Genomic DNA, 144,179 nt, shown 5'->3' with positions numbered 1-144,179 from the left:
TTTTACAAACCGTAACTGAGACTAACAAACGGTTGTAAGGGACCGCTAAGAGTCAAAGAAAGAGTTGCATTTATTGGTAACAGTCTTGGACAATTTGTCTTACACTTTTGTAGCGAAATAGCCACCATAAATTCTTATTTATTGGTGAATATAAATGGTCTTTGTATTAGAAAGGGTAATTAGGAACGAAAAGTGAAATGCTGCTTGCATTATGATGCATTCGCAACGCATGTTACGTGGGAATTGAAGGGTGCATGGTCAATTACTTTCACTGAGACACTTTTGAATATATTGATAAAAGGTTTATTTGAAAGACCCAAAAACAAAAGACCACTTTCACTATAGAAGTTTCTACTTCTGTAACTTTCACATAATAAGAACGAGTATAATAAGGTCATAATTCACGTCCTGAATGAGGAATTTGCATTAGTCACAAATAGATAGACAATGGCTAATGTTCACAATACTACATATTATTGTAGGCATTCGTTAAGAGTCGCTTGCATGACTAAACATTCATGCAACGTAGTAATTTTGTTTTAATGTGCAAATGATATATATTACTACAATTCCACATTTCCACAGCTCACTTCCCGGAGGGGAAGACTATTTCTTTCCACACGCCCATAAAATCAATCCCTGCATTGTTTCAACCACATTCAACAACTTTTCATATAGGTTTTTACTACAATGTTGCCGTTTTGATCAATTGTAGTTACTACGTCTTATAAAACTTTTGTCAAAAATTTCCACTTAAACATTCGAAATTAGCCTTATATTCTTTTTTATAAAATAAATTGTTGTTGTTAACTAATAAAATAAATAAGCCATTTATTCTACTACCATTTGCTTTGTAGATACTTTCATTGCATTAAGTTCATAAGGTATTTCAATATTTTCGCTATATATTACTTTATTACATTACACTTTCTTTCATTAATGTTGTGTCAAATCTTGTTTAAATATAATAAAGAAGCTTAATTAGGTAATAGTCGCTTCTTTGCCGTGTAGGCCTCGTTGTAATATTTATTACTGTTTGAAACAAATTCTTAAAATTCATTAATTCTATTCATTTCTAGTAGTTTCAACTGTTACTGGACTAATTTTTACTGCTAATAAATATCTCCAGCAACAGTTACGTCATAATAAAAAGCGAAAAAGCGATTTTTCGCACCATGATAATGGCTATTTGAATCTAAATTCTACAATGAAGTTAAACAGCTGAACGTGGCCAATCAGTCTTTTTAAGACTGTTGCCTCTCTCTACCCCGCATGGGATATAGACGTGAATATATGTATGTATGTATGAAAATGGTGTCGCGCGTGCCATGCTACGGGTGCAGGATTCACTTTTAACCATGAGCCAGGGTTGGTTAAGACCCTGGGTAATACGAAGCGACTCTCGTAAAATAAACTACAAGAGTCCATATCCTACGTACTAATTTATATAAGCGAAAGTTTGTTCGGATGTGTGAATATGCATGTCATAAATCTAAATCAATAAAAAAAAATATTCAGAAAATACTTAGCAGGCACTATTTCACGTCATTTTTATAAATTGTTTATTTATTTAAACTTCATTGCACAAAATAAAATGAATAACACAATTGGCGGACTTAATGCTAGAAGCATTATTTACCAGTCAAACATTGTTATAGTATTTTTTTTAAATGTACTTACATAGTAGCTATTTTCAAAAATACTAAGTAAATACGAAGTACATAGTAAGTAGCTTCGTAAGTAGTTACTTAACCGCCTTGAGGCTATGCTACTCTTTCACGAAAAAACGAAAAAACTGAATAATTAACGATCGATCAATTTTCAAGTGTCGATCAAATGTCACTCGGTCACAGTGTAATGTTTTTATATCTTTATTTATATCGTCAATAATATTTTAAACATAGATATAAATCCAATCAAAAATAAACAAACCCGACACAAATTTATGTTCCCTTTAAAAAGTAAGAAATAATAAAAGAAAACTCAATCTAAAATTGAGATTCACGTGGTGACAGTTTGCTGGCCCTTCGTCTATATATCTCAAGTTTGCAATCCTTTTACCTTAATTGACTTTTACTTTCTAAAAGAAACCAGTGCAATGTATAATTTGCATGAATATTCCAAATTTCGTATCTTCAATACTCCGGAAAAAATTCCTTTAGCTTAACAAAACATTTGTCAATATTCATCAGTCCCAGACGAAGCGTGTGCCAATAAAAGCGAAACTGTTTATTGAACCTCAATATAACTAAATTTATTATATTTATTGTTTATAAACAATGAGCACACAGTCGAAAGTAAGAACAGTTACCGACTACTATGGAAGTCTGCTCCAATAAAGTGTATAAGTTTTGACATGTTTATTAGTTCCCGCGAAGGTTTTTTAAAAAAAAACACGTAACTGTCGACAGACGAGTCCTCAGGCGGGATTGTGTAACGGGCACAAAATCGTCGTGACAACTAACAAATGTTTGGTGTATTCTAAGAAATTGAAACCGAAATTTTGACAAACTGTGGTGATTGAAGCGTGGAGAGGGTGACAATATAGCATAATAATGGTATGTAAGCGTGCCTTCGTGCCTTGACCAACACAAAAAGTTTTAGAAAAGAATAGTCACCAGTGTAATTATTGGTCGAAGTTTCTTAACTGTAGCTTGGCGGGATATCGTGCTGCGATATTGTTCTATAAGGAGAAACAGTGTGAGCAAGTTGTAAGACATGTAGACAATTACAATGAGCCGTTAGAGAATACGTCTAATTCGCGATGGGTGTTTTTGTAAAACCAATATTTTTGTTACTCGGCTTAAAGCATTGCAATGTAATAAGTTGAAAATGAAACTAGTGTGGTTTCCAACAGTGCAGAATACGACTATTTATCACTTCTTGTAAATGTTGTTAAGGGCATCAAAAGGGGATTTGTATGAAATATACCTACTAAAGGATAAACCAGAAGTATATAAATAAACAGAACAGAAACAAAACAAGTATAAGTATTATTTTTCTAATATTTGAATTCCAATTCCATGTTCATCTGTTCCATACAGCTGAACGTGGCCTTTCATTCTTTGAGTGAGACTTGGCTTGGTTAGATCTTTCTCGTAAGAGATAAAGTCGTGATTTTATGCATACCTAATGGGTAGATTCCTACTCAATGCACACAAAATGTATATTTTTGTCCAAACCAAAAACTAACCGTATATTGTTCGGAATATTATTTTAATTCATGTAAGAACCATTTTCCAAAATATCATATAGGCCAGAAGTAAAAATCCGAAATAACTTCTCGTTGTATATAATTCAAAAGTCGTAAGCCTTTCTCTTGATGATTTTTACAATCTACGTTGAAAGAGAAGGTAGCAAGCACACTTTGTTTATTCTTTGCTCCCAGACCAGCGTCCAGAGATCCTCATATATCTTTTCAAATACACAGTTTCGTTTTCTATAACTGGTTGTGCTTTGGGACTCTGCTCCTGTGGGAATAACCACACCAAAAATCCATTGAAATGTGGTAGCCCATGTTACTTATGAATAATGTTGCTTTCTTGATAATAAAGGACCTCCGTGGTGCAGTGGTTAACATGTCAGTCGATCGCAACAGGGGTCTTAGGTTCAGTTTAGCAGCGCGAGCAAATAAGAAGTTCTTTGTTTTCACAGACCAGTCTGCGATTCATTTTGTAGTATCCATCGGACTTAAATGTCCCAAGAAAATGGAATACCTACATATAATAAGCTAGAAATAATTCTGTTTTTTTTTTGATGGAGCATTAATTTTAATACATTTATATTAATTCAAATATATTACAAATCCGCTAAAGATCACCAGTCACTTACAGTTACTTTGACATGTGTTAGCACTCCTGGCTCGTGTATCTCAGTAGCAAGTTGAATCTGTGTCGCGGATGAAAAAATAATTCACGCGAACACCCACAAATCATTCCAAAAAATTGCAACCACATGTGTCAGGTTGAAATTCGATACGTGCGACTTCTGTGGAGTGTTCGATTCAAATCTGTAGCTTTTGGGACGCTACTTTGCAGTTTGTTGACACACCGAAAATTTGCTAGACAGTTTGGATTCAGAAGTCGAACGATTCGTTTTGGAAATGGTTGTTTTTTTTACATTATTAATAAAGTACAGCTACATAAATATTTAAAAAAAATACTGTAGGATATGAGAGCATCGATAGTTGTTCTTAAAATAATATCATATTTTTAAACGGTTTTATTAAACGGTTTTATTTAGCTCACCCCGTTTGTTTTATTTATTCTTGGGTCAAATTTAGTAATTCAAATTTCACCCTCTTCCTGTCAACCGATTAATCTGAAATTTTGTATACACTTTGGATTTTGGTGACAATATAATTATGTTTATTCATTATCATTATAAATTCAAGATGGCCGCCGTTACAAAATGGCGGATAATTTAGGTTTCATTAATCCCATCAATATGGGTATCAAATGAAAGGGCTCAACAAGCAGAATACAATATACTATAAAAAATTGAAATCCAAGATGGCGGCCTCTACAAAATGGCGGATAACTTAGGTTTTATCAATCCCATCAACATGGGTATCAAATGAAAGGTCTCAACAAGTAGAATACAATTTACTATTCAAAATTAAAATCTAAGCAGTGGGATAAAATGTAGCCTATGTTACTCCTGAAGGTTAAGTCTATCCCTGTGCCAAATTTCATTCAAATCGGTCCAGTAGTTTTTGAGTTTATTCGTTACAACTAAAAACTAGAAAATAAAAAAAGGTAAAAAAACTTTTTAAGTTAAACGGTTTTATGTTAAACATACATTGCAATGTTTAATATAAATGTACTAAAAACCAAAAAATAATAAAATAGATACAGTCGTGGGAATTATAAATATATGCATAGACTAGACTAAAATAAAACCGTGGGGCACGTCAATTGTCTACAATCGTTGATTAAAATGTTTGTTTTGTAATGTTACACTATAATTAGGCAGTTGTTCAACCGACAACGATGGACGTGTGATAAGTAGGGCTAGAATGTGGAAACAAGTTAGCAAGCTCGATTAAGCGAGTTTTAGGGTTTCATAATGTTGAGCGAGTAGTACTTTTATCATAAGTTTTGTCGATTAAAGACAAACTACGAGCAGTGAAACGATTCCTCGCTAGCCAGCAAAATAGTAAGTAATTTGCGCACCGTCTGCGGGCCAACTGCCTAACGACGAATTAAACGATTCTTCTATCGCACATTAAGTCTATAATTTGTAGACAATTGACGTGCCCCACGGTTTTATTTTAGTCTAGTCTATGCATATATTTATAATTCCCACGACTGTATCTATTTTATTATTTTTTGGTTTTTAGTACATTTATATTAAACATTGCAATGTATGTTTAACATAAAACCGTTTAACTTAAAAAGTTTTTTTACCTTTTTTTTTAAAGATAGGAGGAACATAGGCCTACTGTTTAAATTTCATATACGAGTTATTATCTTACATTTACTATGCAAAGAGAACAGTTAATGTTTTTACCTCTGTATGGGTAAAATTTTAACAATCCTTTGTTTTGTTGACTGGTAGAAAAGTGCTTCTGATGGTCTTTAATATTTAGTGGATAACGAAAGATTTACTCGACTCGCCAGTCTATAACTTTATAAATAGCACCCTCAGTCTTTGCCACTAGATTCAGCGAAACGTCACTTTTGATGGGTTGAGCCTCCATGGGTGCAAATAGGTCGTGAAATTAGATGATGGCAAAAAATGTGGAATTTATTAGAATGTAGCGTTCTAATTGAGGATGAAAGCTTCTGATAAATGCGAAGATTTTTTTTTGTTTTTAGCCGACTACTCTTACTACATTTTAGTTCATACTTGCATACATTAGAAATTCGAACGTTAATCTATAGGTACTAATATTATAAAGCTGAAGAATTGAGAAGCACTGCAACTATAAAAAAAACGGGGATAATTATTCATCCTAGAGGGCTACAATGATGTCCAAAATAACTATTCCACGCGGACGATGTTGCGGGCACAGTTAGTATATATTAAATCTGCGTAGTAGGTTTCCTCCATAAGTGGGCTTTCACTGTTTTTATCTTGTCAGTATGTATAATAAAGTCATAAATATGTATTAACATTACAGTGATAATGCGCAAGGCTCACTTTGCAGCGAATTGTTGAAATAAATTAGAGACGGTACCGCTAAGGATACAACCTCAGACTGAAAACTAACAACCACTGGGTGATGATTAAAAATATCAGATATTGTTAAAGTGCCGTGTGGTTCCCGGCACCATTAAAAAAAAGAACAGGACCACTCCATCTCGTTCCCATGGATGATGATGGACGTAAAAGGCGACTAAGAGATAGGCCTGTAAACTTGGGATTCTTCTTTTAGGCGACGGGCTGACAACCTGTCACTATTTGAATCTTAATTCCATCATAAGGTCGAGCAGCTGAGCGTGGCCTGTCGGTCTTTTCAAGACTGTTGACTCTGTCTACCCCGCAAGGGAAGTGGACGTGATTATATTACATATATTTTGCAGATTGCACTAATTAAAAAAACAAACTAATTCATAGTCACGGACTATGAGTTGCGTCATAGCCGCATTGACATTCGAACCAAATGCCCCTCGTCATGAGTCCGATATCTAACAACTCCGCCACCGACGCTCCAATTAATACCACTAATCAGTATAAAATTCTCAGAATAACAAACCTATAACGTTATCTTTGTAACTCAATCGGTGGGCGTATGTTGGACCAGGCGCTGCATATGGCTCCCTATCAGTAGCCGACGCCCTTTATTTTAACGGATACCCGTTATTAACAATCATATGGGAATTGGATAAGGTTTATTATTCCACCCTATTTTAAAAATCAATATTTTTTAATATAAGTTAGGTTCCCCTGCAAAGATTGTGGAAGTAAAATGGAGCGTCTTGAAAAACCTGACTTACCCAATCTAGAATTATGGTCTAAAGATGCACCCTTAACTCTTGAAGTCGTAAAGATGTAACTGGTAATAACTACAGGAGGAAGAAGAAGAAGATCAAAAGTTAAAGAAATATTGGACGACGAAGGCAAAGACAAGCGTTGATGACATTGGGTACGTTCTGTTAAAAGGTCTATTCTAGAGCCTAAACTAAGGAGCTTAACATATGTACCTACATACATATAATGACTTCTATATTCCTTGCATGAAAAAATTGATGAATATGGATGAATATGCAATACCATCGCATGATATTATTTTTTTACTACCGGAAATAAATTGTACTTAATGATAAGAAATTCAGTGGCTCATAATGCAAATATTGATGTAGTTACTTCAACAAAACTAACATGCCTACCGGAATTTCGGCCTAGAACAACTATTTTTCGTTTGTTAATATTCCAACTATTATCTCATTTAGTGAGTAATTGTTAACATAAATACTTACCTTCATAAATGATCATGATTTCATTATTTGCAAGAAGTTTAAAAATATTGTGAGTATTTACATAGGAAATAATATTTGTCATTCATCACGCTTCCATTTTGAACTACTATGCTGGTCGTGTAGCAAAGAGTTTAATAGTTAGTCAAGAAAAACCTTACTTATATAAATTTAGAATAGGAAGTGGATTAGGAACTACCACTGCGTGTAAATTTATTGATTTATTTATTTAAAACTTAATTGCAAAAAAAAAAATGCACTAAACGTGGACTGAACGACTAAATCTCAATTATTAAACTATCTAGCTAAACGAGAGAAGCGAGACAAAGCAAATTACATCGAATAGTCTTCCAATTTCGCTACAAATTACCAAAAGCTGCATTGTACCAACGTAATCAGTAAAAGCGTTAAAAATGGCAGTAAAAAACAAACACCTTTTCTGTGAACATTTTCACTCCGTTATCTGTTCCACTACGAAAGTGCTGACTAAATGAAGTGCGTGTCAATGCAGCTAGTCAGCGGTGAGGTCGAATGCTTAAAGCGCTTATTCCCAACCGAGTTTAAAAAAGAGAAGGTTCTCAATACAACTGTGTATTTTTTATTAATTAATTTACAAATTTATGAACATACAATATACATGATATAAAAAAAGATAAATAACCACATAAAAATAATGTAGATTGGCTCTTGTTATTCTTTAATAAATTATTTCCGTAGATCCGAGAGACGAGACACGATGAAGACGTCGTATACTTGACAAAAATATTTAAATACACAGAGTACATAAATTATGTAATGAGTGAGAAGACATGATAAAAAAAATTATAAACATTTTTGATATTTTTTCTAATTTCCAAATTGGTCTATGTTCATTATTTTGTTTATAATCGTGTCTATAGTGAGCCATTTATAATTTCTTCAACCTCTTCTGCATCGATCTATTCAGCGCAAAATCTGCTTCAAACACAAGATAAAAGGCACCAAAAATGTAAGTTGCATTATCAGCACAAGTGAGGTCTCCGAGATAACTGGGTAAGATACATGTGTTACACGTTTCAGAATTTTAAGTAGTCATTATTGGGCCTGATGCCACTTTAGGGGTGATTTCAAGTGGCCAGAAATAACCTTGCTGATATGATTATGAATTTTGGTCTTCGTGTGGCATACAAGTACCAACATGGTTGTGTATCTTTTTGTGAACTGTTTATGTGTGGATGTTATAGAAATCTGGCGTGAGAGGCTGTATCATAGAAAATTAAATAAGTCTTTATGCTGAACGGATTGTAAAGAAAAAACGAAGTGTGCGCCAGCAGTTTCTCTTATTGTGCAGTTTGTAAAAAATATTCAAAAGAAAGGTTAATAAACTTGGGATTCTTCTTTTATGTGTTGGGCTACCGACTTGTCACCATTGTGTATTAATTTCAGTTCAGCTACTAAACCATCTTGTTGAACGAAGCCTTTCAGTCATTTTAAGACTGTTGACTCTATCCATGCGGAACGAGATGTAGATAATTTCTTAAATATTTTTAGATAATTTCTTAGTTTGATAAGATAGCTTTAAATTTTCATATTTTCCCAAAGTTTCAAAAGAGCCTAAATTCGAGGATATAAGAGTATAAATAAACAGATCTGAGAGATTTCCATTCAATTTTTCTCCTCAGAACTCTTTTTGGTAAACACGGTGGTTTCTATTTTCTATTTTCGATTCCAACTTTTATTGACACAAACATGTGACACATATTTATAATTGTCCCCTGATTTTAAATACATCTTGGCTTTTTTCTACGGTAACAACAAAGTAGATTGTAAAATAAAAGGATTTTACGACGGAAACAAGCGTTCCGCGAATTGGTACGCCTATAAATTTAGTTTGGAACCGAACATAAAATGTCAATCATATGGATACTCTCCATTACATTTACAAATTTAACTTTTCTGTTTATAAAATAACACGCACCTCTTATAACTTTGAGTTTAGGTTCAAAGTCAGTTGCTTTATTTTGTAATATTATTTTGTTTTACATAAAAAAAATCAAAGGGTAGCGTAATGACGAAACGTGTTTAAGTAAATCGAACTATAAACTTCTTTGGCTTCCTTGAGCAAAAACGCCGGTAATGTTCTATGGTTTATAACCCGACCGATTTTGAATCGATTTAATAAAATACAGGGTGGTATGGTTATAAAACCAGTAGGACGAATTTTCAAATTGTAAATTATTTTGAACGAATAAACAGCTGCTTCTCAAAATTTAATGTGACTTTTAAGTTTTTATACTTTATCTTGTTTATTGCCTTTAATCACATTAAATTTTGTAGTTTGCTTTCAGAAAAATGTACTCTTGTTACAAATACTTACATACTGAATAAATTTAAGAGTAGTTGACAGCAATGCGTTGCTTTTACTGTTAAATGATGATAAATTGCTTTTATTAATATTATATTAATTGTTAATGTTGTATTAATAACATCACAAACAAAGAACATTTCATTACACTCCTGTTAAAAAATACAAATAATACAGAATAAAAGAAAAGAAACGGCATTTACAATTTTTCTCATCTCAAAACAACATAGCGAATTCCGAGTAACATCAAAAAATACACCGGTCAATAATTTTTTACGGTTTTCTGTAGTAAACAAAACGAAACACTAGCGTAACTTTGTTGTCTTCTATTTACATTGTCATTTATTAATGTGTCTAAGTTGATTGTTAAGTTTTAATTTATTGACATTTAACGCGTGTTAAGTTTTTGTCAACGATGTGAGGAATTGGTTTTGGGTACTGTACTCTATCTACGGCTTAAAGCAAAACCTTTGCATAAATAATCAATAGTGTTTCTCCATAACTTAAAAAAAATCATTTATTATTTTTTGTACAAGATTTGAAAACAATTTGAATTAAATATCCGATTTTTTTTAAATGGGTCCGAATTAGAGTATAAAACTAAATAATTTTAAAAGGTAGTTAAATGTTGACAACAATTTGAGATGACAAAAAAATAATAATTTAAAAAGTAAATAATCACAATAACAAATAATAAAATTATATGCTTCTTTTTTTTTAACAGAAAAATGTACACAAAAAGTACGGAACCCAATTCGACGCAGCGACACTCGCATACGGGCGGTGTTTACTGTGTTCAGGTTCAGCTCCCGCTGTTGCTTGGACGTCGGCTGTACACATTTAAAAGTCCAAATAATTATGTCGATAACGCGTGAACAATTAAATGCATAATAGTACAACAGTATTGTTTTCTTCTCTGAATTTTTATAGGAACGGTATGTCTGACATGTTTTACATAGAAGTCGGAAACATGTCGTTTGGAAGAGGTGAATACTCGTAATTACGGTAGAAGCAATCTCAAAATCAGGTTGGAAAAAAAACTAATGCCGTTTACAATATTGATTAAAAAATATTTTAAATATAACGTTAAAGTTTAAAAATAGATGAGAGTTTGACACATATTACCTATATACAAGTATAATAATAAGTACCTACAGGTACAGATTACTCATTGTAAGAAGTTTTCATGCTGGTGTGTGCGCCGCTCTTCTTCCGCTCTTCCCTTCTTCCAATCATGTAAAAACCAATTAAGGGAAATGCTGATAAACTTGGGATTCATATTTTAAGTAATAAGCTAGAAATCAGTTAATATCTGAATCTCGATCCTAGCCAGTTGACCACGTGGCCATCCAGTTTTTTTTTAAGAATGATAGCTCTGCCTTACCCGTAAAAGATAAAGACGTGATATATGTAAGAAATCAAGTACCTATGTACAATAACTTGTTAAATTTATGTATTAAACTGAAAAATGTTCACACGATTATGGGGGTTATTAACTTTTTATACACTCTTCCATTGGTGTGAGTTAAGCACTTACTGTTACTTTTTAAAGTAAAACAAAAAACGGAGACGTCGACAAAGTTCTGAACAAAAAAGCGCACTTTTGTAAAGAATAACAATAACTGTTAGAATAATAGTTTCCATCAGTAGAACGGCCTTCCAAAAAATAACTAATTATATTGTCCGTAAAGAATTATTCTATTCTGTTTCCATTTTTTAAATATTTAATTGTTTTATGACATCGGCGCGTGGACGGAGCGAGCCGTTGTCATCTATTATAATATTTTGCTACCCTTATTTTTTTTTATTCAAATTTGTACCTTATAACATAACAGAAAGGTTTATTTCATTTTTCGTTACAAAATTTAGCAATAGTGAACAAAGCGCCGGTTACCTGTTAATATTTTACATTTTAATAAATAGTTTAAATAAAGCTACTACGTCATAACAATTATGAATACAGCTTAGACCAAGGTATTTTTTACAGGTTTTGTTATAGAGAATTAAAAAAAAATGTAAGTGTTTTTATAGCTAGGTAGGTTTGTGAGTTGTGATTCATAAAAGTTGGATTGGCGATGTGCAAGGAACCTTTTTAATATGAAATTTTATATGGTAACTTATGTAACTCTTATCAAGGGAATTTAGGCTAATAAATTTGAGATTCTTCTTCTAGGGCTAGCAACCTGTCACTATTTGAATATTCATCTGTTCAAAGGGATAGTCGTGATTAAATGTATGTATACTTATAATAATTTGTATTGCAAAATATAGGGGAAAATTAATTTAAACTTTATATTTAAACTCAACATACATACATACTATACTCATGTCTCATATCCCTTGGCGGGGTAGACAGATCCAACAGTCTTGAAAATACAGATACCTAGGCCACGTTCAGCCGTTTGGCTTAATAATAAAATTGAGATTCAAATTATGACAGGTTGCTAGCTATCGCCTGCAAGAAAAATCCCAAGCTTATTAGCCTATCCTAAAGTCGCCTTGTTCCAAATTCCTGAGTGGATTCCTGAAATGGATGGAGGGGTAAGTGCCGGGAACCACATGGCAGAAGTAATACTTAATCAGACATTAAAATATTTATCTTTTAGATGCAAAACGATTAAGACGCCAAACAGGTTTCACACGTATTACTTACAAATTCTCACATTATCAAATCAAATATTGGAAGTGTCAATAATATCTTACTTACCTACGTACTTACCTTTTGGGGATCCGTTTGATATCTTCGAAAACGTAGATTAGAAAGAACAAGATAGATATAAATGGTGCCGTGTAGTTCCCGATTCTATAGAACCACCACCACCAACACTCCATCACTTTCCCGTGGATCCCGTTAAAGGCGATTAAGGGATAGGCTAATAATCTTATACACTAGTAAACTTGTAGGCCTTGGGTTAGTAACATGTCGGTATTTGAATCACGTGGATTGAAGTACGTAGCCTTTCGTTCTTTTTAAGGCTGTTGGCTTTGTCTACCCCGCAAGGCATATAGATGTGATATGTACGTAAGTAAAATACAAAATTCAAAAGAAATCAAAATTTTAAAAATTTGTTCATAATTATGGCATACTTCAATAACACAGCAGTTAGCAGGCACTAACTGAAGTATACGTCATATAAAAAATATTAACACTACACAACACATACGGAACCTTTTTTCATTTTATTTAATAATTGAGCTTGCCCGTATTTTTAGCGTGAGAAATTTAGAAAACATTTGGATCGATTAAATTATTTTAGGTCATATACACTTTATTGGTAGTGGGAATATTATACAGTTGCTAAGATACGTCAGTAAATCACATAATATTATCTCAATGTCAATATATTTACGGTAAAATCTACATGATAAGTAATAAGTTATAAACATTTAGTTTAACAAGTGGAAGGTATACGTAGTTTATGGGAATGTTGTGATGTGAAAGAAGTTGAAATGACATGAAAAAGGGGAATCTTAAAGGTCTCAAATTTACTGAGAAATGAAATTAGCCGTGTGGTTCTCGGCCCGGCGATTTAGAATAAGACCACTCCATATCTTTCCCATGGATGTTGCAAAAGGCGACTAAGGGATAGGCTAGGGATTCTTATTGAAGGCAAGAGTTGCTAGGGATTCTTATTGTGAGATGGGTTAGCAATCTGTTCCTATTTAAATCTCGATTTCCACATTAAGCCATACCCACTGAAAGTGGCCTTTCAGTCTTTCCCACCCGTCTACTCCGCAAAGAATAAAGACGTGATTTTATGTTTATATGTATTTTACTATGGAAATGTTCTATAAGAAAATGCAATTTGTAAATGGAATCATTGGAAGAAGAGGGCCAAGAAGAACGTATTTATGTTCTCACCATGATCAAATCGGAAAAAGTTCTAAGAAAGAAGTAAATATGCAGGGATTGTGGCAAGTGTAAAGATATTCTGCCTTCTATTCTTTGCATACCCCTCCGGGGAAGTGATGTTAATTTAATTATATGTAATAGGAAAAATAACAAGATATGTATGTGTGTGTGGGTGTCAGTAAGCGGACCCTGAAGCTTAATGACGGAGGGTGCAACTGGGAACACGCCTAAATGAGAGAGAGAGATGTGTGTGTGTGTGTGTGTAACTGTTATCAGAATAACTGACCAAACCAAGGAAGCGTTAGTAACAATTTGTAATCTTGTGGACTTTCCGATGTCATGAGAAACCTGTCGCTACTAGAGAGATCGCAAAAATCTTCTATAAGAATTGGCGTAAGTCGAAAATTTGTTATTTGGCGTTGATTTTAGGTTATCTGCCTTTTCGGCGAAAATCGTTTGGCAGATCATCACTTGCCAATCAACGTTTCGCAGAATTTTATTTCGCGGAATAATCATTTGCCAACTATATCACTTAATTTTGTTTCATTTCCCAACTTAACTATTGCCAACTGTACGTTTGGTCTGGCTTTTATAATGACACTTTTCACAAGGCCAACTTTCAAGTAGCGAACGTTTCAGTTAGAGTAATATTCATTTAATTTTATGTATTTTTTACCAAATAATATATTATTGTTTTTTTTCCATAATTATTTTTCTACTGTAGCTAATATTCAAGTGCCCTGTGTAGTGAAACAAAAGCGATTCGGTTCTGGCACTTCGCCGGCCGCTGCCGCGGCACGCTCGCTTCGCTCGCTCGGCTCGTGCGTTGATGGTCGCAGTTCTAACCTAACCTAACCATTTCTTTCGATTTCACCTCAACTACGTTAATAAAGGAAACCGTTGCCAACGAGGGGGAAATAGAAAATATATTAACAGGTGCCCCATCAGAACCTAAGAAAAAAAAATACTTAGACAAAGACGAAAGAATCAACAGAATTCTTGAACACAAATCTTCATATTCACATGAAAATTATTAATGTGCATTGCTGCTAATTTAAAGTGTTATTTTTTTTTTGTAATTCTTTAATAAAAATTGCATGTCGAAATTAGTTTATTTTATATCATAATATAAATGTACGAAAAAGGTACTGTTATACAGACGAAACGTTATTCGTCTAAAAGTTGTCTGGCCTAGTGAAGGATTTGATAAATGATAAGTGCCCGAAACGTGTTCTGTCATTATAATAATGAGCTTAACAATAATTCTACCAAATGAAACGTTATCATACAAAAATTTGACAATCGTTAGTTGTCAAAGTGAAAATCAGGCGAACCGTTGGTTGGCAAGTGATAATCCGCTAAACAATTTTCGGCGAGAAGGCAGGATACCTTGATTTTATTATAGGTACTTTTTCTATGTAAAATTTTATAGCTGCTAGTCCTTGTTCAACTTTAGCTGATTAAGGACATTGGTCAAGTAATGGACAAAAGACTATCGATACACAAAAAACTGCTTGAGATATAACTACTGTGATTAACGCTAGATACTTAAGTATGACGTCACACCTAAGATTATTGTTCACGTCTTAAATCTTATATTTAGCGTTTATGAATATTATCCTAGACTACCAATAAAAAATAAAAATAATATTTACTCGCGTTCTAGATAACGGCTCTTACGATTTCGTTGAAATTTGAAATATAGGTGCATACAGGGGTAAAAATTGATCTGACCGGGGTCCAAAAACATTTTCCTTATAAAATGGCCGTTAGAGATTGATAATTTCGGTGGGCGAGAGCTGTTTATTGGTGGCTCAGCAGTCGAAGCGATCGGTATTTACTTCGGAGTATTCGAGTTAGATTTTTGGCGAGGGATTGTTTAATGTTTTCATTTTTACATAGTTTTGGTGATGTCCACTGGTTTTTGTTTTTTACCGCCTTCAAAAAAAGGTGGTTCACAGTTCGACGTGTATATGATATGATTATCCGCGATGGTCTCGCGATATGCTGAACCGATTCTGATTCGGTTTTCAGGAATATGTTTGTTACACTAAGGAGAAGGTTTAAAAAGTGTAAGTGAAGTAACTGATTTCTAAAAAGGAGAATATCGATTGAATGCGAACCGCCTAATAATCTAATTAAGCCAATGGTCACAATATAACTGTACCTATTTTGATTTCGTTAACAAAATGCCACTGTAATCAGTTTTTCAGTATATGCTTATCTTTAGGAAATGTTTCCTGCGCCGTGAATCATTTAGTAAATGTATCGTAATAATATACATCATACTACGATAAACTAGACATTCTGACTACTGCGCTATCAATTTGTACTTGCTTTTCCTTATCCTTTTTATTTTCCTTCTGTCAAAAATGATGTCAACATTCTATGTAATTTAATCATACGAGAGATCATTTGATTAAATTACATTAAATGTTGTCATCGTTACACATAAATAGATTTTTTATTCAACATAATCGGAAAATAAATATGCCGATGATAAGTGGTTATTTATAAGATATTTATAAGTAGATAGGTCTTTCTCTTTAATCTCATGATAAATTTACGTATCGCTGAGTTTTCAGTTTTGAACTTATTTTAAATCCGCTTTTGATATATTCATTTTTTTATTTTTGAACTTACACCACTTCACAGTCGCCTGAAAGTGGACTGTGGGAAAGTGATAGTATCAAATGTTTGTTTGCATCTGCGTCAATTCTGACATCAAGATACTGTTATCAGTTTATCAGCACCAACAACTTGTCTATCGGATGTCCATCGAGTGATCTCCCATGTTTACTTTCCATTGAACTCGATTTCGTGATCTAGATTATTATAAGATAGAACCCCTCAATAATTCTACTGAGCAAAGATTACTCAGTGGAACTATTTACCACATATTGGTGGTATTTTGGAAGGCCAAGATTTTTCAAAACCCTCAGTTGCATTATGATTCGGAGACTATAGGGCCTGCTTTTTAGGTTCTTCAACCACACATCAGAATGAAGAAATAAATTTAAGTGATGATAAGCAGCTGAACGTGGCCTTTCAGTCTTTTCAGGTCTATTCTCTCGGGGCTCTGTCTGCCCCGCGAGGGATATAGACGTGATTATATGTATGTAAGATATTGACGATTACGTCCTCCATCTTCCACACTAGATAAACTGATACCTACCTGAAGGAACAAGAACTTGTCACGCTTAAATTGTAAAAAAAATCGATTGAAATTTCCGACGCTCTATTAGTATGTAAGTACCAGGAGTACTACATTAATTTTCTTCAGGGATGACGGCCATTTATTATATTGTAATTAACATTTAATAATTTATTAACTTTTTATCTTTTCTAATTTGTGTGACTGTGACGGTCGGTTAGGGTGACTAGGTTTTGATATCGACAGATAACACTTGTCCATCTGTGTTTTGACGTCATCGATGTGACACACGTTTGTTCAAACATACAGACATACATACATATATTCACGTCTATATCCCTTTCGGGGTAGGCAGAGCCAACAGTCTTGAAAAGACTGAATGGCCACGTTGGCCAATGTGCTATTTGGCTTAATGATAGAATTGAGATTCAAATAGTGACAGGTTGCTAGCCTATCGCCTAAAAAAAGAATCCCAAGTTTGTAAGCCTATCCCTTAGTCCCCTTTTACGACATCCATGGGAAAGAGACGGAGTGGTCCTATTCTTTTTTGTATTGGTGCCGGGAACCACACGGCAACGGTTTGTTCAAACGAAGATATTTTTCTACATTATTTAGTAACAAAATAGGTATTTATATTACAGTAAGTTTCACGAAGATTTCTCCAAATCTTTGTAGGTATAATTTACATCAAATATGGCTGGCGGCTACCAAAACTCATTCACCGGTACAAAATTCGATTAAGTTACCCTTTTGTCAACTGCGATTCGAGATAACCAATCTGAGAAATTCTTGAATATGAAAATACTTATGAAACCTCTTATGTATTGAAAATTGACATCTTTCTTCACCGCATAAAATTTATATTTGAACGACACAATTTTTAAGTTGGTTTAGGCATTCAAAATGTGCTATGAATGAAATTCGACTTAAAGTCATGAGAAATAAAGACTATTTTCTACATTTTGAGGGGAAAATGGGGGAAAATTTGCAACAGACTTCATAGGAAGTTAGTTATCAACAGAGACCTTTGAAGTGGCGCTTCTGCATGCAAATTTCGAGATAGGTACAGCGTCAGTGAAATTGTCAATTTATTCTTTATAGAGTTCGGAAAAATGAAAAACTTGCTTTTGGTATAGGTACCTAGATTAAATTTTTTTTCGAAAATAGTTAAAAGAATATCGGTTTTCGATCGTAAACTTGGAAGTGTAACATTGTGGTCTTATTAAGACTACGGTTCCGATACAAATACCAGGAAGTTTGACGTTAAGAACTTCAAAATTAGAAATAAAAATGATTTATAAATTCAAAATACCTCAAGCATATAATAATAGCTTCATGAATTAAAAAACTTTTATGAAGCTTTAGGTTTGTAATCAGTAAATCATACAACGCCATCTACAATAATTCACACAAACTTTAAAACATGAACGACTACTATTTACTGAAGCACTTATATACCGAAGACTAAACTATTGATTATTTTGATTTAGTTCCAACAACTGAATGTAGATGGCGATAGAATAATAATGACAGCGCCATCTAGTTCGTGAGAGATAAAATTAAATGAAAGTGCTTTTTATAATGCTTTTACATTTAATAAATCTCGTTCTAGTTACTCGAATGAAATAATAATAACTAAATATATATTTTTCTTTCATGTTTAACGACCACAGAGTGTATTTTACATAAATAAACTTAAATAAGATTTATTCTGTTACGGCCATCTTTATCTTTAAATGAATTTCAAACCTTTATTACAAAATAAAGCAAAGAAAGATAAGGCTTTGCTTCAACAATGCCCAAGAGATAGCCTTGTATTGCCTTGATATCATAACACTCGCCTTTATTTTCCCCTGAGGAAAGTGGAGAAGAGATTTATTTCTAAATCTCTTTCTCCATAAAACAAACTTTCAGAGGTGTCGCTTTAACATGGTTACAGAGAGTTAAAGTACCTATTTCCCACCCTATTTAATTTAGTACTTATTTGATATAAGCTTGATTTGGGAATTTTAAGAAAAACCTACAAAAAAAAATTGATGAAAATAAACTACGTTTGACCTTAGACCAATTTTAATATAATTTTTCATACGTCTTCACGCCTAAACCACTGAACCGATTTTGATTGCTACAGAGTTGAACCTAAGGAAGAACATAGGCTTTGCGATAAAAGGGGGAGAACTCCACGCGGCAAGCGAAATCGCGAGCAGAAACTAGTATTAGATATATTGGAGTAAACCTACTTCATGTACTAATCTAAATCGAGAACTGTAGTCGGACAATTGCTTCGTGCCGTGTGGTTCCCGGCACCAATACAAAAAATAATAGGACCACTCCATCTCTCTCCCATGTATGTCGTAAAAGGCGACTAAGGGCTGGGCTTACAAACTTGGGATTCTTCTTTTAGGCGATGGGCTGGCAATCTGTCACTATTTGAATCTCAATTCTATCTTAAAGCCAAATAACTGAACGTGGCCTCTCAAACTTTACAAGACTGTTGGCTCTGTCTACCCCGCAAGGGATATAGACGTGATAATATGTATGTATGTATGTAGTCGGACAATTGCTTCGTATACAGACCGGCAACTATACACAACTGTATGAAGCCAAAAAGGGTAATTACATTGTCAGCCATTATAGTTCCAATTTGGTGCTCTCGTTTTATGGTGTTTACCCTGCCGCCTCCGCCAGCGACGCATGAGTTTCATTATCTGGACCGACGGCAGTTAATTTCACCCGGTTTCTATAAAATACGGAATGTTGACCATTATTAGTGTAGTTTTCTGTCTCTTACACATATTACTTTTGTCAATGTTTTGAGTTGAGAGTTCTTCAAGTATTTGAGTAAAGTGTTCAGACCTATTTTCTATCTTGCAAAGTCCAAGATGGAAGAAAATGTCTATCGTTTTGATAATTTTTGCGTTTGTTATTAAAAAATATTCATACATATAGTCACGTCTATATCCCTTGCGGGGTAGACAGAGCCAACAGTCTTGAATTAAATGATTCAATTAAATTAATATCGCTAACACAAACTGGATCAGGTTGCCCTGCGAAAAGATGCGGAGGTCAGACGATGCAGAAAACCTTTTCTTAAAAGAAAGCTTAACCACAGGTGTCATATTTTTTTCAGATATTAAGAAAGTTCTTCATTCATAGATACCTACATAATTTGTGTCGCTTTTCGCGTGACGTTATATTCCGAGTAGATACCGTAACAGCGTTTTCCTACGTCAATTGCAGCTTCCTAATTAATTTAAGAAATATGAAGGAAACCTAAATTAAATAACATCATAATTAATAGTTTGTCACGCTACGAATACTGAAAGGTTTTTTTTTGGAATGAAATCTCAGAAACATAAAATAAAGACAACCCTTTACAAACTCAACAAACTTTTGGAAAAAAAATGTAGAAAATACGTAGGTAGATCAAGAAAAATTAACTAAGCCAATTGAGCTAACGTAAATCACTACCAATAACGCTGGATCGATTTCGGACGCAATATAGCCTATGTGTGTAAACACATTGATCCCCCATGTTTGCCGACATGGCGCGTACTGTAATGAATCTGATTAAGTAGCCTCGTTCGGCAAAATTACCGACACTGTGCTAAATTGCCTACGTGTGTACCCGCCGATGAGGGCGGCTTAATCGAAACTATTTGGTTTGCGATTGGTAATTAACACTGACTGTGATTACGTAGGTATAATGCTAACATTGTCATATATAGGTTGTGCGAAACAAACTGATGTTTAACGAATAGCATATACTACGACTGTGCAGTTGGCAGTATGAATGAAAGTAAAGCTTGAGATTGTTCTTTTAGGCGATGGACTAACAACCTGTCACCGTTTAAATCTTAATATCCAACTATACATCCAACTTATCAACATACTTACTTTACCAATTTAAGGATAAGTTAAACAATTGAATTATGGCCTTAAGGCTTATAGGAGAAACTAGTGCGATTTCTCACAACTTATTCAGGGGAATTTGGGCCGAGCAAAACATTTTGAATAGTAAAAGTTGGAGGTGAGAATTGATGTGCCGTGTGGTTCCCGGCACCAACGTAAAAAAGAATTGAACTACTCCATTTCTTCCCCTTGGATGTGGTAAAAGGCGACTAATGGATAGGCTTATAACCTTGGGATTCTTTTTCTAGGCTTGGTTAGCAATCTGTCATTATTTGAATCTCAATTCTACCATTGCCAAATAGCTGAACGTGGCCAATCAGTCCTTTCAAGACTGTTGGCTCTGTTTACCCCACAAGGGATATAGACATGAATATATGTATGTATGAAAGTATATATGATACCAAAATCACAATATTACTAACGATGTCTCCAAAATACAATTTATACCTATAGCTATTACGTGCCCTACTGTTCACCCCTGACATCACCCCCTGGGGAGGGGCGTGGCGCACCCCGGGGGGCGGTCGCGCATGCTCTGTGATCTCCAAGATGGCAGATGATGGATGGTTATCAGTGACGCATTTTGTTATTTAATTTCCCTTTGCATTTTACTTCGTTAGAGATCAACCGTTTTATCGAATTACAGTAACCTCCCATTTTATAGTCAGTGTTTTAATTTCGATTTATTCACTTATAAAAGGTTAATTTCAATATAGTTTGTCGTTTAGAAGCAAAAAAAGTACTGACTCTCAGGCTCTCAGGCGTTTAAGAATGTTATATGAACTGAAAAGTAAGTAGGTACTTAGGTATTTATTAATTTCAGACACCGAATCGATCCATAGCCAAAATTCGCAACTGAGAAAAGATAGTAAAGAGTGATACTATCTAAAAGAATCACAAGAAAGGCCAAGAGTTTGACTTAATATTACTGAGTTACTACCTAAATCGAAGGATTCAAATGAAAAGCTTCGAAAGTGAGAGATGTGTGACAAAAGAGAGCAAAGAAGATCGTGAAAGACGTCTATATACGAAAGCGCACATCCAACTATTGCAGCTTTTATCATCATGATACAATACGGCCTAGAGCCTGACTTGCCCAGTAAAGGGTCAAGGTCGAAAGCCGAACCCCGGGCTCCTCTCCAAAGTTGTGATAAAGTAACCGGATCTTATTCCAGGAGGAAGAAGACACAAATAAATAAGTAAAGATGAGGTATCTTCTATCTTCGTGCCGTGTGGTTCCCGGCACCAATATAAAAAATAATAAGACAACTTCATCTCTTTCCCATGGATGTCGTAAAAGCCTACTGAGAGATATGCTTATAAACTTGGGATTTCTCTTTTAGGCGATGGGCTAGCAACCAGTCAGTATTTGAATCTCAATTCTGTCATTGAGCCTATCAGTTAAACGCGGACTATCAGTTTTTCAAGACTGCTGGCTCTGTCTGCAAGTGATATGGACGTGATTATATGAATGAATAAATGAATCTTCTATCTCCTATAACTAGATTGTCTGATAAAAACCTAACTGATGTGATGCCTTACCAGTTTATTTACAATACTGTCACACACCACATTATTATAAGATTTTTAACTATTTAAAATGCGTCCTCTATAAGGTCTTGATCAGTGTTTCTCAAGTTCTAAGAGATTACTTATTGTTTTTATTCTATGAAAATTATCATTAAATTTGACAGCTGTTACAATTTTTTACTATTTTGAAAAGGTTGACACGCGTGTAACGATATTAGCACTCAATACACCTGCTGTAACTTTAAGCTCTGTAAAGTTTCAAATAGGAATGTTTCTAATTGAAATGCAAAGCCGCCTATAAGGTTCCGTTCGATAATCTTCATTTGACGTCGCATGTCGTGACGTACGAATTAATCCTCCCCCCGTAGCATAGCATGTAGTAAAACTGTCGCTGTTTCGCTTATTATTGTGATGTGGAACGAGACAGCTGTAGTTTTTTTTACGCGATAAAAACGGCGTCGCGCGTGCCCTGCTACGAAAATACATTGACAATTACTTTTCAAAATTATATATTAAACTTATTTAGTTTACAAATGAACATACAAAGTAAATAGTTACATGTAGATAGTGTCAACAATTGCAAATTTATTGAACGTAACTCACGTTGAGAAACCTAACGCCTAAATCAATAAATACATATATGTATAAGGGTAAAATCGCACAGTCCTGAAGTAAATTTGAGAGAAGTATTATGGGATACTAACTCAACGGTTAGTCAACTATTTTATTATAATAAACAATTAAATATGCATTGCATATTTTTTTTATTAAAAAATTAAAAGACAATAGCCAATAAAAAAAAAAAGATTTTCCTCATGACCTGGACCAAGTCATGTCAGCCTAAAAAGTTTAAGCACCACTGGCCAGCACGCACAAAACTTCGACCGCCCGAGCCCGACTGTGACAAAAAAAATATAATAACTTTCCTCTGCCCCAGAGTGACTTACCGGCCGTTTGTTTTTTTAAGCTGCCCGACGCACGATAAAATATTTTTTGTGGCAGTAGCCCGTTGGGTAGGATTTTTATCGATAACTCGATATCGATAATATATAAATTAACATATAAAAAAGTAAATGCAGTAGGTATTTTCTTTTAAGAAATAATAGTTTCACAGGTTCTAATGTCACCTCGGTCATGTACCAATGACTATTTTCGAAGTAATGTACATTAATTTTAATAGTAACCGAAGATTATGGAGGGGAAAACATAATCAGGAGACCGGCACATTCTGGCAACTAGGTGATTCGTCCATGATCGATCCAATACGAGTAAGGTTCCCCTGCGAAGGTTGCGAAGGTCAAGTAGGAGTCGCTTCGTGTTAAACCCTGAATCACCCAATCCAGGATCCACGGTCAAATGACATACCCGGCTTCTCTCCAAAGTGGTGAGGATGTAACCGGAACTTAAAGCCAGAAAGAAGGAGAGAAAACATATTTAGGGATAACGCCGTGATATACGCATGTACATTATTTATAAATAGATTAATAGCTAACTTCCTAATAAAACGAAGAATCATTATACCTAATTATTATTTGTTTTATCGATAACATTAAATTTTGACGTCTGTTATAGTACGTCCCTATTTAAACTTGTTCTTTTTGTTATAGATAGTATGCATTGTTTGGTGACAAGGACAGATACAATCGCGATTTCAAAGTGTGTGAAAGAGATAGGAGGAGGCGTTTAAAATGAAGAAAGGAGTAAAATATATTTTCCAGAGGAAGACAATGCCACTTTTCTACGTGTATTTATTTTAATAAATTATTATCTACTCTATTTTTGAATACCTTATATATGTGTTGCATATAGAAAATAAACAACTTTTCATAGGAATAAAAATGTTTTATCTGAGTAAAACGCAAAGTACTGTTTCTTATAAGACTAAAATTTTAACTAATATGAATATATATGTAAAAGGAATAAGAGCACTCCATCTCTTTCCCATGGATGTCGTAAAATGTGACTAAGGGATAGGCTTATAAACTAGGGATTCTTCTCTTAGGAGATGGCCTAGCAGCCTGTCACTTATTTAATCTTAATTATATTATCTATACTAATATTATAAAGCTGAAGAGTTTGTTTTGTTTGTTTGTTTGTTTAAACGCGCTAATCTCAGAAACTACTAAACCGATTTGAATAATTTTTTCACTGTTAGATAGTCTATTTATCGAGGAAGGCTATAGGCTACATTTTATCCCGGATTTCCTACGGGAAACGTCAACAATGCAGGTGAAAGTTGAATGAGTCGGCCATCTGCGAGCTTTCCACGCGAACGCTGCGCAAACCAACAAAGATATAGTAAAACAATGTACTAAAGATGTGAAGTACTCATTTTTTGCCACAAAAAAGTCCGCGAGAGCATATATCTATCTCTTAAGGTTTACTTACAATAACCACTTTTATGTTCATTTTTTAAGATTATTTTTTCATTATAAACATAAGTTATTTTGAAACCAATTTTCTTTAATTCAGTATTAATCCTTATCCAAATAAATATGTTTATTACTTTCGGCTTTTCATGTAAACTAAAATTGCCATTTAAAGTATATAAATCAGACGAATAGGTTTTGAGATATAGTCGTTATAAGCAATTTGCAGCGAAACATTTAATACGGCGAACCAGCGTTCTTTCTAACCGCATTAAAATCGGACCAGTAGTTTTGGAGATATATGCTAACATTGGTTTGCACAAACAAACACACAAACGCACAACCTCTCACCCTAAACGCATATATATGTATATACGGTCTCCGTTCGGTCGCGGGTAATGATGTGGGCCAAGTCGTCGCCAAGTCGCATAACAATTAGCAGCTATAATTGATAAAGCCGAGGCGGATGTTTGCAAAAATAAATATGATGCCCAAAATAACTATTCCACGCGGACGAAGTCGCGGGCACAGCTAGTAAAACCAATATATATCACAAAAAATTTCAAAATTGCACCTTTCATGTCCTTTTCGCATCTATATTTTTTATGGGATTATTATAAATAAAGAAGACCACTTTTTTATAGTTATATGTTGCTACCCCATTGTCTGAAATACATTCAGTCAGAAAAGTATCGGGAATGGATTATTTATTTATGGTTCCAAATTCAAATTTTTGTTTTTTTTGTTGTTGTTAGATTGGCACAACTGTTTTCCATTTTGGCGCGGAGTTTGAGTTGCATCTGTTGTTTACATTAAATACAGTGCTATTTTTAGTTATATCATATCTAGTGTGTATTGCTAATTTCATAATGGATAAAATCATCGAACAAAGAGTTTGTCTTAAATTTTGCATTGCCAATGGAATATCGTGTTCGGAGTCACTGAAAATGTTACAGAAGGCTTACGGTGAATCGACTTTATCAAAAACTCGTGCTTATGAGTGGTACAAAGCGTTCAAAAGCGGTCGAGATGTGATGGAAGATTTGCCTCGCTCTGGTAGGCCATCAACGTCTGCAACTGAAGTTAACATCGCAAAAGTGAAGGAAATAGTGACTGAAAATCCTCATTCAACTTTGAGAGAGATAGCCACCGAACTTTCTGTATCTCACGAGTCGATCCGTACCATTTTAACTAATAATTTGGGTATGAAACATGTTGCCGCTCGGCTAGTCCCAAAAGACCTGAATTTTTTTCAAAAACTCAATCGCATCAGCGTCGCTGAGGACATGCTAGAACGAGTCAATTCCGACCCAACATTCATGAAACGCATTGTTACTGGTGACGAGACGTGGGTTTACGAGTTTGACATGCAAACTAGTCAACAAGCTTCGGAGTGGCGCCTTCCAACTGAACCGAAACCGAAAAAACCACGCCAAAGTCGTTCAAAAGTCAAAAGTCATGTTGACTGTTTTCTTTGACTATCGCGGTGTTGTGCACTCGGAATTCTTGCCGGAAGGTCAAACGGTAAATAAGGAATATTATTTGAGTGTTATGCGGCGTTTAAGAGAGCAAATCCGACGAAAAAGGCCAGATTTGTGGAAAGAAAATTCTTGGATTTTGCACCATGATAATGCACCTTCGCACAAGGCCATCATTGTGAACGAATTTTTAACCAAACACTCAACAAATACCATCGAGCAACCACCATATTCACCAGATATGGCTCCAGCCGACTTTTTTCTTTTTCCTAAACTCAAATTACCACTTCGTGGCACCCGTTTTCAATCGGTAGAAGACATAAAAGAGAATTCGCGGCGAGAACTGACCTCAATTCCGGAAACAGCGTTTAAAAAATGTTTTGATGATTGGATTATTCGTTGGCGTAAGTGTATCGTTTCTAAAGGAGCATATTTTGAAGGTGATAAAATAAATTTGGATGAATAACAAACAGTTTGTGTATTATTGATCTTTTCCTGCTACTTTCTTGACAGAGTAGTATACATCCATACATAATGGAAATTCAAATAGTGACAGCTAAATGAAATATCTTAGCTAATTTAAATCTAAAGTTTCTTAGCATTTCCCTTGATTGGCTTTAACATTGTGCTCAGAAAGATCTTGTAGAAGTCAATCAAAACACAAAGCTTGTAAAAGCATTTTTTTATTGCCCTAGTTTCTTCTCAGTCTAAAGTAAGTCTTCTAGTCTAAGATCTAGTTGAATTTTTACTTGATATATACATAAACTGGTTATTACGGTATATATTTATATATAAATATAAACATAAATGCATAACGTATATATACATAAATACATTTTTTCCTTGATATATTAAATAAATACATATACCACGCCTCTTTCCAGGAGGGTTGACAGAGAGTACTTCTTTCCACTTGCTACGATCCTTGCATACTTCTTTCACTGTATCCAGATTCATAACTCTCTTCATGCAAGCTCGTCGGTTTCGAGTACTTCTGACCTGACTTTTTGCTAGAACGTCTTCAATTTGATCAAGATCTTTTATGTAATAAATAATTAAATATTACACATACATGGGTACAAGTATTTTGTACGTTCATGCTTCCATGCTCTTCATCTAATAATATTCTAATAAAAATTTATGTTGTATTTAAAATTTTATAACAATAATTTGTATTTCTTTCTGCTTATGGTGAGTAATATGCAATTTTTCAGTTTAATTAAAGCCTCCATGATACGCTATTACCCTAGCTCTTGAAACGGCCAGTTTCAATTCGTTATTATCCTATACGTGTATAACTTCTTGTAGTGACACCATGAACAAATAAAAAGTATGGACAACTTTATATTCGTCATATTTTTTCACGATAATTACTGATTACATTCTCAGCCGTTCATCTAACTCCTTTAATTAATTTCCCGTGACGTACTCAACTTACCTCTCTGGATAGAGGCCTGGGGTCCACCAATGACTACACACAATTCCGGATTGGGTAATTCATCCGCGACGCATTTCAAGCGCGACGTCGTTTTTACGAGTATTTCAAAAACCGCGCAAAAAACTATCACTGTCCCGTTTCATGACATAATAAAAAGCGAAACAACGACAGATCTTTTTTCTCAGAATAAGAGCAACGATTAGCATTTAGCAATCAAGCATATTAAACCAATATACATAGATTCTCTCTCCTTCTTTTTTAACCTAAATTTTGTTACTGGAATAAAGTAAACCGCCTTCTTTTTTCCTATTTTATAAAGCTGGTAATTCTTTACTTTTAATTTTTCTGTAATAAACTTACTACAAACCGAAACACATCATTCCTTATACTTCCTCATTCTCCCTTCCTGAAAATAATATGGTGCAATAAACCCATGGTAACCCTACGCAAGCTGCAGCGCAGGCGGTCTGTACTATAAAGGGAACGAAACTGGTTTCCCGCCAGAATGCCGTCGCAACTTGATACTGCAGGCTCTTGTACTACACCCGCTTGAATTGGTGTAATTACTTGTTTTTTTTTTATTGAAGCAAGATATATATTTACTTGCCGTATAATGATTTTCCAAAAATCTTATCAATATGTTCCACGCAAACACACATAGTTATTAAAATACTTACTGTTCCAGTGTTTTTATGGTTTGTAACGTTTTAGGTAAACGTCGCAGGTAAGGGTGTTGAGCGAAAATTAAAAAATTCAGGGGATAACAACAATATTTATAACCATAGTTTTTTTTATTGTGACATAAAATCGTATACATAATACCTTTTCACGAGAGCGTGGGTGTAGCTTAAGACACGAATTTTAGCAAGGCGGCCTGAGGATCACTATCCTCAACTACTTAACTCGGTGAACGCTGAAGTAGACCAAAGGCGAAGGCCCTAAGCGCGTGCGCTTTTCAAGGATCTCTGGGCGGCGCACTGGGATGCAGGGAAGATCGCGGTGGCATGACGTCACAGGGTTGATACGAGTATTGAGATATGTTTACCTTGTAGCACTCGTGCAAACAAAACAATGATTTAACTTGATTTTTTAATATTATATAGGCACGGTCATGACAAGGTCAGGTTGCTAGCCTTCTTTAGCCCTAGCAGTGGCCCTGGGCGACCGCGATCTCTCGCTGCACTGCATCGTCAGTAAGATGCTGGGCAGCGAGAGATGCTGGGACGCGATGTCCTGCTTCTGCGAGACGGTAATGTCGCAGAAGGAGACCGCTGAGAGGGAGCGTGAAGCGAGAGCTGAAGCGCTCCCATGCCGGCGAGGACGAAGAGGCAGACGGCGGGCGCAATACGCCCGCCGTTTACCCTAATCGCGCCGTAAGGCGAAACCGGGGGGCGTCGTGGTAGAATGCTTGCGATCCCACGATGCCTCCAACAACGGCTGGTGCGGAAACGCCGTAGGAGGTTTTAGTGGGTAGTCTGGGCCGATTAGCGACCCGGGAGTCCCACACTCCAGGGGAGATCCCCTTCCCCTGGGTCGCCTGTAAATGGGTTTCCTCCTACGAGAACAAAAAAAAAAAAAAAGGTTGCCAGCCTTCTGGGAAAACTCCAGCAAGTTGATGCTATGCAGGGATTGAAAATTTAATTAGTTTATAATCATCTTCTTTTTTTGTAAGTAGTTTTAGAATCATTTAAGAATCTCATATATATTTATAATTGATGAAATATATTAAGCTTTCTCATTCAGTTATTATATTCTCCTTCTTTCGCTTCATCCACAATCTTAACTCTCTTTATGCAATGTGGTCGGTAAATAAGTCTTTCAATAATATTGATAACATCTCAAACTATTACCAATTCAGAATAATACCACTGTATAGATTATTGGTTGCGTTCTGTAGAAATCATAAAACTTATTTAAATTTCAAAAGTTGTATATGCGATTAATGAATTATTGTTAGAAAATACCAAAGTAGTATTATTTATCATTAGGACTAATTAATTCACTATTAAAGACACTTGTTATTGGTCATGCGTGGGCTTAGATAAGTTTTTTAAAATCTATTTACGTAAGTTCATTAAATTTCCTAATTGATTCTAGATAAGTAAAAAGCACAATTGATTCGAATCTTGTATAAAACTGACTAACCTTATCTTGGCTCACGGTCAAAGGCACAACTCAGACTCTTCTCCAGGAAGCTGACGATGAAACCGGAACTAACGCTAAGAATAAGATGACGAAAGCAAGGAAATACTATATAACTAGTTTAGCGCGCTAACTCATTCGTGAACGATGCGACCGTTCACGCACTCAGCATATCCAAGCCTATATTTAAACGTATTTTATAATTTAAATCCTCTTTTATCAGTGACATTTCCAAATCTGGAGTTCGCGTGTCACCCTGTACCCGTATCTTCGATTAAGGGTCCCTGCACCGTTTTAATTAGACTGGTAGAATGTGTTCGCCGGCCGGAATAGGGTTGTCATAGTCGTTTTGAATTTTTTTTGTCCGTCTGATAAGTTAATTCTTATTAATTATAAATTCCCATATAAATAAAAGTAAACAGGGAAATGTTTCAGGAAATATCTAAAATGAATGTTTGAAATTCAAGGTAAGACATTCTTTTATAGACTGATTGCTTACCAAAACCGTCACTATGAGGAAAAACATTGTGTTGGGATCCACTAACACGTCTTAAAAGATTGCGGAATTCATGCAGTATAGTTTTATTAAAACCCCGTCGTTGTTATAGGCGGATTATGCGCTCCTCGCGATAAAAAAATTAGCAACTTCGAAAATACATATAACGGCATAAATGTATGAATGTATGTAAAGCATTTTATTATTATAAATATCTTTTTATCCTTGTGGCAGCCCTACGCTACCGGCAATGAGGTTTATAACCGCCCGCCATAGTCTCCTTCCAATGCGGTTCAGCTAATACGTACTCGTGTACTATCTACTGGAGGCTGGACGCTACGGTGACTGCGAAGCTCGGGTAATGCGAGATTTGATCTTATAACTTTTTTAATACATTTTTAAGATTTAAATCTTAATAATCGCCTGTATGCGTAATTTTCATTTCCTAATTTTTCATTGAACTTCGATAAAATTTCCGAATTTCATTGGTTTGTAAGTTTAGAAAAAAGTAAAAAAAAAATGTTTTAATTGTCATGGCTAATCCAATTCTGATACAAAACCAAAAGTTTTGATGATAATTTACAAAACATATTGTGTTGCTTTTTCAAACATGATCAATTCTCATCACTTCCCATAAGATGTGAGCACAGAATCTCATAATATTCCCATTTTTTATGGATATTAGTCCCATCCCAAACGACGGATTAGCGCTCGGTCTCATCTCATCCAATGTCCTTTGTCACAATAGTCTCTCTAATGATAGCGAGCTGGACAATGCGACCGTTCAGTAGATCAGATAATACACCAATGCTGGGCGGGGTATTTGTATCAGTACTTACAGGCAGTATATCAAGTGAAGCTTTTACGGAATTATTTGTAACAAATATTGCTTACTTGATGTTGGTGATTTTTATAGCTACAAGCTACATTCAGTTGAGTGCTTAACAAGAAAAAGAGATAAGTTGCTAGCCCAACGTCTCATAATTTACAATATTCCTTTTCTTAAATGATTTCAAAATAGGAAGAGGTTATCAAATCGAACATATGTTTAATTTTACATTGGTCATAGATCATAAAAGATCATCAAAGTTCACTTAGCATTACTAACAGGTCAAACCGAAGCTTGTTTAAAATAAGTCAGGTAATGTGTGGTAAAAATTAAAAAAAGAAGTAGGTAAATAATAAACACATTTACAACAAAAAGTGTTATACTTATACTGTACAACCAAACATTAAAGATACAGCTAGCCAAAACCGGATCGCAGCGCTAGTTTCAATTTATCTCTATCTCGTCTGAGTACAGCAATAAATCCTTGTTAATTAAGAAAAGATACGTTTAGTTCAAACATTAATATGTTTGTTTTTTACCAGATATTTATCTGGAGTCTCGGACTGGTTTACAATATTATTTAAAAGCTTCACTTACATAAAAAGTGGTGCAAGCAGCGTGAAAAGTATGTGGTAAAAAAGTTTTCAAATTAGAAAATATTCACTTTTTTTTCAACTATTATATGAACAGATGATCTCTAGACAAGAGATATATCTATATCTCGCAAGGGATATAGACGTGACCATATGTATTTATGTATGAGCTCTAGCACCTACTGGATATTTACGAACTTTAGGCTTAAGTCTTAACTTATGTCTCTGCTTATTTTAAGGTTAACCGCAGAGTAAGAGAAAGAAGGAATATTATGGCATAGGCATGTTCTATCGACGTCCGTGAATCGAACCTCTGGTCGTTAGCCCAGAAACCGATTTCACTTCATCGCGTTGCAGTAAAATGTTATAAAGGCCGCTATCTGTTTTTCACTTACTTTGATAAGCATTCATTCATATAGGTAAACACGTCTCTTTGTCCCTTGAGGGGTAGACAACAGTCTTGAAAAGTTTGAAAGGCCACCACGTTTAGCTGTTTGGCTTATTTCTCATTTTCACTCTTTCTATCACTTGCGATCATTTCGACAGACTTTTTGATGAAGTACCTTCTACAGACCCACTGCAGACGTTAAAGACGCAAGTTGAAGACTTTAGAAGACTGAGAACCAGCTTTAGAAGAGAGATGATAACCGTGTGGTTTTGGTAAATTATTTCATTGCGCAGCTTTCCATAGCTATGTGGCTGACGCGGGATCGCTCATGTGTAAGAAAATAACAGGACCTATATAATGTTACAACTAGCTTTAATTTTCTATAGGTAACTATTTTTGTATGACGGCAACAATGATTTTTTTTTCTTTTTCAGGCGCTAGAGAAACTGCACGTCGTCTATTGTCGCAACTGGAGCATTTTTATTATCCCACCGAAGAAATACCTGCCCCTAAAAATTCAATAGTCCACAAAAGTATGGCATGAGTCTTTCATGTTAGATCCACACATTAGGTCAACAAAATATGCCATAATTTGCGAAATCAGTATTTTGCTATGGGTTATATTCAAATTCAAACTTTTATTTGCATAATATAAGTACAACAAGGTCTTAAATTTTATATGATGATAGAAACGCGTGTTACCGTTTCTTATTAGAAATATAGAAAAATCTAATAAAATATAATAATGCAATAAAAGGTTTCTTATGTAAGAAAGAATCTAATGACGTATAAAATAATGTTATTTATCATTGTACAATTTGATAAAACATTGTACTAACATTCTAACGGAATAGATAAAAAGAAAATGTATTAATTTCCGGTCACTCAAGTTCAGGATATCATTACACGGTAGATTTATTAAGAAACCCTCATATTACAATACTTACCTACTATGACTCACTTGGGAACTAGTATGTAAGTACGTATTCAAAGCTGGTATCTCTATACGCAGAAATAGTACCAAGCCGGGTGTGGTCATTACGTGATATACAGTTTGCAAGGATAGCTAACATTTTTTTAAAGTCACTGTAACATTCTTCATGTGTTAATGATCTATATGTTAATGGTCTATTGGATTTTATTCATCATCAGAATTCTAGACGATGGGCTAGCAACGTGTCAATCAGCTCTTTTACTAAGCCATACAGCTGAACTAAGTCTTTCAGTGTTTTTGAGACTGTTGGCTCTGTCTACCCCGTAAATGATAAAAATGTGATTGCATTTATGTATCATTATTCTGCAAGCGTTTATCTGACTTGCCTCTCTCCTGGGCAATAGCGGACTTTAACTTAAATGAAAATTCATTTCCCTTAGTTGTCTCTTGGAATCCGCGGCAAAGAGGTTCAGTGATCTAAGAACGAGAAAGCAAGCTACCGGAGATTTATTATGATGTCAATCGTAATGTATGAATTGGAAGAAAAATTTGGGACGTTTGAAATGAAGATGAAATGAAGGTAAAAGATCAGCTTGTCACCACTCAGAACGTCCACAATTTAAAGTTTCTGGTCATGAATAATCCTAAACTGACAATATACAAGAAGAGATAGCGCATAAGAGGTAGCGCATAGCGTAAGCGTTGTGGTTGAACAAAAATAAAGGGAAAAAAATTGGAGAGACATACTCCTGCCTACCACGCCGAGATAGAGTCGTGATTGATTAATGTTCGCAAACCTCACGAGATGCCCAAAATACAAATAAATATCATCGAGAAATCGTACAACCAAGGTTACCTTATGTATCATATTTTGATAAACGACAAAGGTAAGTTTTCTCATCACGTACTCTACAGTGGTTTACATTACCTATACGGGTTTTCCAACGTTACATATTAGGATAATGTTCACATTGTTCTGAACTACCTATCTGAAGAAAAGTTTGGGAAATTCAGTTTAGATAATTTTGGAATAACACGTTTGTATTTGTAAGACGTAATTGAAGTCATTAATCTTTGAATTAATTTTGTCTTGTTATTTCTCTGTATCAGAATGTTAATATTCTCGCATTTAAATATTAATTTCATAAAATAAAGGGTTTGATCAGGCCAGTTAGGTCATAATAAAAAAATAGATAATTTGCCATTTATCTTGGAAAATTTAGTTTCCTCGAGCTAATATTTCATATTTTATCAGACTGTACCCAGCCTCTCTCAAAATGTGCAGTTGGTCCAAATAAATATATAGTTATTTACCTAGTTTGAGAAGGTTCCAGTCCAAACAGAGGCCTAGTTTACTCGCCCAATATGAACCGAGCATTAATTTAGGCATTTTGCTCACGAGGCAGATTTACGATTATACAGAACTATATGTTGTCGGTCCAAAACTGACGTGTATGAGTTTCATTCTAGGTATCTTAGTAAGTCCCTGGATTTGCATGACGAAATACCATCGTTTAATTTTCCTTTTAAAAATGAAGAGACCATAAGCTACTACAACTTATATAAACGTTATTAGAAGAGGTTTTGTTTCTTGAACAACAATTGTATATAATTTTATTTTAATAAACTCTTCTAAAAGACGAAACTGGAGGAAGTGTCTCTATGTGATTGGTGACTTCTCAGCTTGATAGTCGAATGACGATTTAATTATAAATAAATCGTAGCTGTACTTAAGTGATCTTCATGTAAAATAAAACTACTGAGTTCAATGCCTCTCTGGCAAAAGGAATAGGATATTGGTTTTCTCTTATAAGATCAGATTCTTACTTAATTGAGGTGTAGCTAGGATAGCTACCACATTCAAAATCTTACTATCTTTAACGGTCACAGTAGTTGAAAGAACAGCTGAGAATACACTATGATTAGAGAACGAAAATTACAGAGACCTCCTAGAAGTCATAACGTCACTAATTTCAAAAAAGCACCAACCCTTTATTCTCTCACCTCAGCTAACTTCACAGATTATTTTACAGCCCGTCGTATTTAGCAGGTAAGTCCTTAACCGTCGGATACTAAAGAACAAAAATGGCAAGCGGCAAGATGGTAGATAAATTTAAGCTATTAAGTTAAACCTAATGAGGACTCTGACCAATACGGGTGTATTGTTCTGAAATTAGTAAAACTTTTTCAACAAAAATGCGTGTCAATATGAAAGAGACTTTATCAAAATATTTTACGAACACGGCTAGGTTCACTTACTACACAACAGTAGGTACTTACTACTATTTAAGGGTTAGGTCATGTTTTCTAGTAATTCTTCTTTAACGTGTGGATAGGCAAAGTTTTAAACTATTCATATCGAAAATACTTACCAATAACAAAATCAAATCAATAAAATCTGTTCATCCTCTCAATCTCACATTGCATTATGATCACGCCTGAATTCCCGGAGCGATACATCTTTTGCGGCATCCATATTCATCAATCTTTCAATCAAATTACAAATTATCAATATAATTTCAGAAGTTACCTGCCTGTCTGTAATTCGAAAATTGGCAGCATTACGTATATGTACTCGATCGTAATCGATTGCCACTTCACATTCATACTTTCACATTGCATCGGATTAAAATATCGAGAAACGTTCGACCGTAAAAATATTTTTATTATATCTTTTTCTCGGCGGCGACCGATTTGCATAAAGCCCCAAGTAGCGGAATGGGTCTCTCTTGGTAACGCCTCGTAAAGTGGAGTCGTAAAAGAAACGCTTTTTTGCTAATAAAGCCGGCTATTCTGTAACCAACATGTCGCTCGATAAGTTGAGAAAATAATTCCGACAAATAATCTGTAAGTTTATTATTGCTTTTTTTAATTGCCGGTATTTTTATTTTTTAAGTGCCGTGTGGTTCCCGGCTCTTTAGAATAGAACCACTCCAAATCTTTCCCATGGATATCGTAAGAGGCGACTTAATACACTCTAGGATTCCAATTGTCATTGTAGGCAATTCTTTGACAAATTAGGATGCAGAAAATTGTTGCAGAACTCTTTCCAAGATACTTAACCAACTGTTGTGTAAAAGCTGGAGACAGCAATTCATTTGAGTATACACGAAATAACAGTTTAATGTCTGACTTTTTAAGAGGAATAAACATTTGGTATATGCCTCTTCGGAATGGTCTAGTAACTACCTAGCTAAAAGCGTGTCTGTAGGCTCTTTAAGAGTAAAAAAGATGGAATATTTCATTCTGTGTGTGTTATTACTATGATTATTTGGCAGTATTCAATGTATTTCTTCATGACTGCATGCCATTTTCCATACAAAAATCATTACTATGATATACCAATGTCTGTCTGGTAAACATTTGATAGAATTCTATGTCCAAAATAATGACTGTACTAAAAAAATATGTTTTTATTTTTAATGTCAACATTGTTGCTATAAGTCTAGTTATTCATCTGTCATCACACTTATTCTGTCTTCATATTTTACATACATTACTAAGCCATTAACCGAATGTCTTTTTTAAGACTGCTGGCTCTGTCTACCCCGTAAGGAATAATGACGTCTTAGGCGTTTTGTTACTTTTACAGAAGGGTACCTATCTATGTAGAGTAAAACAAGATAAGTCTACAATTTCATTTTATTGTGAAAAAAATACCAAATAATTGTTACAAAAATACATTACAATTTGTTTTTAAATAACACCTGTGCAACAAACATCTATAACAATTAAAATGTCATATATTATGTGGATAGCCAAAGTTATTTTGAAATTTACTGCTCAACATTTTATTGCAAACTCTTGTTTTGTATTTTATAAAAATAACTATTACATTATGCTTCATAATGAAATATCTGAATCTGCGACATTAGTCCAAAAAAAGTTATATTAAATTAAAAATTATCATTTATATACAGCCCCATTACTATAAATACACACGTTAATACTAATTTAAATCTACTTATTCTGCTTATAATTTATATATAATAATAGACAGTTAAACAATAAATAACAGTTGTTCCTATTGTCTAAGTCCAGTCACTTTTTAACATTGCTTAAATTATACGTTTATCTTAATCTTAATAAGTAAATACAATTAAAACCAAAAATAGCACTTTAGAATGCCAATATTTGCATATTGTTTTATTCTAACATGGAACATTATATAATAATATAGGAAATAAAAAATTGTTTAAAACTATTGTCTTAAATTTTGATAACTAACTTTTAAAATTTGGAGGTAAAAAAACACTGCACAAACAAACCATATGAGATCTTTACGAAAACCAAATCCACATTGCAACTACGTACAAACATACCTCTACCATTTTACAATATTATTTTACGAACTTCAACTAATAATACTTGAGACAAAAAGTTTATGTCTAAACACATATAGGTAAATTGCGTATAAAAACTAGCAAACAAATCAATATTTTCACTTCATACATAAATTAACAGTTCACTTTATATTAACGCCTCATAATATCTTCTATACTGAAACCTTTTTTAGGTCCACTGGACTGACTTGCACCTGGCTTCGCATTTGCATTAAGCTGTATTCCCACTATATTTTTAATGCCATTTACAATAGCATCTGAGTTAGCTTCTACAGAATATTTTGAGACGGTTTGCAATCCGTCGTTTGAAATCGTAACATTTGTGGAAGAACTTGTGATCGTATCTTTAGGAGGCGCATGTTTAACTATCAAATCTTGAGCAACAGTTTGCTGTGGCCCCAAAACAGTGTGCGATACGGGACTATAAGTAATTTGTGTATGAGGTGGTGGCATTGGTATTCCGAATTTATGATAAGTCGCCATTCCCATCATGGTTGGTGGCATTCCAACTACTACCTCCCCGCTTCCAATAGATTGTCGAGGCATCGATAAGTTAGTAGGTTCTGGTGACCGACTTCTATATGCCGGTGGACACGTTCTTATGTTATCCGAGATATCTGGTGGGTGACTTCTCTTTCTGTATGAAGATAAGTACATTCCCGATGTTCCAGGATCAATAGGCGGGCTTGACATTTGTCCCATTTTAATTGAATCCGGAGGAAGAATTTGGTGAAGATCTCTGCGTATCTGCAATTGTGGATGTCTTATTGGTGCTTCAGATATGTCTGCATAACCCATCTCTTTCTTTATTATTTCGTCAGATGTAAAGCGTCTTTTTTCATACATATCAGAAGAGTGACCACGACCTTTTTCTGGGTATTGTGGACGCATTGTATAGGGACTGGCTCTATCTCTTGGTTCATTGTGATGGCAGTGTGTTCGCTCAACGGCAGAAGGAGAAGCTCGTCGTGCTCTTTCTTCACTCTGTTCTCGTCCAAGACTTTCAATCGAAGATGATCGAGCACGCCTTACAGGTGAATGCTCTGGTGAAGATAATTCAGCGTCTTCATCATCAAATCCTGGTTCGATAGGCGAACCGGGTCTTCCAATATCTTCTTCTCCTACATCTAAAACATCAGTACCTGGAGGTAGATCTCCTACCGCGTGGGTCAGTGCATGGCGTCTTAAATCGCAGTTTCTTCTGAATACCTTTCCACACGAATTACACTCGTATGGTTTGTGATCTGTATGTGTTAGTAAATGAGTTTTGAGATTAGATCTCTGATTGAAACTACGACTGCAAACTGGACATTTGTGAGGCGACTCTTCCATGTGAAGAATTTTGTGAACAGCCAACGTCCTGGATTGGCAGAATCCTTTACCGCATTCTGTACATTTGAACGGCTTTTCCTTAGAGTGGATGTACCTGTAACAGAAAAAGTAAAATTAAGTTTATTTGTTAAAAATAAATTTACTACTTTATAGAGTCTGGCATCACATAAGCTCAATGATTCGTTATACGATTTAGTGCAGACTTTATTGATAGTTAATTAGAATTATTAATTAACTTTTAAAAGAATTAAATCGTTGGCAAAATTTTTTTCGCTTTTATCTCCAAACTTCGAAGCGGCAGCTAAGAATGCAAACAAGAATTCTTTTATATTTAAAAAATGATATTTCTTGATAAAATTTACACAAGATAATATATTATAATTGAATTATAATGTTTTAAAAATATTCCTACAATCGTAATTGTATAAATTTAATTAAAGTTAAATTATCTAGTAAAACTTCCATTATTAAATAGTACCGACACCTTGAACGTGATACGAGTAACCCGAGCCTTCAGTCTCAAGGCAAGACCAACGACGAAGCGTGCGCAAGAGTAGATGTTAACCATTTCTCGCTGACCCTTGCTAACTCTTAAAATCCCCTTACATCTGCTCCCAGATATACAAGAAAGAAGAGAGAGGAAGGTCAACTTATATTGGTTCCGTCTCACAAGAGTTCCAGTTTGGCCGAATCGAATTACGTTAAAAGCATTTTGTGGCCAATCACTGCGATTAATAATATTAACAGCGGCTATATTAAGTTACAAATACACCTTAGGCACAAATATTTTGAGAAAGTAACAGGTTGTCACTCCTTCATTTTATAAAATCGTGTTTGTGGCTGGCTGGGTTAAGGCTACTTAACTTTATTTATGTTATTAAGTATAGTAAATTTTACAACTGAGACATATTTTTATATTTACACTAAAATACCAATAACAATATTTATCAAACAAATTACAAAAATGTAATCTTAAACATTTGAAAATATTGAACAAAAAATCTATGTGCAGCAAAATTCAATGCATCACGAATAAGTATTACAAGTATGAACAAAAATTACAAGAGTTTATAACATCACGAAGTTATGGTTACTTGTTTGCTATTAAATGTGTAACTAATCACCTTATTGATATTTACTTTTCATATTAAACATGAATTATTTTAGGAATTGATATCACAATATTTATATTGTCATCATTAACTTGTTTGATAATGTATGTATGTTTGGACTCCGCTTAAAAACTTTTTCCAACATAAACGAACCTTACTGATAAAAATCATCAATCAGTTAAACTGACAAGATTTAAATTTTAAAATTAAAGTGGGTAATATAAATAAAGCACTTTGAAAATTTTATTAACTATTAACCTCGGTTTTTGTCACTATTTTAGTTTTACCTACGAGTATGATTATGTCCTGCATGCAAACAATTTGAGAACTTATCATGAGCGCCCAAACCACGACAAAAAAATCTAATTGAAACCCAGCCGCCTTCGCTGGAACTCATTTAATGATGATGACTCGAGATTCCTTCGGTTGTCATGCGGAGAATGCGCCACGTAAATAATATATCATTACTTCATAAAAAGTAAAGAAAATTGTAATGGTCCAATTACGTTAGAGGATAAGGGTAAAAACCTAATATATCATGAAGTTTTGGATTTCATTAACGGTATATTTGATTCTCACGTAAGTCATTGGAAAAATACGTAGGCTCGTATATAGGTAGATTAGAAGTAATAATTCGTTTACTGAAGTGTTTCAATGGTTTATTTTCTCTATAAACGCTATTTTACTAAATTAGATAAAGGATTAATGTTCATACAATTTTAGCATAAACAATTTATCTTTTGATATAATCATGGAATTTTGTTTAAATTACTCAAAATGCATTATTCAACCCACGTTCAAAATTGTATGAATCTGAATTTACCCTGTTTTATTGTGAATATTGTCTAAAATCGGCTTTTCTGAAGGGAAAGTAAGCTTACAATTCTCATCCATGAATGGATCTACTAGCAGGTTAACAGTTTGCCTCTCAAGACACTTTGACTGACAACCAACCGGTTTCATACAAAGTACACATCGGCCTGTCAGCTCACGTAGCGCGTTTTACTAAACCAGTGATGTCAATAGCGTTTGGAATTACTTTGCTAAGAACGCAATTTCTGGGAACACGGTTCTGTGGAAATCTCAATTTGACTTTAATCCCGTGTATTATTATTAAAGGCACAATATTTATTTAGTTGTGTTACCTTATTTACTAAAATTTTATTGCTTACCTGACGTTTACGAGGCATATTGCTGAAAATTTTTGGACATTTGGATGTTGATCATATGTTGAGGATTAATTGATTTGATGAATACAATAAGCAGATAATAAAAAAAAAACATTGCAACTAATATTTTCTCGTAAATATTATTTTAACTAACTTTTTTAGATAACGATATTATACCTTGACCTCAAATTTATCTTTATAAAATGAATTATTAACACTGTTATGTTTCACATAACTCGTCTTCTCAATATCTACATATTGAATTGAGATTTATATAAAATGCAATAAACTGTTCGGAAACAGTTGTGAGACAGCTTCAGATCAAAGACGTCGCCGCCGCATCCAAATTAACAAGCCAATTACCACTTTGAAACCGCTTAGACCTTGCACCGGCCGGAACTATAAAACTAGAGTCTCACTCAATCAAACAACTAAGTTAATTTGAACTTTTAAATAAGTACTAAACTCAAAACAAATGAACATTGGAGACATTTTCCATAGAGATAATAATCGTAAAGTATACACGTAATTAATGACATAAACAAATCTTGGCCTCCCAACTGCCTTATCGCACCAGTTCGATCAATTCTGACGTTAAATAAAATATAAGTAACGTCTGTCTCTTCTTATTATACTTTGAGATAAGGATCGCAATGGACAGTCGCTCAGAAACCCATCACGGCCAGAGCGAAGACGAAAAAAAGCCAGCTCAAAATTACCAGAGAGGACCGAGGTCCGGTGCTAATGCCTTACATTAAAAAAATCCATTACAGCCAGACCGGTAATGTGTTTTGAACACCAAAGTTACTTACAGATGGCGCCACTGGTGGAAATAAGGAAATGACTCATGATATCAAATGTAAAAAAGCCATAATCTGAATCGATAAACGTAATAATATTAAAGTTAATGAAAAAAAAAGAAGCTCAAACACTTGAGCGAGTATAAAACAGAGTTCATTGAAGCGGCGATATTCGCAGAAACAGGTTTTTAAATCGTCCTCGTTTTGCAAACGGTACTCAGCGTTGTGACAAGATTTTGAATATGATGTCAAAAATATATCAGCATGGCTTGTTAGACAGTGAATTTCACTGGATTTTTTTAATAATTTTTTATCTGCTTTTATTTTGTTACATCATACTGCTGGCACAGAGATATATCCTCCTTTCTTTGATATTTTCAATTCAAGAGTGCATTTGTTACAAAATTCAGGTTCATTCAAAAATACATCGGTTATTTTAATAATTTGATAAATTATACTAAATTTAAACTATCTTTGAAAATTATATTTTATAAATTCCACCTAAGGTCTTTCACGAATTAATCTATCAAACTTATATAAAAAAATGACAGATTTTATTTATTTATGTTTGATAGACTTTCAATTGGAGATTGATTAATTTTTGATGATAAGCAACAATGAAGCAGATTTACTATGGTTTTATAATAAAAGTAAGTAATACTAATGAGTACATTATATTATCTATAGAAAATAAGACTCTGCCAAATATTTTATGTGAATTGGAAAGTAACTACTTATATCTTCCTGTACAATCATCAGTTATGAAAGTCATATAAATATTTTTAACAAATTTCGACAAGCATTAAGAATGAGCTATTTGGAAGATAGTCCAACTAAAATATATATAAAAAATGCTAATATTTTTTACTTCTACGACTTAGTTCTTAGTTTCCTTTATGGTTGTTAAATGTTTGTCGCTATTGAAAATCTCAAATTTAAGAAACCAATCGCAAAAGCTTAATACTATAATCGACGAAAGTAATTCGATGTTGATTGCACGAAGTTTTATCTTTCTCAATATCTTTAATCGGTTTTGTACATTTTCTACTTAAAAGTAAAGAGAGCAGGTCCATTGGTTGTGCGCGGTGGAATGCGCGGCGAGGGTCAGTGCCCGATCCCCCCTCCGCGCCTTTCCTCCCCCTCCCAGACCAGCCCGTCATATCTAAGCCACTATCGCCTAGATCAACTACTAGGTTCGTTAGTTACTAATACTAAACTTCTAATAAATGTAATGATTAAAAAAATTATGACAAGAACAACGTTGTATGAAACGGTAATACTTTTTTACTTTTCGCTCATGAAACGAACAATAAAACAGTACACTGAACTTGATATCCTAAATGATGACTTCATACTAATTAAATTAAGTAATCCTCAACATAAATAATGTTAAGACAAAGACGCCGAATTTATGATAAGTAATATGGTAATGAGTAAGAAACATTAATTACTTGTTGCAAAACCCACACAAAAACAGAACGGTAGCGCGATATGATACATAAATTTAGTCCAAGAAACTGTTACACCCAGCACTGCCACATAAGTAAATCAAAACCGCATACAAATAGCCTCTATTAACATAATCCTGCAATTTGTATAATGAAGTAGCAGATTTTGTTATTCAAAATCATTCAATTTCAGGCGAGATGCATCAGAATATATGTAATTTTATCGGCGATTCTCCGTTTTCTATTGACTTTGAAGTATTAAAATCTACATTGAAACTAAAAGCTTGGTTGTTTATGTAAATTGGAACGGAGGATCTTACGCTAAAAATGGACAAAGATGTCAATAATAATTTAGTATGTATTTAAATTCATGAATTAAATTAATATGAGAAAAACAAAGCCAATACTGTATCATTTAGTAAAAGAGGTAAACATTCAAATAACTTTTTAGTGATACCTCACGCAGAGTTCAGAGGAAGTCTTCGTATTAGGGTACATAAAAGGCGTACTTAAGCAACTGCATTTGAGTTGACTTGTCGTGCCCACGCAATATTTTATCTTCTTACAACCAACTAAGCTGGTTTCCTTTAAGTCGATTTATTGTTATGCTACTTATATCTTCAGTAGGAAGAACGACCGACGCCTTTCTTGACTTTTAACTAATTAGCATCTGAAAGGCTTAGGTTCAGAGCGATTCTCGTCTTGACCCAGAAGCTCTTTAAAAACCTGCGTTTATTGTTCCACATACATTAAAATTTGCAAGTGCAACGGTTATGAGTGATACTGGTTTAAAATTAAATAATTTTGAAAGAAAATAAAAATGGTGAATTACTTATATTATAAAGAATTTTAACAGAAAAATATACCTCCAAGAACTTATTGTAAATAAGAATTTTATTAGCACAAAACTGGAGACAATAATATTTTAAAACATATTATTGCCGCATTGGCAGTAGCTAAAAGTATGCTTGTCTTATATGACATAATGCAAATTAGGAGCGTTCACATGGACATTTTCGTAACGACTTGACTTACATTAGCATACGCATTAGGCACTGCTTTTTGCAATTCGCTTAACAAAATGAGATGTCAATATATGAAGTCTTTTTTGAGACACTCTAATGGTGTTTAATTTGATGTTTCTTTTTGGATCTGTTGTAACTAATATTGCTGTCACACGAGTAGACAAAATTTAATTCATTATTATTTCTTAATTGAACATTCAAGATTATTTGATCAAATTGTAATAGATAATCTGTAATTGTAAAGACCACTCAGGATGGATCATGATACATTTACGTCAAAAACTTACAAAAAATTATGAACAGAATCCTATTGTGTAAAAAACTCATACGTCATTACCAGCTTTGCATTAAATAGATTCTGTGTAGGCGTTTTTCTTTCAATTTCTTAACAATGATTCATTAACGTATACGAAGCTATCTATGCGAGACTTCCTTACCCAAATAAACATCTTGTGAGGTAATAATTAAATACATTGTGACTTATTTAAACTTATTTAAAATTAAAAACTTTTTAATAAAGTTTGTGGTAAACATTATTTAGACAGTACAAATTAAAATTCAATAAGTGAATTTGCCAGATCTATTTACCCTCTTTTACTATGAGTATAAAAACTCAATCGAAAAATAATACAGTTCAAGCTAAGGAATAGTTCCACGCAACATCATTTATTTTCTGTTGAATACCAAAGAAAGAAATTTTGTATTCGTCGCGCGGTCGTTATAAAAAGTCAAATCCCCAAAAGTCGGACAGGTTAGTGGACAAAAAATAAATGGAAAACACTAATGGAGCGAAGCGAAGAGGTTGGCTCCGAAGTATCCGGCATTGGATTGGACCAGTGCTTGGGTCGCAAGTTATAGAAGCTAGCAACTTTCTCTTAAAAATACTTATAAGTGTTTTATTTTTTCTAATTAGTACTTGACATAATAAAATTGAGATTTATTTTTCTTAAAAACTTGTTCGAGTTTATAAGAACCAGGTGTCAATAAGAAAAATGTTATATTATTCCAATTTGAATGGTGTCAATATTATGTCCGTCCATATCGAGTATATTTACTGGATATCAAAACTTTTTTTTTTTTAAGTTAAATAAAATAAATAAAAACTACATTCTCGCTTCTGCTCCCGCCTTAGCACATAGCATCCTCAGCCGGTTTGCGGCGTATAGAGCCCAAGCGACGTAATGGGAGCGACGGCTGGCCGCTGCCGCTTCACACTCAATTTCACCTCTGACTGACTCAAACATTATTGTGCTTCGTACTTGTCTCGAACCAGTGTAGTCAGGTGTCTTGAATTGTACTTTTAAAACAATTTATTTTTATTATCTGTATTTGTTAACTATCTTAGCCTCGTGAGACAGAGACATTTGTATTTTCAAAACTTTTGGACTGGTTTAGTAATTGAGCTACCTACAAAATAATTCATGTAAAAAGAAGTCGTTTGTCTGATACATTGTAATTTTTTTTAGTACCTAACAAACCTTATTATCTTAAAAAGTTAATAAATAAATAAAATTATGAAATAGTTTTCATAATTTTATTAATAAGACAATCCCATCGAAACTGCAAATATAATGAAACCCGGCCTCGTTTAATGAACCACCACTAAAAAATTGGCGCCACGTGGATTTAATAAAAAATGTTACGATATTTGATACAACATGCGAGTCTAAAGTATCAAGATAATGATCATGCTTGGTTAGCTCTAATACGTTTTTCATTTCATTCCCTTATTGGTTTACGGAACCTGATTAAACCCTGCTTGCTGATTGTGTTCCTGAAGTTAAAACCGCTAATATACATAAATGTTCTATATTTACAAGGCTTTGAAGGCAAATATAGCTATTCGTATTGTGGAAGAAATTTGTACCACTAACGGTCTAAAGCACAGTACTGAAAAATGAATAAAAATTACCCTTTGTTGTAAATATAGTTCGACCATACTCAATCTACAGGTATAATTACTATCTGCAGTCGTAAGATACGTAACATTTTTTTATTTAATAACTGTATCTCGGCTCGTGCACAACTAAGATAAGATTAAAATATTATGACAGATAACAGAGACAGTGGCAGTGCATGATAGAAAATGTAGATGTAACTAATATAGATGAGAAAGTAACTTGTAAAAATTGTGACTGCTATTAATATATTATTACACACGTTAAAATTCTGTAATGTAATTCTATAATTCTCTTTGTTCTTTTATACGAAACAAAATTTATAAGAAAAATAACATCAAGAAAATATGTAAACAATACTCGTATATAACAGTACAGTTTCTTAATCATTATTAGATATTATAATGTATTTGAATCATAAACCAGATATTTAAAGAGGCTCATAGTTTTTACAAAGAAAACTTGAGCCAGTTATTCTAAAAAAAATAATAAAGACGTGCGCTATGTTAAGGAAGCTGGAATGGAAAGGAAGCAACGAAAATATTATGTATTTGAATTTATGATTTGATTTTAATATTGACTGCTTCAATCACAATCTTCTACATCATCTCGAGTTATACAACTTAGAGCTGCGGCGAGCACAGGTAAGAAAATAATCCAACTCGCTCAAACTAGTTCCAATTATCAGATGTATAACTCAAGCTGTTGATTCATGATGCTCTCGCTTAGCAATTATACTGAGTCCTATGATACCATTAATCAATGTTATATTTATATTGATAGATTCACTGTACGCACAAATCCAATTAAACGAAGAATCCTTGCTACAAATTTGTTCTGTTCTTTTTGATTTATGAGCTGCAATGGGTGTTAATTTCGGTTTGATCATAAATCCATTTTTAGTGATCTTGTAATTGGGCGTAATCGTCTGTAATCTGCGTTTCATTTAAGTCTTTCATGTGGGAAAATTTGTATATAAAAATTGGATTGCCTGGTAGGATGTTTAAATGTACGGTTACTTGATCAAGTTTATCACCAACGAAACAGGATTTTGTTTCTGTAAACATTGCATAAGAGCAATTTTAATCAGAGTAAAGCGTGGAGTTATTAATATGTGTATATTATTGTCAAAATATCGTAATACCTCCGAATTACTTGTGACTATCAAGATATTGTCTTGATTCACTAAAATGTCTTCTGAAATTATAATCGTTGTATATTATACATACGAATTCTTTAAACTTAGGTATCTTTACTTCCTGTTATAATGCTTTATCTTTCTCTGATTTTAGTATATTAGTACGAGATCTAAGATAACCAAAAAAGATGACTAAATAGTACGCCTGTATTTTTTTACACAGCACTATCACTATTTTCACAACACAAAATCGTAAAATAAAAAATTAGTCGTTCTATTATTAATTACATAAATTAAAAAAGTATAGAAAAGACGAATAATAAAAAAATATTCGTCATTACGGACAGAGGAATAGTTATCGTTCACATTAATTTAGAATCTAGTTTCGGATCGACGCCGACTTATAAATGTTTATTGCTCTCCGAAAACTTTTCAAAAGTCGATCAGCGTTTTTAATCTCCTATAAAATCGGCCCATACGTGCTTAGAGCAGATTAAAGATGGTCGCTTCTCAGCTCAGGTTGTGGCAATAAATAATGTTATTATTTCCTTTTCAAAAATACCTGATACCTTAAGCTGACTCTTTCGAGTGAAATCAAGCGAGAAGACATTTTGTTATAAGGATTACGAAGATTTAGAGATTTCTGTGAATCTTTTTTGTAGATTTGTGCTCTCTGTAGTGTATTGTTTGGGATAACTCATTTTGCTTCAGTTATAACTCCATCATTAATCCAAACATCTGATCGTGGCCAATCAGTCTTTTCAAGACTGTTAGCTCTGTCTACTTCGCAAGATAGAGACGTGATTTTAAGTATGTTTAATTCTAGTAGCAGAATCATCTAGAAAGTTATTACTTTAGAGTTTTATGTTTGCCATAAAATAACGCTGCATGCGGGAAAGTCATGGCTGCGCCAACCAAGGGTTCAATCCACCAAGGACAACCGGTTGGACCCAACAAACCAGCATGGAATCAAACCCCGTGGATAGCTATCCACTTCTCTACAGATAAGATCGAATACAGTCACTTTTACATTTTTAATGTTATCTACCTCTCTCACATACGATTCCATAATACTTCTGCAGGACTTATCACGATCTTTTTCAAAATATTCAATAGTTGATTATGTTTTTTAAATTTGACCCGTAATCCATTGTAATACGAATGATAAAATGTTAAAAGTAAAATAATACATTTAGGCGACTTATGTGTACTTGCATAATTTTCATATCATAATAGTCATACACGAAGCAAATTTGAAACAAAAAGTTAATTTAAAAATATAAGTTTATCTGCTTTGTTCCATAGCTTTTGTAACGTATAATAAAAACATATTTTGGCTGTGTGACCACGGATTTTATCTGAGGTAGACGTCGTCGTATGATTAATGGCCATACAGAAAACGACTGGGATACCTTTCTTCCATAAGTTCATAAATAACAATGGTATCTAAGGTGGAATACTTTTGAAACTTGTTTTAGTCACTCGAAAGGCCGATTGTGTTTCGGTTGACAAATTCTACGCAGTCACGGGTCAAAGGATTGAATTTTTAAGTTTAACGTTACGTCCAGTATCGAGATTACAATATTCACATACAAACGTCAGAGGACGTAGTGTAAATACAATATTCTTGGCTAGCGGTGTGGGCTTGAATTTTAGAGGCCATAGTGGTCCGATGCGTTTGTTTGGACAGCCAACCGGTCGCTGTTTACACGGAGACTCCTCGACAACACTTGGAAATATTTTAGGCGAAGCTCTCTTGAGCAAGCGAGTTTGAGTGCCTCACTTCAATTTAAAAGATGAATAAAGTACAATAGAAACGAAGACTTGAAAACGTAGTCAATATTTGATCCTGTCTTTAGAAATAAGCAAACATCTAAACAAAGTAGTTCAGATAATAGGAGGTAGCCAAAAACCTAGAATTACATAGAGCTACTACAAGCTATAATGGCCTTTGAGAACTGGAATAAGTAGCAAAGAAATGCTAAATCGACGATAAGCATACATCTTGTCAACCCACGCCTTTAGTATCAACTTAAAAGATTTCTATTATTTTGGACTTTGTCACCATTGAATAAAGGTCATATTGAATGAAAGTATCTTTCCGTCTTCAATATATTCAATTTAATATTTAATTTCCCATTGTTTAAGCTCCAGCGGCATGCTTAAAGTGTTCAAAGAAGTTTTCATGAATATTTTAGAGATAACAAATTATAACTTTATGAACATAATCTGTATTTTTTAAACGATGAAAAATGAGGTAGGTTTTAAAATGTCAAACGTTCAACCGGATTAAGCATTCCTTTACGGATTAAAGTGATATAATTAAATTAGTTCTTTTTTATTGCAGGTATACCTATTTAATCGTATCGATTTTGATGTATAAAATACAAAATATGAATATTCTTTTTAAATAATATACCTTTATATAAAAATCTACACTTTTTTTTCACTTATGACAATTTTTATATTGAAGCTAGTCGAAAAAATATGTAATTAATAATATTATTTATATCTTTTAATTGAATTAATGAATTGTATGATTATTTGTAAATACTTATTATTATTATTGAATAATTGTACTTTATTACAAATTCAAACTTAAGGTGCAAAGAAATAAGATCACTAGACATTTACTGAAGCAAGTCTTGCTATAAACATTCCAACATCCAAGAGACAGGCACTCAGATTGCGAGTATTACTTTCAGTTTTTGCGATAGCCTCAGTATGATTAATGGAATTGATTGTATCAAAGGAATGTTAATTGAAAATCACCTTTAATAATGTAAATATATACTTAAGGTACTGCTATTTTTAATGAAACACGGTATAATGGAGAGATATATACAATTTTCAAAGATTTATACTACGTAAAAAACAGAATAGAAAACAGAATTTCCGCCTGCCGAGATGCTATAGTATAGAAGGATTAAGCAGACAAATTAAGTAGGCTTTTAAAATAATTTAGGCCACAGAAATAATATCTTGTAGATAGTTAAGAAAACTGCCAACTATGTATATGGTAGGGTATAAAGGTGTCATTTACATTCATCTTTATTGAGGCAAAAAATTCAAAACATACATACTAAAATGATAAAACATAAGAAAAAATATCATTTCTAAGTTATAAAAGATAAGTATTCTAAGATTGTAAATTAACACCAAAATGATAAAACAATTTAATGCTAATATTGATGAATTCCAACTGTTCTTTTGCAAAGGGTTATCGAAGAAACCGAATCACGCGAATACGCTGCTTAATTGGTTTCTTGCTGGGACAAAAAAGAGTTCTAAAACTTCACACGCAAGCGATTTGAGATAATTTTTATAATACCCTTCACCGTCTGTATGGATTGGACAATAATTGGCATCCGAAAAATATTCAAGATTTGATGTCTGATAGAATTTTAGAATGCGAATATAAAGTACATATTTACGAAATTGACGATGATGAGACGAAGGATAAGATAAAAGTATTTAAAGGCAACTCGTAGCTGATATTTCTAAGATGGTTCAAAACAAGACGAGTATAAATATCTAAGATTCAAAATATATTCTGCAAGAAACTTATACGAAAATGCTTCATTTCTTAATAAATAAGAGGTATTCAGGGCCGCAGGTGCACAGGATGTAAATAAAGGCGTCCTTACTGTATCAGAATGAACGCGAGAAAAAATTGCGCAAGACTTTGAGCGGTCAAAGAGAACTTTCAAAAGGCAATAAGAAACTGTGAAATCGACGAACGGACTCGTACGGCATTTCTGGCTAATTATTCTACAACCTCGGTCACGATTATTTCTAATAGTGGTTCGTATGTGGAAGAAACCGGCATAACTATTAGACCAATCAATTTTAGTTGTTTCCTAACAAACGGATTCGATTTGGCATAAAAAATACAATAAGGATATTTTAATCTTAAATGCTTCAAATAATATGTGTAGTAGGTATTACAAAAAAAGTTTACATTATAAAGTTAAATTAATATTTTGATTCATTGAAGTTTTTAACTATGTATTACTTTATTTAATTATATTTTATACCGATCTGGAGTCTAATAAAGTTTGCGTGACTGATTATACACGGTGTGAAATCGAAAGAATTTTTTTTGGTTACAAATACCAAATACAAATTCCTACTAAATTGAGCATTTTTCGGAAATGTTTCACGAGATATCCTCAGTTGTGATCCAATTGGTTTGAATATGATAATTTCTTAAGTTGTTCGTGTCCGTAGGCGAAAGGCTTGTTCTGCGACCAAGTCCACCTGCCCACTTTGATTTATTATGGATTCAGTATTAATTTGATATTCCTTCTTGCTGTAACCCCTTAAGCGATCGGAACGAGTGGAGGTTTGCCGGTCCCATTATATGTGGTCTCGGACCAATCATAATTGCATATGAGCCTTAAGATAAAACTTCCAATGCAAAAACAAAACTACAGAGTACGATCAAACACAAATTTCACTTACAAAATGATATCGAAGTTAAAAAGATCACGGCAAGTAAGTGCATTGCGACATTGATAAAGGTGTTACAATTTAAAAGGACTGCTAGAGAGAGGCGTGTTATTAATGCCTGTTTCACATGAAATATCTTAAGAACGAGTTTTTATAAGAAATTGCCGAGTTTGCAGCAGAAAATTAATGATTGTAGTGTACACGTTAACACATGTAGCTATTTACCTATATAAAAATATATCTACGCCGTACTTTGTGTGTAGTAACTTGCGGTACAGGTTTATGGTGTGAATGTTGTTGTTCATATGCTTGTGTTAGCTCACATCTCATTTCTGATGGGAAGCGGGCATCGACTGGCTTTTATTAATGGTCAGTCTGTGGGCTCGGTTGATTGGAAATATCTACCTATAATAAAAATAAGCATCCGCTCGTATCGTTGGATCGATGTTTTCTATTACCTATTTTATTATGAATACGATATTAATAGTTACGATAGTTCGTTTCATGTGAAATACCCCTACCTTGTCTTACAATATTTCGTTAGCATCGCCAAAATAAACGTATAAAGAAAACCATAACTTTATTTTATTCAAGTAATTTTTGATATTGCTTATAGCATCAAAGAAAGATTTTCTCATTATTTGACCAGGCGGTCTCAAAAATTATTAAAGTTTGAAAATTCTGATCACGCTTCATGCCGCTATTTCTCCGATCGATCTCAGATAAGCGAAAACCATTAAAGTTATTTATATTTGCATAAACCGAGAAGCTGTTTTAAATATTCTTGTAAATATCAATAACATTTAAGTTCATATAAGTGTTGGCAAAAATTGAAATTTCGGAGAATTTAAAAATTACATTGCTTGTCCTTGGTGGGTCAAAGGCGCTTGCTTTTTTTCTCGTGGTTATTAATTATAGCATGGGGTATAATACTACGTTATTATGCTCGGCTTGAGAGGTGCATTTTGATTATCAAGGCAATCATAACATTGTACGCATATAATAACGGATGCGACAAAAAGTGATGCATCAAAAGATGAGGTCACACCTCAAAGAGCAAGGGATCAAGTCAATTTGCTCTTTATTAAATTATTTCATTTACTCATACTAGACACTGTTTTTATTTGAAAAACTGTGTTGTGACACCTACATAATAAATAAATAGCATTTTTCGGTTTTAGTTCAATCTCAAACATGTTAAAATTCTGTATAACCCGATTGTCAATATCTTTTGAAGTATCCAATGCACGTGGTCTTTGTAATCGAATTCAGACGATGATATTCAACTTAGTGACCGTAACTGCCCAATCTCCAACTTCTATTACCAAGCCGGCTCCAATAGAATAAGATGAGTCATCAGAATTTGAACTAATTACATTCTAAAAAAACGCACAACTTAATGCGAGACGAATATTCTTAGATAGATCCATCACAAATCAAAAGTCCGAAATGATTTTTATGTGGGTGTTCCGAAATTCTTACCAAAAGACTGCTTTTGGAGTATCTTAATTTTTAACAAACATAAGTGTGGATAAAATTATAAATCTTCACCGTACGCTAAACTGCACTTTGATTATCACGACATATGGATATAAAACGCCCTATTGTTGATAATGAGACAAAGAATCATATACATACTGTTACTTTTTATAGCGCGATAAATACTTTTATCTAACTATTCATATTGTATGTTTATTAAGTCCATGACAGGAATTTGATTGTATTATTTTTAAATATTGAAATGTAAATTAACTTTTTGTATAAATGGCATATATTGGGTAGCTCAGTTCTCCAATCACATGACATCGATTCTGTCTTGTTTTATTGCTACTAATAAAAAATCTTTAAATCGCTCTGCAGATGGACCATTTGGTGAGATGCCTCTCATTTTATAGGATAACATTAACGTTAAGTGTAATAAAAAATCGGTATTACTTTTCTCCACTATGTATAAGAAAATAAATGAATTCTAATGTACAATCATAATAATTTGAAATGCGTCATTTGAAATGAACTGCCTCAAATATCAATAACTTACAATTTAAACAAACGAATAACTAATCTTAATTTAGCATTGTTATCTTGAAACTTACAATACATCTCAAAAGTTGTTTTTATCTGTCATAAACCACATCTAACGCGTATATCATTTCGTTCTTATCTTCAATCAGAAGTAAGCACTATTACCAATAACTCAACTCTGCTCAGTGTGGTATGCGTGATATTGTCCCAGAGCATTAAAACGTACGCTAGAACTAGCGGCTCTGTTTTTAAAAGTACAACCACCTTTTACTATTAATCAAGATTCTGATTTCTGAGAAGCTAGCACTGCGATAAAAAGAGACTTTATAAATATTCCGTTTCCAAGTAGCCGGGCGGATACGGCCACAGTCGGCTTAACATCTGCAACTTGAGTTACACCGGACCGGCTGCCTGTTACGTGAATATAAATTAGAACTATAAGCAGCGTTGCAGAAAATTAAAATATAAATACAAGGAAGCGACCGCCTCATACTCTTCATAACCAGTCAAGTAGGCAACTAACGATAAATAATGTGTAAATAAAAAATCAATGTACCTGTGATCACGTAAATGATCCTGTCTTCGGAAAGCTTTCCCACAGATGTCACAGGAATATGGCCGTTCATCAGTATGAGTCCGTTCATGAATTAGTAAATTGTAGGACTTTGTGAACTGTCTATTACAGAATTTGCATATAAATTGCTTTTTCGGTCGTGAAGCTCTTCCTGGCGCTCTTAGTAGTCGTCGGTCTAAATGTGGATGCATTTGGTGTGGACCTGCCCCAGGTGGAAACAATCCTGCCCCTGGGAAAGTAAAACTTCCAGCTGCTGTCGGTGACGGTCCAGGAGCAGTAAGGAATGCGCCTGGAGGTCCATACATAGGTGGTTGCGATGATCCATCAGATATCATACCGTCCATTGATGAGGTTCTATGGTGAGGGAGCAACATTGCTGCAGCAGCTTCACGCAGAGCAACTTCTTTACGTTTCTCCACCATCATAGCCATTAAATCAAAAGAATTTCTTTTAGGAAAACTGCCCGTTGATCTATCGGGAGATCCTTTCGCAGGTTCAGCCCTTTCTCTTTCCATCATTCTTTCTCGCTCAATTATTTCTGATTGTATTAATGCAGGGTGCATTTCGTTAGGATAGATAACTGGATGTATAGATCGTGTGGGAACAACAGGAACAAAAGCTGAGGATTCACGATGTGTTGCTGTTAATATGGAGCTAGAGTTCATCTGGCGGTGATACGGTATTGGTTGTGTGTCAAAATTGTTACTTGGATTTCGTCCATTAGAAGATGGCCTTTGTTGATTCCGTTCTGTGGAATTTGCCAGAAATTGATCATGTCTAGATCTCAAGGGTGCAGTCACAGGAGTATCAGAAATAGGGCCAGGTGAAGATGCCCTAGTCACAACTGCGCCACCGTTGTCTGACATCACGGCATAAATACATCTGTAAATAAAATAAAAACTAATTAATACAACGCAATGGTTTTTGTTTCAATGTTTAATATTAAACCTTTGTTGTCCTAATTATGTTTTCCTCTAGACTTATTTAATCTGGCATCATGTGAAGTACTGTTCAGGTTTTGCAACAGTGATATTTTTCCACACCGTAAAAGCATCAAAACTAATGTAAGTTACTCAAAAATATTAGTTGACTTAATGGCCTCAGTGGGACTCGAACCGATGGACTTAGGAACGAGCACGCTTTTGGGTTTAATACCTTCACCGCAAGACTACTGACTAATGATAATAAAATAAAAATTTAAATTAAAAATAAAATTAAAAATATTGCTATGCAAACATTAAGTTACATTCAAAGCTGTAAGAAAAAAGTAGTACAAGTAGGTAGGCATTGGTATTGGCTGTAACAAGCTTTCTCTTTTGACGATTTAGAGGTCTTTGAGTTGTGCCTTCCCTTATAGTAAGGTGTTGAACATTTAGATTTATGGATCGAGAAACATGCTTAATTAAGCAGCTCTACATTGTTTCCAATTGCTCATTATCATTATTAACGAATTCTCATGAAGTAGCGGCTTCAGTTATATTTAGTACTTGTTCAAATAATCGAATCGATCAGTTGATCTTAATTGTAGCCCACGCTTTTACATCAAAATTTACATGCGAGTTTTAATTAGAATATTGATCATCATTAAAATATTTTGGTTCATAAACATTACATCTGCTGATATCTTGTTGTCATTGTGTGTTTGTGCAACACTAATGCTATCTGAAAAGATTGCTATTCCAAGATTTATGATACGTTTGTGACTGAAGCCATCTGAAGGAGTTTATATTGCGTCTGGACAATAAAACTGACGGTCGGTTAACTGCCTCACAGTGTTCAGTTTACATAGTTTCCGGTTTCTGTGACTTTTATGTCTAATAATTACTTATGTTAGTATTTGCTTAGGTATGTACTTTTTATGCTATTATTGATCAGTTTTATTTGTGGCGTGGATTTGATGCATCATGAAAAAGTGCTACAGTTTGACATTTAACTAAAATAGTAAGTGTTATAAATAAACGGAAATATTTTGTAATGCAATATTATTTTTGATACAATCGTGTTTCTTTGAAATTAATATCTCATAATGGAAATTATACTATTCTATATACATAATATGTATATAACATCAAGCCTCTTTCCCGGAGGGTAGGCAGCTACTACATATTTCCACTTACCACGCATTCTCTGCATACCGTTTTTTAGTTTCGGGTAGGTACTCTTTATCGAAACTTATTGTGACAAAAATATTACATTTCTCATATTAACTTAAACTAAATTACTTAGTAAGTTAAAGAAAATACAAAAGATTAATCAAAGAATCAATTTATTCAAGCGAGATCGAAAAATAAAGCGCGTAGACTGGACCCACATTTCACTGAGCGTTGCCCGCTCTACCGTAAAAGCTTTCTGATTTTTTATCTCTTTCACTCGCACTACTGTTTATCTATCTGGTATCTCGTTCGCTCTAAGGCAATGCCTGATCGAGTTTCTACCATCTTACTTGCTCCAAAGCAGTAAAACTACTTTTATCTCTTTTTTGGTCCGAGAATTTAGTTATATGAATATGTATGGTTACTCTGCAGTAAGTAATGCTTTCTGGCATGTAATAGGTACTGGTTATTTCAATAACATAAAACTTTAAACGTTTTAAATGAAACTACGATAGAAGTTTAATAGGTATTGTTTTCTCAATTCTAATTTTCTGGTTAATAGTTTGAGAAACTCTATGTAAGTTTTCACCTTCTCTTACTTGACGAAAAAGTTTACTCTGGCGTAACTGAAACACTTTCTAGCTAATAAAAAACTTACGTCTAAAATTACTGGGTAAAGTAAATTGAAATCTAACATGTTTATTTTTTTAAAGGGGACCACATAACTAATTAAATTGATATTACCACGGACAAAAAAAAAAAGAAATTACATTTATTCTCTTAACTGAGTGAATTAGCGGACATAATAATTACAGAAATAAGTAGATTCTACGTAGATATCGTTCGATGCTTCTACTTCACATTATTTCAATGTTTGACTTCTTTGTAACGGGCTCTACTTCAAATTGTTGCAAGGTTTACATCAAAGGTCGTCATCATAATAGTTAGTGTTCCATAAATAAACGTGTAGTATCAATTTACTAAACAACAAAGTCTTATAAATATGATCATGCCATAATTGATCCCAAGTTATAAGATCGCAAATAAAGTTATTGTAACTATCTCTTTCTCCTCTTCGATATCTTTACAGACTTTTCATTTCTCAAACCTTCCACTTCCATATTAAGGCCTAATTATTACTATAATCTCAATTCTATCATTAAACCAAACAGCTGAAGATGGCCTCTCAGTCTTATAGACGTCGTAGAACATCTATATAGACGTAATCTATCATTTACAAATATTACCATCAGAAAAATTATATTTATACCAAACAAAGAGTAATAGAATCTATATAATAATCTGATAGAGATAGAGGGCAAAAATAAATCGTACCTCACTGACCAACACGGGGAAAATTGGAGAAGGTTGAAGGAGCCTATACCAAGCCATTCGCTGAAGAAGAAAAATTAAAATCTTAAGCAAATTTTCGTACTTAGTACGACTTTTAGATGGACATTTCACGCTTGCTTCAAATGTATTGAAATTTATGGATCGAGATTCATGACAGATCGTAATAATTTTTAGTATACATGTTACTTGTCACTGAATATTTCATTATGATCTTCATATTATGCAGAGGCTTATTGTCATATTGATCTTTATAATTCAATGGATAAAACTGTTTGTCTTGTCCAAACACCAAATTTTAAAGTGCGCGATCCAATATCATTAGATCTTGTTTCTTTATGATAAAGCGGTTACTAAAACTTATCATCTGAATTCGTTTTTAGTTTTGATGGCTCATTACTAGTACTCATATCACACATTATGTGATATAAAAATAATGCCATATTTGTTCTCGGTCGCCATTTGAAAGTCGCCAAATACTCATGCCAACGGGCTTGGAAGATGGTGGACTCTATGACTTAAATAAAGTTGTAAAATTTTGTGAGCAGTTAATTTAAATTTTTGATATAAGTCTAAATTTTAAGAGTAATATAGAAATCAACTCAAACATTTTCTCTAATGTCTGGCGTTAGCCATTTATACACTTCGCAAAGACTCAAAACTTTTTTTGACGAATAAACCAGACGCCATCTTTATTTTACAAGTTGACTCTGAATTTCTTCATACTGCATTTGTATGACTTATCGACTTATTTTATCACTTAAAAACCCTTCCTTTTATCAATGAAACAACAATCTGTTTAACATTCAGTTCATCTTCTTCCTCCTGGCGTTACGAGTAATCCCTGTTTTATTCTCACCTTGTAAGATCCTCAGTAATATTTCGGTAAGGAGGATTCTTTTTAAGCTTATTTTAGCAAATTGTCTATTACTGCCTGCCTTTTGTTAAGAATTCTTCTTAAGTTACCCTTTATTATTGACCTTTCTCAGCCATTTCCGCTTATCCAGTATAAGCTCTCCTTGTATTTGTTTTTCATTCATATTGTTGTACACCACAATATGTATACTACCACAGTTGGTCAGATAGCATGAGTATGCCAGGTTGTTACTTTTTGTAATAGGACGATGTCGATTTTAGAACAAAGAACTGAAAAACAAAAGTGCGTTGGTGTGGGGCTAGATTCGGCAAAAGATTTACTAGCATTTCCTGAAACCTTATTTAGATTTATGTAGTTTCCTCAAATAATGTTCATGCCTACATAATCATTGTATTTAGAAAATTCAGTTATAAGATTCTAAAATACCTAATTGGTTAGGTTTGCTATTGTAAAGTTGTACAGTGATTAAGATATTTTCTGATATTGATGTTAAATTTGTAAGATACTCTCACAAGTAAGTTTGTATGAAGTTGTAAGTTTTGTTTATAAATTATTTTTGTTTCTTTTTTCTTTTTTTATGAATAAAGTCTTTAATCTGAACAATGTATTCTCTCGACCACATTTCTATTCTAATTTTGTAAGGTTTTCAACTCTGTAATACTCAATTTTATTGTTTTTATTATGTAGTGCATTTCAGCTTATCAGATAAGTAGTAGCATCTTAACTAAATCCACATTCCTGGTCTCTCCACTGATATCGAGGCATGCATGACAGTAAAAACAATAATAAATGCTATCGCAGTTTGATCTAGTGCATGAGATAGCCTTGCTTGATATCAAATTACTGCTTTATGTATATAAACCTTAAGCAATTAAGTTTATTGGTAGGTTTATAATACATATTACTAGGAATTCGTTTTTGGTGCCGCTAGATCTGATAACCATCTTCAAAGCCTCGATTAGATTAGGTTATCTGTGATGGAAAAGATTAACTACTATTTACTTTGCAATCAGGTAGGTAGGTACTCCGTCTCTACTGTTATGTTACCAGTTTTATACACACTTCATTATCATAAAATGTGTGGTTACGTTGATCGTTTGTTGGCGGCTCTAATGCTTTACTAGTAATGTTGATGTTTTTTTTTAAAATAAGATGTACATATAAATGACCTTGTAATTTTGTCGCCTTTACTGACTTCCATTAAGGATAGGTATACATTAATCTATACAAGTTTGTTCAAATATATAGTTCATAATATTTGAGTTCATGTTGTGTATCAACGTATTAGATTTGCTATTTTATTATTATTGAAATAATGCAAGATATGTTTGAATTATAGAGCAACTAATTTTAATAAGATACTATTCTATGAACTGTGGATCAAAGTCGAGAGTTAAATATAATACACAGCTTACATTAGACAAGGTATTTTAAGATCTTATAACTATCTATTCTAATAATATTCATTATTTCTTTTATAACTATGAAATATTTCTTGTAACTGTGAAAATTTCTGTGCAATAAAGAAACAAACAAACAAACACAGTCATAAAAAAATTGTATGATTGTGAAAACTAAAATTTCAATGCCCAAATTAACAATTATATATATAAATGTTCTGCATAAAGAAAAAGAATAGTTTGACTTATGGAAAGTTGGAGTTATATGCCACAAACCTCTTTATTAAGTACTTATTCTATTAAGCCCTAAAAGCAACATGTTCATTCCAAAACAATGAAACTGCTAATTAGTGCTAAACACAGTGGCAGGAAGTGTTAAGCAAATGTCTGTATTAAAACGAGAACAATGAAGCAAACCACACACCGTTAGTTCCCAGAATTGTTAGCATCTGCTATGAAAACATTATCTACACACGCATTCATCATGCACATGTTTTATGACCACACAAAACAGGTAGCGCAGAAGCGCACCCTGCCTACCCAATTTAATCCACATCCGTTGTATTAAATTACATATAAAAAACAGAACTCACAAGTTGACTGGTCGTCCGATCGATCGTTCAAACGTCAGGTAGTCACCCGCAAAGTTTACACCACCATCACTATAGTCGCTCTTTGCAATTTTTTGTCACATTTCACAGTGGTCACAGTCAGCAGGCGGTGAGACAGGTGAGAAGATCAGTGGTAGTGCGTACAACAATAGAAGCACTATACAGACCATAAACAGGTAATGATCACTTTTTAAAAGTCACTGCAGTATGTAGTACCAATTTTTGTAGGTAGGTGTATTACACTGTTCACATGTCCTTATGAGTTCACTGAAATCCACTTTACAAAACCTTAGCGATTTTAAAAACTATTTGTTAGTAGGCTGCGCAGGCGCAAGCGCGCTGTTGACGGGAGTTGAACGCGTACTACGGACGGCCAATCGACAGAGGCAGTAGCGCTCCCGTGGCGTCCGTATCCCCTCCCCCCCGACGAAGCCTTCCATTTTTTTCTTCACCAGAAAAAAAGGGATATCGTATTGTTTATTTTTGGTGTTAGTAGCTTATAAGTCGTGTAAATTAACACCGCCCTCGAATTTTGTTGGATCATGAATTTCGTTCGGTGCTGCTAATTGAAAATGTCACTATATTTTTATTAGCATCTTTTTTTTACAATATATGGGTGTATATGAATGAATAGGTAATGTAACAATGATATAATTATATTTTTTTAAACTAAACAATTAAATAAATAAAACACGGTTATTTTATGTTTATACTTTAATACCATGAAATCTATCAATACATTCACATATATATATATTTTAAAAAATCGTCATTTCGTGACGTCGTTAAGTTTTTTATTCGAAATGTTTCATTATTTTCATACATAAAGATAAAGTTTTTTTAAAGGAATATAAGGTGCATATTAAATTAACGACAAATTATACACTTAAGGTCTAACTTTGGCATTTCAATCATTTTATTGGCAATCTTTGGCACAATTATATGAACAACGTAGGTGCAGATTAATAATATAAAAACAAATATTTATTTAACCTGCTGAACTCTCGCTGTTCTGTATACTATTTAATTGAACACATTAACACTATTTATCATTTATTGTTCATAAATATATGAAATGTAAATAAACTGTATTCTCATAACGTGCATTTTATAAATTTGCAATAATTCAACGAAAAGTATTAATAATTTAAATATCTATTATTAACACTCACTAATATACAAGGCTACCTACTATAAGCTTTATACCGAATTTCTTTACCTTCAAGTCTTTTTATGTATTTATTAATTATATTTGAGCGTTACCTGATTATTTATTTACAAAACATTCCGTGGAATTTTACTCCACTATTAATTTATTAATTTAATGCACAATTTTAAGTCACCTAGTATGGACCACATGCTAAGGGGAAATACGAATGTTAGGTGATAAATATTTATTCTCAATATTACAATCTATTTTATAATAAATTTGCAACATTTTATATTTACAAATGTATCGAAAAAAATGCTTATTCGAAATAAGAAAGCTAATTATAAATAGCTAATAATTATTAAACACATTATAAAATTCACAACACTGATATAATAATCACGTGAAACAATGGTTATATTTTTATGACATAATATATTATTATTGAACTGTGCTTTATGTTAAATCGAAACCACTATTCCCCTATTTACTAGGTATTGGCACGATATCGCTATTTTCTATTATATTCTACAATTCACATCTAATATAATCCTACATTATATATTGTAATAGGAATTATAACCTTTCTAAATAGACATTCTCGTCATCATATATCTTTTATAAACTTTTCTATGATATTTTTTAGATGTTGACAAGCATTTGTCTTTATCTATTTTATAGCTAAGTACTCGTACTAGTTAGCTATCTTGCAACTCGACTAAATTTATTTTTAATCTATTCATTTTATAACATTGGTTCCATCAATGAAAGACGTGATTTTGGCACTGTTCATTTGCCTCCACAAATAAGTCGCTAGAAAATATTATAAGAGTGACATAGGTTCATCTTTATATTATACGACCTCAGGACTTTTATATACTTCTCTATTTTTAGAATTTTTCAATTTTTTTTCATCAGAAGAATTTTGTTCTCGCAAAGTTTATAATATTTTATACCTACCTATTGACATAAGGTGAGTATGTTAATATTTCTGTTATCATCTTAACTGCGTTATCATAATAACAAATCGTAGGTATCTTAACACCTAGAAGGTGTCATTTAGATAAATAACAAATAATTGTAGTTATAAGATTCAAAAGCACTGACAAAACAGAAGGGTTTTTGTAACTTGCCAATATTAATGGGCTGATTTTATAAATGAAAAATTTCACTGTTATTTGTAATAATTTTTATATGATATTTAAGGAACAGTTCTTAAACATTTTGAAAAAACCATAGCGTAAAACAAGTAACTAAAATATTAATTGGACAGAAATTGTTAATTTTTTTATGATTATGCATTACAACATTCATAGCGTCCTTTTTATATACTGTATTATAGTATAATGTGTATCATTTTATATGATTGAAATCATTTTCTGCCTCTATTAGTCACTGAATTTAGGATTCCTGATTTCGTTATAACTCGTAATTCGTGTATTTAAGAACTATGTTACTATTACTATTGATAAAGCTAGTTGTATATATGGCTTAATTTAATAATGTCGTTGTAATCCATATGTTGATACCATGATATTTATTTTTCTTTGAATATTATCATTTATTCTACAGATATATCATTACTAAAACGTTGTTCTAATATTTTTGAATAGGTATAGGAACATTATACAATTCTGGAGTTGTATCAAGAATGCGTGGCTCAGGTTTGGAATAAAAGTTTGTAAATGTTGAGACTAATAAAAACTAAATTTTTGAAACTTTATGAGTATTTATTTGTACGCATTCTACGTATGGTTAGACACACTATTTTGTCTTCTCAAAGATATGTATTAAAATTTTGCCTTTCATTTTGCAAGAAATCAAATAATCTCACTGATTTTCGTTCCTATCAGAATAACCCAATAAATAAATAACATTGATAAATTAAAGAAATATAAATTATTTTTTTATAAATCAATATACCATATACTAGAAACACGTGAAACACAAGGATATAAATAATAAATATACTTTAGCATCTTTATTTGCTTGGGATTTTAATTAAAACTTTTAGGTAATGGCAATAAGGTACGAAAGGTGAAATAAATAATTTAATTTAATAACTATAATTATACGTAATCGAATGAATCTTCTGATGTGTAATGTCGTAGTCAACCGGCTTTCATCCACCTGTCTATGGAATATTCCAGAGCAGCCATCCATCTGAAAATTAAAAAAGAAATAAACATTGAACATAATACAGCTACACTAGTAAAGTAAGTACAAAGGGTGGACTTAATACTAAAAGGCGTTCTTCTAGAGTCGGACACAGTCAGATTTTTGGTTACCTGTACTATTAAAATAAATCCTATCCAGCCTGCCTTATTTTAGTAGGTTTTTTATATAAGATTGAGACTCACAATTTCTAATGGTACAGTTTTCAAAAAAATGATATAATAAAAATGTCCCTCAACGTTTCGAGAAAGGTTAAAACTGAACACTGTCCGGCCTTTTTACCCAAAGGTTTGCCCATTTGACAACGTGGCAACCCTATCCACGCACGTTGTCCGTCATACACAGGTAAGAGTAATTCGCACATTTACCATTTTTATTATTTTTATAACTATCCCCGTAACTGCTTCTTGGATTGTGAGTTGCATTGTTCTATAGACTATTTTACTGTTTCGGCTACTTGTTTTTGGGTGTCATAAATAACTGTTTTATCATAAATTTTATTTTTTACAAACTCAGTTTCCGGAAGCACTGAGGAATTGTTAACCAAAATGAAATTAGACAACTCAATTTGAAAATGTACATTACGGGAAGACTTTACTTGGTTATCTTATTTCAGGCGATGGACTAATATTGGTTGCTATATCTCATTCTTCCTTTACTCACGTAAGGGATAAACCCATGAAGTTATGTTTGTAAATATCGCATTAATTAAGGTCATACATTGATGGCTAAGGTTGTAATGCGTTCTGATAGAGCCCGACACAGTCAGACTTTTTGGTTGCCTGTTTCGATCAAAATTAATGATATTTGGCCTATTTGGTTTTTAATAGACTTTTTATATAAGATCGAGTATCATAATCGCTTTTAATTAAGTTTTTAAAAATATGATTTGATGAAAACTTCAACGTCTCCGGCCTTTTCACGCAAGGGTTTGTCCATTTGACAACGTGGCAACCCTATCCATCATTGTCCATCGTACTACAATGTTAAATTCGGACATGTACCGCTCTCATAATTTTTATGACTTTCCCCGAAACTGCTTCCCGGATGGTCTTAGTGGTACCTTTGTTATATAAAATTTTGTTTCGCTTCTTGCTTTTGGAAGAATGAATAACTATTTTTGCATATAAAAATATCATAAAATTTTATTGTTTACAAGCTGAGTATACGGAAGCACTGAGAAATTGTTAACTAAAATGAATTTAGACATTTATTCAAGGTTAAAGATGGCTAGGGTTCCCAGGCGTTCTGATAGAGCCGGACACAGTCTGACTTTTTGGTTATCTGTGCGACAAAAAATAATGATTTCTGGCCTGTCTTGTTTTAGTAGGCTTTTCATACAAGATCGAGTCTCACAATCGCTAATAATTTACAGTTTTCGAAAAAAATGATTTGATGAAAATATACCTCATTGTCTCGAAAAAGCATAAAACTCAACAACGTTGGGTGTCCGACTATTATACCCAAGAAGGGTTTGTCCATTTGTCAACGATGTAACCCTATCCATGGACCAATGTCCATCATAAAACGGTAAATTCGCAGATGTACCGTTTTTATTTCTATGACTTTCCCCGAAACTGCTTCCCGGAATGTTTTAGTTTTTGCTTTGTTATATAAAATTTTGTTCCGGCTACTTGCTATTGAAAGAATAAATAACTGTTTTTGAATTCAAAAATATCATAAAATGTCATATTTTTCACTTTGTCGAATAATAACATTGTTTACAAGTTGAGTATAAGGGAGGACTGAAGAATTGTTAACAAAACTTTAATTAGAGATTCAATGTGGATTCCTAAAAGCCCAGTATAAACTACCTTTAGTTATATTATCCGAAAGCTGAAATATAACATGTTTAGTCCGTTAAACATACATTTCACTAATACCAAACAAATGGAGGATTTTAAATATTTGCCCTATACCATCTTCTTCATGGAAAACAAAGCGATTCGGCTTTCTTCTCTATAAAAAAAATAATTAAAATTTATAGATCATGTAAAAAAATCTTCGATTCCAAATTCAAAAGCATAATATTTCGTTTATGTTAACCCTCGATGCAAAAAGAGGGGAATTAAAAGTTTGATATGTCTGTCTGTTTGTGGCATCATAGCGCACAAACGAATGAAGCGATTTTATCTTAGCAAGTAGTGATTTTAAATAAATAGATATGTCGCGCGACCGGGTTATGATGCTTAGTTAGGATATGTTAGACTATATGTTATTAAATTGTTATGTTTGGACCGGTCCTAAACACCACGTATTTCTTAATTATTGAAAAACGAAAAGAAAAGAAAATGGTTTTTTTTATTATTTTACACTAAGGCATAAACAAATTATGACGTTTCAGCACAAACTAAGATTTGGGATCACTTTTTAACAATTAAAGATTTTATATATCTAAGACTTCCTCACCAGGCAAGTCTGTATCGAGCAAGTCAATATAAAAAATAACAAATAAAAATTATAAATTGAAAACCAGAATAGATAGATTGTGCTTATATAAATTAAGTAAAATCTAGATAGGTGGGTTGAGGGAGGAATACGCAGGAATAGCTTTAAATTTTTAAAAAATCTTCAGTTTCATTATAGTTTAATGTAGTCAACCAATTATTTATCAACGTCTGGGCTTCAAATGAGTATTTTGTCACAAAATTTTGTTACATTGTCATAGATATGTATATTTTGACTTGTGACTTTATCTCTCTCTCACCTTTGCACATTCCTAGTTGCATCCTCCACCATAGTGCTTCAGAGCCTGGGATCCGCTGACGTGACTATATGTACATATGTATTTCTTTATCCCTTACTCGCATTTAACGACATCTATTCTAAAGTACCGGGGACCACAGGTATGGTATGTTATGTAGTAAGGTATGCAAAATAAATCTAAATATTAATGAAAACTACATATTTAAATTTAGATATCATTTCAGTACCCTTACACTAGGTAGTTTGTACGGATACTGAAATGACACCCCTATCTTACAACGATATCTTAGCCAATTCTTCTATATTATTTCTCACAAAAAAAATTACAATAGGGTCCTATTGTAATTTTTCAAAAGTAGCCTTGGCTCTATAAATCATCTTTGTACTTTGGTTTCATGCGTTTTACAAAGCATTGTTACTAAATTAGGGTCGCTTCTTGTTCCTTATTTCGAAGTATTTTGAGTACTCGTGAAAATGGCACAGAACGATTCAGTCAACAACAAAATTTAAGTTTTTAAAGCCAGATATGCTAAAAAATTAATTCCCATCTAATAAAGTTATTTCAATGATATTTGAAGAAAAGTAGCGATTGGTTTAGCTTTTTGAATAAGTAAATATAAAATTAAGAAGTATGAAGGGATTTTGCCAAGTGGAAAGGTGTTGCGATTATAAATAAGTTTGTAAATGTTATTTTTGGTTTAATAAATAAATTACAGATATATTGCTTTATGTGTAATTCATTTTCGATGTTATGTATGTATGTATAAATAATAGTTAATAAATAAAATAGATAGTTATAATATATCACCACAGCCCTGTAAATTTAAATTACGTTGTTGAAAACACCTTAAAAACAATCATGCACATTGAAACTTTTGCATTATGATAGAATGTAAAGAACATTTCTTTATCTACTACAATATATATACAAATAATATTATACATACCGTTTTCTATCCATCTCCGACTCCGTATGGAAGTAGAAGTGTCTTTGTTTGGTTTCTGTGGGCATCACCTCGAACGCGTACTTTTTACCGCCCGGAGCGCACGTCTGTATTCTGTAGCCGTGGAGACATGCCATACCTAATAATGACAATTAGTTAAAGTCATTGTGTAATAGGCAGTGATAATGAGTTGAAAAAAATTTCTTGGTTTTGCGGTTGTATTCTGTAGCTGACAATATGAACGCATAAATAAAAAAACAATTGCTTGGTATTGGACATATCATAAATGAATAGTCTTTGTTTGGTTAACATACGTTAACCAAACAAAGACTATCTGGTTATCTTAATGTTCCGACTTAAAAGTTTGAGGTTTACATTAAAATGTATTGATTGAATCTTAATTTAATTGTAGACATTCTAGTTGATTCTTATAGACCTCAAGCGATGGGGAAGTCCCCTAGTGGCGGACACCTAAGGTTATTTAAAAATAAAACATGAAATATTTGAGGAATGTTTATAAAATTATGACTTATATTAAATAACAAAGTTAGAAATCAAATTAATTTAACAAAAATGCAACCGCTGCTAAAAAATAATTAGGTAATACTATCTATCAAACAAACTTTGGTAACAAAATACATAATTTTAAAAAGTGGCACCTAGTACCCGACGAATATTTGTGCACGCAACTGACACCAGTTTCATCACAGTTATAAATTCTTGAGGGTGTGAATGTTGTACTGTTTCATCAGCTTTTCAAGGTTGTCGTAGAAGAGATCCACTCGAGGTTTGTTAAATCCTACGGGGCGCATCACGCTTGTCGATTCCGGTGTTCTCAACGAAATGTCAGAATCCCTTTTCATGAAGTCGCAATTTTTTATTGCGACTTTTATTTTTTATTTATCAGCACTGCCTTTTTCTTTATTAAATCGATGAGGAATCTTCATGACTTCAGCTAAGTCGTATGCTAATTTTGGAAACTTCTTTTTCATGAGCGGCATGCATCTATTCGATAAATCTTTAATGTGGTCCACCAAGACTTCTTCATACTCTGCTGAGAAGGTGTTAGTGAACCTACCTAACTGTGGTTTTATTGTTACTTCTTCTCGATTTAGGGCCTTTATTTAATCATGTATAGTGCTTTTAGGAATATTGTATCGCATTGCAGCTTGTCTTACACTCAGTTCTTTTGACATAACCTTATCAATAGCAGTTTGTAACCTCTGTGGATCCCAGGATCCTTTCTGTTACTTCTCTTCCATTTTAACTATCTTCTTTCTTCTATACTCTAAAACAAAATTAAATAATTAGAATAAAATACGTAATTTCTTACAAGAAATATCAATGTTTACTGTCCGGCACTAAGGGACGACTTAGTGTCCGGTGCCAAGGGACACACATTTTCGTTCATTAGATGGCACCTACTAAAATTATTTAAAAGATGTAAAAATATTCTACCATTTTACGGATAACAATCGAGTACTGATTTTATCTTTGAATACCACTCAAATTTAAATGCATAAATATACTAGAATTACTTACATTGATATTTAGGTGACGCTGTGATTTCGAGCCTAAAACAGCAAATGGTTACTCCTGCCGCGGCCGTATGCGTCGCTGGCGAGGCACGGCGCGTGATCTTGTACCTGTATGCCCCAGCACCCCTTTCACTTGTATTTTGAATAGAACTAACTGATTTATACTCGCTTGAATAGTACGAGTGTCCGGTGCTAGGTGCCGTCCGGCGATACGGGACTTCCCCCTATCTCTCCTGAGTTATGGTCATAGGCAGATTGCGGAACAAACGACAGTAAAATGCTGACGAGATTCCTTGGTTGTCTATATAGGGAACGTCAAGGAAAGAAAAAAATTATACTGTTGTTTTGATACCGCTTGAAATCCTTAATGAACGATGAGGAGAAATATGGATTTTTGATTCAGACAGTAAGTAAATTTTCTATTGTTCTTTACTTACTAAGAAAAATAAACGAATAAATAATGTTGAGATCACAAACAATATATTGCTATCTTCGGAATATGTCAAAAAAAAAATTGCAGCCACGCCAACGAATATTGTGCGTACTCTATTTTGTAGCTTTTCTAAAGGGACGTAAAAGGATTGACCAAAAAAATATTTGTTGCCCGTTTAGAACCCAACAAAGAGCTTGTCAGCTAGAAACACAAAAAATGCTCCCAACGAGATAGTTTCTTTTTTTATACACGGCTCACGTACAAACTTCATGTTTGAGCGGATGGTAATAGATTTCAGCAGGTAAAATTAATTTTATTATTAACAAAATAAATATTGAAAATATCCTATTTCCTCTAACCTAATCTATTTTAATCATAATTTTTGTAAACGTTTGACAAATAATTACTTATAAAATAAAAACAAGCAACTATTCATGAAATACCTTGTGTTTTGTCATGACACCTTTTTCATTGTGATCACACACTAGAAAAGTGTCAAGTATGTTGTAAATTACATGAAAGTCTATAAAATCCGGATTTGTTTTAATTACCAATTTATATAAAACACTTGCGTTTCTAAAAGACAACGTATTGACACTCTTTTATACAAGAATTGAGCATCAGTGCGGCCATAATAAAAAAAGACATATTTAGATATTTGTAGTATTTATGTGGTACTAATATAGCAGACAAAGTGATGTTTCAGTTATGTTAAATAATCGAATCAAATCAAATCCTACATATAAATTAACTATAAATTTAATTTTCTACCTTTACTGCCAATAACCAAAACGACTCACTTCAACATTTGGTAAAGTAAATTTAAGATCGTTCAATAATCTTTTTAAAAATATCTTTGTAAAAAAAACGACTTTTCTACATACTACTAACTAATACTTGGTTCTTACCAAAGGCACATTTGCTATTTCCATCGTTGTAGAAGTACAAGCAGGCGTCTTTCAGCACGCAGTATCTCTTCGCCCACGACTTCCATTTGGACCCAAGTTTCATCAGATAGCCGAAGCAATCGGGGCGGGGAATCGAAGAAGGTGGTAGTTTCATATTCCTCATTGTTACTTCTAACCAGCCATCTCTCTGTAAACACATTTGTATGAAAATTTAATTTAATTGGTAATCATATAAAATATACTTAGTGCAAATATAAAGCTTTATTACTGACTATTTAATTTTTAATTCAAAAGTCAGAATCTGTCTTTCTTCATAAGTACTGTTTTATCGTCATATACTACTATGAGGGATTTAGTAAATTTTATTATTTCTACGCCGAAAGCAAACCAAAAGCAAGCACAACTTAAAGCAAGAGCATCATTCATTAACGTATTACGCCATCTAGCAACTGCTTCTTTAACTAATTTCATTATGAACCAGACAGTCATGATCTTCTTTAGTTGCAATTTTAGCATTTACTCCTGTATTCTAAATTAACAGTTTCTAAAGCTGCTTCACTACCAACCTGATTGCTAGCGTCAATAGCATGTGCTAACACAGCACGCCATCTAGCGGACGCCTCGGCATTATCAGCGGCGAGTTGCAGTCTCGTGCCGCCGCCGCGCTGTAGTCGAAACCCGTGCGGCCTGCCTCCGTCCTCTTCAGTCAATTGATAATTCACTAGCATTAGCGCTCCAACGGGGTGGATACTCTGAAAATATACCATATTGGTTTTCGTATTCTAATAATTGTATATTATGTTTGGTACTTTCAGAATGGTCTCTTTGGACACGCTTGTTTTTAACCTCGAAATTCGAATTAGGTCCTGTGTTCTTTCGTAATGGATTTCCTCAATCATATAAGGACAAATTTGTTTTAGATTCCTTTTTCATGTTTAGTTATAGTGTCAAGAAAGTCTTCGCCTTTACAACAATTATGTTTTTAAACAGTTATGAACTTTATTGAACTGACAACTGACACACAGAACCTTATTAAAACTTTAGATGAAAAATAAAACTTACGGAATCAGTCTTGTAGTAATACAAGCAGTTATCTTTCTTCAGAACGAACCACCGTCTTGTCCAGCGAGGTGGGTGGTGCGGCCGGGCTGGAGTGGCCCGCCACAGGTATCCGGAGTACAAAGCCGCTGGACCACCTTCGTGGGCCAATGAGGCTACTACCTCACAGGTCCGAGCTACCTGTGAAGTGAAGTGCTAAAGTAAGAACTAAGTACAGAAGGTGTTATATTCGATAGCTAAATTACTTGATTGATTATAACAGATCTTTTGAAGTACTTATTTAAAGTAAAGACTATATAAGAATAAAAAGTCAGTGATATATTTGAGACAGAATCTATTTAATCCCTCAACTAATTGTAATAATCGCAAATATCTTACATCTAATTCCAGTATCTCCGAGCCAGAGTGCGCAATTTTCACAACTTCAGAATGGGTTTTATCTAAAACGTTGATTCCTGTAATAAAAAGTATATAAATATTAAATAATATAATATTCTAAACCCACGTACTGGCACAGAATATCTAACTGTCATGCATGGGTAGGTTTATAATGTCATTTATTTAATAATTTAGTTTCACTTTTATTTCTTCTTAATAGCCTTTAAAAATGCCTTTGAATTTATTACCAGGGCTAAGCGTGCCATGGCAAGCAAGATGCCGTTTTTATCGCGCGAATTACCGCTATCCCGTTTCAAGTCAAAATAAACAACGAAACAGCGATAGTTTATCGTACGTTAAAAACGGCGCCTGCCATGCTAGCCCCGCAGTTCTGGTAAAGTCAGAATTTCTGCGATAAATTTGCAATATTGAAATCAACTAGACAATGTGCATTCGTCCATGATTTAGATTTAAGAGATCTATATTTGTATATTGACGTCCGATGAAAATGCTGCAGTGTAGTTTGTTCCGCCGCTTCTTCTACACATGCGCTTTGGAAGCGGTAGTAGTTATAATTAGATTTAAGTGATGTGACGTCAATAAGTGATACCTTGTATCCAATTTTGAAAATAAATCTATTCTATTCTAACTGAAAACTTAGTCATAATAAACTCACCATTAACAGCTATGACTATATCCCCAACCTCCAGGCCGGAGGTTTCGGCTGGTGTGTCGGGTTCGATCGCTGACACCACGACTGGTTTGCTCCCGTGGATCCTGAAGCCAAACTCTTCATTTCCACGCCTAACTACAACTGTTTTGTCGCTCTCTGGAATTAATAAACCAAGTGAACTTTAATTGGCATGTTAGCAACGAGATTGCAGACAAAAAATATAACTTTATAGACTTTTGTGTCCAGCCTAGAATCTTCAATATCGCAAATTTATGTATTAGTTTTTAAAAAAAGGTAATGTGGTTTGGTTTTAATAACTGCTTATATCTAATGGCATCATAATGTCACAAAAGTTTGCCTGCAAATGTTAGAAAAATAATGGAAACATAACAATAATATGTCTATTGGAATTTTCAAAATGGATTGAGATTTTTATCTCTTATTAATTTTTCATTAAGTAAAATGATTTCAAAACAAAAACACACTGCACAGGCATAGCACCAACTTCCGTAATACATTATAATTTCCTACATCAAAACAGTAATATTATTAATTTAATAACAGCAAGAAGTGTAGTTTCAAGATTCGGTTATCCGAATCGTAAAAACGCGACCTAGAAACGGCAGTAGACGCAGAAAAATAGTGACCCTGACACAAATGGTGCACTTGATGCCTAGAACGGATAACAGAGGTTTTATTTGCAAATTTACTTTCGCTAACTGGCAGTTTGCCAAAAATGATAACTGTGGATTGCATTCTCTATGAATTTGGTCTTTATTTTCATCTATTTCTCATCATCACTACATAGTATAAAACAAAGTCGCTATTTTAGTCTGTTTGTCTGTATGCTTAAATCTTTAAAATTACGCAACGGATTTTGATGCGGTTTTTTGTAACAGGTAGAGTAATTCAAGAGGAAGGTTTTTATGTATAATTTTTTCCGAATTTTGCACCCGTGCGAAGCCGGGGCGTGTCGCTAGTAGTGTATATATTACACTGCATTCTTACATTCAAACATATGCCTAATCACGTCTTAATCACTTACGAGTTAAATAGGCGACATACGAATATGGCTTAATGATAGAATTGAGATTCAAATAGTGACAGTCAGTCGCCTAAAAGAAGAATTCCAATTTTATTAGCGTTTTTCTTGTAACTGCATTCTTTGCTGTTTTGCTTTGGAGTCCAAGGGACGTGATGTATGAAAAATTCTGATTTTTAGGCTTCCAGCTTAACATCAATGCAGTATATAAATTTTAATAGTTCGCTTTACGCAAATTTTATGGTATTAATAACGTCTCAGCCTTAGCGTGACTGAATTGTAGCTTTTTAGTAAGCAGATTTAAAAATTCTACATACATACATACATATGGTCACGTCTATATCCCTTGCGGGGTAGACAGAGCCAACAGTCTGGAAAAGACTGAATGGCCACGTTAAGCTATTTGGCTTAATGATAGACTTGAGATTCGAATAGTGACAGGTTGCTAGCCTATCGCCTAAAAAAGCATCCCAAGTTTGTGAGCCTATCCCTAAAAATTCTAACATTTATTTATCAAAATAATCTTATTATACTTCAATAACATAAATAACAAGGCATCTATGTAAAGTCATATAAAAAAAATTAACAATACCTGACTTATTCACAGTGAAACAATTCAAAAGCAGCCGCATACCGAAGTAAAAAATAAATAAATATCAAATAACAATTATTAGTTGATAAATTTTTGTTAATGATCCGATCAAAAATATATATACACTCAATCATACCAGGGTTAATTTCTATTATTTGTAATTATTTTATCACGTGTATATTATGGCCATATACATTTACAGCAATATTAGTAGAATTAAGTTTTACTACATACAATAAAACAATTCATAACAACATTTTACCACATGGTTCAGGAGCAACCAGTTTATTAACTTGGCATTGTCGACACCAGACCAACAACATCAGTTTGAAGATCTCTTCCAATTTCTGTCTCAGCCCACCTTTGGGATTGTTTAGTAGATCTTTGACTACAATAAAAACCATATTTGATTATATATTAAAGAAAATTATAATGGCAATAATTTTGAGTGTTAAAGATACTGAAAATAAGTTCAATAAGAAGACATTAAAGTCTAAAAATTACAATCCAGCCTGAGATAATCATCTGTGAGCACATAAAGCGTCTCAACCAGAATTATGCAAAGCATTCCTTTCGTAAATAAAACATATTAGAGTAAAAGTTCTCATATCTCACTTGAATGAATCCACGTAAAAAATGTTGATAGTGATATAAAAAAAATACTCACATGAGTGTCCCATTCTGAAACCACTGGATACAAAACGTTCTTGAACTTCAAACGCCGACCTAAATATGTCACAATCTTCGTTTTCCGCGCATGAACTGTATTAGCATTACGTCACACACTTGTTACATTTGGCTAAATAGGCTCCCTGTTATAAAATCAATACTAACTGAGCCGTTTAGCATGTCAAACGTAAAAATATCATCTGGCGAACCCGCCACAGTCGCGTGCCTACTACAACTAAAAACTGACGTACCAAACGCTATGAGATTTATATATAGTTCAGCTTCAGTTCCGTTCTTTATAGAAAGAATCACTGCTTTTAGATTAACTAACTTTATTCTGTTAATCTATGTAACATTTGATTATATCGATTCAAGGTCAAGAGGTAAAATTGCAAGCAATTGCAAAAAACAATATTTATCATATTATATCATAGAATGAGGCCGACGTCAAGTGCAAGATAAGAAAAGAATTTCAGACAATTTTAAAATAAAAGATGACGCTATTTAAATATTGAGAGTACCAAAAATATACGGCACGTCACTATTAGAAATGGAGCAGTTATCGCACGCGTTGTTGATGACGTAACCGGCAGTTAAAATTGTAAGAGTTCTTTGAAGGACGCATACCTATGTATGCATACATGAGAAAAGCAGATAAAAGATATAAAGCGTAAAGAGATAAACATAAAAATATATTTTTATGAAACAAAAAAAAATCTGTAATTAATCAGTTGGAACTTTCTAATTAATACCTAAATTTTTAGGTTTTTATTTTGCTTAATAATATAGGTATTAAGATTTAATTAGAATTTCAATCGAGGTGAAATATATTTTCAAAACCGGGATATTTTGTCAAATCAGTCTTATTTGAAAATTAAGTACCTACTCGTACTATAAGCTTAAAGATAAACTTTGAACTTACCAAAAGAGTTATCCGCTTGTCTTCTATTCAGCTCAATGCAAGCTCTTCTGTGTACAAGCCTATGAGTGAGGGCGACGTATCTCTTGTTAAATTCTGTTTCAGATTCTGTTGGATCATCTTTTCCGTTTTCTATTGTATCCAGGACATCTAGAAACAATTTGACTCTTTTAGCAAAATACAAGAATTTATCACTAGAAGTTTCTATTATATCTCAGATTTTTAATAGTTTCAAAAAAATAAATAAACAGAATTCAACTAAATAAATATTTATAAATATTTATTTAGTTGAATTCTGTTTATTTATTTTTTTGAATGTGAAAGTTTATTATTATAAAACAATACCAAATGTTTTCTTTTGAACCATTTTTTTGTCCATTTGTACAACTATGTATGAAAAATTTACCTGGAGGAAATCTTGTCCAGTGATCGTCATTTTCAGATAACAAAATCCAATTTCCACACCACCAAGGAGCTGCGTATACTCCTCTTTCTTCCTTAGATCCTTCAGCTCCTTCAGAACTTCCTGAACATTCTTCGTGTTCTGTAGAGATTTTTACGTATTAAGTATAAAGTCGCATGGATCGTATATTTCACGAACAAAGAAAGCTGTGTACTTACTTTTATCCTCCCGCCTACTCGAATCTGTATAGCAATGACACACAACATAAAATTATCTACACAAAATTACAGTAACAGTCTATCTAATAAACAAACATATTCTAAACAGTTCAAACTTAATCTGATAAACTTACCATCAGGGTCTGCACTTCCAGAGCTAGCTAATTTATCTAAACTGTTTCCGGCTGATCTAGCTATTCTTGTATCTTGAGGTTTCTCATTAGAGGCGTAATCTTCTTTACCCCTTTCTTCAGACTAAGACAAATATTATATTTTCAAATACAAATTCATAAAATTAACAAAAATATCTCACCATCAACTAAAATTACATCTTACTTTAGCTCGAACGTCTTGTCTGCTTCTATAGTGTCTGGTTTTGTCTTCAGATCTATATCGTTTGTCTAATTTCTTGTAAAGACGCGCTCCACTTGCATGTTTTTTAGAGCTAATACATGATGGAGAATCAGCAAACCCCGCCGGAGCTGGTACTATGTCCGGAGTAGCGTCAGCGTACGATTCCTAGATATAATAAATATTTCCATTAATATCTTAGAAACCAGAATAATTTTATTCCGATCTAAGATTTGTAAAGACTTTCTTGCGCCCTTGAGATGATATGTAGTCACATTAGATATTAGAACCTTAAGAATTTATTTTAAAGTCACATAATTAGATTAAATATATCATAATAAATAACAACAATTATTAAAAAAATGACACATCTTCATATTACTTGTAGTAGTGTTAAGTCGAAAAGGATGGTACGGCATTGCCACTTTTTTGGTGCCGCACTGGCCGTTTTTTTGCTTATCACTTTAAATAATACTCGTAGCTACTAAACCAGAGTAATACATTTTCGGATCGATTACCTTGAAAAAATGGCATTTAAAATAATCTCATGAGTAAAGTAAATTTAAGTTTAATAAAAAATACTTACATCGGTATGGGACGTTTTCGATGCTCTGCTGTCATGTTCATGAGGAGCTGTTACAATATGAACTTCTTTGCCACAATGCAGGCAATGGGCCTTCGCTTCACCGTCAGCTCCAGCAAAACTGTGTTCCGTTTGTTCAGAATAAAATACGGAATCGGACCCCGGTGAAACTGATCTCAGGGATTCCGCTGAAGCAGCTTTACCAAATTTTCCATCTAAAATAAAAATTTTATACATTTAAAAAGTACGGGGATTTGCAGAGGTAACAATATCGAAAATAAACGTTCAGCGGATTGAGATACAGTTAGAGGCAGATGGCTTATTGCTCAAAGAAGTTAAAATTTAATGTAAGTTATAGCTTCAATCATCGGTGCCAAACATGGTGTGGTGGTTTTGGCATTACAACTAAATTAATACATAACACAATGTTTGTCAGTTTAGAACAAGCTGTTACCTTTGTCCTGCTTTCTGTGGTGTCTAGGAGACGTCGTTGGACTTTTGATATATCGCAAAGGTGTTAACCGAGAGCCAGCACATGCAAGAGTTCTTGTTGTTTCGATGTCCTCGGCCTCTAAAGAACTAAGGCATGGCACAGTCGGGGTTGATTGCTTTCTTCTCGGTAAACTCCCGGGTAATGATATGCTTTCATTTGATCCACTCTTTCTTCGAGGTCGACAACTGGACAAATAATAAGACATTTAAGATTTTTTAAAGCCAATGACTTTAAAGCCAATGTTAACATATTTACTATCAAAACATTAAATGTAAAAACTGAAATTAGCATTACCTATAACTCGAGTGGTTGTTATTTGTAGTTGGTGATTTAATTAAATTAGAATTATTTCCTGTTTTTCGTCTAGGACTGTCGCGTAAACGTCTATGTTTCCTTGGAGAAATATTTCCATTACCAGTACCTGTAATATTAATTTACGATTTTAATCACATAGGTAATAAGTGATGATTTTTGAAAGTAAAAACGATTTGAAAATGGAAAAAGCATTAAAGATACTGCGTATCAGAAAGTTACTCGGTATTTGAATGCAGTAAGGGTGATGGTAACTAAAAATGGACTCGGATCAACAGATTTGAAAATATCTGACATAAAAAATCCCCAAGAAATCTTACCATCTTTCCTGTATTGTTCACTAGAATCATCGGAAGTAGGGACATTAAGTTGCAATTTCATATTGGAACCCAATGCCTCTCGTCTGTCATAATGTTGTGGCCTGTAGCTGTGACTACCATCTATTGTTTTTGTTTGTGTAGGGCTTTTTGCTTTCAATTTTGTTCTTTTAACGTATCTTTCTCTTTCTTGAGGTCTTTTTGATTCAACTTCCTTTTCTTTAGCAATCTTCTCTTTTATTGATTTTTCAATATCAATCGCTTCTCTTGGAGATGACTGAACGCTTTTGGTTTTCTCTACAAAATGTGTCTTCTTTTTTCTAGGTTCAATTATCTTATCATCGGAAGGTGATTTAGCATTTGAGGGTTTTAATGTACTACGTTCAGATTTTTGACTAACAGTATCCGGATCTTTTGTTTTTTTGCTCCAGTCATCTTGTGAAGTTGATACAGAATCATCGTAAGATTTTGAAAACTCTAAAGTGAATGCTTTCTTTTTCCTTCTTTTTTCATCTAGCCACGTCTTCTGCCTATTTGATGTTCTGTATCGTTGTGAATGCTTATAAGCTGAAAACATATATTGACTATCAATTAAGATACATTGTGATTCACGGTTTAGATAAAAATAGCTGTCAAATTATCCGATTATAATTTTAAAATCAATGCCAAACTATTACAGAACTTCTCATGTCGATGGATTCTGGCATATTTAAATAACACAAAATAATTATATTTCACGTTAACTGCCTAAATTTTATACAACTGTTTCGGCAATTTCAACAATTAAAATTTCGATCACTTAAAAGCGTAAAACTTACTCAAACCTCCGTCATCGTCATCCTCTACAGGACTTTCATAATAACCAGAAGAAGAATAGTGAACACTTCTTTCATCATCTGACAGTGAACCCTAGAAACCAATAAATTCATTAGACTGTGTACTGTGTATCGATCATAGGTCATTAATAAAAACTACTGAATTGAGCACTTTATACCGTCATTTTGGGAATTCGTTCTTTTCCAATCATTGGACTCGTAACTTTGTTTTCTTTTGTTTTAACTTCTATTATTTTTTCAGGTGTTTCCTTAGTTTTTTCTGTAGGGGTTTTATCAACATCTTCAGTAACATTAGGGTTTGAACCACCTATACTATAACTTCCACTTGAACTACTTTTACCGCTTATTGTGTCTCGGGAAGAACGCTACAAAAATAAAAAAGACATTTGAACGGTGTGATTATAAAGATATAGTCAACTTATAATAAATAAAGCATTATATTTGAGAAAATGACCTTCGTTATTTTAGAATTTTCCTCGCTAGGTTTAATAAATTCAGTCTTGTCTCTCTTTAAATGTTCAATGGTCGGATTAACTTCTGCTTTGACTTCAATTTTCTCAACAGTTGCTCTAGGTAATCTATCAGGTAAAGGTAGTGGAGGAGAAGATAGGTCTGGAACAATGAAATCATCACTGATCTGTAATGGAGGTGAAAAACAGGGAACTATCAAATCTTCTGCTATCATTTCAGTGCGAGTAGATGAATAAAGACTTGATGCGCTTTCGAACGATGAGCCTTCTTGTGCTTTATTATTTTCAGGATCTGAAAATTTATTAAAATTAATTTATTTTTTGGTTTTCAGTTTACGAATTTTACTTATGTAAGACAGTTGATGTTATACTTACTTTGGTTTTGATTTTTACAATTACTCTTTTTCGAACTATCTGAATTGGCAGTCACGTAGTCTTCTGTCGTTGTTGTGCTTTCAGATACGTCGGTAGTATTTATTTTTCCTGAATCTGTTCTAGCCAAACTAGTTTCACTACTAGCCGCTTTGCTAAGCGGTGCTTCACAGGGTGATTCAATTATTTGATGGGGAAGAGTGCCATTTGGTTCTTTTTGTTGTGCTTTCCTTTGCAAATCCTTTCTTCTTGAGGGACTCAATGCTCGTTCTCGCTTTTTATTGATAAAACTGGGAGTTCTCTTAAATGGTAAGTCGGCTAAATCTAAACTTGGATGAGTAATAGCAATTGCTGGAGTATGTGGAATTTTTGGAGGTCCAAGAGGTGATATACTTTTGGAAATGGTTGGTTGTTTAGTTATGGGTAAAGTTATGTTTGGCACAACTGCGGGTGGAGATAAAGATGATCGAGCTTGAGCTGAACTTGAACTAGATGTGTCTAACTTATTTCGTGGTGAAGTCGGCGATTGACTCTGAAACATCAAAAAATATTAACGTTAGTAAAATCAGTATCTAGATTTAGTAGGTATATTATTTTTTCTTCAATTATTAATGAAATTGAACAGACATTCGAAAAATAATCTTACTACTAAAGAACTATCTAAAAACAACAATTAATGTTTTTTACCTGTGATGCATCGAACTCTTCGTCCAAAGCATCGGTATCTAAAGATGATCGCTGTTGGTGTTGCAATAATAATAGTTGTTTTCTTCTAGATGTAGGCGTGAGCAATGCCAATGCACCAGGTGAAGCTGCTAGAGAACTGAGATCTGAGGAACTGTAATTAAAAAAAGGATCTATATATAAATGAAAAATGTATTTTAAGCAATTCAAAATTTTTCATGAATTTAAGGTTACACAAAATTGTTAGCTTAATATTTTACCTTATCACAGTGCCATTTTCTGTTCCAGAATCTACTTGTAAAACTGTTGTTTGAGATTCATTCCACATACCATCAGAATGGTCCCTGAAAAATTGTCAAATGTATAGTTCATCCATTAAAATAGCTAACCGTAAAACGTAAAAATATTCCAGAAACTATTATTGTTTTAAGAAATGTCGTCAAAATTTTTTCATGAAATATAATGAGTTAATTTCTATTTCAGAGGTTGTTTTTGATTCATGAGTGAAATTAAAGAACATTGAATTATGTATAATATTGTAATTACCTGCTGTGATCGACTGTTAGTGACTCATTAGAAGCACAAGGTGAAGTTTTTTCCAATGGAGCAGGAATCGTTGTAACATTATTTGAAATAACAGCTCTTTTGACTTTTTGTCCCATGTCAACCATACTTTCTGGTTCCGGTGATCCAGGACTTGATCTCGCAGTGCTAAAACGAGCAAAACTTATCAAAATTCATAATATTAAAAGTAAATTATCATAGATATTACTTTCTTTTACTAAAGAGTACGTCTGTACGTCTTGTGTTCAACAACTGGGCCTAGTGTTTAGTTATTTATGTTTTATAATTTATATGGTATTACCAAAATCTTGACAGAGTCATTTTAAAACCTTCATACCGTCCTTAAGAAATCTTAAACATTATCTTATCTACAAGCAGCGTCGCGAAAGCCAGTATGTTAGCTATATAGTGCATACCTGTTCTCAGGAGATTCCTTATTATTGATAATTTCTGTTCGCTGCTCAAAACTTACGCTTCTGTTTCTAAACGGTTCATGCTTGTAACTAATGTACTTTTCATGAAAATCTTCATATGGTGCATTGCCGTCGGAAGAACTATGAAGAGAATTTACTTAAATGAGAATGAATGAAAGCATCGCATTCAAATTTTGAAGCACAAAATATTCAAGCAGAGAGTTGGATAGAAGGCGTGGACCAAAAATAATAGAAAACCTATAACAAAATAATAACCTACAAATAACTTTTATCTTTAATCAAACCATGGTTGTGTCACTTTGTGCAATGAATTAACTATGTGCACTAAGTCTAACTTTTTTAATATTCAAAAAGTCATTACTATTAATTTCTATGTTTTCTTACCTGAATGATCCATCTGGTTCAAATCCATATATGCCTTCATCTTTTATAGGTGTTTGAGTATAATTTTGGCCAATATATTGTCTATACATTGCTTCTCTTTCCCGATCTTCTCTGGTCATATTTTCTTGACTAGTCGACATAACTAGCGGAGCATCTTTGGCACCATCACTATTTAACTCAGTCTTACGTCTAAAATATTATAGTAAGTATTAAAAAATATTTTTTGATACCATATCTTTCTCAAAAGTCAGTCTTATGTTTATTTATTTATGTTAACAACAACATACAGAAGCATTAATACAAAATTTGTAGTACAAAGGTGCTACATATTTGAATAGAAATCTCTTCCACTAGACCCGTAAGAGGAGAAATGAATATTGGAGAAGTTTGGCGTGTGTGAATACTGAAGCACAAATATGAATAACTAAACTTCTTTAACTAAATATATAATATTACTTATACTTACACGTCTAAAAGTATTTCCCCTTCTGACAAAGTTTTTTGTAATTTTCTACTCTTTCTATTCAGAGTAGTAAATGGAATAGCCTCGTCGTCAGGTCTTGGTTCGAAATCAATAATTATTTCCCTTTCATTTTTTTCACTATCATCAGTTGTCGTGGCAGAAGTCTCAGTTGAGGGTTCTGAATGAAAAGTAGACGTTTTCGAAAATGGATGTGAGTTGACTGTTTTTTGAGAAGCATCACTAGTACTTTTAGTTAAAATTGACCTTAACGACCTATCTCCTTTTGCTTGCTTAGCTATCTCTTGCTGTAAATATTCTAAGTTTCTACGATTCAGTGCCATACTCTTTTCAATAGTTTCCATGTCATCATCTATAGTATCGTCCCTGTCACTTTCGTGTATAAATTGAAAGTTTTGTTGAAAATATTCTTGAGCTTGTCTTTGTAGTGCACTTAATTCGGAAGATTTGTCAAACTGTGATGATGCAACAGATTTGACTGATGAGGAAACTTCGTCAGAGTCCATTCTTGTCATGGTAGGTGAAGGTGGCATCATAGCAGTTGGTGAACGCGGTGATCTTGGTGGCTCCTCTGATTGTGTTCTATGCAATTTATCATGGTCTGCACCTATAAAACTGAAAAATAAAAATCTTGTACTACATATAATCACATTTAAAGAATTTTTAAGCCGATAAAGAAGCCGATATAAAAGGAAATAAAATAACATTAAAAGTATAAGCCATACCTTTCAATGTTCGGTGTAATATCATCCTGATTGTCTCGACCAGCTAACCTATCGCCACCAACTTCTGAAAATGATTTGGTTAATCTTCTAACACCTACTAATCCATTCGTTTGAACTCCAGCTGCTACCATTTTTACCTGGAAAATGTTTGAAATTGTGCAGTTTGGGTACTGACTCTCATAAAATGATTTTTGTAATAAAATTATTGTTGTTTTATATTATTACCCTTCTGATAGTCCGCGGGCTTAGCGATAAATAGTTAGGTGGCAGTGGTTTTCTTCCTAAACATACTTCAGTCTGGGTTGCTTGTGTTCTCATTACACCTTTCTTTATTGAATCTGTAACATCAATAATTATCAGACTTAGAAGACATAATGGCTCATTAAGGTAATATAAGTCTTAAATAAGACTTTTCTCATCCGCATCATTTCATATTCAGATGAACTTTTGTTATTCGTGATTACTTGTGTGATCGTTATTGGAACTAAAAGTTTCATTAAAAAATCTAGTAGGTACATAAATACAATTAGAACCTTCAATTTGAGACTTTCAAATAAATGTACAAATAATAGTTATTACCTAGTACAACCACTTTAGGCTGTTCAGTTTGTGTCGGTCTTTGAACGGTTTGTGATGTGTGGGGTAGAGTCGCGTACTGCCCAGGATAGTGGACTGGTACTGCAGAAAAAAAAGCATTAGAAGATTAATGTATCATTAATTATACCAGCAACTATGTACTTGTACCTAATTAGATTATAAAAAAGTGTGACAATAAATCGTAGAAAATTATATATTCAAAGTTAGCTAACTAAACTGAAGACAGATTATGGTAAATTTTACCTCAAGTGTGATTTGAATGATTTTCGTTAATGGGATGTATCTGGAATGTATTATGTTTTTCCAATGGTAAAATTTTATCTAATTTTTTTTAATAGTTAAGTATAAAACATGTAACGGTATGCTGTACCGTTATAATTAAAATTTCGAAGAAATTATCAAAACTAATTTTCTGTGGACTGGGTCTTGATTTATTTTATAATATAGTATCTTTAAGTTTGTATCTCGTAACACAAGTTTCGAACTTACTTCGAGGCTAACTCAATCTGTGTAATTTGGGCCACATATGTTTGTTTATATATTTATAAAAGAGAGATAATTTGATGTGTGGTTCCTGGCACCAATACAAAAAAGAATAGGACCACTCCATCTCTTTCCCATGGATGTCGTAAAAGGCGACTAAGGGCTTACAAACTTGAGATTCTTTTTTAGGCGATGGGCTAGCAACCTGCCACTATTTAGATCTCAATTCTATCATTAAGCCAAATAGCTGAACGTGGCCGATCAGCCTTTTCAAGACTGTTGGCTCTGTCTACCCCACAAGGGATATAGACGTGACCATATGTATGTATGTATGTAGATAATTTGATCACCTGGAGTCGGTGTGGTGGGCCCGGCTTGCAAGTACGGTGGGTACGGTGAGAACTGCTGGTACAACACCGGCACGGCTGGGTATGGCTTTGGCTCAGGCTGGAATTTAAAAAAGGAATCATTTAAAATTTATTTTAATTAATTTATTCCGCTACTTATACACATATTTAGCAAATAAAAATCTTTGTTCTGTGTGTATATCCGAAGACTGTTTACAAACAACAAGTACTTAGCAAAATGATTCAACATTACTTACACGTAAAAATAATATTAACGTTTATCTATATCTTTATGTTCTACATTTGTGTATTTTTTCGTTCAAATTGACACCCGAATACATATATGTAAAACGAGTATTTATTCACTTTTTTCTAAAGATTGACTGGAGAATGAGAATGCTTAGCATTATATTCAACGATTATATATATTATACGATATACTTTTAAGTCTCAAATCAATAAAGTTTTAAATAAATAAAAAAAAAGAAAAAAAAAATTATAATTTAAGCGATACCTTCTTACCTTTACAACAGCTCTTCCGTCGATAAGTCTTTCACAATCTCTTCGGAACCGATTTCCACTAACTGCAGCGGGCATGACAGAGTCGTCAAAAGTGGTGAGTGTGTGAGAGCGGGCAAATGATACGTGTTTTGTTCTGAAATAGTAAGAAAAAGGGAAAAATAATAACATACATACGTACATAGTCATGATTATATCCCTTGCTGGGCAGACAGAGTCAACATCAATCCAAAAGATTGACAGGCCACGCCCAGCTATCTAGCTTGATGATATTATTGAGACTCAATATGAGAAGAGAATGAGAAAAATAGTGACAGGTTGCCATTCCACCGCCTAAGAGAAGAATCCCAAGTTTAAAACCCTATCCCGAAGAAAAATAATTATTGATCACTTTAAGTCTTATATAAAACGGTATTTTGTACCTGAACGTTTGAATGTTTTCATGATTTAAGCTTATATTTTCGTAAATCTTAGACCCGGTTTATCCACTACGTGAAACGACAAATTCAGGCATTTGGGTGTGAGTATTAATTCTGTGCATCAAGACTAGGGATGGGGTGTTCATGGGACTTTGCAAAAATCCTTTCTTAGCCTAACCTTGGATACCTACGAATATTATTAACTAATAAATTGCACATTTATCAGACGATTCCATGCTTATATTCATCGAAAATCTAAAATAACCATTGAGCTCATAGAGAAGCCCGTAAATATAATTAAAAAAATAAATATTATGCACTCTATTATCTATGTTAGTACCTATGTTTATATTGCAGGGTTGTGCTTAAATGTTACCTGTTTGGCGGGATAGTGAGAGGTGGCGGCGGGGGTGGTGGGGGTATCGGTGTGTGAGCGGGACAACTGCAAAAAATTCAATTATCTTTAAATACAACCTTAATAATTTAAAATTGGAAATAAAAAGAACGAAATACATAAATAAAAGGACGAGCTTTATCTCATTTATTAATAGTGCCTTACTTAAATACCTATGTAGTCTCAAATATTAATATTTAAGAAAGATGTCAATTTGAAGTTGTATTGTAAGGTTCCAAAAGTCATAGTTTGTGAAAGTATTGATATGAAAAGCCCGATGGTAGTTGAGGACCCCTATTTAGAGATTAAAGAATAAACTAAATTTCTTCAAATTACCTATGTATTTCATAATTCTAATGTGAATTCCATAATATGTTTTCATCCCATTCACACTTGGTGTCGACCTTACCAGGGTCCGAATAAATATCCCATTATGCAAATCGCTTTAGTGAGTCCAAGGTATAAGTAGAACTCCCTCCTTATTCGCAACGAGTTTGATTCTCTATTCTTTAACATTTAAGATCGTTAATATAAATCTTTTTCTTTTAAATTGAAAGGAGGATTGTTTTTAGGAAAGGAATACATAAATGTTTGAACAAATTTTTAGTTGTCAAATGGCAAATCGATTGACGGGAAAAGCCTTTTTACCAGAGAGTGATTGAGTTTTTAAACCAAAACAACACACACCTCGCTCATTCACTCCCTTGCTACATACAAGAATCTGCTCTTTTAACGTCTTGGATAATTGTTACAATTTTCTACACAGATAAACTACACTTATTGTTAAATATTTGAAAATATAAAAAAAATTAAAATGATTTAATTTTTCTTTTTTTTATGAAAACTTTTTTTTTTAAATCGTATCGAATTTAAACTGTACCGAAAATGGAACACACCGAACACTACCCACATTTGCGGTTCATCCTAATTGCAAGCGTGGAATGAGCGTCGACTTTTATATCTTGACCTTTTGTGGTAACCTTTATCCCTGAAGGGTGGGTACGGGTAAAATGGGTATCTGCCTACATTTACATGGATGAATAGACTCTTGACTGAAAGGGTTTGGTTGAACTACACATTGACACGTGAGAAGCGTTCGTGTGAATTAAACAAAACATGATTGGATTTTAGAAACATACTATTAAAAGAATTGATTAATGGTATTCCTTCAGAGGTACATATATTGCTGAATTTTACGATAGGTGATTGAAAAAGAACAGTTAACGAAATAATAGCAATCTTGCATTTTAAATTACTACTAAAATCAAAAACAAATCTTTAAGGTGGATTTCGTTTTAAAATGAAACATATTTTTCTCGATCTTGTATCTTTATACACAACAACACTACGTCTTACCTATATACAGTCAGCATATTCCTAATGAGACTACGTGCACGAGATGTTGAGCAATTATGACTGATGTAGGTTTAACTTTTGTCCCTAATGAATACGATGCACGAGGAAGTAAAATCAGCACATCAAGCTACCCTAATGCATTGCAATTTCAACTTTATTAGGTTTTTGTTGAAATTCAAAACCACTCAAAGTAGATCCTAAACTGTATTTCTCAAAATCGTTTCTGAAATTTATACTCGTACAATACAAAAATCGACAAGTTACAGTTCTATCTATACATATATAAATGATTGATTGATGACCGTTATTGCATTAATGATTAAATGTAGGTTTTCATACATGCACAATATTTATAACTTTTATAAGCTACGCAAAAGTTGAAAGTCAGTTTAATCCTAATACTTATAAACTCAACCGATACGTAGAAGTATTAGAGTACTTTTAACAAAATTTTAACAAAATCGGTAGGAAATTTGATTTAGTATCGAGAGGGCAAGCTCCTATAGACTTGTCACACACTATTAAGATGACATATAAATGATTATGAAGTTGTGACTAATAAATAACTTACGGCATCATAGGTGGTCTAGGCAGAGAGCCGCCTCGGCTTACTGACGCGATTTGGTCCACATTGTAAGTTTGGGGCCAACCCGCGTTATCTTCTATTACCGATCTGAGAAATATAAAAGACAAACACTTAAGCAGAAATATATTTCATTCATTCATTTTTATAATCGTGTTTATGTTCCTTGCGGAGTAGAGCCAGCAGTCTTGAAATACTGATGGATCACCTTCAGCTGCTTAATACAATACAATACAATACAAATTATCTTTATTGCCCATAAAAAAAAAATACAAACGTAGTAAAAAAAACATACATTATGAACATGTTGAGCAAAGGCGGACTTATCGCTAAGCAATCTCTTCCAGCCAACCTTTGGGTAGTGAAAGGTAAAATCCTGGAACCGGGTGGGCAGCATACTTAAGATATGTTAGTAAGTGTATAATAAATAAACTACACACATACATAAACTATAAATATAAACTTACACAGACTACATACATAATATTACACAAAATAAATAAATACATAATAATATACATACCTATATAAAAAAAAAAAAATATTGATTAAAATGAATATTACCATGAATAAAGTTAAGAAGAGAGATAGTACTTCTTCAAGTTCGTTTTAAAGGTACCTATTGTTTGTGAGGTGCGTATGTCAATGGGTAAAGCATTCCACAGACGAACGGCCTGAACTGTAAAGGATTTAGAGTAGGCTGCAGTCATATTAATGGGAGTATTGAGGCGAAGGGCAATTAGACTACGGGAAGTGTGACTGTTATTCTGATGAAAAAAGGTGAAGCGCTCTTTAAGATACTGAGGAGTAGAAGGGATGAAAAGTACAGAAAAAAGCAGTGTGAGAATGTGATAATTGCGACGTAACCTGATTGGAAGCCACTTGAGTTGTGCACGGAAAGAGGAGATGTGGTCATATTTGCGTAAGCCAAATATGAACCTGATACAGAAATTTTGAAGGCGCTCAAGTTTATTAAGTAGATCTTCAGAAAGATTGAGATAGCATGAATCAGCATAGTCAAGGACAGGCAGAAGTAAGGATTGGGCAAGTGAAATTTTAGTTGCAATGGGTAAGAATTTTTTTAGTCTTGTGAGTGACCTTGCTGATGCGAATATTTTCCTGCTAACTTCCGCCACTTGAGGGGACCATGAGAGCTGACGGTCAAAGAGAACACCTAAATTTTTGACCCTTTCGCTATAAACAATGTTTACACCATTAAAGGAAATAGGAGGGAGGGAAGACCAATCAATTCTTGAAATCTGCCACGGGGAGCCTATAATGATTGCTTGAGTTTTGGTGGGGTTAACAATAAGCCCGTGATCCCTGCTCCATTTGGATATATGAGACAAATCGCCATTAATTTTTCCAATGCCGTTTGATAGGTCACTTAAAGAAGAGTGGCAGTAAATTTGAAGGTCATCAGCATAGAGATGATAGGAAGTGCAGAGCTGAAACGAGATGGAGTTTATAAATAACGCAAATAAGAGAGGAGAGAGCACACCACCCTGAGGGACACCAGCCACGGTATGGCACCAAGAAGAAAACTCGTCCTCAATGCGCACCCGCTGGCGGCGTCCGCACAGATAAGATTGAAACCAGTTAATAGCTGAAGGAGATATGTTCAGTGATTGCATCAGACCTAAGAGAACGTCAAAGTCCACAGTGTTGAAGGCATTACTGAAGTCCAGAAGAGCCAGGATTGTGACTTGTGAATTTTCAATGCCATATCGGATATCATCTGTGATTTTTACTAAAGCGGTAGTCGTACTATGTCCAGCCCTAAATCCGGATTGAAATGGGTTGAGGAGATTGTTTTTGACCAGGAAACTGTCAAGTTGTAATTGGACTAACCGCTCTAGCACTTTTGATAGGAATGGAAGGATGGAGATGGGTCGAAAATCCGAGAAAGAAGTTGGATTTGATTTTTTTGGGATGGGGGTAATATTAGCATTTTTCCATGCAGATGGAAAGGTACCGGATGTAAGGGATTTGTTCATGATGCTTGAGATCGTAGGTAGAAGGATGTCAAGGATTGGCAGGATCATGTTACGACTGATATCGTCTGTTCCCACTGCGTTCGAAGATACCGATAGCAAACACTTCTCAACATCACTAGCAGCTACTTGACTAAATGAAAAGGAAAAATCCGGGGTTGGAAGTGAAGACAGATGGTTTAACGTGTTGAGCTTGTCATTGCCATCAAATGAAGTGGAAGATGAGAAGTGCTTATTAAGCAAATTGATGTCGATGGTTTTAGGGGTCTTGGTGTTATTTTTTCCAACTCCTAGCGATCTAAGAAATTTCCAAATTTTGGCTGGGTCACCATTTTCGACGGATTTATGGATATGGCGGCGCTGTGCTTCCCTGCATTTCCTATTACTACGGTTACGTGCCTCCATGTATTTGTCCCGATATCGATCAGAATCACGTTTAAATTTTGTTTTCATGATGTGCTTTATGTGGATAGCATTTTTGACATCTTCAGTGAGCCAGGGTGCGGGATAGTGTTTTACTCTTATCGGACGGATAGGAGCATGCTTATCATAAAGTTCTATAATCATGTTGTTGAAGTTTTCCACCTGCTCGTCGACAGAAGCTAGGTTGGATATCCTTTCCCAATTAGTGTTGTTAGCGTCAGCCCGTAGAAAATCCACATTCATTGAACCAAAATTTCTTTGCATTAGGACTTTAGATCTGGCTTTGGGCGGGCGAAGTTTATAAGAGAGAAACAAGAGGTCATGGTAAGAAAACATATCAGCACTGTGTTGCCCGTGTCCTGCAACTAGATCAGCAGAAGAAACTAGGATGAGGTCGAGGAGTGTGGGTTCCCTGTTAGGGAAATGATGGGTGGCTTGAAGTGGAAGAACAGATAAGTTGCAAGAATTAACAACAGATAGGAAACTAGAAGAACGATGGTCATTCCTAAGAAGGCAAGTGTTAAAGTCACCCATGATGATGACTTGGCCGTAAGATGGTGCCAAATCTTCAAGAATGGTTTCGAGAGTTGAAAAATAACGGATTGTATCGGACGGGCTGTAGAAAACACCTAAAAGAACTCGAGTGTGGTTAAGAGTTGCTTCAATAAAAAGATACTCGGCTTCACAAGAAGGATTTGTATGTTGGGATACTCGGATAATATTGTATGGGATATAAGAGCGCAGGTAAATCGCAACACCACCACCGGTCGTATCTGTGATCCGGTCATTTCTAATGAGGATAAAGCCTGGAAGTGAGTAAGAAGTAGAGGGTAAAGCAGGATTAAGCCAAGTCTCTGAGACAAAAACGGCATGAATGTGTTTACTGTCGAAGGTGGTTAAGAGATCAGGGTAGTGTGCCGGAATACTCTGTGCATTAATATGAACCGCATTAAAACACTTACGTGACTCGGAGAAGGTATTGTGCAGAATTTCATTTAAGGGTGTGGGGATAGAATAAAAACTGTCCTCAGTTGAAGTCACTGTTCCAAAGCTATCATCACGATCAATATTCATTGTATGATATTTATATATATATAGATAAATACCTAGGCAGTATAATATAATATAAACCTAACCTTAAAGTATATATAAATATTATTTTATTATTTTATTAATAATTACCTAATAATATAGTGTAATATTCTATATTATGTATTCATATATCTACCTGCCAGCATAAGGGAAAGATTGCGGTGAATCATTACTTTGACAATTCAGCATTTTAAATAAACATAACCTTTAGAGTAGGGTAAGCGAAAATATTAAAAAAAAAGGCATTACAAGTAATGTCCAATGCCATATCCACACTTTTATTTGATGGCACTTCTGACAATGATCAAATGTCATTGTCAAAGTCAATGCAAAAGAATAATTAAAAATATTGTTGGGTGACGAAGAAGGCCCCCCAGACTGGGGAGGTACGAGTTCTTCTTTCAGGAAGAAATCCTCTACGCCTCGCCCTTCTAAGCGACCTGCCGAATCTGCAATAGAATCGGAACCAAAAAAAACTTCTCCCCCATCGGACTCAATCCAATCTGTTTTTCATCGTCCGGGTTTTGAACCGGACTCTATCATTAAATATACCGACGAAGACGATGCTCCGTTTATCGTATATGTTACGAGGATGGAACCCGATCCTTCTGCGGGTCTATCTATTAAGCTGCTTAAATTTGCTCAATTTCTGCATCAAAATTCTGTCAGTGGTATCAAATCTGGGGGACTTAAACTCATGGGCAGGAACAAAATTTCAATCGAATTTACAGATAGGGACTCTGCCAATTCTTTTTTAGAAAATCCTTTAATCCCAAATAATAAATATACTGCGTCTGTCCCGAGATTCAATATCTCTCGCATGGGAGTTGTTAGAGATATCCCTACGGACTGGACTCTTGAAGAATTAATTAATAATATTTCTGTTCCGCCCAACTGTGGTCAGGTAGTAATGGCCAGACGTCTTAACTCCAAATCAAAGAAACCTGACTCCTCCGTTTCCTGGTTCCCAACCACTACTGTTGTCCTTACTTTCCGTGGACATGTCCTCCCGGAAAGAGTTTTTTGTTTCCATACCTCTCTCCCTGTATCAGTCTACCTCCTCCCCACAATCCAATGTAGGAACTGCTGTAAATTTGGTCATATCAGCAAACAGTGCCGCTCCAAACCACGCTGCTATAGGTGTGGCCAATTCCAACACTCAGGTGATTCATGCTCCTCAGATGTTCCTTTATTATGTTTATTCTGCGGGAATTCCCATCTTGCTACTGACCCATCCTGCCCCGAACATATTAGACAGAAACAAATAAAAGTTATCATGGCAAACGATAACATTAGTTACTCTGAGGCAGCAATGAAAATTCCTCAAAAACGTTCTTTTTCACAAGTTGCTGCTGCAGATACCCCTGCTTCCTCCCAATTCTACTCCTCCCAATCTCCAGTCTCCTCTCCACAACGCCCACCAAACCCTCCCCGCTCTTCAGCCCCCAATCTGTCTTCCTCTTACAAAAAAACGATTACAATTTCCCCTAAAACCAGACCAGAGCTTGGTAAGTCTTATGACATTCAGGCTCTCAGAGAAATTACCGCAACTCCAAAATCTTCCCTTCCCAATGGTTGTGCGTGTTCTTGCCAACACCAGGACCCTTCCACTGCTTTATCTCCAAATGATAACCTATTTGAGATTTTAGCAGACGCCCTTATCCAATTTTTATCACGAGATGTTGATATGTTACCGCCCAATACCATTTCTCGTCTTCAACAAATAATCGTTCCCATCCTTTCCAAACATAATGGACCAAGTTCTTCTTCAGTGGAATACTAGGAGTGTATCCAAAAAGAAACCTGATTTAGTCTTCTTAATCAATAGATACAATCCCATTATAGTTGCCATTGCTGAAACGTGCCTTAAACGCACGTCTCACTTCCATATCCCACACTACTCTTGTTTTCGAGATGATAGAGATGATGGTTGGGCAGGCTGCGCTTTGTTAGTCTCTCAATCCATCACCTTCACTCAAGTTCCTATTCCCCCTCACAGCTCTTCCTTCCATGTTGTTGCTGTGAGAGCCTTAGAAATATCCTTTGTTTCTGTTTACCTCCCTCACCCTCACCACTCTATTGTCCTGGAACTACAGTCTATTCTATCTTCTATCCCTACTCCCCTTATCATATTAGGTGACTTTAACATACGTAGCACCCTCTGGGGCTGCCCCTTTGACGATTCAATTTTTCCTGTCTTTCTTGATCTTCTTGACAACATAAACCTTTGCACTTTAAATGATGGCTCTATCACCCGCCGGTCTCCTCCGTCCCAAAATGCCAGTATCCCAGACCTTACCCTAACATCCCCCCAACTTGCTCCTCTATTGCTTTGGCGGGTCTTACCTACTTCTTATGGTAGTGATCATTTTCCAGTCCTTACCACACTAATTAAATCCATTTCCAAGGTTTCGCCCCTTCCTCCTCTTCTTAAATACAAAACCGAAAAGGCAGACTGGGACGAGTTCTCAACTTGCCTCAAGGTTCTTACTTCCTCCCTTCCCTCTCCCTCTAGCCAAAACTTTTTACAGGTGTATGAAGAGTTCATATCTGCTGTTATTTCTGCTGCAGATGAATCAATCCCAATTAAAAATGCTTCACACAACAAAATTCCCTCCCCTCCATGGTGGGACTCTGAATGCTCCGAATTTATCAGGAAAAGAAACAAAGCTGAGAAAGATTTTAATAGTGACCCCACCTTGACAAATTATCTACTTGTTCGTAAAACAATGGCACAGACTAAGCGTCTATTGTCCCAAAAAAAACACCTTGGCTGGAAGTCCTTTTGTGAGTCCATTTCCCCCAAATCCTCTCTTTCAAGTGTCTGGAAGAAAATTAAATCTTTTAGAAGAGCCACAGCTTATCAAGACTCCTCTTCTAATGACACTTCACCTTGGCTCAATGATTTTATAAATAGACTTTCCCCTCTAACCGCTCCTGCTTTGGACGAACTTCCATACTCCTCATATAACTGTCCTTCCCCAACCATCCTAGATGATCCCTTCTCCCTCCAAGAATTATTATCCGCTCTGGACGGTCTCAAGGATTCCTCCCCTGGTATTGACGGCATTCCCTTTTCTTTCATTACCAACGCTCCTCTTCCTTCCAAATTATACCTCCTGTCCATTTTAAATCATATCTTCCTGTCTGGGTCTGTCCCAGAATCATGGAAGAACCAAATTATTATTCCCATTCTTAAACCAGGGAGGAACCCTCTAGACCCCCTCAGCTATAGACCCATTGCCCTCTCATCGGTAATACATAAAATTATGGAACACCTCATCAAAAATCGATTAGAATGGTTTATTGAATCAAAGGGCATACTTCCAAATACTCAATTTGGCTTTAGAAGAGGTATGGGAACTCTGGACAGCCTGAGCATCCTGGTCTCCCATATAAGAGTGGCATTCTCTAAAAACGAACATGTGGTAGGCGTTTTTCTTGACATAACTTCAGCATATGATAACGTTCAACTTCCTATTCTCAGGCAAAAATTGCATAAGCTGAGTATTCCAGTGAGGCTGATTAATATCATGTGTAATATGCTCATGGATCGTCACATAATTGTCCGTTTGCAGGGTTCTCTTCTTCCCCCTCGCTCTGTTTGGAAGGGTCTTCCACAGGGCTCTGTACTTAGTCCCATATTGTATAATTTATATACTTCTGACCTAGATCAGTCTGTCAATTGCTTTTGCAATATTCTTCAATATGCTGATGATATAGTTCTTTTCGCTTCTTCGGACTCCTTTGATGACATTAGCCGTCGTTTAAATTCAGCTCTTTTTTACCTCAACACCTGGTTAGAAGACCATGGATTATCTATCTCCCCGCTTAAATCAAACTGTGTCGTCTTTACTCGGAAGAGATCTTTGCCCCTATTAACTATTTCGATTAATAATGAAACTATCCCTCAAAAAGACAGTTGTAAATTTTTAGGAATTACCTTAGACTCCAAACTAACAGGTGTTACTCACTTAAACCATGTTGTCCAAAAAGCTGAAAAGGGAGTTAATGTCATGAGGTCTCTCTCTGGGGTCCGCTGGGGCTCCCACCCCTATAGTCAAAAATTAATTTATAATGCCCTTGTACGTAGCCATTTTGACTACGGTGCCTTCTTATTAGAACCATGCAACAAATTAGCTTTGGCGAAATTAGACAAAATTCAACATAAATGTCTCAGAATTATAACCGGTGCTATGAAATCTTCTCCAACAAATGCCCTTCAGGTTGAATGTTTGGATCCTCCTCTTGTATTAAGGAGACAATTTTTAGCTGATAGATTTCTTTACAAAACAATCCAATTATTTTCTCATCCCTTATTAGAAATACTTAACTCTCTATCAGACTATTGTCATACCTCTTCTTATTGGGTTAACAAAGATCACCCCCCTTTGGTTAAAAGCTTCGATAAAATAGATAACCTTCCCCACCCAGTTGCCCAATTCTCCAAAAATCCTATCTTTGATATTGACTTCCACCCTCTCATCTTCCAACCTAATGTTCTTCTAAACATAGGACTATCCAAGAATCTTCCTGGTGCTGATAGGATATTCAACCGGATCATTTCTGAGAAATGGTCTGATTGGACCCTCATTTTTACGGATGCTTCCAAATTATCTCAGGACTCTAATGTTGGTGCAGCAGTTTGGATACCTAAATTCAATCTTTTACTAAGTTTTAAATATCTTTCACAATCCTCTATATTTACTGGAGAATCCATTGCTCTCTTTGAAGCTGTTCAATTTGTTTTATCTCACAATTTGGACAAATCACTTATCCTCTCAGACTCTTTGAGCTGCCTCCAAGATATTTTGAAACGACCCTTCCATGCAAAGGATAACTTTCCAATTACCCTGAAAATAAGAGAAACCTTATATAAATGTCAGTCTTCCAGTATTAATGTAGTTATTGCTTGGATTCCAAGCCATTCAGGAATCAAGGGTAATGAAACAGTAGATATGTGGGCTAAACAAGCTTCTACTTCAGGTTCTGACTGCCACAAATTTCATTACTCTCGAGACCTTAGACTTCTGGCTAAACCACAATTAATGACTAATTGGAATAGACAATGGCAACATTCTCGTCAGCAAAAAGGTGTCTGGTATGGAAATATCCAACCAAACTTACCCAAAGTCCCTTGGTTCTTCCGGCATCGAAACTTGGAGAAGTGGGTAACGTCGGTTATTATCCGAATGCGACTTGGCCATGTATGTATCCCTGTCTTCCTCCATAAACTCCGAATTAGAGATACTTCTATCTGTGAATGTGGCCTGGATGAAGGTAGTCTTAATCACATAATTTTCAACTGCCCCAAACTTGTGGTCCATCTTCGTAACATAATTCCGTCTAACATTCCCCATCTAAATTTAGACACTAATTCATTTCTTTCTCTTGTCCACACTCGGTTCTGTTATATAATTGCAAAGTTCATAACTAAAAATAACCTAAAACTATAGTTCCCATTACAAATTTATTTATTTTTTTTAACTTCCGAAATCTCCCTATTAAGTATATCCCTTGTTTTGCACAACTTTTATACCTTACACACTCACTACACATTATAATCATTAACTTGTCTTCTCTTTTACTAACAATACCTACTTGTTGTGTTTGTCTTTTTGTGTTTGTACATTTGTTAACCTTCTCCTTTCAGATTGTATACCGTCCATTTTTGTAACTTCGTGTCTCTTCAAACCATGACATTGGCAGAATCACCGAAAGTCCGGTGGAAGCCATAATATAGAAAAGAAAGAAAGAAAATTAAAAATATTTATAAGCAAATAAGCCAAAACGTATATACGGTGTGAAATAAACAAAATAAAAAGTGCTGTGAGTTAGGTACCTAAGTTGAAGTTATAAAAATAATGTGGGTACAATATAGTTGCCTATTTAACATTGGGCTATTACACAAAAAGTATACACAACGAACACTAAGCACAGTAAATAAATTAGGTACCTAGCTAATAACTTAGGAAAGTCACTTCTTGGCGACCACTGTTGCTTTCGGGGTAGAAATGGCACCGGCGACGAGACCACCGCCAGTCTCAGCGTTCGAAAATGAAAGGCTCAAGTGTTTTACCTCTGCACAGGAGTTCAGATGATGCCTCACCCCATCAGGAGTGACCACAAACACATAGCCATCCCGAGTCCAACACCTGTTTACGCCGAAGCTTTCACGTGCCGCCATAAATGTATCATGCCGCCCTTTAGTGAGAAATTCAGACATCGTCACACCGGCCCCCTTCAGTTGCGTTTTGGCAGCCCAAAACTTGTTCTTTATTGCAAGGGTACAAAATTCCACAAGAATAGGCCTTGGCTTTTGTCGAGATGCCTTGCCTAGGCGATGAAAACGGCAAAGATCATCTTCCCTGAAGTTGGAAAGCTTTAGCTTATTTGCTGCCAAACCAGAGATTATGGATACAATATCCTCCTTCGGGCTCTCAGACACTCCATGCAATAGTAGGATTTTCCGGCGTCCTCTCATCTCGAACTGGTCTTGTTGTATCTCCAGACGATTCTGCTGCTGGGCCAACAACTCAAACTGTTGCTGAAACTCCCTCATCATCGTAGAAACAAAATTCTTGAAAGCAACAAAATCAGTGGATAGTGCTTTGAGTGTCGGAGTGGGGCTGGCCTTTTGTAAATCCTTTTGAAAATCCGCCATTTTTGTGTTGAAATGCTCCATCACTTGTGCCATTGATTTTTGCAATGATTCCATAGTGCTAGATATGAGTACAATATGCCAGCAGGTAAATTAATTATTACTTATTAAAATTTCATTAAATTATTACCTAAAATACTACAAATATTATTTTTAATATATTTAAATGTAGAGAGTTTTAAAAATGCGTATTTAAAATTTAACTGCTACCCCTATATATCTGCTTAATGGTAGAATTGAGATTCAAAAAGTGACAGGTTGCTAACCCATCGCCTAAAAGAAGAATCTAAAGTTTATAAGCCTATCCCGTAGTTGTTTTTTACGACATCCATAAGAAAGAGACGGAGTAGTCCTATTCTTTTTTATCTTGGTGCCGAAAACCACACGGCAATACCTATATATTCTTATTTCATTGACCTTGTATAGTTAATTCCCGTTGCCTATCTAGACTCAACAAAGTTTCAAAGGAATATAGTACTTATCCACTTCACAGCAATTTGTGGCTTCCTCAAATAAGAGGGCAGTATTTTATCCAGCTTCCCATTAAGTATTTCCCGGACTCGTGAACGTACTCAAATCGTTAGCCCGTAACTGAATTAGAGCCTTTTTGCTGAATTTTAATTAAAACCAAGTTATTGGCTCTTTCAGCGAATGTAGATCGTATTTTGATGAAGTTTTCATGAATATTTATGAAAATGTCCTTGGAAATTATCAACATCCTTCTGGATTTTGTCCTAACTGCGTCTTTTTGTAGATGAAACCGGAGTTTACTCATGACCACGAATCAGGAGTGGGAAAGTTAGGTAATTACCCTACTACCCTACTACTACTCTGTAAAATATTATACGCTATTCTGTGTAAAATATTCGCAAAATATGGCCCTATTTCGTAAAGGACATAACAATCATTACCATAATTGTACATTATCAGTGTCGTTCATCGCCCCAGATTTCATCTACGACTTACACACATTTAGAAACGACATAGATCTTTATTATATCACCCGTTGTTTCGACGTGATAAATTAAATAAATTATACAACTGTTATGCCTTTAAATAAATAATAGGTATTTTATAAAATAACGCCTCTGTGGCAAAAGAAAAAATATTGGGCACAGCAGAGATGCCCGAAGTCCACCTTTCAACTCGATATTGCATTTAGTTAGGCTTTTACTCGAAATGACTTTGTCTGACTTCATTTACCTATGCAGGGCGTTGGGGACTGTCGGGAATTTAACACTTTCGAGTTACGTAATCGATTTTCCAAGCGAAGTTCCACCACAGACATACATTGTACTAGATGTAATCCGCGTACAGACAAAACAAACTAGTTGCGACATAGTACGCACGTTTATCAGTTCAAGTAGAGCTTTCAAAGGGTTTGTTATAATATTTTCTCATTTCATAAACTGATAAAATATAACATAACATTTGGTCACGTCTATATCCTTTGCGGGGTAGACAGAGCCAACAGTCTGGAAAAGACTGAATGGCCACGTTCAGCTATTTGGCTTAATGATAGAATTGAGATTCGAATAGTGACAGGTTGCTAGCCTATCGCCTAAAAAAAATCCCAAGTTTGTGAGCCTATCCCTTAGTCGCCTTTTACGACTTCCATGGGAAAGAAATGGAGTGGTTCTATTATTTTTTGTATTGGTGCCGGGAACCACACGGACTGATACTCTTTGTTCATATCAGAATTTAATTAAATCTGTATTGCGTTGAATGTAGTATTTAAGCACTATTCGTGTATCTGACTGAACAAATAAATCAAAACTCACTGTGGCCACTCCATCCGGGTGAAGTCTTCATCCTCTGGCATCCAGGTGTACCGCTTGGGGTCAGGCTGGCTGCACACGGAGCGTGGTCTCCTGCGGAAGTACGAGCATTCCAGTTCGGCATCGTATGCTGACACCTCGGGGGGAGCGGGGGTGGGTTGGCCAAACCTGTTGGAGGTCGGGCTTGGATCATCAGGTCTTTGGGTTCAAATTTATACCGAAACAGATACTAGGTTTTGGCCTACTTTTGGAATAAGATAAATGATAGCAAATTTTTAGGACTCATTTGTAAATAACAAAACAGTTAAAAATATTTATAGTTAAATTACGATGTTTTTATTTAGGAATTACATTTTCTTTTATTTAAAGCATGGCTACATAAAATTGGAAGGTATTAATTTCCTACATAGTGGGCAAATCAGGCTTATTAAGGTACAATAATCGGCTAATGGGAAAATTCTACAGTTAGTATTTGTCCAACATAACGACACCATAAACCAAAGAATGCACTCTCCATTCATCTTGTGATCTTTCCATTTGATTTGTGGACTCACATCCCTCATCACTTAAGACGATTTATTGTTCGAGTCATTCCGTAAATACTACCTACATTTTTTCTCAGAAGAAATTACCTCTTTGTTCTACCTGGTGCTTATGACGCATTATTCGTTAAATCACCAGATTTCTTTGTTTTATCCATGAAATCCGTAATGGCTACTTTAGCTATCACAAAAGCTAGTCTGGTCACGAAAGTGACATAAAAATGAAATTACCTCGATAAAGTATTGATGAGAAATTTTCGCCGGGAAATTCCGCTCGCGTGTGCTTCGATTTAAGTGAAGCGGTTTAGATTAGAAAATGTTTAATCGAGGTGTCAGGTTAACTGATACTCTTATGACTATGTTTTCGTTGATAAAACGACAAAATTCTTTCCCAAGCATAAACTAAAATTATCTTTTCAATTTCAGATATATTTTTCGCTTTTGTACGTTATAATGTAGATAGATCTTCTAAATCTTGGGATTTTCTTAGAACTAGAAAAACACATTTGTCATTGTTTTAGCACTTGTGATATCTATATACCTTATTTTCCTATTTTATAAACATCGTAAATATTATATGGTCCGATAATTTTACCCGAGGCTATAGATATTTTTAATACGGGGTAAAATTTGTTTACAACGTGCACATAACAGTTACAAACGAATCGAATTTTACTTAAGAGTGTTTTTCTCTAAATCTTATGGAAAGCAAGATGAAGTAATATGTGGTAGGTACTACATACCTTGGATACCGCTGAATTGGAGCATAGTCGGTGTTAAGGTTCTCATCTGAGGGCACCCGACGACGGACACACACGGATAGAAATGATGCTCTGAAAGTTACAAAATAAAAAATACAAAGTTATAACTATTCTTTAGAGAACTTTACGAAGAGAGAAGAGAGAGTAAGCCTAAAAGGCAAGGAATTTTATCACAAAAAATATCTAAAATTACATACGTAGGTAGTCCTTGGAAAGTTTAATGGAAGATTAAGAAAGAATTTACCGATATTCAAAGATATAAAGTATGACGCGGGCGGATTTTCGGAAAAAGCATCTATAAAGTGTTTCGGGTGGCTAATTGAGAACCTCCTCTTTTTCCGACGCGAAGAAATCTCCAAAATATTCCACCGGCGACTTTTCACCCCAATTTGAGTCCTGCCTAATACTATTACAAGGGTGCAGAATAATAAAATGCTCAATTTGTTACCTTTGCTTTCGTAAGAGATCCACATTTATTGTGGAAATCAACTCAGAAAGCTGACTTAGAAATTTAAGAGCTCGTTTCCATTTTGATTTACTTTAATTGATTCATATATAAGCATATTTTTAAAAGATAATATTGACCTTGTCTAACTAGAGGTAAAGTTTCTCTTATTTATAATTTTTAAAGGAATGTGAGAGATAGTATCTAAAACCAAACTAAATTGTTACGCTTAATAAATGAATAACATTAATTTGGTACATCAATAGCCATATTGTTAATTACCCTTCGGAAGCATTTTAAAAATATTATAATCATTTAAAACTAATTTCATGAAAAACACGATATATAAAAGGAAAGAATTACATTAATATAATATTTTCGGATACACCTTACATTTAAAGTCTAACCGGAAAAGTATCTTTATATATTATTCATAGAAGCGCCAAATTCATCCCTGGAGATGTCCAAACAAGCCAATAACTTTTTATCTCCATCAGTTATCTGCGTATTGTTTACTGAGAAGAGAACCACTTTTCTTTTGTCGGTAATATACGTAACTCTAGTATTTATGCATTTATTTACCGCGAATAAAACCTTAATATTCAGAAAATATATGTATTAAAATTTGGTTTGAAAGTTTCCTGAGTTAATGTTCTCAATAACTTCTAACGTTACTTCCAGTTACATCTTCGCCTGTCTGGAGGAAACTGAATGTGACCAAGCTCCTGAATCAGTTAGGTTTTTACTCGAAGCGACTGCCGTCTTCGCAAGTAAACGCTTTTTAATCCGTACCTTAACCATTAGACCACCGACGGCGCCAACGGCACTGATGCTTCAAATTTACGCTTTAATCTGCAGATTCCTCAAGTTCAGTCAGTCAATTTCCTTTCTCTCTAACTAACTAACTCATTCATCGAAGATAATTTCTTGACTTTCTAATGGGTACTTTTTAAATTAATATTTTTAAACCCATCATAAGTTTGCCACACATTTAAATCTCGTAAACCAAATCTAAGTTTCAATTTGCATATTTCCTTGAAAACTTGTACCTTGAGTAGGAAACTTGCCAAACAGGTATTTGTAGGGATGATAATAATCTTAGTTAACAATTTCATGAACTCGCAACAGGCAAGTTTCGAGTTTGCTACGAGTTAAAGTGGAGTCACTTTAACTCGTAGCAAACTCGAAAATGTTGAAAATGTACTAAAACTTAGTTCCTTCATATTAAAATGAAGATTTAGGTTGAGTATGCCGTTGTTCTTTTATCTTCCAAGCAAAACAAAAACGTACGTTCAGAAACATAAAAAGTTCGGAAAGTATATGACGTATATAAGTAGTAAGAATTAATTATTCTACTAACATTTTTATTCTTCATTTAATTTTCAGTGACTCAACATGAATTTTGACAAATAACCCTTGCTCTGAAACACAGCCTACTTTTATCTCTGGAAATGACCACGTCCTAGTTACTTAAAAATAAAATAGAAAGAAGCTCATAAAACAGAAAAGCTTTTGCGAAAAAAAAAATTAACGCAAAATTTCTCTGGAGCCGAAACTTGAGTTTGAGATATTACAGGTCACGGGATCATGGCGTGTCTGGCATAGCAATCAGCGGGACTTTGTTTGGATGCTTGGTTTTTTACTGCTCAAAAGGAAACCTTCAAATGTACGTTCCAGGTACAGTTAAAATCACTAGCTTTTTTAATATAACTAATAAATAATTTTAAATTAATAATAATTCATATCCACAAATATTAATTACATAATGGCGCGATAGTCCAATGTTGATAAAAAAACTTATTTAGAATTGGACCAACCGAGATTAATTAAAAATGACTCACTTTCACCTTATTTGAATTGAGGTAGTATTGTGGTTACAAGATAACCAAATAACCCTTTAACTTATAAAACTATAACTTAGTCCCCGAATACCGATCAAAATTTTATTCTTGCATTCTTCCTCTTACGCCAGAAAGTATTTACAAGTATACGAATGAACACCTACCTATTGGTTCGTGAGCATGGACTCTCAATGTGGTATTGTGAGAGGCATCCGAGGAATCTGTCCTTCTTGGACTTCTCCAGTTCCAGCAGATCCAGTTGTTTGTTGTTGATGCAGTACTGCTCCCGGAACTCCTGATTAAAGTATAAACAAAATTTTATAATTATTGTCATATAAGTAATAATAATTAATACTTTCCCAATTTTTGTCATCAAACCTTTGTAACGTTAAAAAAAATAAATTAAACTGAAGACTTCATTATCGCTTATCTCGGTAAATTAAGAGATCAAATTAAACACGCCTTTTAAATCGACCTCATTTTGTAGGATAAACATTTCTTCAAAGATATTTCGCATTATCCCATCAAAGTCATTTGAATTGTGAGAATTCTTTTACAGTTTCGTTTTTGTAAAATTCTTTGAATTAATTAAAAAAAAATGAAGTCGTCCTTTTATCTCCTTTAAGTCTTACGCTTTCCTATTGGAGTAGCCCATTGTTAACTAGAACTTCATCTTTTTACAAACATTATTGTACCGCTTTCTAGTACTAATCTTTAAAGTAATATGTCAATAGCTTCACTACGATCATCTACTTCTAGTGAGGAGTTAATTGGGATAAACGGGTAGACGATAGTTGGTATTATATTATTACATATTAGACGTAATCGTCGAATATGCATGAATAGACTAATGAGTGTGGAGGAAGAGGGAGAGGTCTGTAAGGATCGTAGCAAGTGGAAATCCATAGTCTCTGCTTACCCCAATGAGAAACAGGCGTGATGGTATGTATGTATGTATGTAAGTACGGTAGGTGGTACCGTGTGACGTGTGGAGATGACGTCACAATGTGTGTATGTTACCTGCTTTGAGTACATGGTGGTCTTGCTGGCTGGCCGCTCGTCGTTGGCCCTCTGCCGCTTTCTGCCCGCGTTTTCATCCTCCGATTCGTAGCCTTTGGCCAAATGTGCTATGTCAGCCTGTAACAATCAACAGTTTTAGCTGAAGGCTTTATTATGTTCATGAGTTCGACTAATAAACATCGGAATATTTAGTAACAACTTTATTCAATCATACGTTCTTAATTTTGGCGATGGGCTAGCAACCTGTCACTATTTGTGACTGTTAGCTCTGTCTACCACGCATGGGATACTGTCGTGATTATATGAATACATAAAATCACGCCCCTCGCCCTCTCCCATATATTTTTCCCTATGCCACGACCCATATATTTAAAAAAATTATAATAGTATTAAATAACAAATTTATCATAAGATTACTTCGATCAAGTGAGAACGTCTATGTAACATCTTTCATCATCATTACAGCAAAATCGATATACAATATACAATGGTTTAGATGTATCTTTTTTTAAATTTCTGAACTCACATACTGACATTAAAGTAAATTTCTGAAAGTAAACTATTATTATCAACAAAAGGTCTTGATGGTTGACTACTGGACGCTTTCATAATAAAATGTAAAATCTTTTAGTCAAATTTAAAAGTTCCCTTTTCCTGTTTGATAGCTATGCAGGTCACGTTTACCTAGATAGTAAATAAAAAAAATATATTTTTTTGTATTTATATTTCATTGAATTATTATAGCTATCTAAGTGATAATTTACGAAAATATCTAGTGAGATAACTATTCCACACTGCATTAAATGCTCAAACGACATTATCATACTAAGTCTCAGTCTAAAAGCTTCGATAAAGCTTAATGCAGTTGGCTAAAGCTTGCAATTATTGGCCGAACTTTTGCAACTGCTCTTATCGCGACGTGGAACATCCGAGCTTTTGCAATACTCGAGCACTTCCTATAGAGCTTTCCGCTAGTTTGAATCACAACGCGGATTATTTTTGAAAACTTGGAAATTAATTTACGCGGTAAAGTTTCTAGTTTTTAATAACGAAATTCAATTTGGGTTGGGTTTTGCTTCGAATTGCACAGATCAGATGGGATGTTGCTTCGTGTAAAAACATAATCTAGGCTTTTGGAGTCAGGTCGGATTCGGGCTACGGCTAGTAGGTGCAAATCTTCATATATAAAACTCTTCTGTTATTGACTGACATAAAACGCACAGCCCTCATTGGTCGGTCTAGAAAATTGAACTTTGGCTTTTTTCATGTGGTCTGCATTAAAAGAATATTTTCCGAAATTTCTGCGGGAACGGAAATTACCGGGATTTTTCCTTTCACACGTGCAGAGCCGCGTACGAACGCTGGTTTATAATGTGTAGAACAAGATTACATGCACCTAATTAAGTATATGTAGCCCAAGAATATGATTGATAGGAAATAGGTATAGGTAAATCGCTTAAGTGACTTTAAATACCGAAAGGAACCATTGCTCGAATCATTTTCTTGAATTTAAATTTAACTTGATTTTTTGTATTAAAGACTGTAACTTAGATTGTACTTGCAATGACTTCAAAATTAATATTGTAATTAGTATCCTACACTAGGCACAAACACTTAAAAATAGTTTTCACAGCTGTTTAATGAAATTTTCTTTTGAAATATTGTCGGTCGATTTTATATCATTAACTTACATATGCAGTTAATTATCTTGTTGAAAAAATAATAACGATTGTATAAAGAAATCATAATTGGACATTCATAATTACGTGCCAAAAAAATAATCTACATTTGAACATTCTTTTTCTTTGCTTTTTTTTTTGATGGCCAGCTCCAGAGAAAAATGTGTTTGTACGTAAATCAGTGCTTGAAAATATTTATCAATATTTTCTTTGCTTGAGTACTCGTGACAATATTTTCTTTTTACCTTAGTGGCCAGTTGTATTTATAGATAGAGTTTTTGAAAATAAAATTATCCTTTCTTGAGTATTATAATGTGCTTAGTACTCTAAGTTATGGTCTTGCTAGCGTATGCTAAGTTTTCAAAGCATTTATCGCTAAGATGTAATAGTTCAAGTTTGGACTATTACAAGTAGCCCATTTGAATTTAAGATCAGGTGCTATCGACTGCTGCAAGACTTGCATACTAAGTTATTTGTCTTTTGCAGTCTAAGTTTCTAGTGATTTCCTCAAGGGGAAACAACGGTTTGTTTTCTCATCGAATGTTGCCAATTTAGCAACAAGCATTGTCCACGCCGAATCCTAAGTTTATTAGGATATCCCTAAGTCGCATTTTAAGACATCCATTGGAAATGCTTTAATAATGGGAATCACCTCATGTGTTTATAAAAAAATCATTGTCTTACATTTTCAAAAAGTACTATAAAAAGTTTATTATATAGAAGTACTATCGATGTCGAACCATATAAAACCTAGTATTTTTTGTGCTGTATCTTAATGCCGCTGAATGGCATCACAATTAAGTCCCCTTAATGAGCTCAAGTTAAATGACTTTTCTAGGCTCACAATAGCTCGGCTATTTCCAGCGCTGGGAGAGAACACCGATAAAGTATTTACTATAATGAGGGAGCATGTATTGGGTTCTACATTATTATTTTCAAGGTGAACGAGAATGTCGATGAAGTCTTTTCTTTAATGAGGAAATATAAGTATTGAGTTCTATATTTATTTTCTTCAAATTTATTCTGGCGAATTATAAACACACGTTATGAAAATACCGCTGTAACATTTTTAAACTGTCAAAGCTGAGGGAAAAAATCAATTAAGTCTTTCATATATTATTATAGGAACAACATTTATTAGATTCTAGAATTCCAAAATAGACTGACAAAATTTATCATAATATGAACATACAGTTTTATCATTTTCAAAGGAAGTTGCAGGCAGTTTGATAACTATGCACTTATAGCTCTTAAAAAGTCCACGATTCCGGCCACGTAAAACTTAAAACCCTAGACCTCTACCTTAATGCCAAATTTCAACGGAGCAATCTTCACACCTAGCGTCTTAGGCTATTGATATGTTAGTCAGTTAAACATTCCCGTCAAAATAAGTAAAAATTAAAAAATTTTTAAACTCTTTCTACCGTCCATCGAAGTCGGACTGTCTTTTTTAATTCACAATTGTCTTCGCTTCATTTTAAATAAATTATTTGCTGCGCTTGAATCTAAAATGAGCATAAAAGAGCATGCAATAAGCAACACTTCACAGTATACTGAAGACGCTGAAGAGTGACGTCGTGACGTCAGTAAATGTAAAATAGGTAGAACTGAGATAGGTAGAGCTTTATCTTAATTTTTTTTACTTACTTATTACTACACTATTATTTATTAGTTTTATTACTGCAAATTTTCATATCAATACGTTTAGTAGTTTTTGTGTGAAAGAGTAATAAATACAGACACATCCTTGCAAACTTTCACATGTATAATATAAATATGCAAGAGTCCAAAGAAAAAAGATGTGCACCACTGCCAACTCAAACAGGAAAGATTGATACTTTTTTTTATAAAAGATTTAAGTGAGTTCGACTTCAAGCCCTGGTGATAAGCAAGATGAGGCCTAAGGACGCAAGCTCAAAATAATGCCTTAAAAATTGCCATGTTGTGTGCATCGAGCAAGAGAGAGATGCGCGGGGAGGGACTTCCAAATCCTTTTTTCACAAAATATTTTTTCCACACGCGTTGCAAAACAAACAACACAAAATTACGTAATTACAGCCGGGAGAGACCATCTAGCATCTAGATGACGCCTGTGGACTAAAAGCTTTGCCATGTTTTAAGTGCATTAAGTTTCAGTGGCACAACTAAATAAAACTTGTAGCAAACAGACGGCTCGCGCAGTAATTCGATTTTAAATGCCTTTACATTTCTACTTCATTGAACACTGATGGAATTCCAGTTCCGCTGACATCTTGTGGACTTTTCCGAAATGTGGATAGGAAAAATATTTATTAAACTGTTGTCAATAGACATAATAAACAAGAAGCCATGATAGATTTTATTTTAAAGACAGTTTTTGCAGATATCCAGACGTAAAGGGAGTTAAAACGAATAAGATGTCTTACCAAATTTATGAAAAAAAGGTAAAATATTGACATCATGTCTCCTATCTCGGGCCTGCTGGAAGTTATTTCTTTTGAAATGAGCAGAATTTGTGCTGATCATTCTCGATGTTTTCTGTGTACATAAATTAGTAAATTAATATGTTGGCTCATTTTAAACTTTTGTAAATATCTAAACTAGAATTAGACGATGCTATATTAATAATATTTTTAATTTTATAATTTGTCACTACTATTATCGACACTTTCTGTGTTTATAACCTTTTTTATTTCAAAGCACCGACCAACTTCAACAAAATTTTTAGTTAAATCTCAATAGTTTTATTATGTGAATACAGAACTTAAAGTTCCTGTACATAAAGTTTACAATACATCGGCAAAACAACAAAGTCGTCACTCGACAGCAAGACGAAAGTTTATATTGTACCCGAGACCTATTGCCCGTACTCTGTTGTATTGCTTTAGTTTCTGATACGACCTGACTACCAACTATAATTGGAGTAAACTCCAATCAAATCTATATTGTTGCAATTGTAACCCTATACAGGTATAATACGAATACGAATTATATGTATTATCAGGTCAAAAGTACCCGAAACCGCCGAGCTTGTATGAAGAGAGTTATGAATGTGGACGAAGCGAAAGAAGTATGCAGAGATCGTGGCAAGTGGAAAGAGGTAGTCTCTGCCTACCCCTCCGGGAAAGAGGCGTGATTTTATGTATGTATGTATGTATGTAACCCTATACTATAGTATGGGGTTACAATATAGATTTATAGATAACTAGCTGACCCGCGCAACTTCGTTTGCGTGTATCCCGCTACTTCGACAAATACAGTCAACGCACCAACACATATTGGATACTAATTTTCAATTCACAATAACTTCTCTTTCCCTTAACCGCGTTTAAAATATTAAAATGTTTTTTGGTTTCTGTGACTCTTCTTTGATCGCCCCCCCTATCAGTTTTTGGAAAAAAGTGCTAATGGGGAGCCGCTGCCGCCGACGCGCTATTTATAGGGACGCTGCCCCCGCCGCCGCGGCCGGTCCGTACCGTGCCGCAATACTAATATCGTGATATCTCCTAAACTATATGTCTAAATAACACACTGTAAACTGCAAAAATAATCTAAATTAAATGCTCGTGATGATGAACTTACTTATTTTGATAAGGATATATGTATTATTGGTTATATCACCAGTTAAACATCACCTAACGAATTAAATGTTTTTTTAATACAGAAAAGTAGTTTTTGTGACTTAAATAAAAACATACATACATACATACATATGGTCACGTCTATATCCCTTGCGGGGTAGACAGAGCCAACAGTCTTGAAAAGACTGAATGGCCACGCTCAGCTTTTTGGCTTAATGATAGAATTGAGATTCAAATAGTGACAGGTTGCTAGCCCATCGCCTTAAAAAGAATCCCAAATTTGTAAGCCTATCCCTTAGTCGCCTTTTACGACATCCATGGGAAGGAGATGGAGTGGTCCTATTCTTTTTTGTATTGGTGCCGGGAACCACACGGCACTTTTTTAAATAAAAAAGCTGGATATATGTCATCGCGGACTTTTTTGTAGAACTAATAAAGACCAATGTTTTTGCTATACATTGTTCTTACTTGTATCCAACGGTATAAGCGGCGCACGCACAAATGCAATCTTCAATTAGATTTTTTTTCTGACTTCTTGGACATAAATCGCTATAACTCAGCTAATATAGTTTCAATGTATTTCAATTATATATAAAAACCTGTCGGAGAAAATACTCTTTCTATTAGTGAAAACCGCATCAAAATCCGTTGCGTAGTTTTAAAGTTTTATGCATACGAAGGGACTACAGACAAAATGGGCGACTTTGTTTTATACTATGTAGTGATTGAGTTGCTACACACACCAAGTACAATGTCGAAAATCAACATAATCTTAAACCACAAAATAAATAAATTAGGTATTGGTGTGCAGCAGCAAGACATAAGACTAAGCTCTGATTTTTAATTAAAGTTATTAATTATTTCAGCATATGACCACGATTCAGAAGTAAAATGTGCAACTCCTGCTGACCTCCGCGATTCTGTTAACAACAAGTCTTAACCTAGCTTACATCATGACTAAGTACTTGTGTTTCGGAACTTCCAAAATGAGAGAACATTCCGTTTTCAAAGTAAAAACTCCTGAAGTTGTTATCGAAAGAATACTACTCACCGATTTACTTTATTTTGCGCTGTAAACTTTTACTGGCCAGTAACAATTAGAACCAAAACTCAGTCGAAAAACGAATCGGGAAATCTAAATGAACGCCGCTGGCTGATGAAAAGAAAAAAAAACAGCCAAATGAAAGGCTGCCGTGAAATTGGCTGTGACGTCATTGAAGTGATCCAAAGGGGCGCTAAATTGAGTGCGATAAAACTTCAGTTCGAGTATTTTAGAAGATTGATCCGTTTTCGAAAATCTGATAGCCTGATGAGTAGACAGTGTTAACAAGTGCTGGTTGCTTTGATCGAAATGTAATATTGAAAAGAAAGGTCTCTTAAATTTTTATTAATTTTATGCTTAAATGTAATTGGAACTGATTATAATGATAGATAATAAATAATACAAAGACATCTTTTTTTTAAATAATTGTTATCTTTATAAGTTTGACCTTCGGTTAAGAAGTTAAGTAAATAAATAATACGGAGCCGTATGGTTAGACACTAGAGAAATACGATTTTAATTAGAGGTTTTACGAATAAAAATCTGTGAACCTTAAGATGGACATTGTAACAATAGTTACGAAAAATTAGAAATCATATCTCTTGCCTATTTATCTAAATGAACTTCTGCATATTATAACGTCACCCATAACGTTTGCCTATCCACCTATTTAAAATGGAACCACTTCTTTATTTTTCATGGATATTCTAAAAGAGGCTAGTAATAGGCACATTCATCTAGGTTTTCACCATGCGCCAATATGGGACTGTTAGACTCTTGCCAAGGTTCTGGTCAAAAATACCTTAAACAGAACAGCTTGCACGAAAATTATGTTTCTAGACGAAATAAATATGCAATGATGTGGTATGTGTGTATTTAGATTTTATCACAAAGCTTACCTGAGTTGAAACCGACACGGCTTGTCCGGCCACGCCAACTGAAAATAAAAAAAGTCTTATTAATTATGTGACATCTTCGTATACCGCATGGTTTCCGGCACTTTAGAATAGACCCACTCCAAATGTCGTAAAAGACAACTAAGGAATAGGCTTATAAAGTTGGGAATCCTCTTGTAGGCGATGGGCTAGCAAATATTTTCATATAACTTTATCTAATCTTCACAACAACTAACGGAAAGAGCAAAACAACTAGCACACGCAGAAAAGTAGCGAATTCTTTTCTACTTTGTCTTCAGAATTACAAAGAAAGGTGACGCAAACACGCTGAAAGATTTATAGCTCTGCGACAGGGAAATGGTAGTTATTCCACGTCGTTACCCGGACATCGCAGGCAACAATGTCAGTTAACTTGTCACAACATGTTGCTACTTGTGTGTGGAGTATTCACGAACTTTAAGTGAAGTATTTGTCTTAGTCCAGTTTGGCCAGGGGCTTCGCTCTCGAGCGAATTTCGCGATAAAAAATACCCTGTGTTAGTGTACCAAATTTAATTAAAATTAGCCCAGTACATTTTGCGAGGAAGAGTATTGTAAGGTTTCGTTATGCGAAAAATGCAGGCAACGATGTCAGTAAACTTGTCACAACATGTTGCTACTGTGTGTGGGAGTGTGTGGCTATTCACGAACTTTTGGTGATGCATTAGTCTTATATTATGAACCTTGAGGCTTCGCTCCCGTGAGATTTTTGGAATAAAAAGTACCCTATGTGTTATTCCGGATTATAATCTACTCGAAGATTGGCCAAGTAATCGCGTAACAAAAACAAAAATCAGTCTAATTAAGCACCTCTTTTCCTGGTTCAAAATAAAATTCAATCAATAAACATTGCAAAACATTGCAGTTTTCCTTAATTAAAGTGGACAACACACGTCAACGCGGTAATCGGATTTTAACTCAATTATCGCGTAGCATCACTCCGTTCTGTCAATATTTTATAGAGTCAATTTATTTTTGCTGCTGTTGAAATAAGTCTGTCTATATAAACGACCTTTTGTTATAATGAAGTAAGCACAATTGTTTGTACTTCCACTTAAAAACATTAAAGTTCAAAATAAAATTGTTACCTACGTTTTAGCAGTTTTAGCAGTCTTCTAAATGTTAACTATTATATTTCATTAGTTTTTTTTTGCTCGCGGGTTCACGTAATTTCATAGTCATATCTTGTAAAGCCGGAATTGCAGGATAAGTATCTTATGTCCTTCTTAGTGTTTGTGTCTAACTCACAATAAAGGTCAAAAAATTATAAAATTTGGTAAAGAATTTGTGGCGTGAATAAGACACAATGAAATAAACTCGATGTTGCTTTGAAAACTACAGGGGATCATGTAAGTATATAACTTATCGATAATATAAATTTTATATTTATACCTCCTGGAGGTATTTTTATGTACAAAATATATTTCATAGAACTTGAACCGCAAACGTGTCACTTATATTTATAGAAAGGATAACAATGTTATAAATAAATTCTAGTCGCTTTTATCCTGAGTTCTAGTAATAGGAATAGAAAGGTCACATCACATAACCCAGTGAGCCTCGGTAACCCTTTACCAAGCAGAATCCTAACCAACGGGGTCACTGAACTGAAAAATGGTTCACCAAAAATATTCACGAAATTCTTCTATGTTGCTGACTTTTTGCATGACCACTGATAAAAGTATACTTTCTAGTTTTTAACCCTTGCGTTATTGATGTCTTTTTCCATTGAATGGTGGTTTGAAGTGTTCTTATGTTTATTTTTAGTACGTCTTTGTTTGATAGAAATTGGTCCAAGCTGACCGCCATCACAAAATGTCAGATTACATAATATTTTGTCACAATATAAGGGCTTGGCATATTTATATTTATTCACATGTGAGTGAAGGAAAAGCATTGAGGGGCATGCCCCTCAATGCTTTTCCTTTAAATATTTCACGCTACAACACCAGTTATAAATTGTTTCCATTTATATGCATATCAAGCTGATGAGCATTTTGGTAAATATCAATTAAATTACGGCTTACGTAAATCATTGTGAAGCTAAATCCTGTTGGTAGATATGTGCGCTTCAAATAACATGGATATTTATTTATGAGATTTAAATATTCCAAAATCAAAAATGCTAGAACATCAGCAAAGCTGCAGAAAATAGGTAGCAAGACACCGGAGGGGCTTCTTTATTTAAATCTCCAGAGGCTGGCGTGCAAGAATACTGAGAAAAGAGAGTAACTACCGCCGTGGGGACTCGCCACGTATCCTGCGAAGTAGAGAAATATGTTGGTTTGTAGATAATTTGAAAATAAATTATCAAAAATTCACACTTTCCTTGAAAATCAAGAAACAGAGACGCGGGGAAGGGATTCTAGACTTTAGAGCGGTCTCGATTGAAGAATTTGCTAATCGAGAGGCTTTGATTAGGGATATCCCACTTAATGCCTATGTAGGGCAACAATAAAATAACTAAGTACCTAATAATAGTAATAATCTTTCTAAGTAGTTGTTGTTTAGCAATACTCATGTGAATTCAAAACGTGCAGAACACACTCGAGCTAACTGGATTGCAGTGCACTTTACTTTGATTGCATTAGAGAGAACTCCCTTAGCTCAGGCTAGCCTGCGGTTTCGCTCGCCCAGTTGATTTCGTTTACTTTTAGGGTTAGTTTGGTTAGTTGCACGGTGGAACGTTAGTGAAATAGGTAGTCTTAAAAATTTACTTTTTAATACAGTTAAAATTTTGTTAAAGTTACATTTTCAAAGATTAAAACAAAAATAAAATAAAACATGTGAAATTAACCAAATTAATTCTTAAATGAAATAAATATAGGTACAAGGGAAAAAATACCGTTTGAGTACTAGGCCCGAGAGATGTCTCTCGCGCTAAGCTAAATTTAATAGATTTTTAGCTTAAATTGAACATCATAAGTATTTTAAGTGATATGGATATCCCGATATGGGTATTCCAATCGTCCGAATAATTTCTTTTAATTGCTTATTTTCTTTATTGTACAAGATACAATCTGTGTCAGTCTACCACAGCATGGTATGTAAACAAAAAAAAAAATAATAAATCTGTTTTATTGTAGCACTATGTCAACGAAGTAAATGAAATTGTACAGCGGAAACAGTATTACTCCAAAGTCACGTTGAATACTCTATCTCCGTACCACTAAGCTATATCAGGCCTTAATCTATTTAACAGTGTTCAATACAACTTAAATTGTTCCGAACAACTTGGGAATAGAGCCTCCGGAGAGCTACCGAAGCTATAAGTACACAGTATAAATTATAGAAGGAAATACTTGACTCTTTTTTTGGTATTATTTATGTGATTAAATTTGTTATACAGAAGTTTTAGGCAATTCAAAATATGACCACTGTATATCTTTTCCATATGAAGAATGACATAAGAGTTCACAGAAATAATATGACATTCCTAAAACTAAAAATATGTTTCACAGATTGAATTTCTTTTGCGGCCATGTTTACCAACGACTTTTTGCTGAGTTTTGCACATAAACTTACCGGATTTTAGCGGATGCTTTTAACGGTGAGGGAAAATATGAGTAATCATTCTCTAAAAAGGATAAGGTTCCTCTGAAAAGTTTGCGAAGGAAAGACGAGAGTGAGTTTGTATGAAACCTAACTTGACCTATCTGAAAAGCTACGAGGACAGTTTGAGTTATTTATTTTTTTAAACTTTATGCACGTAAAATTTACAACAGGTGGACTTAATGCCACAAGGCATTCTCTCCTCTTTCTTCTTCTTTCTGGCCAGTCGAACCTTTGGACGAAACAGAGATGGATGTACATATATATGTATGAAATTACCTCGAAAAACACCTATTCTTAATTAAGTGTTTGTCTATTCACGAGTATTTTTATTGTTCCCATTGTCTGCCAGGGCTGAGTTAAATTGGATCTATTTTTTTAAATGAACGATTCAGTTAACCACTCACGATCCCATTCCAAACAGCATGGAATACTAATGAAAGTAATTGAAATCCAGTCTTTATTGTTATTGAAATTAAAGCTATAAATGAATGCGGTTTGTGTAATTCTATTTAAATTGTTCAAAAGTTTTGACATTAAAAATAATGTATGTGATTCCTAATACATATTTTCCATGAATAGCAAAGTTTCTACACTCGTTTTATATTTTAATATTTGTTTGTTGGCTATGATTTCAGCATTTAAATTAAGTAAAATACTTAATTTAGACCAAATTTTTTCAGGCAGAGGTGTAATCATAGTTCACATAGTTTATAAAATACGAAAACATATTTTACAATTTTAATCCTATAATGTTTTGTCAGTGTTTTGCTAACGGAGACAATATTTTACCTTTATGAAGCTGAAAGCAGGTTTAATGCATTTTCGCTTAGCACAATGCTCACAGCTGCCCGCATCAGGATTATTTACTTTGAAAGCGTATTTATATTACTAACTAAACGTCGCCATCCATAATTTATACACTAACATTACAAACATGTTTTCGTTTAAATAGCTAATACAATAAATTCTAACAATCTTTGTAAGTATCCAACAGCTTGATCAAATCTTACTAATGACGCCCATCGAAGTCGTGTTATGGAACATTTGTCATATGTATATGTTGGCTGAAATCAGTATATTAACATACCGCGAATTTATCTTTAAAGGGGCAAACAGAGAACATGACTGAAAGCGTGGTCTCTGAGTCTTTCAGCCGGATGGCTTAGTTCTCAAATAAATGCTAGATGGATGGAATGTTTCGGTTCAAAGGTTACAAAGAATTTTCATTAAAGCAACCTGTCACTATTTCTGAATTTTAATTGCGGCGTTAACCCTAGAGTCTTGCAACTCTGACTATCTCGTAAGGTGCCCCTTTCGAGATAGTCAGAGTTGCATGAATTGTATTAACATACATGAAATCACTTTTCCAGAGAGGTATGGGAAGTATAGTCACAAAGTTACGTTATTCACTACGGGAGCCGGAAGGCGAAAAGAGGAGAGAAATAATCAAATTTAAAATACTATATTATAGAAATAAAATGAAAAATATTTGACAATAAAGAACATAAAGAAAGTTGCCTACAGATATCTTAACATACCTAAGTGTATAATGTAAGTACAAAAAGAAGAAAGATTTAAATTAAGCTTTCAATTAACAAACAAGTACCATTCTAACCTCCAATTTTTCCTATTCATCCAGATTCATTATCATTTCTATTATTCTTCGCACACCTATCAACGTGCAATGCCACCCCTCTAGGCAACGAAGCTTATGATTAATGTTTGAACATTCCATTGACCCATGATGATTGATGATCAAAATTTTTCATTTGCCGTATAAGAGCCTTAAGCAATAAATCCCGTTTATTTTCCTTCCCGTGAGAATTCCGGAAAATCCTCACTTAGCACCCCTAGATAACAAAGAGTAAGTACATGCCGGATTCCACGGACCTGTGCGTTGTTATGTCAGTCAATTTTTGTTAGTGTCTTTTATGTGCTTTTTTCTAAAGGTTGGCTGGTAAAAAACTGATTATGAGTGTAAATAAGTTAACCTCATATAAACTAAATTACCTTAATAAAGTTTTAAATAAATAAATAGATATATTTCGTTTGATAAGAAAAACCTGATCATTCCCATTGTCGCGGGAACTTCGGCAAATCTGTTATTTTTCATAAAAAATCTTCGTGCAAAATGTTGTGTTTTAGGACCCGGTAAAGGCTACTATGGGTTGCGTCATTGCCCCTTTTTTATTTAGCAATATGCCTTCACTCATAAATTTAGTTCCATTTAAGTATTTTAACTTCAAAAGACGATAAAATGGATTTTGTAAGTTGGTTTTCCAATTTCCTACACCAAAGGGTCAAGTTTATTCACTTCTGTTAATTTACTTCAGCCATTCATAAAATTAATTTATTTCTCTTTGAACAAAAGATACATATATTACGAACCGTCGAATTGCAAGAGTAATAACTGTTTTATTAATTTTATTGTTCTGAACTTTTTAAATCATTGAAACCGTAGGACACATACATAAAATCACGCCTCTTTCCCGGAGGGGTAGACGGAGAGTTCACATTTTCACTTTCCACGATCCCTGCATACTTCTTGTTTTATTACCTCTTATTTCACATTAACATATTTAAACGTGGTAAAACTGGAAATTGAAAATAGAACTTGTATGAAAACATTGACAAATGTAGATCAAAATGATCTGCGCAATGAAAGATGAGCAAATGAAATAAGCAGGAACCATTGCAAGTGGAAATAATTATATTAAATAATTTATATTTTTTTACTTTATGTATGTTTTTTTACCAAAGGGAAATGCTCATATTATGTGCGTTACTACTCTCTACTCTACTTTTCATTATTTATAATATTAGTGGCAAGTGGAAAGATGTAGTTTCTGCCTCCCCCTTCGGGAATTAGGTATGCTTACGTAAAATACGGTAAACTAGTACATGCGTGATGTAAAAAACTTATGTTATTTCCTAAGCGAAAATTGATACTCGTATATTTCTCCTGAAGCAAATGCGAATGCTAACACCATTTATAACTTTTTCTCCAACACAATGCCTCACATTGCGGTGGACAATCAATTCAATTGAATTTTCTGTACATCTGGAGCTCGGAAACTGAAATTCACACAATACGTCTTGTATAACCCAACCTGACCCCTAACTCAAAGGGATTACTGCCACGGGAAATTGAAAGGGTTTCAAAAACTACAATGTACCGTAAAGCCTGCGTTTAAAGTTGAAATTGCAGTAGAAAATTGAATTTGCTGGACGTCTAACATCAGTTTCGCATCGGCTTTTAGCGAAAAAGAGTGGGAGCTTCAATCCTGGATACAATAGTAGCTGTTCTAATGGATATTATGTTTGTAATCCAATATTTACAAACTCAAGGGCAAAGTTAAGTTGTCAAAATCAGGACAGTTCTGGAAAAAAATATTATAATTAATTTGTATAAATGAGTGATATAGTTATATGTTTATTGAAAGTTGTACAATATTTAACTGAAATCTATCCATAACACACAAATATCACGTCTTTATTTCTTACGGGGAAGATGTAACCAAAAGTCATAAGACTTAGGGCACATGTAGCAAAGTCAGGCATGTAGGTTTCCTTCCTGGCTTTAGTCCCGGTTGCATCCTCGCCTCTCTGAGAGAGGAGCCGGGGGTATGCCTTTGACCATGGATCGTAGATTGGGTAAGTCAAACCGACTCCCATCTGACCTCTGCAATCTATGCAGGCAGGTAAACCTAACCCATATTGGATCCATGGTTACACATCCAGTTACCTGAATGTGCAGGTTTCCCTAACGATGTTTTCCCTCACCGTAAGAGCGTAGGTAATCTCAAGTAGGTACTCGTAAATAAAAGTTCTTTGAAACTGATCCTATCGAACCAAAACTATTAATATATAATAGCCCTGAAACTATTCAGATAATAAATTTCAAACTTAAGGGATACGGATGTGAATTAATAATGAATTATTAATATTTAAAGGACTCGAACCGCTGAAATGGATAGCTGTCAAAACAAGTTTGTGGGTAGCCGGGTGTCTTTGAAATACCTACACACTTTAATCAGAAACTTGTACTTGCTAACAGGTATTAAACTTAATACCTATATTGAGTTTCGTCCTTTTTTATTTATCCTTCCAATAAATTGAATTAATGTATTAAAGAATCAAAAAAAAGTATTCTATGAAACCGATAAATGATTTTTCTATCGTTAATGTTGGTTTTAGAACTAAGAGTATTGTAGGTAACATATTTTCAGCTTTAGTATTCATGCCTTAAAAAATATAAATACTTTTGTAACAGTGAAATGGTAATAATACCTCAGGTTAAAGGTTCATTTCATTTCATGTTCAATTCATATAAGCTCCGTTAATATTTAGAACGAAAGAGAAATAAAATCAATGTATTTTTCTTATTCGGCTATGAAATTGTAGCGTATTCGTTACAAGGTGTAAAAATATTTAGTTCATCTTTATTTTTGTTGACTCAACCTTTTCATTCTCTTTCCAAGGAACTTACGACCCAAACGCTAAATCTACAGACCAGAACTAAGCCAAGGAAAGAATGTTAAAATTTTAGGCGGACGAAGTCGTGGGCATCAGCTAGTAGGTAGCTTATGTTTTTACTCTCACGCGAACTTTGTTCATAACCACACTATGTAGATATATGACAATAGCAATGTTATACATATTGAAACGCAAAAGTTAAAAATTACTTACAAAAAAATTTAATTCTTCCGTAGGAATAAAATTCAGTCCTTTCACAATGAAAATTAATTACAAAAGCAAAGATTATTTAACGACTCAACAGGTTTTGTGGACAAACTTCAATCAAATCTAAAATTAATTTATTATAAATGTTGAGAACTTTGAAATAATAATTTACTGCTCGCTGAGACTGATCATTATGTTGAAAGTTAGGATTTTGTTATTGAATTTAGTGGGATATCAAGCGGAATATAACTGGTAAAACCAGTTACGCAAGTCTAAGAGGCCTTTCAATTTTCTGAATTTTTTTTTTTAAGTAAGAATAATCAATTTTGTTAGTTGAATAAGTTGAACCATTTCCTAGGAGCAAATGTTGCATTATATAATTTAAGAAAGTACTTCATAAATATAAATAAAAGTTTCCATTCCAGCATCACTAAGTCAAAATCAAAATCATTATTTTGTTTTCAAAGATTTTTCATTCTAATATATTAGTAAGTATTTGTCAAAAAGCTAACTACCTAAGCACTTAACCTCTCTGAGGCTAGCGTCTCCTTCAAAGCACAGAACGGAATGCTCTTTAAAACGGACACAGAATCTCTTTAAAGAACAGAATACTTCGTATCGGACACCCTCCCCGAAATAAGTTTCAAACATTTTCACTTTAAGGGAAAACCGAGACGTTTAGCTATAGTAGTGAGAAATTGCGATGAAGAAGATGAGAGAAAGTGATAAATTATAACTACGTCATACTCAGTGCAGCGGAGTACCCGGCTCCATTAGCCGTGGTCCGGGCGCTAATCACCCGGATGTTCTGCAATATCCGGGTAGACGCTATTAGGCTCAATTCATGCTGAGATGGCAGCAGCCTAGTACTTATGGTGTTTCACATTAAATAGGAAAAATTAAATAACTTCAAAGTATCATTTTTATGTTTGTGTGTGTCTAACTTCAAAGCGTGGACCGCCATTTACGGATTGATGTAATTCAAAGGAGCACACACACACATGTCATATCATTAGACTTTTGAGGTAGAAGAAATGTGGCCTGAGTCTAGTGACTTTATCATTAGACTTGGGTCACATTTAGCTGGAAAACTTAATAATGGAAGCGAGTTTCCAAGGAGCTTGTGTTTGAATAGATTGAATTGAATAGATAGTAGTTAGATGATTCCCTAATTTCAGAAATTACTCCTAACATTGCTAAAATTACAATAAATACCACATACAAATAAAGTCTTAGTGGTATTTACTTTTACCGTTCCCTTAAATAAGTTTAAAATAGTACCTAAATAAAATGTAATATAACCGTTATAAACCTTGTGAAAACGTTTCTCGAGAATATTCGTTTATAGTCAATAAGACTACAGGAAGAGCCATCAACCGTTTACTTCGACGCGGGATCGGAATGAGCCCGAACAGGATATTACAAGTTGGGGCGAAGGGTGATTCGTAGTTACTAAAATTGAGTTTACTTATACCTCTGGGAATGTATGAAACTAAACTGTCACTAAACTTATGTTGGCAGTGTATGTTTGACCTTATTTCTGGCGTTAAAAGGAATAGTTATGAGTATGCGTAAATTATGAAAGGATTTCTATCGGTATGACGAACAAAGATCACAGGTTGAACCAGGTGTATTATTAAAAAAAATTGCTGTAGCTTTGCCGGCGTGAATTTAGCGCCATCTACTAAAAGCAACGAATAGGTAATATTGTTTTGGTGCTACATTTAAGCTAATATTATGATTGCCAAAATTTGTAATGATATGTGTATGTGTGTTTGTGTTTGTTATTTTTTTTAACTAAGTAACTACGGATTTTACATAAAACATAATACAAAAAAATTTAGACAATGGAATAATATTATAAGTTAAAATTTACAGAGATTTAAGGCGGACGAAGTCAACAGCTACATATTAACTATTTTTGTAAATAAACCCAATATTATCATTCTACACTATCTTTGCTTCCAACATCAAAGAGCTTTTAGTCGCTCTAAACTACTAAAACGCGCATTGTGAATAATTACACAGAATCTATGAACTTTTGTTAGAAGCTCAGACAAAGAACTTTGTACGGGTTAATTAGTGACTTCAGTATACGTCGATAAACTGCTTACGCTGCAAGGATAGCAGAGTAACTAACAACTATGAACCTACGAGTATTATAACATTTTTTTTTCTAGCTAATGCGGTAAAAATTACAGCACACGTACAAAAATTTTATCACACCTATTTCTCGGAGGGGTGGAGAGGTAGGGAGAGAGGGGCAGAGACTACATCTTTTTACTTGCAACGAATCCTGCATACTTCTTTTGCTTCATATACATTCGTAAGTTACTTCATGCCAGCTCGTCAGTTACGGGTACCCTTGAACTTATCTTTCGCCAGAACGTCCAGAATTTGATCAAGGTACGTTCGTTGGTTCACTAAAATTTCACGCGCCATTACTTCTAAAATGCAGTTTTATGTTATAACATAACTATACTTATAGAACTCATTTTCGTAAAATTTGCTAACAGATCTGTGTGCTTTCACTTGTTTTTTGTAGCACTATGTTTTATTATATATATAATATTTTTGGTCTCATCATATAGATATTAGGTGATTTCTTGAAAAAATAGGTAGTTTCCAAACATTTTGCTATAATCACTTTCCTACAGTTTTCAAAGTGATTTTTAATCCCGTATTACACCGCTGTCGTACAACCATAGCGTTTCAGTTGCAAAAGAAGAAGTTTAGTGACGCCATGTTAGTCCTTTCCAGGGATAAGACGCTGGAACTAACACCAAGGGTATGATGATGAAAAAAAAATTTTAGTAACAGTCTTCGAAGCAAGTGAAGAAAGAAAAGGGGCTGCAAAGGAAAAAGAATTAAATCATCAGCATATAATGTATCCAGAATACGCTGTCCAGAACGTGAACGATACGAAACACGGCAGAATATTTTGTTTGTTTTCTCTCGCAATTTGATATGTTGCCAAGTCAACATAAATATGTGGGAATTTTTGTTGTAAGCAACCTTATTGCGAGGTATGACAGCCGTGAAGCAGATTCAATATATTTTATTAGGAATTTTGAGTAAGTTGCCAACATGGAATTACATATCGTTTTATCAATATAAAATATAAAGGGAAAGAACGCTTTTCTTCATTTTTCTACGATCCATCTCAAATACTATACATCGATCTACACAACTTACCTACATATTTTATGAACATACATACATATAATCACGCTTATATCCCTTGCGGAGATCTTAAAAAGACTGATAGGCCATGTTCAGCTATTTGTCTTTAAGATAAAATTGAGATTCAAATAGTGACAGATTGCTGTCCCATCGCCTAAAAGACAAATCCCAAGGCTTATGGTTATGTACGAGTGTGTGCGCACAAAGTACTATAATTAATGTCAGAGCCAATCGAACGATAACAACACAACTGAAGTAAGTTTAATTCATCATCTACTATTTCATTTCGCTACTTTTGACTTAGATGTTCACCACGTTTCAATGCCTTTGAATTATTCTGCGTAAAATTCAGTGAAAATAAATTCGTTTAAAACTTTACGACAAGGAGTAAAAAGGTAATAAAAGGTGAAAAGTGATAAACAAGGGTAAGTGATTGTCCTTTAAAACTTTTTCATTATGATTCGCGTACAGTGTTGAATAATGCATGTATTAATGCTATGATTTCTTTAAGAAAAATATCTCTAATTCGAAGACTGATTTGTGATATACTGAAAGTTAGTAGGTAAAATAATTACAAAATTAAGTATTATCCATGCTACTTTATTTTATTATGTTCTAAATTTTAAAATAATAATTATATTTAAAAAATATAAATCCAGTAAAATATATAACGTAGGGTTATGAACTATCGGTCTGTAACACCGTGCGCAAGTATTATGTGTCATAATAATTTTCGCGAGTATAGGAAGGTTAAAATATATCCAAAGAAATTAAGTGTTTTTAAGAAACGCGAAGGGTTTACAAAACAGGAACTCTAAGCGGTGCGCCAGCCTAACTCAAGGACGGCTTGTTTGGTATAGTGGTAGAGTTTTCGCCTCTGAGGCTCAGACCCAGGTTCAAATCCTAGCCAGGGCATGATGCAAAATTAACATTTTTTTAAATATGTATTTAGAAAAAGAAATGAATTTTGTATTAAAACTAGCGGTCTGCCCCGAATAAAAATTCTTATTGATTATAAATTAGAAAAATAGCTAGTATTTTATAAATTTCACCTTTTGAACGTAACGATGTATTAAAGTAGCAAATTTTCGGCAAATTCCAATATGTGAAAATATACGCAAATGAGCATAATAAAATATACGTTAGCTTAATGCTAACGTATAGACGTCGCATAGACCATTAAAATTCTGAGTGGAATTTCATAGAATGAATTATTAATTGAACCAATTTGCCGTTGACGTCGTTTTCATTTAAATATTTTAACTCTTAAAATATTTTTATAATTTAATCTATTTAAATCAGCCAAAAATAAAATCTCCACTTATAATTCAACACAAAATATGGTACGTACGCTCACAACCCAACGTCTTATAAAAAAAGGTTAGCCGATTTAAAAAAAAAAAACTAAGAGCCAAACCTACGAAAGGAATTTAATTTAGGGTACAGTTTCAATCTCATTCGTTTTTCTAAAGTTTAACCATACGATTCTCAATCCTTCTCCCCTTTAATCTTCACTCTACACAAGGCTGCTATAAATATTTACGAGACGATAACGGAGCCGATATTGGGAAATATTAAGTGCGTATAAAGGAGCTGTGGGAATGGAAATTTGGGAAAACTGGCTGTAATGGATTCAGGGGAGACGGCGATTAGTTTGTGTCCAATTTTCTTGAACAATGGCATTTTGAGTTAAGAAGATTGTGTGTAGGTACGAGTAGGTTTGATTTCTAAGGAATAGGTAATCGGATACTTTCTGTAGATAAGCGGTACCTACAGATCAAGTTCTCCATACAAAATCACGTCTCTTTCCCAGAGTGGTAGGCAGAGACTACACCTTTCTACCACTTGCTACGATTACCATTTATACGATACCATTACATACTTCTTTAACTTCATCATAATTCATCAGGTTTTTCATGCAAGCTCATCAGCAATCTATCCTTAACGGACCCTACGCTCCAAACGGCGGCGGAGGGTACAATTGAGATGACAGTCACTGCCTACCCTGCTGTAAGGGGCGTCACCATACGTCTCTATATTAATTTCCAATAATATACATACATATAATATTGGAAATGTTACGTCTACGTCTATATCCCTTGCGAGGTAGACAGAGCCAACAGTCTTGAAAAGACTGTTGGGCCACGTTCAGCTTTAAGATAGAATTGAGATTTAAACAGTAACAGGTTGCTAGCCCATCATCTCAAAGAAAAATCCCAAGTTTATAAGCCAACCCCTTAGTCGCCTTTTACGACATCCATGGGAGAAAGATAGAGTGGTCCTATTCTTTTTTCTATTGGTGCCGGGAATCCCCAATTCCCACGCAAAGAAATTCAGGGGAAACACTAGTTCATGTTTTCAAGAAAGGTTATCTGAATTTCGGTTATTACCATAAAAGAACTTCATAAACGTCAAATGACCCATTCAACTTTAATGCTAACTTAAAACGAGAGTGGTTCGTAACATTTTCAAATTACATTGCTGTTTTGTAGGAGCATACATACTTACATATAGTCACGTCTATATCCCTTGCGGGGTAGACCGAGCAAACAGTCTTCGAAAAACTGAAAAGCCACGTTTGGCTGTATGGCTTCATGATGCTTTGCAGGAAACGAAGAAAAAATTTATTGTAAAAGGAAGATTTCGTCAGGAAATGTATAGATAAAATTATTTTATGTTTTATGTTGCAATTTCATGAAACTTCATAATCATAATATTTTCAGACTTTAGTATATTATGTTACGTGTGTGTTTGTTAATGTAAAAATCTACGAAACGGACTTTGATACAACATAACAGAATTATAATACATACAGTATTTTGGGAAACTCAATCTAGTCTGATATTCATGAAAAAAAATTACTAGACCACGAAATAATAACAATTTTTTTTTGTTAAGTCTATTCAAAAAATATAGAAACAAGTTTTATAAGTTCTATACTTGCTAATACTAACAAATTGCGATCCTTTTCGCGAAAAAAACATATCTAACTCTTTGATTAGTTATTCCATACTAAACTGAAATAGTGCCTACGTCGGATTTATAAATTTAAAACGTAGCTCGCATTGACACCGATTCGTTACACCCAATAAATATGTATGAAAGACCAGATTTTTACGACGCAATATGTGCTAATAGTTCAATTTAACACGAAATGTGGCATCGCATATTTGTCGAAAATAGTTTTGAACAAATTGTACCTACTTCTAATAGCAACTATTTAAAAAGCCTCACAATTTCAAATAATATAATAATTTACTTTGCTCCGTGTTTTTTCTCATTCATTCATTCATTCATATAATTATGTCTATATCCCTTGCGGGGTAGACAGAGAGTGCAGTTTTGAAAGACTAGGGTTACAGTGCAGATGTTACTACTTACAGTTTTTCTCAACTGTGTAATTAACCAGGCATTGGACCCAGTTAGATCGATTTTTCTCAATTTACACCTTTATTTCAAATTTCACGAAATCGTTAGAGGAGCGTTTTCGAAAACTCGAGCATTTTTATAAGTCCAAGATAAAATGTAATATCAGTAGCTATTCTAATTAAAAGTCTCAGTAATATAAATACGAGTAAGAAGCAATATTCATTTTGCTTGCTACGAGTATTATATCGTAGCAATCTCAGTATTGTAATACTAAGATTATCGTAGCGACATCTACGTTCGCTACGAATTTCTGCTGGTGACTTTGTAGTTAGTTCTACGACTTTACAGTAATGTTGTAAAAGTCGTTTGTAAAGTGTTACGATCATTAACGTTATGGTAATTTTCTTGGTATATTGTTTTGAACTTAGCACTGTCTCATACAATGTAGCATATTCACAAAAGCATTTTGCCATATTAATTACATGCAAAGTTTCAACGACCGCTTCCTCGCTTATACTCGGATTACCATTACCACAGTCTACATGTTACTGAAAAACAAAAGCAATTTTATAAACAAACTAGCTGTGCCCGCGACTTCGACTGCGTGGAATAGTTATTTTAGGTATCATTCACGGATGAATAATTTTCCCCGTTTTTTTTCACAACATCCATTATTTCTTCGCTCCTAATAGTTGCAGCGCGATGTTATTCCTCGATAAATGATCTATTCAACACAAAAAGAATTTTCAATTCGAACCAATAGTTCCTGAGATTAGCGCGTTCAAATAAACAAACAAACTCTTTAGCTTTATAATATTAGTATTAGATAAGACTTTAAATTGCTACATAGTTAATTTAATTCAATCAAAGTAGTCTACTATAAGTTTCTATCAAAATATATTTAAATTTTAAACATATAAAATATTAGGTAAAAATTTGTGAACGACAATTTTCAACGTATTGACGCTTTTTCGTTAAATTTTTATCGAGAAAGCAAAATTTTTTTATTATATAAATATTTAAATATACAATTTGTAGCTGAAACACATTAAATATTCTGCGAGTTCCAACGTAGGCGAGTAAATATTTAATCTGCATTCGAAAATGTTCACCGATACTGATCGTAGTGCGCAAAATCCACACACTAGGTGAATTAAAATTTAATATAACAACATTCAGTGTCTAAATTTAGGAATTTTTCAATTCAATTTATGATTAGCCATTACTTTTTCAAGTTGACCAGTCCTAATTTATATGATTTAATTTTACAATGTAACATAAAATTGATAATAGAATTCAAAGAATTCCCGAAGGACTTCGCAAAGACTTTATCCGTTCACATGTCACATCTATCAATTTAAGCAAGTACGGTTTGTCTTGTTTTGGCGACTCAAGAGCCAGATAAATCTAAAATCGGGATTTAAGATATATTTAAATCTTTACACGAATAAATATTGGGTTTTCTAAACGTTTTCAATTTTATGAACCGAACTCACCGCCGTCAATTTAGACCAATTGTGGACTCGCTAATGAACTAGAACTCAGTCCGAGTGAAAATTCAGTGGTCGAGCGCAATCTTCAGAAGTTTACAGAAAGTACCTATTTTACTTGTTTGGACGCTTGAATAGCCTTACTTTACAAAGAAATCTAATCACTAGGTAGACATATTTCAAGAATACCTAATATTATATAACAGGCATGTGTAGTTCATTTCATTCGAATTTTGGTGACAGCTCGACCTTGGCTCATTTCTTATCATTCGAATAGATTCTTGAGCCTATTGCATTTTCCACCACTATACTTCAGGATCTGGGCCTGGCCTATATTATTTGATGGATTATTATACATCTCAACTAAAGTAATTGTGTTTGTTCCTCTTCGCGCGTTATCTAATGTATCTATAACTAAGACTCTGGAAAAAAGTATAGGGTAATTTTCATTCAGGGAAATGGGATTTGCGCAAAACTCCTTTCTTTGTAGTTAGCGCTGAATTCGCGCGGGCGAAGCTACGGGTATTAGCTAGCACATAATTATGTATATAAAATCACGCCTCTCTCCCACAGACTGTATCTCCCACTTGCCACGATCCTTGTATACTTTGTCTTTGTTCACATTAATATTTTAAATTTAATTTCATATTAATTGACTTTACTTAGCTGTCTAATTAGTTAACAAAGATGCCACACGCTAACATTTCTGTATAAATTTTCTCCATAATCTATGTCTGTTTGCGCGATAAATTTGCTTTAAATTCACAATTATTACGAAAACAACTCGACGGAGCTATTACCGTTCAGTGTTAAGTCTCGCCTATTGTGGCGTCTTAATTGCGGGCACAATCGCGGCGCGACATAATGGCTGTGAGAGCATTCATAATCACAATATGAAAGTGATATCTATAGCTATGTATAATAAGTCTTAAAAATGAATGATGCCTCGTCATTTCAAATTGAAATTCTGCGTAAGTAAGGGAATGAGTTCCTAGTATTATCGTTAACTCGCTAATACTTCACCGAAGCTGAATTGAACAGAGAGATGGGCACATAGTGTACATGAATAGCCGATAGAGTAGAATCATATATTACGTATAAAGTATAATTAGGTACTTATATGTAGGACAGAGGGCATAGATTGACATAGAAACAAAGAAAGTTTGAAACTGTTGTTGAAAAGTTATAGAATTGTACTGATGGCAAACTCACTCTACCCACTAAGGTAGTTCGATGATCTTACTAAATCTACGGTCAGTTGAAATAGTAATGAACAGTTTAGTTCTAACTACTGGAAATTTCTTTACATTTCGACTACATCTTTCTTCTTGCCATCAGCCCTGTATCATCATTCTCTTCAAGTAAAATCATTTATCGGTTTGATCATTCGTTCGTCTTGGCCTGCCATCAACTCAAAAAGTATTAAGGGAATGGCCAGAGTGTAACTGTGGAGTCCCTACTTGACCTTTTGGACAAAAAATGCCCTCATCACTATTTGCTTGGTGGTATTATGGATAAGTACACGAACTGACACCAGTCGCAGGAAGATGGCTGAGGAACCTCAGCACTAAAATCTGATTCACGCAGGATGAACGCCATTCGCAATGATTTAAAGATTTAAAAGAGAAGTCTGCAACAATATCCATCTTAATATCAAATTTTAAAGAAATCTCTTTATAAACAGGAGCGATAATAAGTATTCTAATTTACCGATGTACTATATGGTAGGAACTCTATTATGAATACAGTTCAACATAAACTTAGCACGCAACAACTTTGAGTAATTTTAGTGCTCATATTATTAACCTGCGAGTTTGTTGTTATAATGGCTCTTTTGTATGTGCTTTCAAATATTTATTTAGTTATGTTACTAGTACGAAATTACAATGAAACTATGGAATTTATTTTTGTATTAAGCTACGTGAAAAAATATACCACGTCGTCGTTTGATAATAATATATCAAAAATAATGAAATTCTTATACTTTGCTATGTGGTCCCCAGAATTCCCAGAAGTCCCCATTTATTTCTACCATTAGTCAGTAGCGAAAAAAATTTTTTGCATTAAAGTAGGTATATAAATGATCTGTTCCTAATGGACCCAAGTGGACCCAGATCTTAAATCCAATGTCCATGTCTAAGGCAAAGAAATGCTAAACTAAATCGGGAAAATGTAGGTACCTATCAGATCTTATAAATTTCATCTAAAAATGGCTACCATCTTTTTTTTTAAACAACTTAAGTCGTATTCACATATCACTTACGATACACGACAGTACCGCTTTAGTTCCTTTATTTTATTACAACATTCCTTTTGAGATCACGAGATCGTAAACCTCCAAATATGTGGATATAGCCTTATAAATAGAGCCTCCCTTTATGCCGTGACGTCATAAAGATGTCAGTTGGGACAGCTATTAGGAAATGGAATAAATTTTAAGTTTTTCCTTACCATTCATTTTTGCACTATCTTAGTACACCCGCGGCTACTATTCTTTGGGGCTCAGTTCGCATTTGTCTAAAATAATCTTATTAACGTTTCTGTCATTCTGTCCACCTGCACCTGCTACGATTTTACAGTAAAATTGATGAACCGACATTTTATTTAATATAAAATAAACCCGTTTATTACCTACCTACGAAATACTAGATAAGATAAATTTATTTGCCAAAACATGTGTACATAACATATATACATATATTTAAGATGACACAATTAAAATTATAACATTCTCTTAAAAGCGAACGAAATTTTCCTTTTCTAAGAAACAAAAGCTAAGAAAACATGTTTTTCACTAACTATTTACACGTGTAAGCACAAACGGTTCGCTTTTTGGAGTGAAAGGGAAGATAAAAGATTACCTATAGAAAAAGTTTTGCTAACAAGTTAAGGTCGAGGCTTATGTGATTTAGCGTAATCTTTTGTTATTAGTACACTGCTTTAATACTTCAGTTTTCAAAGAAGATATTATTCTTTAGAAGCCTTGGCACCGATAAACATAGTGTGTGCTGCTTTTCTTTTCGTCTAGATCATAAAAGACAATACAAGAATAAGCTTAGATATAAACATGAAATTCTTGTTTTAACGATGGACATTGTTTCAATTCCATCATTAAATCCTTTGATTAAGCTTTCCAGCTAAATGTGTCTTTCGAGTCTTGTGGCTTTCGTAGTATGTGTATATATTACTCGTATATACAGGATTATGATCATAGGCATGGCATACCTTGGGCTCCTCATAGCACACATCCATAGGAATGATCAGGAAGTCGCAACCGGGACTTACCAGGAATATGATAAAAACTTTACAATTTAACATTTTCCATACATTAAAACTTACACTCACTGATTCAGTAACTACTTCCATCGTTAATAAACTAAAAGTGTCGTCAGGACCGCCCCAGTTTTAAAGAGCTTCTTACGTTCGTAAGTTAAGTTTCCCCCTTTAAATCCGCCTCCAAATAGGGTGACTATGTTCTCGATAAAAACTGGGATTGTACCATAACTTTACTTTTATCTCCTCTTTAACTTTCTCGGAGTAATGTATTTATTCGAGTTCGATCAACATTTGCTTTGTTATTTCGAAGTTGCGGGATTGGCCCGGATTAAACAAATGAATTGTTTGGTTCTCCAAATGTGGTATTATTTGTAAGGAGCAACTTTTTTGGGAAATCTTTCCATTAGATTATGAGAATTTCTTCTTTATTGATATTAACAATATTAACAGGTATAATATTATAATAACATCGTTTTCAATTCAGTGGCTTAGGTTATGCGTTGACAAATAAAACTGTTTTACATACATGGCCTGCTATAACTTTCCTCCTTCGATTCTTATATTTTTAATATTATATTGTATCTAACAAATCTCTTTATAACGTTAGTATAGATTAAGAATAATTTATGTCATATTATTTCCCTGCAAAGGTTATAAGATTTCTATGCAATAGTTGCGGAGGTTAGACGGGAGTCGCTTTGTGAAAAATAATGACTCACCGAATTCGGGTCATGGTCGAAAGATGCACCCCTGACTCCTCTTTGAAGAGGTGATGATGAAGCCCGGCCTAACGCCAGGAGAAAAACAGGGATTATGCACTCTTTTAAACAAGTGTATGAAAATAAAAACGCACTTAAGTAAATTCTTTAATCATAAATGCATGTAGGTTTTCATATTTTCATTGAGAGTCACCCACACGAAGTTAGTGACCTGTTAAAAGAGAGTGTAAATTTAAAATGTCTTTCCATTGCGATTTTTGAAAGCACTTGAAAGCTTTGTAAAGCTTTCAAATGCTTTTGCCGTGTTTTTTTGTAAAAATAATACTGTACTCGTAAGTGTGAATTGAATCATAGCCTAAGTAAAGTTGACATGGAATATAAATTTAGTAGCAATTACAATAGAGACCATGTTAGACGGCCTCTGTGGCGCAGCGGTAGTACGCTTGTCTGTGACACCGGAGGTTCCGTGTTCGAATCCCGGCCAGGGCATGATGAGAAAAGAACTTTTCTGATTGGGCTTAGATGTTTATCTATATAAGTTTTTATTATAAAATATAGTACCGTTGAGTTAGTATCTCGTAACACAAGTCTCGCACTTACTTCGAAACTAAGTCAATCTGTGTAATTTGTCCCGTATATATTTATTTATTGTTATTTATGTATGAAAAAATTAATTAGTGCTACACAAGGTTTTCTGAATTGTACTTCCAAAAAGTAGATTTGACAACCTGTTATGATTTAAATCGATATTATTTTACAGTGCAACACGTGTTAAAGGTTTACAATAACAGTAAATGACCAGGAACCTTTCGTAGGGACATTTAACACAAAATAATGAGCACAAAACACTTTTATTACAATATGCTTGGGTTCAATTCTAACATTAAGCCGTACAGCTGAATGTATAATGTATGATAATCTACTTCATTAATAAGATAGGTAATTTAAATTAAAAACGTTGCATTTCTTACCTTTTACATTTTAATTTATTTCAATATAAAAATACTGGCAGGTAATTTTATCAAATTTAAAGTATAACAAAAAGTAATATTGTCCTTAAAATATCCTACGAAATTCCGCGATACTGGTGTCCCCGTTAGCTCTCACCATATGGATACAGTGGCAACACTGCTAATTAGTTGGGAAACTTTGGTAATAGCTTAGTAATTTTCGCGTTGCGGCCGTCACCAGCTACCAATTTATGGAGACAAATTGTTTCTACCCTTTAAATGATAATGTAAACTCACAACGAGTAGGTATGTGAATTTAAGTACCTACTTCCTACCGCATACTGACATTAAATCAGGAATCTTTTGGAATGGAGTGGCACTGCGCTTTGCAAATTTGGTACATAAAGGGATGTTTTGTATTCGACCAGTACTTTTATGTGTTCGCTATTTAAAAAAACACTGATCCTATTTAAATTCAGTTTTAATTTTTAATTTATCAAGTATAATACACATATGTTATGATGGATAAAAAAATATAATTGTAATGATCTGAAGTGATATAAATGTTGTAAGATGGTATGGTATCTTCATATTATGGAAGCACTTCCACTAAGTACTAACACTTCAGTCAGGGTTGAAATTGCATTAGTCATTCTCATAATTGCCTCGTATGACTTTTACTAAAAATGTATATAAGCATACACCTAACTTCTTTTTTATTCATTAAAATACTTTCGCTAAAATTAAACATTTAATTCACAGACACTGGAAAATTTCTAAAATTTTCGAGGTTGAGTGGCCTCCAAAAATATTCGGACTTAATTTGCTCAACTTCCCTAATAATAAATGAGCGGGCGAAAAGTCATACATAATTTAGTATACAAATAAATTCGTATTCGTGGAAAGGAATTAGGCGCAAATGTACGACGGAAAAAGTGTGGGTCGAGATAGTACGTACCGGCGTTGTACTAGATGCAGTTCAGATTTGGCCAGTTCTGGTTATATGAGAGTTAAAGCTGTGTAAATTCTCCCGTATATATTTATTTTCATAAGTTTCTTATAAATTCTACATTCTTAGCTCAACGAAATCGTTTGAAATTTAATGAACCGAATCCCAATCTAAAGTTAAAATCAAACATAAGAGAAACACCATACCGATATTTCTTTATATCTAGGCTTAGTGACTCAAAATGATTTTTGGCTGGAAAATACAACCTATTCTAGTTCCGATTACTTGTTCTTTACCAACCATGGCCGACGGTAGTCGATGACGGCCCACATGCAATGCAACTTCTAATTATTTAATATCTGCATACTTAATTTTACTTTGCATATTTTGGTCAGGTCAAAAGTACCCGAAACCGAAAGAAATGGGCAAGGCTCGTGGCAAGTGGAAAGATGTGGTCTTCCCCTCGGGAAATACATTAGTAAAGTTGTGAGACATAGCCACTGTAAGGCGTGTACTCATCTAGAATATTTATTTTCTTTTGTTAGATCAGTACTCGCCTGGCAACACCGAACGATCAATTGACCAATGTGAACTAGGCTAAAAGCAAGGCTAATTTCGCTGACTTGCCACGCATAAGCCTCTGGGAGTAGGAGCGTGCGGCTAATTTACTGTGTCCCATTCAACTGGCCCAGTTTTACGTTCGTGTTCTCAAACTTAATTTTAAATTTGGATGTTTTTTTTTTGTTTCATTTCCCTCACTTCTAGAAATATAGCATGATTTTTATTTTACAATTATAATAAATGGGTTTGATATGTATTAAAAACAAAATAATGTTAAAGAACTGCTAATTCTGTCACGCATATAACAAAGTTTTAAAAATGGATTTGTTCAAAATCGCGACGACATCAATCATGACACATTTGGGCTTTGGGTCCATACCCTTTTGTTATCGCAGTGGAGTCAGGAGACTTTATGTCTGATAAGAATAGTTTTGTTATTTATTGTCAGGAATATAAGAAAGAATCGTATAGAAACTTCAAGAGAAATTTTGTGTGATTTTGTAAGTAAGTAGAATAAGTCACCTCACAGAACACAGAGTTGTTCATCCGCTCTCATCTTTACTTTTTATATCTTAATAATATAAAACGTTAGTCGTTCACGCAAAAATTACTGAATAGATTGAAATTAAACTTTACAGTTTGGTTAATTGGAACGATCTTTGCTACCTTCTAAGAGGAACCCTGGATCGCTGCAGCCCTAACCCAGCTTGAGGAACGATCGATCAACAAACGATCTTTGATCAATTATAATAACAATTTACGATCAGACATAATCAATAGCTGAAGACAGTAGACAGGTTTCACATGTTTCACAGAAGATTGATATGCGGTAACTCAATAGATAATTAATTATTCATCTTAGCAATTAACGGCGTATCACGTAACATTCACAGTTTCCATTAAGCTTGGTACATATACTACAGAGAAGTCCAATAAATTTATATCTAACGATCACTCTCATCGATTCGTGAATAGTTGCGTCTTCCATCTAATCCTCGCAACGTTTTCTGGATGACCTTCGTATTGGATCATTGTTACACATTAAATGGCCTGGATATAAAAACTTCCTCGCGATGTTTGCAGTCAAACTTGTTTACCTGACCCAGAAAACTCACTGTTACATGACCGCGTAGGATTTGAACATGTACCACCTTACGTGTCACGCTAAAAACGGGCACTTTAACCATACGACCACTTTGTGTTACTTACATAGAAAATTTACATGAACAAGATGTACGCCTTTAAACAACATTTTACTACGAATTTGTCACACTCGATTACATGTATCAATATCTATGCCAAGTTTAGGGTAAATTAAACCAATGTTGTCTTTGTCCTGTTTGTGTGTTGACCTATCTGCCGAACAGATTGTTTGGTCTACCTCGTACTGAATATGCATAGGCCTATGCTACGTTAAGATAGGGTATGGATTACTAAACACACATTAGTATTTATGATAAATTATTATGTGTCAAAGTCATGAGCAAATCTAATTTAATAAAAAATAATAACATGATTTGATTAAAGTCTACAATAATCATTTGAATGACTGTTGTAAATACAATAAATATAACTTAAAAGAATCCACAAATCCTGAGGGTATAATATTTCGTAAACACAAAAGAACCCTTACATATATTGCAATGTTGCACTTCATTGCAAAACTCGGGAGTTTATTAAACGTACGAGCTGAGGGTAATGCACCTACTTTTGCGAGCTTTCTCCAAGGAATACATTGTCGAATAAAATAGTATGTTGAACTTTCTGCATTGTATAAAGATACTCTCGTATAATAATATGTTATGTTTGTTCAGTCAGATGTATTATTATCATTCGAGATAATATATATTGTTGAGTCAGCGATGTCAAAGTATGACAATAAGAAAATTGTGTTTTGTTCGCGGCCATCAACTTGTTTGTGAAATATCCATCATACTGTGGCGACATCAATACGCCACAAGTCACAAAAATAAGAACTAAAATCACGCGACGCTATCAGTCAAAAACGGCGAAAAACCTAAATCGCGCAAGCAAAGATTTCACGGAAGCATATATACAACCTCCAACACAACATCGTCGGATCTGCGGTTCCCCAGGCGTAACACCTAGCCTGGCGGAAGATTTTCTCTTTGGTGGCGGTCGAGCCGAATCATCGCTCCCGTTACAATAATACTCTTACGATAAAAGATAAATAATTTGATTTTTCCCTACTTATTGTATGCTCTCCTCAGAGCAGTCGTGGTCAGGCATGTTGCTTAGAGGCGCATCACTTTTCATTGATTTTTGTGACATTTGCAATGACCGCGACGTTAAAGCTTTTATATGGTCAGTCCTACATAAACTTTATCTTCTCTACACTGTACTTTATTATAATGACCTGTTTGAAGATCAAACCCGGAATCTTGTCACTTGATGATAAATATCACCTCTGCGTTATATGACTTTAAAAACAATTAACCACGTTTGAATAACTTTGTAACAGTTTAAACGCAAAAATAATATAGAATTTTCATTCTGGCCTGTTTCCGTTCTCTCAAACTTTACAAAAATACTCATAACTGTATATTATATGGGACACACGTACGCCTTTTGCAGTTTCAAGCTTTTCTTTCAAAAGTAGTTTTTTACTGCAGTCAGCACTTTCTACCTCAAAGGCTGCGTTCCACCAATAGCAGTCTCATATCACCACGGAAGTGCGAAAATGATGAATCTTTATGGATATGGCACTCTTTACTTAAAATAATGTGCTTTCATGCTTATAGGTGGATTGTATATTTTATCCAAGGCGTTTTTATAGAATTTTAGACTTATACTTATAAAACATTAGCTTTTGCAGGGTTTCGCTCCCATGAACATTTTCTGAAAAAGAACCTTTGTTAGATTTCAGGTTTTGCCTCTCTCTGTGCAATATTATCAAAATCAATCATACGGTTTTTGAGTTTTTCGATGCAAACAAAAATGACAATCATTTCTCTTTATACATCCAAGTACAAGTTTCACCTTCACCCGCGGCTCCACACGCGTTTTAAATATCCTGTTTCATTCTTTTTACTCCATCCTATATGTACCTATGGAAAATTTTATTTAGATCAGTTTCAGGCTTTGACGTTAAAGTCAGACAAACAAACATACAAAACGCATTTACTTTCAGCCGTTAGACTCACTGCAGAACATAGGCCTCTGTTAGAGGCGGCCTGCATCCAAATTTTCCCCGCGGTCTTACCTAGATCATGATTATCAGACCGATAAATGAACTATCTCGTTTTCTATAATATTAGAATAGATGGGTGTAAGCTTACGTAACATCAGATCAGATATAGTTAGTGCCTCACTTAAAAGATATTAATTATAAGTTATCAATGTAAAATTAAATTTATTCAATTGTTTCATTTCTTCGAGAACAACTTCAGTGAACCAAGATCGGTGCAATTAAAATTTTAAGGCGATTCCAACTACTTACTCAACTTTTCAGACGAATTGAAGATTTTAGTTAACTGAAGACCCTGATTGGATGAAGACAAAAATAAAAAGTATGTTTATGGTTTTATTTTTATAAAATGTATTATCTTTCTTTTGAGTCTTTTTTTTTACGTTGTAAGTGATTTAAATAATTGAACAACAACGCAATATTTAAAATATTTTTATTTATTATACATGTCTCAATGTTTCAATCTACCACCTCTTTTTATATCACTTCCAAAGAAATGTGACACCGTAGCCGTAGGCCTGACTTTGAGTATCCTTTGCGCTGGGTCTTTGAAACAGCACATATGTATGTCTCCACAGAGCGCAGACCTCTCTTCTTTGCTCTGTACGTCTTACAATCGCGGATATAATTACACACTTTGTAAATAGTTCTTTTCACGGATCTCATCTCAGCAAAAAGTAACAAGTGCAACCCATAGATTATCTTTTGTGGAACTCTAATTGGTCGGCATAGGAACTATTGAGTTTGAAAGATTTTATAAATCACTTTACTTAAACTACGTGTGTCACATAAAATTATAATTTTAATTTGGGGAGGCTTTGTAGGAATATAAAAATTAATATTTTTTTAGATTTACTTCTATTACGCCTCCATTAAAGGTAATAAAGTTATTGTTACAATTTGAGATAGGTATGATGTGGTCCCAGATATCATCACTAGAAGGCAGTCGAAAACTCATCTTAATGTATTTCATTAAGGCAGCCTGTAAAATCTGATAGCAGATATCTTAGATAAAAAAAACACTCACCTGCTATATATATATATATATTTAATTTATAAAGATAGCTGCTGCTGCTTACCTGAAACTAAGAAAATAATAACATAAGTATTTTATATCAAAGTAAAAAAAATATAATCATTAAAAAAAACTTGTCTGACTAAACTGTAAAATAATAAATCTACCATTTTTATCGCGCGATAAACTATCGCTTTTTATTATGACCTGAAACGGGACAGCTATAGTTTATCGCACGATAAAAACGCTATCGTGAGTCCCATGTAAGTCCGCAGGAACCTTACAAAAATGTATATAATTGTTTGCTTTTTCTTTTTTACGATTCAGTTTAAGATCTGAGAGCAAATAAATATGAGAAAAAGACGTGTAACGGAAACGTCGAACATGATAGATAGAGGCTATTTGGCTTAATGACTATTTGGCTTAATGCTAGAATTAAGATCCAAATAGAGACAGGTTGCTAGCCCATCGCCTAAAAGAAAAATCTCAAGTATATAAGCCTATCCTTTAGTCGCCTTTTATGACATTCATGGGAAACAGATGGAGTGGTTCTATTCTTTTTTCTATTAGTGTCGGAAACCACACGGCACTTATCTTACATATTACTTTTATTACGATAAAGCACTATGACATAACCTTAAGTCGCTTGCTTAGTTGTCTAGTAGGAAAAGCCCTACGGTTTAAATCCGCATTTAATTGACTGACTGACAGACAAATGCGCAACTCTAGGGGCTTTGCTACGAACTATGACTAGGCTTTTCCTTTCTCTCGTTCTATATTTTTGGTCAACTTCAGAATTAGTGAGGGTGAAAGAATATAGTACTTGTCGGCGTCCGTGCAAAACCTTTGTTGTGCAACACATATTAATGATTTTATGGGTAACAAGTCACTGTTGTTAATTCAACGATACTTATACATTTAAAGCCATTAAACCATTAATAAGTTTCATTAAAAGTAGGTATACCTATTCATCCGTTTCCCACGAAACTGAAAATTCAGGCAACAACTATTTGTTTTAGAAAAACATGCTGGTTAACATATATTACATTACATACATTTACATACATACATTCATTTAATCACGTCTATATCCCTTGCGGGGTAGACAGAGCCAATATTCTTAAAGAGATTGAAAGGCCACGTTAAGCTGTTTGGCTTAGTGATAGAATCGAGTTTCATATAGTGATAGGTTGCTAGCCCGTCGCCCAAAAGAAAAATCCCAAGTTTATAAGCCTATCCCTTAGTCGCCCCACGGAAGCACAGATTCAGGTAACAGCCAGTTTAAGAAAAACGTGCTTATTGAATCAGACTCATTATCTTTACAAAAACCTTACAAATAACTGGGTCGTGATTCGATTTAAGTGTCCAATAAAATTTTAAAATCTAATTCTTTTTTCAAGAGTTCAATAATTCGCAAAAAAAGTGTAAAAGAACTCTGCGCGCCTGCAGTTGTGAGGACGTGATTCCGCATAATTCCGCCACCCTGTATACGTTGAATGAAATTATATTTTGTCTCTCTCCCTCTCAGTGGGAAAGACAGAGAGGGAATGTGACCACGTTTGGTATAGGTCATTATATACGGCACCCTAGTGACGTGGCATTTTGCCAAAACGATTCTGGTGTTCCTGGAACTTGCATTTTGTTAACTGTATACTAAATAACTATAAAAGTTTGTATAAACCTGGTTTCAAAACAACAAAACATGTGAAAAATATTACTTTATAAATTTTAATTAACAAATAAATGTATACACAGATTGAGTTCACCTTTAAAATTATTTTGCGACTCGTATTAAGGGATACTAATAAGTTAATCATAAGGTGTATACCTCATGTATAATGATGAAAACATCATGACAAAAATATATTAATTAATGTTGTTTTCCTAAAGAAGTGTAGAATCAATAAAATACTATTAATTGTGATTACAATAAAGGTTTTTATAAATCAATTTACCGTACAGCCTTTGAGTCTTTTAAGACTATTGGCTCTGTCTTTTTATTACACATTTATGTTTATATTTTATTATCTAGATACAGCTGGGTGTGGCCTATCAGTCTTTTAAAACTATTAGTTCTATTTTCCCCACAAGGGATATAGACGTGATTATATATGTATGTATGTAGAACTTTTGTAAATTAAACACTCCAGTACCCCGCACTAGAGCTAGACAATAAGAAAATTATAATAAGCTTGTCATGTAACAAAATTATACAGGAACTGTGTCCCGAGAAATAACTACATTTGCCTTGTTTCTATTGAGAGTCTGTAAAAGAAAGATGAAACAATTTTGCAAAATATAACTACGTAAGTTAAAAAATTTGGACTTATTAAATAGGTAAATTAACTAATGTCAAAAATATGTTCCCGGCACCTTTGAATACTCAGAATAACTTCATTCCCATGGACGTAGTCAGCGACTAAGGAAATTTGGGCTCCACTCCGAGTTGAGGATGTAAACGATAAAATAACATGCAAAAACTATTGTTCCGCCAGATACAAGTATTAATAAACCGCAGGTTAACTTAATTCGTAAGTCATGCTATGTTTTAACCACTTTTTTTTAATTAATTAAAAAATCTTTTATACCTTTTTCAAATATGCCTATAATGTGGATTTCCAAACAAATAAACAAACAAATACTTTCGTTCTTATCGTTCATCGCAAATCCTTTAACGCATGACAGATAGAATTTTCACTACCTTTGAAACAGCAATATTTTATGAGACCTGAGTAAGGCACGAGACACATTGCAATAAAAGAAATAACAACAGTAGGAAGACATTCCTTGGGAGTAAACGGATTTTTCCTGCTATGGTTGAGGAAAACAAGAAATATAAGGGGAAATTTGTGCCGATATATTAGTATGACACAAATAACTTTATTACTCAAATAAAATTCAATTTGCGAAATAGCATATTGTTATATTACTTAAAAATTAGGGAGAAGACAAAGAAAGTCAATTTTTTCTCGGGCAGGTTCTTTTGGACCATTATTTTAGTCTCATATTCTCGTTCAAACAGTTTAAAGTACCTTTGGTAGTAGAAGCTACTTACTATAAATAAAAGGTTTTTAAAAATAATTGCATAATGTCTGTCTTGAGCGCATATCGCAGTATTATACACTATGCCCTTTGCCTAAAATCATAAAATGAAAGTTCTTCGTGTGATTTCAATTATTGTTCGATGTATTTTGATTAGGAAATAAATTTAAATATCCGTCATTTGCATTCAGTCTTATTGAAACGATAATAATTTCAATATTTACTTAGTCTTATTCTTGTAAGTATAAGCATTTCCAACGAATGGTTTTAATATTAATTAATAAATTTATTTGACTGGATGGTCTTAATTCTAAACTATTATTCTGCCAGCAATGATTTCTAAATCCATCATTAAGCTATACGTCTGAATTTCATTATTATTAAGACTTCAATTCTATCATTAAGCCAAATAGATGAACGTGGCCATTTAGTCTTCAAGACTGTTGGCTCTGTCTACCCCGCATGGGATATAGACGTGACCATATGTATGTATGTACTTCACTCTGTCTACCACGTTGCATTCGTAAGCCAGGTATGTACGTAGCTTAAGTTAGCAGTACCACATAGCACAGTGACAAAGTGATCGTAATGGCGACTGTGACCCAATTGTGTGACGTCACAAACACAAACGTACCGTGAACAGCTAGATTGACCAGAACGAATTGTATTTATTCGAGTTATAGTTATTGTATAGCCTTTACTATAAAACAAGCAATATTTATATGTAGATATGTGCCGTGTGGTTCCTGGCACCATAAGAAAAAAGAATAGTCGAAGGCGACTAAGGGATAGGCATATAAACTTGGAATTCTTCTTTTAGGCGACAAGCTAGCAACCTGTCACTATTTGAATCTCAATTCTGTCATTGAGCCTAACAGCTGAACGTGGCCTATCAGTGTCTCGAGACTGCTGGCTCTGTCTTCCCCGCACCCTTGCGGTACAGACGTGATTATATGAATTGCACATGTAAGCAAAAACTTACTGCTATGATATTAATTATCACGCCTAATAGAATACAGATATATAAATAAATTAAATACATTTTTCAATTCGAATTAGTAGTTCCTGAGATTAGCGCGTTCAAACAAACAAACAGTCATACAAACAAACTCTTCAGCTTTATAATTTTAGTATAGATGGAGTAAACAGGGCCAATAGTCTCGAGACTGCTGGCTCTGTCTTCCCCGCAAGGGATATAGACGTGATTATATGAATTGCACATGTAAGCAAAAACTTACTGCTATGATATTAATTATCACGCCTAATAGAATACAGATATATAAATAAATTAAATAAATTTTTCAATTCGAATTAGTAGTTCCTGAGATTAGCGCGTTCAAACAAACAAACAGTCATACAAACAAACTCTTCAGCTTTATAATATTAGTATAGATGGAGTAAACAGGGCCAATAGTCTCAAAACTCAAAGACCACTTTTAACCGACTTATTTTATGACAAAAAAGAGAGACGGTCTCTTATAATATTCTAAGAATTTTATTGAATAATTCATTTATGAGATTCTTGTTGTCACATTCGATATCTAGTCTCAAAATGTAATCAAGCAATTTATTGATCTTATTTGCAACAAAACCGATAAAAGTCTACGCAAACAGTGGGATAAATCAAATGAATTCAGATGATAACAAAAGAAAACTGGGAACGATCTCAAGAATACTAGATTATCGTGGAACTCTTCAACTGGGAAACTTCCCAGCAGTTGCCACTTTGCAGATCCGGCGCTGTTTTCAAGAATTGCAATTTAATAGTTCTGACGAATATAATCTGTATCTAATGAGATTGCTTTTTGTTTTGCTTTTAAAATAACCGGTGGTTTATTTTTTATTGTGAGATTTTTGAATATAGTAGTTACTGTATTTAGTAACTTATTAAAACAATTTATACCATTATTAGGTTAAGGTTCTAAGGTCTGTATTGAAAAAAAATGAAATGAAATTATTTTTATATAATTTTTGATCTTATATATAATCATGTCTTTATCCCTCGCGGGGTAGACAGAGCCAAGAAAATTAAAAAGACTAATAGGCTACGTTCAGCTGTATGACTTAATGATAGTATTGAGAAGCAAATAGTAACAGGTTGCTCGCCAGCAAGAGGAATTTCAAGTTTATTAGCTTATCCCTAAGTCGCCTTATACGACATCTATGGGAAAGGGAACCACATTAAAAATACGAAAGTTTTTATAGATGTGCAACGTTTTGTTACTCTTTCACGAAAAATCTACTGGAAGTATTTTAATGAAATTTGGAACACGTTAATATAAACTAGAATGACATGTAGGGTATACTTATCGAAATCCCTACTGTAGTAAAACCTAGGTAAACCGGGGTACGGCTAGTTTTCAATAAATCG

The 144,179-nt window shown here is 34.1% G+C and overlaps 2 protein-coding genes and 1 long non-coding RNA gene across 3 annotated transcripts; all 3 read right to left on the bottom strand.

The window, feature by feature from the left end:
* Positions 1-36,541: 36,541 nt before the first annotated feature.
* Positions 36,542-60,889, bottom strand: LOC106143414 (protein bowel). Its single transcript, XM_013345492.2, has 3 exons — positions 60,508-60,889; positions 54,177-55,076; positions 36,542-38,650 (listed from the first exon to the last, which is right to left on the bottom strand). Exons 2-3 carry the CDS (start codon positions 55,058-55,060, stop codon positions 37,357-37,359), a joined length of 2,178 nt encoding a protein of 725 aa, XP_013200946.2. The 5' UTR covers positions 55,061-55,076; positions 60,508-60,889; the 3' UTR covers positions 36,542-37,356.
* A 487-nt stretch (positions 60,890-61,376) lies between these two features.
* On the bottom strand, positions 61,377-122,488 carry LOC106143341 (uncharacterized). Its single transcript, XM_060948973.1, has 38 exons — positions 122,404-122,488; positions 111,774-111,811; positions 104,594-104,710; positions 103,738-103,868; positions 101,270-101,359; positions 99,988-100,152; positions 88,025-88,126; positions 86,080-86,145; positions 85,288-85,420; positions 84,769-84,865; positions 83,918-84,010; positions 83,564-83,676; positions 83,339-83,475; positions 82,599-83,228; positions 82,133-82,321; positions 81,731-81,868; positions 81,297-81,461; positions 81,011-81,094; positions 80,754-80,904; positions 80,070-80,598; positions 79,675-79,986; positions 79,383-79,582; positions 79,195-79,297; positions 78,392-78,961; positions 78,054-78,180; positions 77,721-77,944; positions 77,270-77,481; positions 76,669-76,851; positions 76,467-76,587; positions 76,118-76,255; positions 75,715-75,861; positions 72,493-72,645; positions 71,817-71,893; positions 71,442-71,618; positions 70,946-71,131; positions 70,380-70,566; positions 67,504-67,639; positions 61,377-63,838 (listed from the first exon to the last, which is right to left on the bottom strand). The coding sequence occupies exons 1-38, from the start codon at positions 122,486-122,488 to the stop codon at positions 63,787-63,789; spliced, it is 6,558 nt and encodes a 2,185-aa protein (XP_060804956.1). The 3' UTR covers positions 61,377-63,786.
* LOC132902729 (uncharacterized) lies at positions 94,835-97,299 on the bottom strand. Its single transcript, XR_009657227.1, has 2 exons — positions 96,673-97,299; positions 94,835-96,398 (listed from the first exon to the last, which is right to left on the bottom strand). It is a non-coding gene; the product is annotated as an uncharacterized LOC132902729 (long non-coding RNA).
* Positions 122,489-144,179: the final 21,691 nt, after the last annotated feature.

The sequence above is a fragment of the Amyelois transitella genome, chromosome 17 (assembly GCF_032362555.1).
Source record: "Amyelois transitella isolate CPQ chromosome 17, ilAmyTran1.1, whole genome shotgun sequence".
NCBI lineage: Eukaryota > Metazoa > Arthropoda > Insecta > Lepidoptera > Pyralidae > Amyelois > Amyelois transitella.
This window is presented reverse-complemented; position numbering and strand designations above follow the sequence as displayed.

Coding starts and splice junctions, on each gene's coding strand:
- LOC106143414 (XM_013345492.2), bottom strand. CDS start 55,060: ATGTCAGACAACGGTGGCGCAGTTGTGACTAGGGCATCTTCACCTGGC. Junction 38,651..54,176: donor GATCATTTACGTGATCACAG/GTACATTGATTT, acceptor TTTCTGTTACAG/GTACATCCACTCTAAGGAAA.
- LOC106143341 (XM_060948973.1), bottom strand. CDS start 122,488: ATGGCGCGTGAAATTTTAGTGAACCAACGAACGTACCTTGATCAAATT. Junction 103,869..104,593: donor CCACCATGTACTCAAAGCAG/GTAACATACACA, acceptor TACTTTAATCAG/GAGTTCCGGGAGCAGTACTG. Junction 67,640..70,379: donor AAATAGCAAATGTGCCTTTG/GTAAGAACCAAG, acceptor TGTCATTATTAG/GTATGGCATGTCTCCACGGC.